We start from the raw sequence: 144,179 nt of genomic DNA on the forward strand, positions 1-144,179 counted from the left end.
TTTGCACAGTCAATGTAGATTTGCTCAAGTGATTGCTTAAGGCAGGGAGAAACCATTAAGAAACACTTGGAAAATGACAACGGAAGGCAGGTGACTGTTACATATAGGATATTTATATTGGAAATTTGCCAAGGGTAAATTAGAATAGCCACTGTGAACATGTGGCTGCTGAGAAAAGGTGACCATTAGGACAGGTTTGTCTGTATATATAAATATCAGTATTTGTTATTACCACTAGGTGGGTAGGTAGATAACATAATATATGTAACTACATCTCTTTCATATTTATTTTTAATGAGAATACAAAACACACAGCTGTATAGACATGATTTTATTGACAGAACATCATTCAAATGTACAGATATTCCATGACATGAGACCTTTGCTGTTCCATTTAATTATACTTGGTACCAAGGGAAGGCAGTTTTATAAAAAATATATGCTAGATTACTCTAATTACTCAAAGAGTTCATATAAAAATGACACAAAATTCTCAACTGCATTTATAGGGGACTACTCTCTGGGTTCCAAGTTTACTGACTGGAACAACCCTAAGGCAAGCAAAACTGCCAGCAATAAAAAGTCAAAAAACAAACAATGAGAAAGAAAAACAACATTTTCATGATAACAAGTTTATCCATAATTCATTCTCAATATGCATTTGAAAAATAAAAATCAGAAATCAACATTTTGAAAAATGTTGTCTCAGAAAGAATTTTTCCACACAAAACTATCAGACAATTAAAACATACAAAGAAACTTTTCATTAATTTGTGTATTATTTCATGCACCTAAGAAAAAAACAAGCAATAATTGTTTATCAAAAATGGTACACTAATATTCTACTCTTCTTTTCCTTAGTAATTCACCTTAACTTTTATTCTCAATTTTCTTCCTTCTCAATCTCCAGTCAAAAATTTACTTCACATTCATAAATTCATGAATTTTCAACTATCCCTCTCTCTCCCTCATATATTTTACAATATATACAAACAAAAATACCTATATTTTACAATATATACAAACATAATTACCTCTGTTTTCCAAACAACAGTTTCCTTTTGCAAAGATAACTAGATCTGCCATCGTCATATTAACTGGGCTTGTCTTTTAATCTTCTGACACATTTATGTCACATTGACCAGAATAGACTATCATCTAAATTCTGAATTACACTGCAGTAGTTGAGATCCATAGGAAGCTCCAACGAGGTCACCTGTGTATATCTTAAAAACTCTGGTGTATATTTACAAGTAATTTTATAAAGCATCTGACACAAAATCCTGTATCTATATGAAAATGTATGCATCCTGACCAAAAGTAACCAGTACTTATCAGATACTGGCTAAAAACAAAAGCAAACACTCTTTAAGGATGACTGCTGGTGAATTAATGAAATAGTGAACCAGACCATCCAAAATCATGAAACAATTTATAAGTTGTGGTGCATTTTGTGTGACACTAATTTAATATGAATCCTTTTGTATGGGTTGTTATGCATAAAATTAAAGAAAACAGTGCTGTGTTATCGATTCTCCGTGAATAGCTAACTGCTCTGGTTGCCTAGGTGGTTAGAGCATCAAACTCGGATGCAGGAGGTTGTGGGTTCAAACTCAAGCAGAGTCATACTAGACTTATAAAAATTGGACCAGCAGCAGCCTCACTTGGTGCTCAGCATTAAGATATTATTGTTTGATAATATAATTGGGTTGGACATGATGTTACATGTCTGCGGCATGATGCCCAAATGATAGACCACTATAAACTGCCACATTGCAGACATTGTTGTGATATAACTAAAATTGTTCAAGCTATGTTAAAAATCCAAAAATCAGAACATCCTGCATAAAATTTGCAGGTAAAGATAACAGACTGCTCCCATCACATAAGAAAACATAAATTATCTCTCCCTGCAATGATAAGACTGCAGCCCTAGTAACACATGTCTAAACAACCCCTATTATCTTGAGCTCAGAGTTTTCAACCATTCCATTCCTCTAATACTGTATGACAAATCTTATAATAATACATGAATCAAAACAGAAGATATAGGTCTAAAGAGTTTGCCCTTCCAAAAGATTAAATAATTTATCATGTGATCAATGACCTTTCAAGCCTGGATCCATCTTTCCTAAGAATGTTCAAGCACATTTTTGAATCTGGACAGCATGCTAAGACTACAGAGTTGAGTGGCATTAGGTTAGTACTAGGTTGACAATCTTTCTGTATGGGCTGCCAGTGAATGGTGCTTGGCGGTAAAGTTAACATGTCAATAGAAGTAGCTTGCCATGAACAATGCAAGCACATTTGTTTGGTTCATGCACAGAAGTGCTTGCTATTTGAGACATGTAAAGAGTGGTGTAGAGAACCAAGATACATGGTTAAAGTCATACACTTAATGTATATTTAAACCAATGACACAATGATATGGACTAAATATTTCCTATGGGCAGGTAACATTTATTTTTTAATTCTGGAAGAGTACAGTTCTCAAATTGGAAAATTAAATGCAATGATTCCAAATTCTGACCAGCTTTTGTCCACCATATTTAAAATATTTCCCTGAGAAGATGAGACATTTCATACAGAAAAACTGCCTTCCATTTTCAATGAACACAGCCCTTGTTAAAAAGTATACACACTGCCCTTGTCAAACTGCCTATCAAATGACACATGATAAAAATTCCATCCAAAGAATAAAAAAACTGATCATTTTGACTCTGACCTTTGGACTTCCACATCAGCAGCATCTCTATATTTCCCATTGTAAACTTCTTTAATAGTCTAATGTTGATTCATCCAAGGTGACCAAAGATAGTACCACCAGATTCAAGATCTTTAACAACAGACCAACCACATAACATTTAACAATTACTTTCTGTAACATTGTCAATTTATTCCTTGGTCTACAATCCATAATGATATTCCTTCCCATAATGCATTTGTGAGCAACATCTGATGATTAGCTCTGATGAAAACTGGAGGCTGCCCTTTAATAAAACTTTAACTAGAAATTGATGCAGGACATACATATTAGGATGGACAGACAGACAATGTAACCATTATATCTTGCCTACTGTGACATTCATCATACTTGAGACAAAAGGTGCATGTTGGTGAGTTAATAATTTGACTATAATAATAGTTCAGAGCTTAAATCTGAATTTGAAAACAAAATGCTTGCAAGGCCAAATTTGGGCAGGTTATGTTTTCCAATGGTGGCTTAAAACCCATCAATGACTTTATTTTTTTCTTTCACAGCATTGCTCTTGCAGTAACTGATATTGTATCAGAACCTTTTTCCTAATTGAATACGTGACAAAAGTCACATCCTCTTGTGTCTCATCTCTCCCAGAGTTCACAGCACTAGATCAAGATGAAGTAACCAGCATCACAAAAATGATGTAATAATGTAATGGGTCACATCATTACAAACTGCACAGTAAAACGATTTTACAAAAAGTGGACATCCTTAACGAAACAAGTAAACACGTAAAGTCATAAATCTTTCCAATTTGCAAGTGAAAGAATTTGTGAAATTAGGTCATAGATGCCGCCTATCCAAAGGCCATCAATAAATAACTGCCCTAAAATATAAAATACCTATTAAAAATGCAGGATTAAGAATTCTAACAACTTTACAGGTAAGACATTGAAAATTAAGTGGTTAAATTAGTTATTTATTTGTTTCACTCAGTAAACATGATGTTTTTCATAAAGAATATTGTTACATCCTTAAAGGGTTATACCTCTGGTAGAATACAACCTGATATACAGAATAATAACATATGCAACATGCATGAATAGCTTATACCTCAGACAGAATATAACCATCATGATTCCAGATTAGGCAACACAGACAGAATTAAATTGCCCAAAATAAGATTCAGCCATCTCCAGGAATATATATTCAATCTCACCATTGTACGTCAAAGGTAACTGCATCACCCCTGGCTTTTCACATTAGTTTTAAATTTGAGCTGATTGAAACACTGGATGGTTTTAAAACATTGGAGCCATTCATGCAAGAAAGCCCACTGAGACAATGTTAGATTCCTCATATTAAACCATTTTTTTCACTTTCCTCCAAATCTTTTAAGCGTAGCAAAGTTTTAATAGTATATTTATTGGTCTAAAATGTTTGTGTACTTTTGGAATTTTTGTTATACAAATAGCCACATTGTTTCAATTCTGTCTCATCTGTATGTAAATTCTGTCTCATCTGTATGTAAAATGTACATATGGACCGAGCCCACTTCCTAACAAGGCCAAGTTGGACTTGATATAAAGTGTGGCATTCTTGCAATTTCTATGACATACAAATCCAACTAGCATCATCAAGATCATACATGTGCAGCAAAACTAGGCAGGACAGTAAATGCTGCAATACAGTATGCATTATTCAGGTATCACTAAATCTCTCATTTCAATCAACACCAATATACATCTCATGGTGGTCTCACATGAGTTTTGAACCAAGAGTGGACTTTGTGCATATATTTTTAGTCAGCAAAATATTTTCACATGCATTATCAATTATAAAAGTATATGCAATGCCGAGAATTTATTATGTTTTCCTTAAAAAGTGAAACATGAATTACAATAGCAATGATTTTGTTTCTCTTCTCAACAATAATATTTCCCAGTCAATTTATAACAACTTTTGATTTACAGTCCGATAATTCATACTGAAATGTTTTTTTAGAATAATTACTGAAGGGAAGGCAGTTCACCTGAAACTGGAGACAGTCTGGGCTATAATGGCATAGCAATATTTTGAAGCAAGAAACACAGTCTTCTTATATCTGGTGAAAAAGTCCAGAAACCTGATTTGATTTCCATAGAATACACTTTTCATGAGTTGGGTACACAGTCCATGTAGCCTTGTAGCATTGACTATAATGCCATGTGACGCCCTTCAATACTAATGGTTACAGCCCTCTGTGTCTTTAAATTCTTCTTCTTATCAGCAAAACTCCTGACATGTTTTTCATACCTGGTGGGTCCCTTCTTTCCAGAAGGCTGAAAAAAAATCAAAGCAAACTTAGTGAATTTTGTCCTCCAGCTTGTTATAGTGAGGGTGTGTGGATTTTAACATATTTTTAACAATTTTAGTCATCACTATGATGTCTTCAGTGTGGAAGTTTATAGTGATGTCAGGCACTGGGGCAAAATCACTCGACCCTGCACAAACAGAGGTGCAATGTCAGTTTTCTGTAAAGGTGAGCAGCTTTTACCAATTGGCCGCCCATGGGCTTCTTTTTCTTTTTCAGCACAACTATCGTTTATAACCAACCATATATCAGAAGATTTCTTCTGTTCAGAACCAACTAGATATCAAAAGAAGTCTTTTAGTGAAAACTCCATGTTTTTATGATTAAAAATTATCAAGAAGTAGCTGCAAGATTTTCAAAATGGCCATCATGATCTCATTTGATGTTCACGGGCACCATTTCCATTCAGTCCAAGAGAAGCAGTAATAACAAGGTCTAGAAGACAGCCAGTGAGGCAGTCATATTAGGAGCAACCAAACATCACAAGAGGTCTTTTAGTGAAAACCATTTCAAAATGACCATGTGTTCTACAAGAGTAATGATACAAAAAATTTCAGGATGGCAACAGTGGTAGCTATATTGCATATTAGAATTTTCATTTAGAACCCACAAGACATCGTAGTAAGTCTCTAAGTGACATGTCAATATGATTGTCCACTAAGGAGAAGTACTAATAACAATTTTTTAATAATGGCCACCAAGGCACTCACATGGACAGACACTGACCAGCAACACATCACCACATAGGCTATTCTGATCTTTGATTAATAGAGCTAATAAAATTCAGTAAAAATGCAAAATATACAAGCAATAAACAAATAAATTAATGAAAAGCTCAATGAATAAACAAATCAACAAATACCCATTTCTTGAATATAAGTACATTCTAGTACATTCTATACTTAATGCTTTCTTAACTCAATACAGCTAGTGCTCTGTTATCTTTGTCAAAATGTATTCAAGGTTACTAGCTAACATAAACAAGAACCCCTTCATAACAATAAGCCAATCATCCTAGAGAAAACGGATAGAAAGAAAAAAATGCATTTATTTTCAACATTATGAGAGCTTAATACACAAACTATCTTTATTACTTCATTTGAAACCACTGCTGTCAGTTGTTCACATCATCATGAGTTTGGTCAAACTTTGTAGAAGTGAAACATGAAAGATATTTTTTCATTCCTCAAAATCCATATAAACATACTTTCTGCAATCATTCCAAAATCCTGTTCCAAGCTTAAAGGATATGACTGGGCATCACTGATACTGATGCAGATACTCAATCAGCCAATGAAACTCTCCATGTTTATACAAAACACATCATTTCATCATCACAATGACATAATGAATCATCTCAGCAGCCAATTAAACCACCTATCCAAAAATGGAAATGCCTTGTTATGGCATTACAAGGAAAACAATTTCTTTTACCAGACCCTGGTTTCATGATGATACCAGGGGTCTGTTTTAATGAGACTAGGGGAAATAGATCTGAGTAGAACTGAAAACTATCCTTCACCTTTGTGACTTCCTCTACTCTCCATTTTGGTCTAACCACATAGTCCTTATTGGATGGTGTTGGAACTCGTGCTCGGTATACCCAGCCTGGGTCCCCTGGCCTCAAGGCCCTTAAAGAAAAGAAAACCGCTTTACAACATTAGACAACACCTATAACAAAAAAACACAACATAAATAATGATATGATTACAAAAAACAAACACCATGAAATTAGAAAACATAAAAACATGCTGAAAATATTTAAGGTAGGAAACATTATTAGGTCTTTAAGTTTGTTCTTGCAGTCAAAATAGGTGAGTTTTAAAAGCACTCTTGAATGGGATCACTGTGTCGAATAGGTATGGAGTCCGTCAGTGAAATGTAGCACAGAGAACAAATTTTGTGTTTGATTATGGATTGAATTTGATAGCCTGTGTAGGTTACATAGCAGCAGGGATGTGAGCATATGTTCATGACATGTTGGTGCAATGTGAGAGTACTGCTCTAATGTTGGTGTTGCTGATATTTATTGTTTAAGGTAAATTATGTAAATAAGAAAGTCTTTGTGTTGTGATTAGAATGGCCTCAGTTTTATCATCATTCATCTGCAGCTAGTTACATGTCATCCATGATTTCACATCAGTAATGCACATCTCTTCATCTTGGATGGTAGCTAGATTTGGGTGGCTAGATTTGTATATTTGGGTGTCATCAGTGTACAATTGGTGAGACACTGGATGATGATCTATGACACTTGAGAGCAGATGAGTGTAAAGAATGAAGAGAACAGGTCCAAGAACAGACCCCTATGGAACACCACAACATAGATCAACTGGGCTGGAGTGTATTCTTTTTGCAGACACAATTTGTGTCCTGTTGACCAAGTAGGACTTGAACCACAGTAAGGCTGTATCATGTCAAATACATGCTGGAGATGGTGAAGTAATATATCATGGTCTATTGTGTCAAATGCTGCAGACAAATCAAGGAGGGTGAGGACTGTAATCTTTCCGCTCTCCAAAGCAGAGAGAATGTCATTAACTACTTTTAGAAGAGTAGTTTCAGTACTGTGGCAAGGGCGATATGCAGATTGTACATTGCTAAAAAGACTGTTTGAATTCAGATGAGATACTAGCTCGGATAGAACAACTTTTCTAATAATTTATATATGAATGGGAAGTTAGAAACTGGGCTGTAGTTCTTTAAATAGTTATGGTCTAGGGTTGATTTCTTCAGCAGAGGCTTTACAATGTCAGTTTTGAAAAAGGATGGGAATTCCCCTGATGAGAGAGAGGTATTGATAACATCAGTTAGTGAAGGCAATACTGGATCTAAGCACTCAAGCAGGAGTGATGTTGGAATTGGATCAAGTTCACATAACTCTGGTGCACTCTTGATCACGATTGTACTTACTAAATCCATTGAGACAGGTTAAATGCTGCTAATGCTTGCCACTGAAATTCTGTATCCCAACTGTATGGTGACGAGTCAATTGAAATTGTGTTGTCAAGCTTATCTCAACTTTGTCACAGAAGAATTTACAAACAGGTCTGGAAAGTCGACTGGAGAGAAGGTAGTTGGAAGTGGTGTACATTTGTTCCTTGACATCAGCTTGTTAGTAATCTCGAAGAGCTCTTTGCAGCCGGAAATCTCCATGATCTTAGTACTGTAGTGGGCTGATTTCGCTGCATGGACCATGCTTGTGACATTCTTCTTAGCGGCTTCATAGATTTGCTTATAAATAGTGAGTCTGATGGAAAGCTTAAGCCTCTCAGCTTTATGGCAGTCTCTTTTAGCAGTGCAAAGCTGGTCTCTAACACTGCTATACCATGAAGAACACTTTTGAAATGATACTCTGCGCTTGGTGGTGGGGGCATGTTTGTCAAGCAATGAACGCAAGCAGTTATCAAGTTGTTCTGCTGTAGGAGGTAAGCAAGTTGTTAGGCTTGCTTGGATGTCATGCATTAGTTTGGTTCTATTTATCATATGGAGGTTTCTCTTGGTAGCAAATAAAGGTGGAGGGTTAGGGACTGATACCTCAAGATTGCATATAATGCAGAGGTTATCTGATGCAAGTTCATGGATGGATGGTCCTGAAAGCTTGTAACAGGAGTTAGATGTAAGATTTTACTAGCCACATTTCGTAAATAGCATGTTAAACAATGGGTTCAATAGTAACAAGTGAAAGGCTGGGTTTGTTGTTGTTATCCTGGTTAAAGATTTGTCTAAGATTTTATTTAAACATCCCTCAGACTTGGTAATGATTCATGTTCTGTTCACTCTGACCAATTAAATATTGGAACAAAGCAACTAAACATGATTTCCTCCATCTCTGCACAGCACATACACAAAGCTTTGGTTTTAGATAGGACACAGTTATTACTAGAACTTATCATTTTTTCCACTGACAACACTGGTCAACAGTGAAATCATTACTGACTTGAAAAGGCCCTAATCTGTAGTATTTTGGTGTGCCGAACACGAATATAACCGTGAAAAATTTGTATTGGCTCTCGTTTTGAAGATATTCATATACCTCATTTTCTATGTTTCACTGTGTAAATTTCTCCAGTAGGACTGCAGCAACATCCGGAATAATGATGTAACATTGCATAATACCATCATGCTCACATCATCCACAGTTGATTGCATCATTTTCTGATGCAATGCAATACTAATGCCATGCGGCTGCTGAAGTAAGTTGACGTCAGCAGTGTACTATACATGTGTAGGCCTATCATACTAATGCCAGGCGGCTGCTGAAGCTGACGTAAGCAGTGTACTATATAAAGCCCAATCAGATAGGTTCAGCATTTAAAATATTTTAGACGTTGTGCGAGACAGTTCAAGCTACTGTTACATAAAACTTATTATTTTATCCATTTACGTACAATAAAGAACAGTAATGCCTCGAAAGTGTGTTAATACCGCGGACAATTTTTGCTATATTTGTGGGGAAGTGACATTTGCCAACCAGAAGAAAAGTATCAATTCTCAAGTGAAGAAGGCATATCATCTTTACTTCGGATGCAAGGTTGGTGACCAAGACAAGCCTTGGGCTCCGCATATATGCTGTGCTACATGTACAACACAGCTTTCACAGTGGTTGAATTGCAAAAGGTCATCAATGCCGTTTGCAGTCCCAATGGTGTGGAGAGAGCCAAGCAACCACCTAAATGACTGTTACTTCTGCTTGGTTCCTCCTCTTTCCGGCGGAATAACGAAGCGAAAGAAGTCGAGAATAGTCTACCCAAACATTCCGTCTGCATTGAGACCAGTTCCACATGGTGAGGGACTTCCTATTCCAGAACCTCCAGCAGAATATTCTCTTGATTCATCTGACGAAGACAAAGGTGAGTCGACCTGTTCTTCTCCTGGTCCATCAGCATGCAGTGATCCAGATTTTCACTGTGGTGCATCATCAACCCCACACAGAATAACACAGGAAGAACTAAATGACCTGATTCGTGATTTGGACTTATCAAAGAACAAGGCAGAATTGCTAGGATCAAGACTCCAACAATGGAATCTTCTAGAAGAAGATGTCACAATTACTGCATATCGAAAGCGCCACCAGCAATTGGAGCCTTTCTTCAGAAAGGAAAGTAATCTGATATTCTGTTCTGATATTGAGGGCCTCATGAATGCTTTAAAAATCACTCATGACCCACAAGAATGGAGACTATTTGTGGACTCTTCGAAACTGAGTCTCAAGGCTGTGCTTTTGCACAATGGAAACATTCTTCCATCTATTCCAGTAGCGTATGCTGTCCACATGAAAGAGACATACGATAACTTAAGGCAGCTACTGAATTCCATTGAGTATAACAAGTACAGCTGGCACCTCTGTGGTGATTTGAAGGTAGTTGCCCTTTTAATGGGACTGCAGCAAGGATATACAAAATACATGTGTTTCTTATGCGAGTGGGATAGCCGAGCAAGGGAAATGCACTACATGAGGAAGGAATGGACTCACAGGCAGAATGTAGCCATTGGAGAGAAGAATATCCAACACCCAGCTCTGGTTGAGGCTCAGAAAATCTTGCTACCACCCCTTCACATCAAACTAGGTTTGATGAAGAACTTCGTGAAAACCATTGACCGGACTTTGCCAGCATTCCGATACCTGCATGAAAAATTCCCTCGACTCAGCGAAGCAAAGATTAAAGAGGGAGTTTTTGTGGGTCCTCAGATTCGAGAGCTTTTCAAAGATGACCGGTTCAACAACTTGCTGGAAGGTGACGCGAAACAAGCATGGAATGCTTTTCGCCTAGTTTCTACAAACTTCCTCGGAAATGTTAGGGCAGAAAACTATAAGGAACTAGTAGAAGACATGTTGATGAAGTATAAGAAACTTGGCTGCAATATGTCTCTAAAGATTCACTTCCTTCATTCCCATTTGGATTTCTTTCCTAGCAACTGTGGTATTGTTAGTGATGAACACGGCGAACGTTTTCATCAAGATATCGCAACAATGGAACAAAGATACCAGGGAAAATGGTCCACTACAATGCTGGCTGACTACTGCTGGACACTCCTCAGAGATGCTCCCGAACAGCTGTACAAGAGACAGGCGAAGAAATCTAAGATGTAGTCAATGACTTGATTTTTTATAGGTAGGCTATTACAGTTGACCTTTTACTATTGGAATGCATTTCGTTATGTAAACATTAATTTCTTGCAGATTACAAAAAAACTAGAGCCAATTTTGCAATTTGACTGTCATATTCGTGTTCAGCACATAAAAATTGATAAGAATTGACTAATTTTATTTCAGTAACATGACTTTTGTAAAAATTTGTTGTCCAGTGCAATTGTCCAAAGTTTAATCCTGCTAATATACTGAAATAAAAGATTCCATATATATATATATATGCTTACTGTGCCTGAAATACTGAAATATCTATCTGATTAATAACAGTGGCCACAGTTAGGTTCATGTATCCTTCCTTTTATTAATACCCCTAGCTAGTCTCAAATACCCTTGTCTAACCTGTACCTTAAAAGTTCTAGCTAGGTTCAAATAACTTTACCTAATACTTACCTTAATAACCCTACCTAATCTCAAATACCTTTAACTAACCCTTGCAATAATAGCCGTAACTAGGGCTCAAATACCTTAACATAACCCTTATTTTGATAGCCCTAGCTAGGCTCAAATGCCTTTTCCTAACCATTACCTTAATAACTCTAGCTAGGTTCAAAATACCCTTAAATAACCATTACTTCAATAACCTTAGCTTGGCTCAAATACCCTAATGTAACCTATTTTTGTACTGAAGACATCTTTCTTGTTGGCAAATCTTTATTCAAACAATATAACTTCCTCATGCTGCTAGTAAAACAAACTGAATCTACCCAGTTATTATATTCCATAATATACAATTATAGATCTTTGTTGAGCTAAATATGAAGTTGCATGCACAATAAAACTCATATTCATGAAAACAAAGACAGATATTTATTTTATTACATGGCTACAAGATAAAAAAAGAATTTAGTTTGTAATAGAATATTACAAATGCCATTTAAAATCCACGATGCAATGAACTTAAAAATTATGATGTCAAGTAAATGTGAATGAAGTGATGACCATGCAATGTGATGAATGACAATGTGACATGAAGAATGACCATGCAGTATGAAGAGTGATTATGTGACATGATGACCATGCAACATGAATAATGACCATGTACCACAAAGAATGACCATGCAACATAAAGAATGACCAAGTGACATGAAGAGTGACTATGTGTTATGAAGAGTGACCATGCAACACAAAAACGACCTTATGACACAAAGTAAGGCCAAGCAACAAGAAGAATGACCATGCAAAATGAAGAATGACCATGTGACATGAAGAATGAACTATCACAGATCACATGAAGTTGTGCCATCCAATCAAACACCATCTCTTACAGGAATTGTGTCATATCAATGTTCAAAACTAAGGATCTTAAAAAACTGTTCATTAGATATAAAATTTATTTAAGGACTGAATTATATCACATTTCATATACTGTTGTTATAAACATTGTGTCTAATGAACACAGTTCTGAAATTCCGCTTAATAATAAAATCTAAGTCAGCAATACTCAATGACATTGCAAAGCATGTTTTCTGATGGTGTAAAGTTGCTTAGTTATGACACTATGTTAACATGACACGAGCAAAAGTGAATATCACATGATAAAAATAAATTAATATTCATTGTAGGTTAGTGTAATTTTTACAATGTTGGATTATTGTGACCTACTTTTCCTCTCCTGCCAGTGATTTGTCTAAATCTCTCCCTGGTGTCACTCCTCCTTCAGAACTGAAAATAAACAAAACTGATAATTTCAAGAATTACTACTTAAAAAAATGTCTTCGTTTTAAAGAAAAGAAAACCTGAATTTATCTTGGACTTTGATTAAAACAAAAGCAATAATTTAAAAAATCTAGCACATTAATTTAATGAGTACATCTAAATTTCTTTTTTTTCAACAGAATATACTAGTATAAAACAAGATGTCATGCATTTTGCATATTTTTAAGTCCTTATCTGTTTGTATGTCATATATTTAATGAAACAAAAAACTGAAAAGCGAGTGGTCAGATCAGATCAGTATAATTTTCACAATGTTATAGTTGTCTTTAAAGAGCAAATCTGAGCTAAGGTATTTAAAGGGAAAATCTGAGCTAAGGTATTTAAAGTGCAAATCTGAGCTTAGGTATTTAATGGGAAAATCTGAGCTAAGGTATTTAAAGAGAAAATCTGAACTAAGGTATTTGGATTTTTTTTAAACGTTGAATTAACAATTTTTCAGTCATACTGCAACGATGTCTGCAGCGTGGCAGTTTATAGTGATGTCAAGCACTGGGGCATCATGCCGCAGACATGTAGCATGATGTCCCACCCAGTCACATTATCCTGACACCAGGCTGACCAGTCCTAACACTAACCTCTTAATGCTGAGTACCAAGCAAGACAGCTGTTAGTACCATCTTTGTAAGTCTTTGGTATAACTCAGCTGAGGCAGACGCCCTAACCACTAGGCCACCGGAGTGGTCAAGCTAAGGTATTCAATGGGAAAATCTGAGCTAAGGTATTTAATGGGAAAATCTGAGCTACGGTATTTAATGGGAAAATCTGAGCTAAGGTATTTAAAGGGAAAATCTGAGCTAAGGCATTTAATGGGGAAAATCTGAACCAAGGTATTTAATGGGAAAAATCTGAACTAAGGTATTTAATGGGATAATTTGAGCTAAGGTATTTAATGGGAAAATCTGAGCTAAGGTATTTAATGGAAAATCTGAGCTAAGGTAGCTAATGGAAAAATCTGAGCTAGAGTATTTAAAGGAAAATCCAAGCTAAAGTATTTAAAGGGAAAATCTGGGCAAAGGTATTTAAAGGGAAAATCTGGGCAAAGGTATTTAAAAGGAAAATCTGAGCTAAGGCATTTAAAGGGAAAATTTGAGCTAAAGTATTTAAAGAGTAAATCTGGGCAATGGTATTTAAAGTGCAAATCTGAGCCAAGGTATTTAAAGAGAAAATATGGGCAAAGATATTTAAAGGGAAAAACTGAGCTAAAGTAATTAAAGGGAAAAACTGGGCAAAGGTATTTAAAGAGAAAATCTGGGCTAAAGTATTTGAAGTGCAAATCTGAGCTAAGGTGTTTAAAAAGATATGGGCAAAGGAATTTAAAGGGAAAATCTAGGTAAATGTATTTAAAGTGCACATCAGAGCTAAGATATTTAAAGGCAAATCTGGGCTAAGGTATTTAAAGGGCACATCTAATAAGGTATTTAAAGGGCAAATCTGAGCTAAGGTATTTAAAGGGCACATCTGAGCTAAGGTATTTAAAGGAAAATTTGGGCTAAGGTATTTAAAGGGCACATCTGAGCTGAGGTATTTAAGGGAAAATCTGAGCTAAAGTATTTAAAAGGCAAATCTACACGAAGGTATTTAAAGGGCAAATCTGGGCTAAGGTATCCAAAGGGTAAATCTGAGCTAAGGAATTTATAAGGCAAATCTGGGCTAAGGTATTTAAAGGGCAAATATGGGCTAAGGTATAATACATATTCAAGCAATAACATTCATTTTATTTACATCTGCACAATTTTAGCACAAATGACCCACTGGTTTTGGAGAGAAAAAAACATTAAATTGCTCAATTTTCACAACAAAGAGCACCATTTTTTTCATACAGGGCACTATGTTATGAAGTGTAACCAACATTTCCTGTGAATGCCATGTTGTCATGTGTGTGTGTGTTGGTGCGTGTGTGTTTGGGGGGGGTCAAGATAAAAATGTGTGTACATATATTAGTACTGAAAATGCGAGTAAACAAACTCATTGCATTTTCAGTCACAAATTACTGTATACATGCTATAATAAGATTTAAATGTGACTCAACAGCTTAGGTCAATGGCCCATCACATTAAATTAATAAATTTAAAAAAATATAGCATCAATAGTTTGTATATATTTCATAAATAGCTGAATTTATAATTCATGATTTTTTAATCAGTTGCTGATTTTTACAGAATTTCAAATGAGAAAAGTGGATCTTTGATGGATTTTGTAAAACTTAAGTGTAAGAAAAACTGACCTACTTTTAAAACTATAGAATTCTTATTCATACATTTGTTTCTTTAAATCCTTCTTTATCAAAATTTAGTAAACATAAAACTATACAAGTAATCTGAGGAATGTAGACTGTAATGTCATCTATATTATGATTAGAAAGATGTGCAACATAACCGGAAGAGAATGTAAGTTAATTTATCTCATCTCACAGCACATCTCTCCCTCGATAACTCGCACACAACAGGGTCCACAAACATAGACCGTACTATAAGTGAGGCGCGAGTTACTGAGGGACCTCCAATAATTGAAAAAAAATCACTTTGACATCGAGAAAACGGGGGTGGGGGGAACTGGGCTGTTTAATGACTGAATCCTCATTTTACAATCAAATCGATAATAATTTTTAATAATGCGCTTTTTCTAATGAAGTTGTTCGTTTTTCTGTTTAAATAACATTTTTTCCTCAAAATATCCAACATATGAAAGATCGTTCCACCTGGTTTGAACAACTATCATGTGTACGCAAAAAATCTGTGTATTAAGTCACTGCTTTTTGTTTTCTTGATGAGTCTGGTTCCCGTAGTGGTATTTAATAGTATCTTGCCAAATCAATAGTCAACAATTTGGGAACTAGACTAACTGTTGATACACCACCAAATAAGATTCCTTTTTTTCAAAAACACGTGACATTTCATGACACAACTATGTCGAAACTCAATTTTTTATTGTTCAATTAGTACATTGTTAATGTCGTGATTTCATTGGAAGTAATAATGAAATGTCTTATCACCCCTGAGGATATCTCTAAATGCCAGTTCAAGAATTCTCTGAAACTCGCTTGCCCACAATGGTCCATATCTGTGAAATCAAGCTCTTTATTTTACGAAGTATTCTTTTTGCTTTGCTGCCTTGTTATCTTTGATCACAGCTATGAAAGAGTCGGTTAATTTAAGGTAGTTTCTGTTACATACACAATAACATTTATTGCAGTGTTCGATTGATCAAATGAAGTGAGTTCACCCGACATACGACTGAGGCCGCTAGATTTTAAGTTAGTCCAATTTTTGTACCTTTTCAGTTATCAAAACAGGGTTGGCACTTAATCAGGTTCTCTGAGAAACGCTCGCGGACATAGCTGTTACGGTAGATTGACGCATTTTACGTTTAATTACAAGAGGACACATTGCACTTATGACACTTACACTTAAAAGGAACTAAAAGATGGAATTAGAACACAAATTTCAACTGATAATTTTTTAAATTTAATTTGTATTTATTTATTAAAGTACTGCCTCCACTCGGCGTAAGTGACATTTTGATTGATCAAAATTTCCGTACATATCGTTAATTGCGGTGTATTAGGAATGTTGTTTGGAAAGCAAATGTAAAAAATTGCAAGTTATTTTTAAATTTGATATTTCATAATGTGATTAAAATTTCCAGGTCCTGTCTACCGTTTTCAATGATAAAACGAGCGATACATCAAAGTTTCCATTACCAATTTTGATTGCGATTTTCTTCAAGTTCAACAAATAGGGATAATTTTTGGGGGTATTTTCGGGTTTAAAAAATGGGATCCATGCCTGACACTGCGTTATAAGCGGGTTCGCGAGTTATCAGGGCGCGAGTTATCGAGGGAGTGGTGTACCTGAATAAAAACCAACATGGTGTAGCCCTGGGATATTTAAATTTTGGCCATAATTTTAATTATCTGAAACTTTGAACAATACTATAACTTAGAATTTAATCATGATTAAGACAGTGATAAAAAAATGTGAAGGCTGTATTTCATTTTAAAGTCAAAACTTATTCCAATATGAAGGCTGTATTTCATTTTAAAGTCAAAACTTATTCCAATATGAAGGCTGTATTTCATTTTAAAGTCAAAACTTATTCCAATATGACCATCCATTCAGAAGTAGCCATATGATGACTTTTAAGATAGTCAGCCATTTTGGACTGCCCACACTAGCCAAGCCCAAGACTCAAATCCAGGTAGATGGAAGTCAGATGTGAGTGATGTGTAAAGGTGAGTGCCTCAGACCACTTAGCAAACCAGTGCCACTTTGAATATAGGACCAAGTACATAATGTAAGAAATGCTTTAGTGAAAACATGATGATAATATGACTATTGCATTCAGAATAAGTAGCCAGAAGTCATATCTGCATCATTTTCATTAGGGACCAACTGCATATTGCAAGAAATGTCATGTTAGGGGAAACACTGTCATATGACTATCTGTTCATCAGAAGAAGTGTGTGTGTGTGTGTGTGTGTGTGATTTGGATTTTTAACACAATTTTAACAATGTTTCAGTCATATCACTATGATTTCTGCAGTGTGACAGTTTATAGTGATGTTTAGCACTGGGGCATCATGCCGCAGACATGTAGCATCATGTCCCACCCAATCGCATTATCCTTGACACCAGGCCAACCAGTCCTAGCACTAACCTCTTAATGCTGAGTGCCAAGTGAGGCAGTTCTAACCAGTAGGCCACTGAAGCGGTCACACCAGAAAAAGAATTAATCACATGATTTTAAAGATGGTCATTGTGGCATCTATTTTGTGAAGTCAGATCCAGTGGAAACCCCATGTCAACAAAACCATCTATTAAGACATTGTCTCCACTGCATCATTTTCAATAAAACCACTATTAAATACAGTTAGCTGTAAAAATAATCCACGAGGGTCCAGCTAGATATCACAGGTGAAATACGTCTTGTTTTATTCAATCAAAAATACACAACCCATATATGTACAACACTTGCCAGCTGAAAAACAAATCCACTGCAGCTCCATAAATATGAATAAATTCACCAGAAAATACACAAGTAACATAAACAAAGTGAAAGTTTGTCTACCTTTTGTAATAGCAGCCATGTTTGATGGCAGAATGAAATCACTGGTAAAATTCTGAAATGCTTTCATGTGAGAATGATTTCTGTCAAATCACAGCAAATTATTAGTAATTTTTAGGAAACATTTAACAATTTTTCTATGTTAGTAAAGGTAGCCATATTTAACACGAGATTATCATTATTTGCACAATATGATATGCCTTGACGCCAGAATGCTTTCTGTAAATTCTGGCTGAAAATTGCACATAATAATAAACTTTTACAAGAAATTTCCAACAACAATTACTGATAAACAATGCATGATGCATGTTTGATGAAACACACTGGAATACCATCAGCTCACCTGGCCTTATGGCATTATGACCAGGCCAGCTAAAAATACTCCATTAAATAAATAATTTTCGAAATTGGCCAATCAATTTTATGAAGTCTGTACCTTATTCTTCTCTTCTTTGGAATCTGCTCATAGTCTCTCTCTTCTCTCTCTTCTTTCGACAGGGATTTATAGTTAGATGTCAAATTGAATATAGGCCGAGACCATTCATCTACATGAGAAAAGAATATGACATGATAGATATGTAAGAACATGTGCATCAGTTAGCCAGAATGACCTTCAAATGCAGGAGTTAACAATAATCATGAATGCATGGCTTTAGCTTGAAACTTGTTTTGTAGAACAAGAGGCTCATTTGGGCCTGAGATTGTTCATTTGAGTCTTACTGGTTGAATAGCAGCTGGCTTAATAATCTGGATTTAAAGGTTTCTATGCCAGGATATGCCACCAAATTTAGTTTTAAATGTAAAAAAGTGTCCTTTGAGAAAATTTTTAAGCAAGATGTTCCTTTAGCAGCAGTAGCTCTGGTTAAAGCAAAGAACTGATCAAAATCATTTTCACAAATGTCAGACTTGCTTGTTTTGACATTTAATGCCTTTATCTTCCATGCCAAAAATTCCAAAAACAAACAAGATGTACACTCAAAATCCTTACCACATTTGTAGTAGCCAAAAATATGCAAACTGGTGCAGAAGAAAATACACAAGCCTAAATATTACATCAATCACAATGACCTACTTTAAGTATGGCTGTGTTCTCCTTGAGATGAATCCACATATCAATTTTCATGAGTGTTTGTTGAATACTGTAGAGTCAAAGATACTGGGAATGTAATAAAATGAAAATACAGAAGTCACTAAAGTGTGAAAGTCAGGTTACATTAACTAATTCTGTATAGCAAAGTTATCCTTCTTTGAGGTACCTTCACCAACCAAGTTTCAAGAGTGTAGCCAACAGGGTCAAACATGTAATTAGTAGAAAGATGAAAACACAAAAGTCACTCAAGCATGAAAATTAAGGTACAGTGACCTAGTCTTAATACAGTTAAATTATTCTTAAGATGGAAACAAAATCAATTTTCATGACTGTAGCAAATGTAATCTGAAAATTCATTAACTCAAACATGAAAATGGACATAGTTTTGACATGGTTTAGATGCTTTTTATCAAGATGTATTTATGCATTCTAGTGTGCAAATAAGGATACAACAACCTAGTTTCAGTAAGGATGAACTTTTCAGAGATCCATCCACATACCAATTTCCATAAGTGTAGGAGAAATAGGGTCTGTGATATTGAGGGGTTCGCAAAACACTGAGAATGTAATAAATGAACAAGCAAGTTTGGAAGCAAGGGGTTATATGTAACCTGATTGCCTTCTGCTATAACAAAGCTTAAAATTAATTTTAAGGAATGTAATATAATAAATAATATATGATGAAGTTTGTTACATTAGTTCATCAAGTTTCTAAAGTATATTGCTTACTAATCAATTTGCCAGCTCTGTCCTTGTTTTCCTTGATTTCCTTTGGATGTTTGTATAAATACATGATGGCTTTTCCAATGCCGCTGCTCTTCAAGGCACTGCTGTTGATTTGCGGAAACTGAAAATTAAAAAAGACACTCAATGCTACCAGAAACTTTCTCAAGAAACTCTGTGAAGATAATGTACTCGTATGGAATGTCAAACATAATTAACATTCATACAGTTTGTATTCTGTAATGTGATTAAATGATTCCACTTAATGTCCCAAATCTGTGCTGAGAAAGATTATTATCAGTTATGCCCTGTGCTTACCTCATGACAGATTATGCTTTTGCCTAAAACAATCATTAGAACTATTGCACATACATTATATCATAATATGTCACAATGTATAACATGAATTGGCCATTTTAAAACGTAAGGTACATCACAAAATCTTAACAGCGAGCCAGTCTCAGCATTGCTCATCGCAAAAACCAAATATCACATTTCAATTGGCTTTATGGACAGGTGTCAAAATTACAAATCATTTTTTGTCATTTACTGTTTGTCAGAAATACAATATTCTGAAAAATTATAGATTCTCTACAATTTCTGAAAATATTAATACCAGGTAAGTAAATCACTTCTGGAATTTCTAGCATTGATACAGTATGTGTTATTACTAGTATTTGCTAAATGTGTCAGATTATACAGGGAGGCTGCAACTTTAAAGCATAAATTTTAAGTCACATTAACCTACATTCTTTCCAACGAATTTCCAAAATCTGTAACTTTTGATCATTTATGCCCTGAATCCTGCAATCAACTGCCTGGCAGTATCTGTGAAATTTTTCAAGACAGAAAAAAAGGAAACAAATACATTACCTCCATTAATATCCTCAGAAGGGACACACGAATTTGCAGGTTGGGGAGGCTTTTGTCTGGCAAGGGGGCTAACCATTCCTGCAGGAAAAAATTAAGAAGAAAAACATGTAGGTTACTAGTATTAGCCACAAAAGTGTTCAGTGGAATATCAAAGCTCATCTTTGTAAAACATCATGATGATGCAGAATTTTGCTTACACATGCAAGAGAGGAAAGGATACTTTCTAGCAAATTATGTTTTCCCAAGAATACTTACCCAAACACACTGACATCAGGCAATAAACTTTGCTGCCTCCCAATCTTTTCCATCTAAACTATTTAGACATAACTATCTCTCACTCTTCAAAGGCAATACAAAAATGTAATACCTATATCTCACCATTCAAAGGAGGGGCCCCAAGTGGCCAAGTGGTTTAAAGTGCTCTCCATTACGGATCACTGCATCTCACCTCTGTCTGCGTGGGTTTGAGTCTCGAATTTGGCCAATGTGGGTATGTGAGAAAGCTTGCCAGTAGTTTCTCGTGGGTCAGTGGTTCTTTTCAGGGTTTTCCCGGGTTCTTCCTCCACCATTAAGACTGGCTGCCATGTATAGCCTATATGTGCTGAAAAATGGCGTTAAACCCCACAACAACAACAACAACAACCATTCAAAGGAATACCAAAATACTATTCCTATGCCTCATCAATCAAAGGCAATACAAAATTGTCATAATTATACCTCAACAGTGACAGGTAATACAAAAATGTAATACCTATATCCCACCCTTCAAAAGAATACCAAAATACTATTCCTGTCTGATCAATCAAAGGCAATACAAAATTGTCATTATGTCTCAACAGTCACAGGTAATACAAAATGTCATACCTACACCTCACCCTTGAAAGGAATACCAAAATACTATTCCTATGTCTCATCAATCAAAGGCAATATAAAATTGTCATAATTATGTCTCAACAGTCTCAGGTAATACAAAATGTCATACCTATACATACATGCCAACTCCTGACGAGGAAAAAGTGTAATCCAAGTGGACAAAAAGAGGATTCCAAGCAGAAAAAGGGGAATCCACACATAACATGCTAAAAATTCAATAAACAATGATTTATTTGCCCCTCTCATCTTTTAAGATCCTTTACTGCTTGAAGTTTTCATATGTAACACTTTTAGCTTTCGAAAGCAACAGATTTTCATGTTGCATTTTAAAACACTTTGTACCAGCTGAGACCATGAATATTTTGCATGCCATCTCCATAGGGGAATTTCTGAAGCATGTAATCACAGGCTGTAGCATAATAATCTCTAACATTATCATAAAACACCTTCACAGGTAGAGCAGAATTGTGTTCTATGAATTCTCTTGCTTCTGCACCAATAGCAAGATCTTTATTTTCTATTAAGAACTCGGTAAATAACACCTCTGCATTTATAATATTCATGTCCGCACTTTAGTTCTGCTGTAGATAAATAGTTACCTTAGTATTGGAGTTCGTAAAACAAGCTAATTTGATGTGTTTCTTTGTTTTCAAGTGTTCCTCCACATAAAATTTACCACCATGCCCATTATTAAAATCATTTCCGCACAGACTGCAATGAGCATGATGCTGCCCTAGAATACAGGGACTCGTATCGTTGCTTAAAACTGATGTCACCTGTCATACATGTACTATATAGTAATGCATGACAGGTCAATTTTAAGCAATGATACGAGCCTCTGTGCCCGAGAATGGAACATTGTATTATGCCATTCATGTATTCATCTTTGAAGGATTCTTTTTTTCTTTGGTTGTCTTTTTCTGATCCACTTGTGAAATTCTTTGAAAAAATATATGTGCTCTAACACAAACATCGACTAGAATATATCTGAAGACTTTTAGCGCCAAATAGCAAAATTATTTCCACATGGCCTGCAATAGACGTCACATGATGCTGCCCTAGTGTCCTCATCTTTGAAGGATTGTTATTTTATTTTTCGTTTATTTTTGGCCTTTTTCAAATCCATCTGTGAAATTATTTGAAAGGAGATATTTTTGCTCTCATACATGCATCGACTAAAATAAATTATATTTTTTAGCACCAAATACCTATAGACTGGTTCTGTACTAAATATAAATTAGAAAAAAGAATCTGCTGTAAAGATTAAAAATTAGAAAACCAGTCTGTTCTCTCCTCACTAAGCCACACATCTGCTATAAATAGAATACTGGGTTGAAAGTTTGAAAGTAGAACCAGCATGTTTCTGGGTAATAGGATAGTTGCTATAAATAGAACATAATACCGTTAAGAAAGTGCACGGACAAGCATACTCTTATATTGTAGTTACATAGAAGCCGTCTTTTCTAAAATACGGTCTGTGGGATTAATGGGATGTTAATAAAACGAGAAAACAAACAACAGTTTTTTTTTGGAAGGTTGATATACAGAAAAAGTGTAATCCATATACGTTTACGTGTAAGGCATAATTTAGTGAAAAAAAGTGTAATGATAATGCCAAAAGCGTAATGGTTGGCATGTATGCCTATACCTCACACTTGAAAGGAATACCAAAATGCTATTCCTACGTCTCATCAATCAAAGGCAATACAAAATTGTCATAATTATGTCTCAACAGTCACAGGCAATACAAAATGTTATACCTATACCACACACTTGAAAGGAATACCAAAATGCTATTCTTATGCCTCAAAGGCAATACAAAATTGTCATAATTATGTCTCAACAGTCATGGCAACACAAAATGTTATTTGTATGCCTCATCAATCAAAGGCAATATCAAATTGTCATAATTATGTCTCAACAGTCACAGGCAATACAACTTGTTATACCTATACCTCACCATTCAAAGCAATACCAAAATACTATTCCTATGTCTCATCAATCAAAGGCAATACAAAATTGTCATAATTATGTCTCAACAGTCATAGGTAATACAAAATGTTATACCTATACCTCACCATTCAAAGCAATACCAAAATACTATTCCTATGTCTCATCAATCAAAGGCAATACAAAATTGTCATAATTATGTCTCAACAGTCACAGGCAATACCAAATATCAAACCTGTACCTCAACATTCACAGGCAATACAAATATGATACCTTATTTGTCATAATTTACAGATAAAACAAAAATATGTTACCTAAATCATGCCATTCAAAGGCAATATGAAAATGCGTTAAGACCAATAACAATTATAAAAAAATGAATATCTTACTGTAATTGCGCCAAGAACTCCACAGTCAAGAAATGCACTCTGAAGATCAGCTCTGGAAAAGACAAATGTAATGTGTATGGTACTGTAAATTACATACTCTTTACCAGTATAGCATTTTTTTGAGAAGACACAAAATTTATGAAAATATTTGCTAATTCAACAAGAGTACAAGAGTAACTGAATATCACATATGCAACCCAAGTTTAACACAGTCCTCTGTGTAGGAACCAGTATGGCATGGTTAAATCAAGAAATTATTGACCAACTGGTCTCAACAACTTTGACATTTGATCAAGGTATGTGGTCATCAAATAACCTGACCGTATGAGGACACATTTTTTACTTATTGGATTTAACACTGACCTTTAGCGCACAGAATCTAAAGATTTATTTTATTACCAATGTGCAAGCCATCAACATTGTTTAGTAATGGAACTTAATCTAGAACAAAACTTTTTCTGCAAAATCCATTTAACTTTTGACCACAGTTATCCTGACCTTTGACATTCTGACCCCAAATTTCAATAAGCTTTTTTCTTGTGCCAGCCAGCCAGCCAGCCAAAAATTCTGGTCCAAGTCTGCAAAGCAGAACTTATGTTACTGTGATGAAACCATTTTTCATTTTTCAGTCAGTGACCTTGACCTGACATTTTGACCCCAAATCAATAGGTTCCTTTCTTACCCCAAGTGCAAATTATCTGCAGATTCTGGTAACTGAGAATGATGAAGAACTTGAGTTACTGCATGCAAACAAAATATGGAACAGATGGACAAACAACACCATCATGCTGTGTAGAACTATGTCAAAGAATTTCAATGATACTGAAAAATTGCAATTTACATAGAAACTTATAACATCTAAAACTTCACTAGAACTCTACAGGAATATACAGGCTATGTACAAACACTTTTAACAAGACAATTTTTCATAGGCACTTGAATTTTCATTTGATATAAAAATGCTGTCAAGACTAAACTACCCTGAACTACTTCCAAGAAGAAAGTCTAAATCAACACTAAGTGAACAAATTATGTAATGAGATCAAGACAAAAATGGTTATTATCCACCAAATAATTAACTGTCAAAACAAGCCGAACTTTACAAATTTATCTACATTCTACAACACTTGCAGCAAGCTGAACGGGAGGCAAATCCATACATACCACAATGTCCCTTATATGCAGAGTTACTAAGCATAAAATACTGTCCCCTGTCCACATATTCGACTACTGCCCATTATATAAAGGACATTTAGAGAAGAACTGTAAAGAAGGAACCCAATCTGTTACTTTTGTTGAATTGATAAATCTACAACTTTAAAGACAGAACAAGAATATGCAACATGCCATTTATACTACTGTAGAATAAGGAAAGAAATATGTTGAATGACAGACAGGTTATTTACTTGCAAAACAGCTTCCATGCAAGAATGAACAAAACTTTGAAAAATAAAATATTTGTAAGACATTATGCTTGATTTGAAACTTAATGAAAGACCCACTTTTTCAGCTGAGATATGACTGCAGGTAAGTACTTCAGCTTCCTGATGGCAGGTTGTCTGTTCTTATTAAGCTCTCTATCTTCCTGTGAATAGAAATTTTACAATCAATAAAAACATCTTGTAAAACTCTGGCTTCTTTACTATTTAAACCAACATAAGTAACATGCATTTATACTGTGTCAAATTACCGATATATTTTGAAGAAACAATTCACGTTTTCACAATTAAAGAAACAAATGTAAACATGTGAATGATTATATATCAACATGGGAATGTGCTAGTAGCAAAGAAACTTAAAAATGAGGGATACATTAATGTTTCTTACATATCTTTCTTTATTTCATACTTTAGTTAGTCACACTACAATGATAAACTGCAACCATTTCAGATAATTTGGGTCCAAGGTAGCTGAGTGGTCTAAAGTGCTCGTATTTACTGATCAATGCCATCTCACCTCTGCCCATGTGGTTTTGATACTTGGGCTTGGGAAATGTGAGTATGTGAGAAAGCCTGACAGTAACTTCCTGTGGATTAGTGGTTTTTACCAGGGTCTTCCCGGAGTTTCTTCCTCATCTAGTTATACTGGTTGCCATATATACCTTATTGTGTGCTGAAAACTGGCATTAAATTCACAACAACATCTTGAGGTAAGCCACCATTAAACATAACTGGGATATACACAGTTAAAGCCCACATGTTCACAAAATAAATATTAACTGACATGACACATTTTTATATGTCAGTGGTAAAATGTTCTCAAGTACTTGCGATATCCAAGGCTGCAAACTGTACATATCTGCTGCTGAATAATGCACTGGAAGATCTGGCAGTGTGTAATTAGCAGAACAAACATAGACCCCAATCTTCTGGCACATTATATGACAGCAGAATGGGGTCTGTTGTTTGCAGTTGAGCTTATTTATAAGCATGTATATAACAGTAAATATTCTGTCTCTATTATTATTATACTGAAAAACTCTAGACCCATGTCACAATTGTGTATATAATACCCTTTAAGATCACCGTGTGTAACCTATTTGTACTAAAGATAAAATGTATCTGACCTGAACCTTTGTACCAGAAATCTCAAAATTTCCATTAAATATGGGTGAGTGTATGCCATTTCTATAAATAAAAAAGCAAAACATGAAAACATGTTCATGTTTGATACATACTGATTTATGTCAAATAGTTAAAAGTTATAATTAGAGGTCATCATCAGAGTTCATCATGCATGTTCTGATGAAGATAATGAAAAGATTTACCTTTTCTTAAGAAAACATAAAAAGGCAACAAAATTAAATAACAATTTGTATTTACATTAAAGCAGATAATGAAACAGACTTACTGAAGGTGGGCTACACTGACATCATGATTGAATGATTTCTATTTAAAATGGTTTCTTTTTTGCATGGATCATGAATAGTTCATTAATTTAATTAAAATTAAGTGTCTGCTTTTTTCTTCCTTCCTTCTTTCATTTTCTAATCCTGCTTTTTTTAAAAAATGTTCACACAGTGTGAAACAGTCATATATGAACCGGAAGCCTTCTAGTACCAAAATCTTAACATTTTCCGAAAGGAAAAGAGAAAGAAAGATGTAAAATAAAATGCATACAATTTCTGAGTGCCTATGAAAATCTGTTTTCTGAGGTAAAATCTTTTGCACAAAGATGAAAATATTTCAAAAATGGACTTCATGCTATCTATCCACTTTGATTCCACTTTCCTTTCTGAGGCACTGATTTTCTTGGATATTGTCAATGCTCCAAACCATGAATTTAAAAATCCAACAAGAAATTAGCCACATGTGGTGCACAAAGTCCACACCCACATCAGGTTTTCTTAAATACATTTTCAATGACCAAATAAGACTTGCTTCTTCAACTTGACTGATCTAAGAAAATATTGTCATTAACATGTGCTTGTTTGATTTTAACCATTTTGAAAAAAACGACAATAAAATTTTTGAAAAAAGGATTATAAAACATTTTCTATTGTTCCAAATGAATGTGTTGTGAGATCAGTAATACAAAAGAAAAGAGAAAATTTAAAGCATTTAAGTACTGATATTACTGGAAATGTAAACAAATAATGAAACAATCCAAAACAATTGCATCTGACACTTAATTATGTAGTTCAGGTGATGCACTTACTCCATACATCAGTCATAATCCATCTGCATGAATAATCAAAATAAAGCATAGATAAATGCAAATATTTATACTTCTAATTAAAGGTGGCAAAGCTTCCTGTTAAAATTAAAACCTGAAAGCACACATTATTCTGATCTGTATCCAAATAAATAACAAGACTGCAAAGTACATGAAATTCTAGCAGTAATTAAACGCTACCTGTATGCACTAATTACAGCACAGTATTAAAGCTCATACTTCACTGATTTTTTGGACAAAGCTACTGACTAAACATCCACCATAGTACTAATCAAGTATCTTACTACACGTAAATATGTCACATAAATAACTCAGAAATTGCTGACTACACAAGCCCAGATATTTCAATGCCACAAATAACTTGCCCGATCTCACAGTTATGTTCTCATGAGCTGTGATTATCCATTGGCTTGAATGCTGAAGGTGAAGATCTACTGATGCAGTACAGTGAACCAGTTGTATCCCACCTACCCACCCCACCTGTCCTGGCTCAATTCTTAACCTATGTTGCATACAACCCATGAAAATGTGATTACTATTCTCTTTAGTGTCTATTTTCACTAACATGTTTATTAAGTGTCATGGTTAATAAAATTCAATGAAAGATTATGGTGCAAACTCATGTATATAGATGTGCATCAAAACTGCTTTGTCCACCGCATTCTGACAAAGCAAAGAATGGGATTGATCTTGGCAGGTGCTTGATTTATGCTCACAGTGCCAGTAGTATTGTTTTAACCATTCAAGCAACCACCCTGAACTTGCTGTCAACATAGTTTTGCTATACTGTATTCTTTTATTTTCAAGAGGTTATTCCATGAAAATAAAATTCTGTAAATATGACCTCAAAATTATGACATAGGTGAATCCATGAAATTAAGTACTCATGAAAATGTATTGTTTGTTTTCAAGGTCAGGAAATCTGACACCCAAAAAGATTATATAAAACTACAATATATATATATATATATATATATATATATATATATATATATATATATATGTGTGTGTGTGTGTGTGTGTGTGTGTGTGTGTGTGCGTGTGTGTGTGTGTGTATGTGTGTGCATGTGTGTGTGTGTGAACAGACAGATAAACAAGGCGATTACTAAGGAGCTAATAAATTCTGAGAAAAGTATCAACCTCTGCTGCTGTCTTCATCTTGTTAATCATGTCTGCAATAAGGTCATCATTGTCGTTAATGATATCAAAATCTTTCTTTTTCCTCTTTCTTTTCTGCATTTCTTCCTTCTTCTTCTGCATCATCAGATCAAAGTCTGAGATGAAATCTCTGAAAATGAAAATGATAGACTGTCAATCAGTATGTATGTAAGTAACATAATAAAATTCAATGAGCATATGTACAAAATGATTTATTTACCCCTCTGGTCTTTTAACATCAATTACTGCTTCAAGTTTTCATATATAAAACTCTGAGCTTTACAAAGCAACAGTCTCTCATATTGCATTTCAAAACATTTTGTACCAGCTGAGATTATGAATATTTTGCACACCAGTTGAGAACCAAGTGCTGGGTTACAAAGTCTGGATATGAATTCAGTTTTATTTTTCTTAACAATACTGAACAATCTCTCACAGCTAGCACTGGAATGGTAAAGAACCAATATTCCTTTCATAACCTGACAAAGTGGAAACATATAACTTCCAGTTATTGGATCTTTTAGCTGGGAAATAAGGTGTCATTGCACATCAATTCTGTCTGCATGAAGTACATTGTCAGTAGAATGCCACATTGATACTTCAGGGGTTCTCCTTCTAATTTATCATAAGCCTTTTCTGCAGCAAGGTGCATATGACAGGGACAATCTCATATGTACACAGATGGAGACATTTTTTCAAAATATAGAATGCAATTCCTTTATGAATTCCAGTCATCACTTATGCATTATCAGCTAACAACCGAATACAGTTCTGCCAATTTATGTTTATTCAAAGCATTTTAAGCAAATAAAAAACATTTTCTCCAGTGGAATCTACTGTTAATTCTGGTAATGAAAGATGAACACACTCTGACTTTGACCCTTTCATTGTTAAAGTCTCTTACACATACTAGATATGTTTTGTCATCATAATCACTGTTCCTGTCTGTTGCAATACTAAATAACCCAATTTTCATGGCTTCTGCAATTTTAAGCAAATTATTTTCTGCTAAACACCTAACAATATTGGATGATTTTGTTCTTGCATATGCATATTATCTGCAATTTTGGAATCAGGAAACATAACTTTGAACAAAGGACCAACGTAGTCTTCTACTGCTGGGGGTAGTCCAAGTTCTTTTAAGAGCTCAGTAAATAGTGCCTCTGCATTTATTAGTTCTGCTGTAAAACAGAAATTACAAGTTACTTTAGCATTGGAGTTAGTTAAACGAGCTAATTCAAGGTTTCTTTGCTTTACCATCATGACCAATATTACAATCCTTTCCACACAGCCTGCAGTGGGCATGAAGCTGCCCTAGAATGGAATGCTGTATTTTGTAATTCATGTATTCATCTTTGAATCAGTTTTTCATCTTTTTCTAATCCATTTGTGAAATTATTTGAAAAACAATTTTGCTCTAACACATGCATCTACGAGAATAAATCTGACCTTGACATTTAGCACCAAATACCTACAGATTGATTCTGTACCAGATATGAATTTCTTACGTTACGTGTTTAGGCTCAAATAAACAGTAACACAAGATAAAGTGAAAACAAACTTTGAAAAATATAATTTACTTCCCTGGAAAAATACTGTAAAAATGAAAAAAAAAACATAACTTATGGTTTTAAGAATCAAACAAAAAATAGTCCAAGAATAATCTACAAATAAAATTTTTTTAAGTCCTAAAAATAAAATGTTCTAATGATTTCAATCCCGACAAAGAATTCAAGATGGATGATGATGACATAGGCTATAACCTGTAGTGTGCTGAAGTCTACAGTTCCTTGAAGAAACAAGAAATATCACTCCGGTTTTGGAGATCCGAAAACATTTTTATAAGAGCTGTCTTTGCTCAAGCATTTCGTATAATCACATGTATATCTCCAGGAAAAAAGAATTAATCCTTTTGAATCCAAATAATTTGAAATAACTCCAAACGACATAACATTTTCCAGTGTAAAGCCCAAATGATATTATTTCTCCAAAACAAAGGTTATATCATATTCCAAAATTCTGAAACACAGTTTCGAAAATCCCCAAGTTGTGAAACTGGAGAAGAAAAAAAAAAAGGGGGGGGGAGGGCATGTGATCATGTTTGTATCGCGTATGCCTAACATGACCCTGATGAAAACCAATCAATTTACTCTAAGAAATAAAATAAAATTATTTACATCTTAAACCACGTAGTCCCATCATTATCTCAAAAACAACCAATCATTCTAAATTAAAAATAGAACTTATTTACATGGTTGCTACTAATTTTTCATCAAGGTCAGGATCTAGTCAACATTTGGTGTTTATTAAAATAAACAGTCATTGTCAAACTAATTTCTGGAAACAAACATACATTACATTGACATGTAAAGAAAAAAAATAATTCCAAAACGCACAAATAATCAAATCAAATCAAGCAGAAATTAAATCAAATATAAAACAAAGAATCTGCAATCAAAGACTAAACCAATCTGTTCTCTCTTAACTAAGCAATACAGCTGCTATAAATAGAAACCGAGGTCAAAAGTTTGAAAGTAGAAACCAGCATGTTTCTTGAAAATAGGACAGCTGCTATAAATAGAACATAATAATGTTAGGAAAGTGCATGCAATGCTACGGACAAGCCTACTCTTATGTTTAAGTTAGGTAGAAGCCAATAATAATAAAAATGAGAAAACAAATTATTAATTTTTTGGGAATGGGGACATAATGAAAATGCGTAATCTGAAAACGTTTACATGTAGGCATAATTTAGTGAAAAAAGCATAATGAATATGCCAAAAGCGTAATGGTTGGCATGTATGCATGTGCTCTCAACTGGTGTCTAAGCTTATCAAAATCAGTATAAAAAATTGTCAGCTTATAAAACTGATGTTCTTAGGCTAATTTGAAAATGAGTGCACTATGTTCAGCAAACCAGATTGAGGTGCGCTAAACATTCAGACAGTTAAATATTAACTGTAGCTGTACTTTCTCAGGTATTTGTATGCACCTGCTGGACACCGTAGGGGAAAGTTTTTAGTGTCAAAGTTGAAGAATAAGGGTCAATGGCACTAAGGCATAGCCTTAAATTACATATACATCAGAAACCCTGCCCCCTAGATATGTAACCATTTTCTCCTAACATAATATTTTCCATGTTCTATTTGATATTGGTTATGCTTATTTTTGCATCTTAAATCTATAAAGCAAAGATTTAATGATGATCTGTACTTGCAGTTCCAATCCCTATTTCTTATTGAAGGGTACCACTTATTGTTCAATATTCTCTCTGTCTCACTCTTGCCATCTCATTCTCCTGTGATGTCTGCTGAACTGATACGTCTATATCCTTTTTCGAACATTTAGAAGGATCTGTGATGATTAATTACCTATAATGTGCTAAGAACAAAATTGGAATCAACAGTTGGGCTTGGGCTCTGCATGATGTTTTGTTCTTCAAAACAACTTAATCGGTAGATCACTATTTTTCTCAATCTACAAAATCTGTAATTTTAAAACTGAAATCATTGTGGGATTAACACATATCTACATAATTGGATTGTTCTACAATTATGTAACACATAACAGCAAACTTAGTCTTTAATACAGGAAGGTAACACAGTTGGTAATTTTGGACAATTTATCTCCTCATTAATATAGCAAATTTCAGGAATTAAGCTGAAGTAAATATTAATGTTCTAGAAATAACTATAAATATTTACATTTTGAAGATTTTATCCATAACAGAGAATTTCTCCACATCCTATCTTTAAGTGCAAGTTCTTGACAATCTTTAGTTAAGGCACATGGTCTATTATTCACAGGTACCTTGCCGTTTTGACCTCACAATCAATATGGTTCTTGCTTATCTAATGTGCCCATATATTCCATAACCTTTAGTGATGGTACATCATCATGAAATCAAATCTATGAGCAGAAACCTTTATCCAAATTTCAATCAGTGACCTTGACTTTTGACCTCCAAACCTCCTTAATCCAAGTGCAAGGGGTACACAAAGTTTGGTCTAGGTGTGTGATGTAGAACTAATGTTATCATGCAAAAATCAAGTGGCCTGGACTTGTTACCATTTGTCAACTAAATTAATAGGCTTTTCCTTAGTGCAAGCCATCCATAAAATTTCATCCTGGTATGTGACAGGGATCTCACATTACTGTGCAGAAACCACTGTTCGTAAGTCACAATGACCATAACCACTGACCCCAATAATGACAGGCTTCTTCTTCACTCAAAATGCAAGCTATCCAAAGTTTGGTCAATGTATGTTTTGTAAAACTAATGTTACTGCGCAGAAAACCTTATTCTTTAAGTCACGGTGACCTTGCCCTTTGACCACATAACTGATAGGCTTCTTTGTAACCCCAAGCAAAAGCCATCTCCAAAGTCTGGTAACCATAGATGTTGCAGCATTGAAGTTATTGTGCACAAAGCTCAACAGAGGCCAGCAAATGTGTTGTCTGTTGCAGTAGTCACCTCTTCCATAGCTCCATAAATATACGTGGACAGAAACATTTCATCTTCTTGCTCTTCAATTTCAAACTGACCAAATTTAATGGTCATCATCAGAATTGTTTGCATCACTTTCACCTGTGAGATAATGCATCCCCTACTACACTGGCTAGTGATGACATTTTAGGAGACACATTCAGCACATCACAATGTCATTCTGGATATGCCAAATCTCTTCATTGCTTTTAAAATCCTTGCTCTGTGTTGTGGACCAGGTACCTTCCAAAAACAATGCACAAACACTGCATGTCCTCCATAGCTTAAAATTATTTGCATTTAATATATTACATCACAACTGACTATAATTCTTTTAAAAAACAAGAATGAGAATAAATTCAGAAAAAAACAATCACAAAGATTTTACATGTGCAAATTATCAATTCTTGTTTCTTACATAAGCAAGAAAATGAAAGCAGTGTCTATGAAACCAACAATAGGCATGGATACTCCCATGCTGGAGCAAAAGTTCTGGAAAAAGTTCCACAACTTTGAAAACTTTCTCAAGAATTAAAAAAAAATTTCTGTACATAATGATTGCAACATGTACTAAATACAGTTACACTCAATACAATACCAACTCTGTTGATGGGTGACTACAAACCTTCATGATATTTCTTGGGTTTTGAGAGGCACAGGATATGATGTTGATCATATCCAGCATTAGCTAAAACTGAGTAAAAACTGCAGTCACCAAGACGTGGCCTGATAACGTAAATGGTAAGAGTTTCATGCCATTGTTATATAGATAAAAAACTAAATTTTGTTTCTCTTTACCACTGCTGGATTCAAGACATAGCAAAACATGTTTCCTGTTATTAATGTGATCAGGTAATATATTTTAAGGAGAACACATGTTTTGGTGGGAGAAACCTCTCAATGAACCATATAAGCAATCTGGTTTTAGTGCAAAAATTGAAGACATAGTTTTGACTATTTTAACACTAATGATGATGATGACATCACTAAAAAGGTGAAATCTTTTTCTTGCTAAACTTATGTATGTGTAGCGAAAAGAAATATGGACTCTTTATACTCACTCTCTCTCCGCATCTTTACGCACTGCCTCATCATTTTCATCATCATCTGACAACTCAGGAAGAATCTGACCCTCTCCCCCTTCACCAGCTGCCTCTACCTGGTCAGCATTGTCCTCATCATCAGACAGAATGGCTGACAGATACAAAAGAGAAATCAATAGGTGGATAAATGTAATGAGAGAGAAATCAGGAATGGATGGACACATGGAGAGAGAGAGAGAGAGAGAAAGAGGATGCAATGTAGACAAATATTTATTGAGGCGCTGACTGAATTCTGCACTTAAGTATTTTCAATCATGCTTACTTTACTATTAAAATCAGGTTCATATCTTTCTTTTAAAAGATTGGTCAAAGAGTATCCAGAAAACTGTCCTATCCAGCTATAATCTTGGTCAACTTAAAGACACTATTACACAAGATCTGCACAAGCTGTGAAAATAATATAGCAGCTATAGCAACCAGCTGTGGAGCCATGGTAGCTCAATTAGTAGAGCATTGGACTCCAAGGGTCACAGGTTCGATACCCTCCCAGGCCAGCCTGTGATGCCCACCTCAATGTGTCTTTGGGAAAGGCACTTAGCTCCCATTTTTGTTGGCATGATAGAGTCAAGAATGTGTAGAAAGTGGCATTAAAACCAACAGAAACAAAACAACATACAGTTAACCGATAATATGTAGCTACATGAACATTTGTTACTTTTATTTTCTCATTTGAATCATTTTTGTAGCATGTAAGTATGTCTGATGTTGTAAAACCAATATTACTGTATTTGCCAGCCTATAATGTAATACTTTTTTTAACCAGAAAATCGACTTATATATGGATTTTGTCATACAAATTGATTTACTGTATGTCACTTCATTTTTTGTATAGAAAACAATTCTCTAAAAATACGGAAAAAATGTGTTACAACATTTCATTTTGAGGGAGAGATCATCTGTGTAAAAATATCGGACTCCACACTGAGGATATGAAACAATTATATGATCGTCAGTATTAAATTTAACTTAGATGTAATTGCACTAAAGCTGCATGCATTAGTAACATACGTTGTTTAAATTTGATATGGGTGCATTAGAACTGAAGTTAGAAGATGAATAACCTTGACAGAGACAGAAACTGCATCACAATTTTCTTACTGCACCTCGTGATCAAATAAAAATTGTGCCCCATTATGAGAGAGAGAGAGGTATTTATGATTATATGGTAATCTTTTACTGTTCACTTACTTGATGACTGATCATACTCATGTAATGAGGTGCAGTACCATATTCAGTTATCAATTAATACCACTAGGTAAGTAATTCCTTCTCATTTTAATTATCACTTCCATTTTAATGAATCATGTGGCTTGTAGTGTTATGTACATGCTAATTAAATATGCTACAGCTGTAGTCACGTTTTCCAGAGTTAACACCTTTTAGAGGTCAAGATTTGGCAGACCAGATCAGATTCGTGAGGCTACCAATAGGGTTAATGAGGATAACTATGGGTGTTATGAATATGGTACAATATAATGAAAGGAAATGCCAGGTGTTACTCGTGTAAATTTCTCAACCATCTTTTGAACTTGCCAATAGGGCTGACAGGAATTTAAAGTAATATACAGCATGAACAAAGATCAAAATCAATTGCCACCTAAGTACAGGAAGAGTACATGCACTTAAAAAAATCTTATTTGTTGAGAATGGAGTATGGTATGTATTTTCAAGCTTTACATTTACTATATAATTTATTATTTTTTTGTGTCTTTGAATAAAGCATCCGCTAAACAGGGGCAATATTTTTTTCATGAGTGCAAGAAGAAATATGCGAGAATAAATATATGCATCTCTCTAACCCCCCCAGTGGAAAAAGCATTTTAGCATTAATTATGCAATTTCCCTATTCATGGTAATCTGAAAAAGCTTACACTGATAATTTTAATATTTATGAAACCAGAAGTTATTATAGATTAATTCCACACAACATCGCAAATTTTATCCTATCTGTAACTCAATAAATTTTCAGGTCATAATCTTTATATTTAGCTAAAAGTACACAATACATTGTGAAACAAATTAGGTACTTTTAGACACATTTATTGATCCAGACCAGAAAGGTTAAAATTCACGATGATGTGAGGAACAAAGTGGAAAAGACAAAGATAAGGTACTGATCTGGCCTCGTCTTATACTCAGCATCAACTATATATGGATGAAGGATGGAAAATTTGCCAAATTTGCTCATTTGACTTATACTCCATGTAGACTTATAGGCAGACAAATACGGTAGCTAAGAATATAATTTCATGTTTTGCAAGATTCACTATGCCAAAAGCTTAACAATCCAATACAATCTGCATGATCAAAGTTTATTTTGTATAATTCTAACTCTTATAAAAATAAAAAAGAAATTTCAATTAATAAACAAGAGCTATATTTTACCAAAACTTATGAATTCTGTCAAAGCAAACAAGAAGGGGACATGAAAATATCAGTTGTTCTTTCCTGTGCTTTGAAGTAACACCTTTTAGTTTTTAAATGATGCAACTTTAACCAATCAAAATGCTTGTTACAAAGCTTTAGTAAAACTTCTTAATTATTTTTTAATGTGTGCACAATTTACCCTTGTTTATTATGGCAAAACTCATGAGGTAATAAATGAAATAGCCAAAGTTTTTAATATTTATTCCTTGTGTAATACCAAGTAAATAAAACTTCTATTTCCATCTAATGCTTTTGAAGTTATTGCGTTAACACAATGAGACAGAAATGTTAATAAACATACTAGTCATGGTAAAAGATTTAAACAAGTTCCATTGAGAGATTTCCACACTTATAAAACTGCAATGCATATGAACAAAAAAGAAACTTACTGGCTTTTTTCTTTTTTGTTGTAGCTTCCACATCAGCTTCACCAAAGCCCTGAAGTAAAAAAAAAACAAAAAATCTTTTAAGACGGTATATGGTATTTTGCCATGATAATGACTGCACATTGCAAGTACCTTTACATAACTGCACTGATTTGTCATCCACAGAGACTGTGCTGCTGACAAAATAATGTTAGAGAACAAAGTTAAGGTGTACAACATGTGTCTGACAGTAAGTACATCACAAGGAATATGGTGAGTTTGTTCAATCATGTTTGAATGCATCAAATTTGAAATAATATTCATTGAGTCCTTTGGGTCAAATTGTAATTTTACTTCTTTTCATAGATGTGGTGTTTTATTCACAAACTGGTTCTATATTTCAACCCAACCCCTAAAGTCATTGTATCAGATTCATTTAACTATTTATGTTAGTTTAACTTGTTCAAAAATTCAAAATGTGCATGTTGTTAATAAACCATATATTTTACTTTATTATTCTGCCTATGATTACTTTGTAAGACAGCTGATCAAAGTGAAGGGTGTGTCCCATCAGGGTCTGTAAAACAGCTAATCAAGGAAAGAGGTGCGTACAACAGCTAATCAAGGTGACGGGTGTGAGACCACACCAAGGTCTGTAGAACAGCCAATCAATGTGAAGGGTGTGTGAACACACCAAGGTCTGTACAACAGCCAATCAAGGAAAAGGTTCTGTCCACACCAGGGTCTATAAAACAGCCAGTCAAGGTGACAAACAAACAAAATACCCAGTCACATAAAAAATAATCAAAACACTGTTAGCTTTGGTTTCTATAACAATTACTTTTCAATTCACAACATTTTATTTCTAGACCCAATCTGTATTCCACTAGTCTATGTATTCTTCCTTCAGGAATAGAGAGAAAATTTTGACATTTTTGGTATCAAATACAATACAGTTTTCCTTAACCGTATTCTCATTTTCAATAAATAACAAACAAGTGATGCAAAATACAGGAAGGAAATACTTTCTGGTGATATAAATTTCATTTAAGTTCAATATTTACCTTAAACAACATGTCAGGACATTCCATTAAATTTAAAGTTGGAGAGTGAGTTGACAAAGTAGGGATACATTTTTGTTTGGTGTAAAGTAGTTGGGTGTAAAAAAATAGTAGCCGCTAAATGTACCTAGCTAATAAGGAAAGCCAGGCACGTTTGATAATGGAACTATTGATTAGCAACATTATAAACAAACAGTTGGTAAGCCAATGTGCAGTTTCAAAGTCAATGCAGATCCTATAAAAACTTCTCATTTGCATGTCCAGTTGGCATATCTGACCATTCGTTCAAGAAAAATAGTAATGAATTTTTCTCAATGATTTATTATCTACTAATACTTGTAAAAGTGTGTATCAAATATGATAAATCTCCCTCATTCAGCATACTTGTAGATCCAAGTTCAAGTTATACGGAAAATAAGTCAACTAATGGACAGACATGACAAACTACACTAAATCTGTCAATGTGCACATCAAATGCACTATACACTATAGTGACAAAGCACATTAAGAATCTTCTGTGTTCACCTCAAATTCTTCCTCTTCATCACTGGATCCAAATATATCAGCAATCAAATCTCCTGCCTCAGACCTGAAGGGAAAACACAGAATTACAGTGAATTTAAGATGCAATGACCATCTGACCAGGCTAAAAGTATCCAAACTCTTTAACATTAGTACTGCAGAGTAGAGTGTACTGACTGTAGTGCACTCACTGCATGAAAGCATAGATAACTGTGGTACAGGCAAACAGAAAAAACATTATAAATATTGAAAAACACAAAATTATGTGAGTCACATGTAAACCATTAGTATAGCATGCAAAATTTCCACAGTGATATTTTAAATGATTTTCAAGTTATGCCTTGAAAATGAAAGTGTGTCACATGTAAGGATGATAATTCTGTATTATAATAATATGAAATGAGGGGTCTAATTAAAATAAAAAATGTTTTCAATGCTACAATACTTTTTACACAATCCCATCATGATGATAGTGTACAGGGATTATTTCAAACTGCAACAGTGACAACAGGTATTTTTATATTGAAATAGATACATCTTTTTCTGTTATTATTTTTTAAATGAACATCACATGAATGCCGTGAATCAGTCAAAGGTTTTTGGAGTAAAGTGAAACCTGTTTTTGAATGAAACTCAGGGGGAAAGGATTTCTGTTTTAGGTGGGGAGATGTGGTCCATTATTCTTTCTATTACCCTTTTGTGAAAAAGTAAAGACAAACTAGGCTGAATAGGAAAAAATACCAACAGAAAGACTACAGACATGAAGATGAATCATATAAATAATAAATTTAGGAAAACAAGTTGATAAATGTGGTCCTTTGTAAGTAGGTGTCTATAACATTTGAGTGTCACATAGCTGCCAACCCTCCAGGCTTGCAATTAGTGTGTGTGTGTTCGTGTGATTTAGATTTTTAACATAGCTTTAACAATTTTTCAGTCATATTGCTATGATGTCTGCAGTGTGACAGTTTATATTGATGTCTAGCATTGGGACATCATGCCGCAGACATGTAGCATGATTTCCCACCCAGTCACATTATCCTGACACCAGGCTGACCAGTCCTAACACTAACCTCTTATTGCTGAGCGCCTAGCATGGCGGATGTTAGCACCATTTTTGTAAGTCTTTGGTATGTCTCAGCCATGGTTCTAACCATTAGGCCACTGGAGCAGTCAGATAAATGTTAAATACTGTAAAGTACTGAACACAAACATTTCATATATGTTGATGAAGCTGAGTACTTTTTAAAGTACTCAGTACAAGTACTTCTGTTCTATTAAGATTGAGTACAAGTATAGGTATACTTCTGTTCTATTAAGATTGAGTACAAGTATAGGTATACTTCTGTTCTATTAAGATTGAGTACAAGTATAGGTATACTTCTGTTCTATTAAGATTGAGCACAAGTATAGGTAAAATTGCATCTTTTTATCCGGTTTGGATTAGAAGTGTGTACTTTTTAAAATACTCTTTTGACTGAGCAATTAGTGAAAATAGGGACAAAAGTTAGTGAAGCGATCTTCAAATCCGGGAATATTTCTTGGAACAATGTTTAGCATGGTCTCCAGCCGATGAACGTAGACTGTGTTAACAAGAAAACTCACAAACAATGCTTCAGCTATGGTAGCATTGGTAGCTTACAGGTGATGTAATGTGATTTGGATTTTTAATTTGGCTTTTTAAAAAATTCAGTGATATCGCTACAATGTCTGTGATGTGGCAGTTTATAGTGATGGCTAGCACTGGGGCATCATGTTGCAGACATGCAGCATGATGTCCCACCCAGTCACATTATCCTGACACCAGGCTGACCAGTCCTAACACTAACCTCTTAACGCTGAGCACCAAACAAGGCAGCTGTTAGTACCCTTTTTGCAAGTCTTTGGTATGACTTAGCTGGGGATTGAACCCACGACCTCCTGCATCTAAGGTGGACGCTCTAACCGCTATGCCACTGGAGTGGTGCAGCTTGCAGGTCTTCCGTCGACAAATTAAAATATTCCAGAGCTGAAATCTGCTGCAAGTTCTTAATTTTCCCAACTCTAGGTGCTTTTTGCTACCAATGTGGTTCCTCACATCATCTCTGCCACCATGCCCAAAGCTAAATTTTGGGGTACACCGCTTGCAAAACGCATGATGAATATCGATGTTCGATGGCTGAATGCATGGTTAATTTTGGGTATATTCCAAACTAAACTTCCCTTTATGTGCAATACATTCTTTTTCCTTGTTGGTGAACAATTTCAAGATGAGATGACGAATGGTAATTCAAATCCATGTTCGCAGCACATACGCGGAGCAAAATTCAGGTTAGGCCCCAGTTTCTTTCAAAAGCATTTGTAAAACTACTCTTATACATACAGAGTAAAATAAGCAAAAATGCTTGCTACTGGGCCAGCTGTACCAATCAGCTTTAGTTCCACTAATATCGCGACCAGCAGTACCAGACCAGTTTGGCAAATGGCGATATCACGACTATCGCTTAACAGGAAGCTGGTTATTTTATTAAAGATTTAAAATAATTGAGAGTTTGGAAATTCGTGATTTTTTTGCATGCGATGTGAATCTGTAAATCACTAAAAATAAGTCATGAAATTCACACCAAAATCATGAGGGTTGGCAGCTCTGGTGTCAACTAGGGCAGGTTTCACAAAAAGGAATGCATACAACAGAATGGTGAGAAAGCATAGAACTTTAAAAGGTTATGCCAATTCTATGAGTATTCATTAAAATCTTTAATAATTAATGTTCATAAATTAATAATTCAACGTGAGCTTTATAGTAGGTGTCCGTACCATACATGCCAACCCCTGGCAAGGAAAAAGTGTAATCTAAGTGAATCAAAAGAGTAATAGCAGAAAAAGAGTAATCCACATATAAAATGATAAAAACTCGATGAGCACATGTACAAAATGTGTTATTTATCCCTCTGGACTTTTAACATCAATTACTGCTTCAAGTTTTTGTAAATAACGCTTCGAGCTTTAAAAAGCAACAGACTCTCATATTGCATTTCAAAACACTTTGTAACAGCTGAGACTATGAATGTTTTGCACACTAAGTGCTGGGTTACAGAGTCTAGATCTGAATTCAGTTTTATTTTTTTTTACAATACTTAACAATCTCTCATAGTCAGCATTATAATGGTAAAGAACCAATATTTCTTTCATAACCTGACAAAGAAGAGGAATTTTATATCTTATAGTTACTGGGTCTTTTAGCTAGGAAATAAGTGAGAGAAAAAAATCAACTCTGTCCACATGAAGTACACTGTCAGGTAGAGTGCCAACTTGATACTTCAGGAGTTCTCCTAATTTATCAGCAGCCTTTCCTGCAGCATGGTGCATCATATGACATTTTTCAAAATATAGAAAGCAACTCCTTTATGAATTCCAGTCATCACTGATGCAGTATCAGCTGAAAACCCCATGCAGTTCTGCCAACTTATGCTTATTCAAAGCATTATCAAGCAAATAAAAAAAAAATGGTTTCTCCAGTGGAATCTACTGTTAATTCTGGTAATGAAAGAAGAGCACTCTGACTTTGCCCTTTTCTGTGTCAAAGTCTCTTACACAGACTGGGTACAACTTTTTGTCATAATCACTACTCCTGTCTGTTGCTAAACTAAACGGCTCAATTTTCATGGCTTCTGCAATTTTAAGTGAAGTATCTTCTGCTAAACACCTAACAATATTAGATGATTTTGTTCTTGCACATGCATATTTTCTGCAATTTTGGAATCAGGACAGAAGGACCAGCATAGTAGTCTTCTACCACTAGGGGTAGTCGTGTTCTATTAAGAACTCGGTAGATAAAGCCTCTGCATTTATAAAATTCATGTCCACAATTAAATTCTGCTGTAAAAAAGAAGTTACCTTAGTAATAGAGTTAGTAAAATGAGCTAATTCAAGTCTTTTTTGTTTCACCACCGTGACCAATATTAAAATCCTTTCCATGTAGTATGCAAGGGGCATGAAGCTGCCCTAGAATGGAATGCTGTATTGTGTAATTCATGTATTCATCTCTAAATTGGTTTTTCATCTTTTCCTAATCCATCTATGAAACTATTTTAAAAATATTTCTGTACCAACACATGCATCGACTAGAATAAATCTGACTTGAATACCTAGATTGGTTCTGTACTAGATATGAATCAGAACAAAGAATCTGCGAGCAAAGATTAAAAGTTTGAAAACCAGTCTGTTCTCTCCTAACTAAGCCATACAGCTGATATAAAAAAAAAACAGAGGTCAAAAGTAGAAACCAGCATGTTTCTTGGAAATAGACCCAATGCTATAAATAGAACATAACAATGTTAAAAAGTGCATGCAACTCTTCGGACAAGCACTCTTATGTCGTAGTTACATAGAAGCCATCTTTTCCAGAATACGGTCTGTTGAGATTAATGGGATGTTAATAAAAATGAGAAAACAAATTATTAATTTTTTTCGAGGGGGATATACCAAAAATGCGTAATTTGAATAAAGTTACGTGTAATGTATAATTTAGTGAAAAAAAGCGTAATGATTATGCCAAAAGCATAATGGTTGGCATGTATGCTGTACTATGGGAGTGTCTAGCAAGGAAGGTTTTAAGGTTTAATTATGCCACTAGAGAAGGCTCACTGTTGAATTCTATCACTTGAGAATGATCACTTTAATGATTTTCTCTACCTCAAAAAAAGTTTAACTGATGGCTCTAGTCAATGCACATACTTCAGCAAATGAGAGAGATAGAGACTTACCCTTTATCACTGTCATCATCTTCACTACCCTTTGCTGTAATAGAAATGGCAGAATTTTACTGTTAACACATCCATCCAAATGACAAAATAAACTTTCTTTAATTTTCTCATAGAATTTAATCATAATATTATAAAGGATACAAGTCTGCAAGTAATCAATATAGTAAATTCTATTAGATCCAACAAGATTTGACATTTTGAAAATTAACTGCGTCACATCAATAACTAGGCATGTTTTCAAAATTAACTGCTTCACATCTATGACTAGGTAAAATTAGTATGTAACATACTTGATTACCTTTTCTAATTGCACAATTATTTCATAAATTCTTATCCAAGTCAATGAACTCATTTATATTATGCTGAAGTATCGTAATGTTAAGTAAACCATTGGCATCCAATTTATTCTTTATGACTCCTGAACTTGAGATAATGGCAGCAAAAAGGTATAAAACAAGAATCCCATGAGGGCCCGATATTGCTTACCTAACTTACATGACTTAGCAACTATTTCACTAAATAGATCTCTGTAAAACTGTTAAAACACAAACATCAGTAAACTATCTCCTAATAGTTATAAAATCCTGATATTACCTAATGTACTATAATCTGAAAATTAATTCTTTCTAAAGACAAAGGCACAGATATCTTCAGATCATACTAAATGGGAGAAAAAGTTGTTCTAAAAGTGATTTTACCACTGTGGCAATATCATTTTTGTCCAACTGATTATTTCAACATCTCACAATGAAATATGTAATGAATTATTTTATGGAACTGTAAAATATGATGGTGAGCAAGACAAAATTGTTTTATTACTTTCATACTGTGATCTACAAATGTACAATTATTCGTTGAACCTGTTCAGCCAACCAGAATTGAGAATATTGTTTTTATGACAGTAGTAAATGTATTTACCCAGTTTTCCTGAATTAAATGATATGTATTCATCCAATCTGAATCATAGTCACCACATTAATCTCCAATGATCTCAAATTATAAAGAACCCATCACCACAACATGCGTATTTACCAAGCCTGCACAAAATCTGACAAAAACTATGTCATATGTGTGGTACCCTCAGTTAATCAGAGATATGGTTGTCTCAAGAATCAAACTCATTCAGAAGCCTGACAACACAAGCCTTACCAAAACTCATCAGCAACAGAGAAAATAGTGCTGACAAAGTTTGCCAATTGGATGCAGAATTATCTCAATAATACAGTGGATCTTGCTCGTAATTGTACTCATTCAAGATCAAAATTATATACTGAAAAACGCTTTATTATGTGCTCATTTTTGTCTCTGTTACAATTATACTGTAAAAATAGTGCAGTATTATACAATAGTGAACATCCTGACATTGCATGACACGTGTGCCTAAAAGTAACAAAATGTATTAGGAACTACTCTGTAAACAAACTATGTACACACATGTAGTAGACATTTAGGTTTTGGTTGATTAAATGTGTTCGTACATTGTTGAAACAAGCTGTTTCGTCCATCTGAAAGAATAGATGATAAAGTTAACTATGTGAATTCACTGAGTCAGAAACAGGCTCAGCCAATCTGATGCAAGATCATCTCGTTTATATATGTGGATGTGGCTCACAATTTAATTCATCTGAGATCTAGATAATATAGAGACACCAACCCATAAGCATGCTACTCAGGAATCTCAGCAACAATTTTCAAAATCTAGGCAGCTCATCTGCAATTGATAATATGATCTTTAAAAATGTTTTCTACAGGATGTGTTAATGAGGTCACACCATAAACTCTCTTGGCCTTATGGCTATGTGAGAAATTTTTTTTATAATGCCAAATCTTTACACAGTTACTAATAATGTATGTTAAATGCTCCCTTACTGACAGAAACCATCCTTATTTCATGTTGTTTTAAAATCTGATAAGCAAGCAATGCATCTTCTTCATGAGATTAAACATGGCAATATCTCTTACCTTTTCTGGCTGGTTTTTCATCATCAGAATCTTCCCTTTTAAAAATGAAGAAGAAGAAAATTAAGTCATTTGTCAAAAAATTTATAATGCATCTAAACAACAGAGATGCCACTGCCAACATGGTGCAAATCAAACAAGGCAAATGACTTCATCAAATGTTGCTGGAAAATGTACAACATTGAACTTTATCTTAATCTATGCCTTTCACAGTATAAAGCCTCTTACCAAACTGGTTCCAATCTAAATTGTTAAAATAATATTATGCAGAAATAAAATTTATGACGTCTATCTGCATGTGATATGATACATAAAAAATTTCAAACTCCAGGCCTTAAAGGTTTATAATATGAGAAATGATGTATTATAAATGGTACTGAGATGGGCAAATGCAGTGTCTGTCAACTTGATTTGCATCTATTAACTGACCTTGGACTGCCACTTCTGGACCTAGGACTTCCACTTTCTGCAGGAGATCTGGGGCTTCTGCTGCTTGCTGAGGATCTTGGACTACCACTGCCTACTGGAGAATATGGTGGAGTTCCACTGCCTGCTGGGGAGGCTGGACTGCCACTTCTGGACCTAGGGCTTCTGCTTCTGGACCGAGGACTTCCACTTCTGGACCTGGGGCTTCCACTTCTGGACCTAGGACTTCCACTTCTGGACCTAGGACTTCTACTTCTAGACCGACTTCCACTTTTGGACCTAGGACTTCCACTTCCTGCAAGAGATCTGGGGCTTCCACTGCCTGCAGTGGATTTTGGACTTTGGCTTCCAGCTGGTGATCTTGGACTACCACTGCCTAGAGGAGAATATGGTGGTGTTCCACTGCCTCTTGGGGAGGCTGGACTGTGACTTCTGGACCTAGGGCTTCTATTTTCTTCAGGAGATCTGGGACTTCCTCTGCCTGCTGGGGATCTGGGACTTTGGCTTCCAGCTGGTGATTGTGGACTCCTAGTGCCTACTGGAGAATATGGTGGAGTTCCACTACCCATTGGGGAGGCTGGAGCACTTCTGGAATGAGATGAGCGAGGCGACCGAGGTGAACCTCCACCACTCCCCATTGGTGAACCTGGTGGACTTCCGGCACCAGACATGGGTGACCCTTGCTGACTTCCATCTGGAGAAGCTGGACCACTACCACTTCTTGTAGGGGATGCAGGAGGGCTGAACATGGGTGAAGCTGGACCACTTGCAGGGGATCTGGGGCCACTTCTACTCTGAGTAGGGGATGCAGGTGGGCTTCCTTCAGGTGAGGCTGGCCCAGCAGGGGAGGAAGCTGACATGGGTCGATCATTTTCCTCATCAGAACCAGGCATCCTTTCTTCTGCAAGAAAAAATGTGACATATTGCACAATCACATTAACTTAGTATCATCAAATGTTTTTTAATTTAAATTATCTCTGCACAGATGATTGCTTTTTTCTACCACCATTTATAGACGTACGATTAAACATGGTCATTACTTTTTAATTTCATTTTGCACAAAATTCAGGCATGTATCTGTGAATTTTACCAATACAAAATCAAATGCAAACTCATAGGAAAATTTTAAAAGCACTCAAACTATGCAAAACAATTATATTATAAGGATCATGTCCAAGTTGCCAGCATGTAGCTCCTGCTGCAAGCAAAGTCTATGTTTACTGATGGTGCATTTAATCAAAGATAATGCTAACGAAGCAAGATGCATATGTGTCATGCAACTCTGAAATAACAGTACTTGACAGATGTAAGAACACTCACTCAAGCAGAACCATATAAATGAATAGACCTTGATTTAGTCTCCATCAACGAGCCCTTTAATGCATTCTGAAATGCATGATTAGCATCTTCAAGATTCAGACTCAATCTAAGATAAAATTTTATATTTTGCAGCATTCACAAAAACTTCACCAGATTTGATAAAACAAGAATCAATCCAAACGACAGCATACTATACCCAAATGATTCAATTTTTTTATCTCGAGTTCTGTGAAAGTTTTGGGTTTAATGGCTCATCAATACATCTGAATAAATATAATGTAAAACAAGTACAATCCTTAAAATATTGAGTTTATTGTATCAAGCTCAATCTTGATGAAAGTTATAGATATTCTTAAATGGCACATCATCAAGGAAGTGCTTAATGGATTGAACACCCAAACCCCTCCACCTCAGAGAGAGTGGATAATGACTGGCACATGCTGCACAAAACTATTATTAATGTACTATAAAGCCAGACCTGACTCTTGGCTGTGTTCCTCGTCCATGTCTTGTTCTATCTCTTCCCTCTCCACCTCCCCACCATCACTAACATAGTCATCATCATTCTGTGAATGACCTGTAGCATACACAGGTACCTTCCCCGACGATAAGACTGTAGTACCCTTCTTCTGCAATGAATGAAAATTCTTAAAGTTATCTTCTTCTTACAAGTGAAGCATCATTATGTGCAAGTACACATCCTATATACAACATAAAGAGTAACTGTTTTCTTGAATATTTTAACTCAAATTCATTCAAAAAATATACAGTACAAAACCTCCTCCAAACTGTAAGTGATACACTATCTTATAAATACTACATTTCTAGCAGCCTCTGTTATGTTCTATTACTATTCACAAAAATGAAACTTTTCTATTATGACCACTGAAACATACCACCATTCACAATTCTGAGTGCAACTGCTGGACTGAATTATTAACAGTGTGCAATTTAGCCAGAAAGTGTCTAAACAGCAAATAATCCGCTCAAAAGTTGTTAAACATTTTTCAGAGACCTTTCATAATGAATCTGCATCATCACAAATGCAGACAGATTTTACTGGCCTTAATTTTGGATGATGTTTTAACAATGTGGATAAATAATTAATGATCAAACAATAAAAATAAGACAATAAATCAGGCCGCCTTCTTTTGAATTCAGAAACCATTCTGATGACTTTTCCTTGGTCCAAATTCAACATTTCAGCTACAACTAAACTCAACTGCAATTAAGTACAGGTAATTATTGTTACTGATAATATGCCAAACAAATCTTACTGGCAGGATTCCAATTTAAAGCCTCTTACTATTCTTCTATTTAAAGTTTACAAAGTATAATAACTTTTGATTATGCAGTTGTACAGTCTGAAAACAAATAAAGAAGAAACATTGAATTAAGAAAGAATGGTTAAATCTTTGAATATACATGCATATAGAATGACAAAAGTATTAAATGTATGACCTGTTAATCTTGAGAAATTCAGGTTGTAAGAATATAAAATGGCATTGTTTTGATGGCTAGTTCAGTATTCAGTAACCTGTATACCACAGCTGTAACGGGCTGTCTCAGAAGTAAAAGAACCAGGCCTAATATTGAAGGTGTAAACCCAGTGACTGACAACAGAATTAGCAGCCAGAATTTATCACTCCCACCCTAGGTCATGTAGATGTAGGTCATCACCAAAAGTTATCTAACATAAAAAGGACTACTTTCCCATAAAGTTGGTCCTTTCCAGAAATGAAAATGCTGACTATAGCCTTCATTTCCAAAACCCCAGATGCCATTCACTTTGGTGAAGAATAGCAAGAGGTGGGTTCAAAAATCGGACTAACCATATAAATATTGCAATGTCCAGACTGCAGAGGAATTCTTGCCATGAGTCAATGTTTCTTGCACCAAGAAACAGAAATAATAAAGTTTCTGCCATGATCATAACTCGTTAACTCAGTTGACCAGAAATGGGGTACCACAAAGTAAGGATGGCCATCAGTAATGGGTACACATACATGAAAAGGTATAAAAGAAGAATCAAATCCACTAAGGAGATCCAAAGACCCTATCACCAAAATCAACCCCCTATTGAAAGTCACCATCCTCGAGTTCACCACATGTAGATGAGGGCGATGGACAATACTAAGATGGTGGGATGGGTCAAGACATTTTCCAGTTCATTCAAAGGCCTAGATGACCAAACAGTGACAGAAGATTATTCCTGCTCTTCACCAAAATGGACATATACTGTGCTTTTGGAGGATGGCATCCAAAATACTCTGACATGTCCATCCACAACAGTGTGACAAATTAGTCGAAGATTCTTGTGAATGCACATGGATAGATATTAAGACTTCATGGAAAAACACATAATGATAATATTTTATTTGGCAGGTGAACCTGAGGAATTAGAGTGAAGCCAGAAGCCAAGTGAATAGGAGTATGAACAAATATATGTCACTTAGTTCTGGACTAAAAGCAAATTCATATACAGCGTGAAGCTGCTAAAGCACACTCCATTATAACATGAATTAGAATATAACATGATTGTGGCATAGCTCCCAAACTTTCACATACATGAATTTTTTCTCATACAGTACATGAAAAGAAATCTTCTTATAGTATGAAATATAAAGTTTAAAAAGTTTATTAATTTTGGTGGCAAGAGATCACATGAATTCTAATAAATGTACAACATGATCCTGGCATGTCTCCTGAAATTTGTATGCAAATTTTTCTTGTGTATGAAAAAATATTGTTTTCTTCTTAAAAGTATGAAAAATAATGTGTAAAAGATTGATTCAGAGATTGTACTGGGCTTTTCCAATGTTGCAGATTACAATTTTTGTTTCTATCTTATAGTGCCTTGTCATATCATCATCTGTTCATGCTGATATCTGACCTGAGTACTGTATGCTGTGATACACTCAAAAAAGTCATGGCACTGGACTAGCTAAATCAACCAACCTTTGAAGGCAGGAACAGGAACATTTACAATCTACTACACAATGACTAATTTTTAAATGAACCCCAAAAATTAGTTTTCCTGAAAATTTAAAGAAAGCTGATTACCTTTTAAGCAATGATCATTTGTGTATAAATATTAAGCAAATGATAAAAAAAATTCACTCTCAATAAACGTTTTACAATTATCTATGTTGCTGACACAAAAACAAATGGAAATTTGTTTTTTTACTCCAAAGTTGTCCTTTAGCAGTGACTTCAATAACACATGCACCCTTCATCAAGGCAAGCAAACTACAATCTTCAATAAAACAAAAAAACAACTTTCATCAAAGGAAGACCAAACTTGAATAAAAAAATGGAATCTGATGGATTTTTGCATTTTTCCAAAGTGATTGAAACATGTTTCTGAGATCTCTGGTCATTAGTATTTATTGTTATGCTGGCATGCCTCAGAGAATAAAACTCCATCAACTAAGAGTACTGAAACTTATTTCTGCTTTGCTGACAGATAATGGCTTCCAAAATTAATTACACCTGAACACTATTCTGACAAAAGAAATGATCATGCTTTGCATTCTGTATTATGCAGTAAAAATCCAACTTCAAAAATATGGTGCTACTGTTCACAAACTTGTCAAAAATATAATATGGATTAAACATTCTCATTCAAGGCAACAATATGTAATAACTTTTGTTCTTGTAAAAGCTCTCTCTGATTTACCTATATGAGGTTGTTCCACTTCCTGATCCTACCTATGCAAATTAGCACAATAGGCTCACCCACTTCAGCCTTCAAACACATCTCACTAGCTATTGTCAGCCAAATAAGTTTTATGTGAAATGGTGGTTAACATGTGACCATTTTGCCTTAATTTGCCATCTATTTCAACTGCCCAAGGAATAGTTTTACATAAACTCAAATAATGACTGTTCACATTTATACATGAAATGATACATGTAACGGGCATATAATGAAAGTGGCTATTTGTTTTATTTTGAAGCTTACTGAAAATAGTGTTTCCTCTAAACATGGCTGTGTCCAGGGTACACAATCATATTTTTAGCATGACATGCCATGCTTCAATCTGACTGAAATCAGATCTCAATTTCGCATTGGACGGTGTTGATCCGATTTCTATAGTGCTGTGTTATGACAGGTTATGCCAAGATCCTGAAAATACATTTTGCACATTTCATCAACGCTATCAAAGTTTTCTCAGGCAAATTAAGAATTTTTGTCAAGAAGCCAGATGGGCACCTCACTTAGAATACAGGACAGGCCCAGTCTAAAATTAGAGGGGCCCCAGGTGTCAGGCTATCAGAATCTTTTTACCACTGGCTTTCTGTCAATCTGATGGCACATCTGTCATGAAAGGGAAATATGAAATGGGAGATGGTAGGCTAACTCCAATCTTAAGCCCCTCTGAAACAACTTGGATTATCCATTTGTTTTGTGAATATATGTTTAATCAAAACAGTAAATGCGGAAATGAGGGAATTGGCTGCCAACCAGTAGGCCACCTGGGGGTAGTTGGGGTGACAAATGAATAATGGCTGTTGGGAGGCTTCTTGGAGAAGAAAGCTTGTTTCCAAATCTTTTTACTAAATTGCATCCTAAAATGAAGGGTCTGTTGCCATCTAAAATTCAAATGAAATTGATAATGTTGTTGCTTGGCAGTATTTCAGGGATCGCACTGGGCTTTGCCAATGTTGCAAATTGCAGTTTTTGTTCCTTATTGGCGACAAAATATAACCTTCTGGCAATTGTTTTGGCAGCAACATTTTGGGCTGTTAATAACTGTATATACAGTGTTGGCTTTGGAGTGGAGAAAACCAAAGGCACCATGACAGGAAGCCACAAAGTATGATATTAAAATTGCACTGGAATCTATTGCTACACAGACAAATCCTTTGTTCATATTCACAATCCACACAGTGTTGTTATATCATAATCCACTTATACCGATGTCTGGCCTTAGTACTGTTGTGCTACCTGACTAGCTACAATAAACCACCTCTATTGGCGGGAAATGGGAACGACTACAATTGACCAGATGATGGCAATTTTCTTCTTTTCGAAAAATTAACCAGAAAAAAAATAGTTTGCTGAAGCTTCAAAGAAAACTGATTAGCTTTTGAAGCACCAATTGTTCTGTATATACGCTGCAAATGGAAAATAATTAATACTATCTCCATGTTCTACAATTATTTGATGTTCCCACAGCATAAACAAGCGGGTATTTGTTTGGTCTTTCAAAGAGGACCTTTGGTGGCATCTTCAATAACACAAAGTCATGTACCTTCAACAAAGCAAGCCGAAGACCTTTGATCAAAAGTCAGCAACAAACTTAAATACAAGCATTTTTTTCTTCATTTTTCATTGTGACTGGAACATATTTATTGTGCCATGAAAGTTTCCTGTTTGCAACAAAAAGGTTCATTGCTACCAATGGCAGTGTAAAACCCAATTCAGAGTTCCAATATTTTAAAACACTAGATATTGTCAAATTAAATGACGGTGGGACATCTCGCAAGAGTGTTTGTTCAACTTTTAAATTTGTTCACACATTTTCATCTCCATATGAATACCCTCATCCCCTTGGTATCCTCAGCATCATGGTAGCAGTCTCTGGCTGAACGAGATCAAGGCCAATTTAAATACATGTACCATATAAACAGCTATACAGCCATGTGCTACAAGGATAATGAATATCAGTGTGAACTGTTTCATGAAATGTGGTTGTTAACAGTGGGATATGGATCAACCGAGGACTGCATTTTATATCTATATCTATACTGTTCCACTTCAAAAATGAAGAAACTTGTGTGACTATATATAAACATGTTAGTTGTATTTTCTTAGGGGATTTGACTAATAAATAAATTTTCTAACATATGATCTAATACTTGAATTCACTGATTCTTCATATACATCTACATTATTTAACACATTGTGGAGTGTGCAACACAAATGTAAGCTGTCAATATACAAGTGTATTTCAGATTAATTGCCTTCATTTGATCAAAGTTTCCATTTTTTGAGGGTGGTGGTGTTTCTCTCTGTATAAATCCTAGTCACTGACAACAGATCACCTCAAAAATTTTCATTTATATGCAAAATTTCAATTATTTCACCACCACCCCACCATCTTAACTTCCACTTATGTCAAGAATATTACCTTGCTCCCGAGGGTGTTGAGATAAACTAATAGGACTGTATTATGAAAATGGAGACTTTCTGAAAACTGGCAAGAAAATATTGAGGTTGCCGATTTTTTGGGCAATACTTTTTCAAAGCCAGCACCAACACTGGTATTTGACCTCTTATCTCTTTTCTGGCAATCATCTCTCCACTGAGGACAAGATTGATCTAGCCTAAAACCAGTGTAACAAAAGATGGAGACAGCTTATGTGCTGCCTGCCAATGAATCTCATTGGTTCTAGGCAAAGCCATTGCCTGATTTTTTTTGCACTGCTAGATCAAACATGGAAGATGTTGCTACAATGTCATGCATATGCTTAGAGGTGACAAGGAAAACATTCTTATCCACCTTGTAAAACAGCAGGGACATCATCCTGAGTCTATGAAAAGAAAGTCTTCGAATTACCAGGATCATGGATCCCAGCCATTATATTTTGCTTTAAATGTCTATGGCAACCAATAAATTAGGGGTTGGTGACCCAAAATTTATAAATGACCAACATTTTCAAATAAGATTTCCTACATCTAATAATTTTGTTACTTACTTAGAGCACTGAATCTGTTCAGCACTTACCTGATCAAAACTGAGTCCTTCTTCATAATCTGGTTCATCCTGCAAAGGTGTACTACCACCACTACCACCACTTCCTGAAAAAAAAGTTTAAAAAGTTAATTTCATCATCGCTAAGGAATGTTTAAATTATTAACTCTAATGCAAACCAGATGGTAGAATTTATATGCCAACTTAAACTGACTCCATAATTTTCTCAACTATCCACTTTCTCAAAGTCTGTCATTCCCACTATACAACTAAGGCAGATATTGAGACCCACATTAGCATAGTTGGGTTTATGAGTTACAATTATGATACCTGCCAAGACCAGTCCAGGTTAGCTACCTCTCTGTGCTCTTGGGAAATGCACTTTTTTGTCCATTTCTATGGCAAGATATTGGCAAAAAGAGTTTAAAGTGCCATTCAAAACCAATCAACCATGACAGGGACTCTTTTGGCCTGAGCATCCACTTCCCCCTATGAAAACTCCCTTACGATAATTTTGGTCAGCAACAAAGTTACATTTACGCAACCTGGCAAGAAACTTAATACTTCTCTGGCATAATGACTTCTATGTTGCACTGAATGCATATGTATATACCTGAGCGACTAAGCAGACCTCTTCAGGATAGCGCTGCTTACCTCCGTAGCCTGAGGAAGGGGCTAGAAAAGGTGCCCTAAAAAAAAGCCTGCTTCATCTACCCCGACCAGCTTACTGCGGCTGGAGGGAATCCCAACCTTGCGGTCAAAACACAAAGGAAACCCAAAAGGTTCCACTCACTCTTGGTGCGTGGAACATATACACTCTATTGGATCGTGCAGAGGCTGACAGACCAGAGAGAAGAACTGCCCTGATTGCAAGAGAACTTGCTCGCTACAAGATAGAGATAGCAGCCCTAAGTGAAACTTGCTTGGCCAACAAGTGGTAACTAACTGAAGTTGGAGCTGGTTACACCTATTTCTGTAGTGAACGTGGCACAGATGAACGTAGTGAGTCTGGAGTTAGAGTCGAGTTTGGTGAATAGGCTCTCCATCTTACCAAAGGAAATTAATGACCGGCTTATAATGCTGAAGCTACCCTTACATGTAAAAAAAGCAAGCCATGCTCATTAATGCTTATGCACCAACCATGACCTACTCAGAGGAAGCCAAATACAAGTTCTACAAGGATCTGGAAATTCTGATTGCTTTGGTACCAAAGTCAGACAAGCTGATTATTCTTGGTGATTTTAACGCCAGAGTTGGCGCGGTCCACATCTCATGGAAGGGAGTTATTGGTAGCCATGGAATTGGCAACTGCAACAGTAATGGACATCTGCTCTTGAGAATGTGCACAACATATGATCTCCTGATCACAAACACTATCCAGAGGTCTCACTAGGATTTTAAAACTAGAAGTCCAGGACTCCCATTTTGGTGAAAATAGGAGTCCCACCATCAAAAGTTGCAGTCCCTTCTTTCCTACAGAATCAACACAGACAAGAGTGCATCTATTTTTAGATGGAGGTTTTCGTAATGTAATCACTCACTTCGATATAGCTTCATTACAACAGTCCATTGACAGGATTGCAAATTTATGGTTTATTTATTTGTCTACGTCCTTGTAGTCATTTTAGGCAATGGTTAAATAGTATCTGATTTGCTGTTTTTTCCCCCATATTTTCACAAATACGTGTCAGGTCGGAAAACAGCTTAGACCGTAAAGTGCATCTCGCGAATTCCACAACATATCATTGTCGCATACATTTCTGACCTACATAATTTGCATTTTAAAGTTAAATCTTTAATAAAATAATACATTGTCTTTGCTTTCAATGATTTGTATATTTTTCTGAAAATATTTGCCCGATGATTTACGAAAACAGACAATTTAATAAACTGGTACATCCCAGACTTAGCGAAGTCCGCCATTATTTCCCATTAGGCCTATTGTTTAATTTACAGTTTGAAACTAATTTTATCACGAAATAGTGTACAAGAGGCAGTTAATATATATCCAGATCACTGATTCTGATCTTAAAACACATTTTTTGTATGTTTTATCATCAAAGGATATCATGCAAGAAATTGATAGTTGCTACCTTACTCGGAAAAGGGTTAATGGTCAATCAGCTATCAAAACATATGCTTGTGAATGGGCAAGAGTTTGTCAACATAACTGATATCAAAACTAGGCCTAGCTACTGATGTCTTGATGAATACATTTCGCTACAACACTAGAACAACCAAGCTAAGGCGAGGGGCATTTTAAAAAAAGTATGGTCAGTCAATGTACCTCTTAAATGGCTCTTGTTTGTCCATCAGAGTGATACTGAATTTTGTCAATCCAAGTAAGGACTTATTCCAAACACTAAGCTAGGCATCACACACTTTCTTACACTTAGCTACTGTCCTATCTGAACTATCAATTCCAGAAGCTTTAGCTATCTTCTGAATCTCGTTACAATCTTCGTAGCCATTTAACCCAAATATACTTATCCAAATTTACGAATGGCATTTTGTCTAAGTCTCAACATGTCTTAATTCCGAGGTCACGTGAACTACTTATTCCAATATATTCGGAAATGAACACAATAACAAAAGCTAAAGTTGTTTATTTGATGTACTTTTATAAATGACCGCATTTACACCTCTGGGTCGTTCTGACTCTGAATTCAATCACTCTAAACATAAAGTTTTCTGGATTATTAATGAAAAACAGCTTCCCTAATATGATCTTTCAAGGTTGAGAATTTAATCTAAAGTATATACATGTACGTGAAAAGATAATGATCATATACTTTTTAATTTTCTTTCTATCCTTCTGAAAGTGAGGGACTTGCAAGTCAATGCCAAGGACTCTCAGAAATAGACTATGGACTCCCAAGTTCCGTGATTGTTGTTGTTGTGGGGTTTAACTCCCTTTTTCAGCACATGATAGGCCATACATGGTGGCCAGTATTAATAGTGGAGGAAGAACCTGGGAAAACCCCGGAAAGAACCACCAACCCACGAGAAGCTACTGGCAAGCTTTCTCACATATCAACATTGGCCGAATCCAAGACTTGAACCCACGCTGACAGAGGTGAGATGTCTGTGATCCGTAATGATGAGCACTTTAGACCACTAGGCCACTCAGGGCCCCTCCATTTAGGAGTATCTTTTAGGCAAATTTCTCTATTGCTTCACTCGTCTATTTGGATTTAATCTGAAGTCACTTCTGGCATGTCAAACAGTGAAATGTTTCACTCAGTTCAGGTTGATGGTTATTGTTTTTTCAAGTCCAGAGTGAAACAATAACCACCAATCAGAGCTAACTGCAGCTTATTCACTACTAGACACAACATAAGTAATGGTATCCAAGCTAGAACCCAATATATATATATATATATATGAAGTATTAACAGATGTCTAATAAATGATCTACAAAGGATATTAATTGTACATCGTGAAAAAGTTTATAATGTCTCCTGTTACACTGATACATGTAATCTGTGACTCAATGTGCAAAGAAGATAAAAGGAAAAATTAGCAGAAAAGTGTCAAGGAGGTAGGTTGCAAACTAAAGGAATTACAGTCATCTTTGTTAATCTGCGAAGATGATGTCAATAATTAAATAATTTCCTTTTTCAATGATAGAAATAGGTGCCTGTGGCTGCTGGGTGGTTGTTAGCAAATAGCGGAGAACCCGCCCTGGGAGAACTCATCCCAGGTGTCAGAAGTCGCCCAATGGTGGTCGGAGAAGTTGCTCCACTTCACCTGGAGATGTCGCCCCAAGGATCATATATAGTAATTCAGAGATATTGCAACCATATTAATACCCACTGACATACCCATTATTTGCATGTAATTCGTATTGTTAAATTGAAAATAATTATTTTCCAGGATAAGTTTTATATTTTACAAATATCTTCACTAGATAGTGTGCTATTATTAGGATTGTTATCAAGAAAATATTTACACGCTTCAATACCATCTGCATGCAGAATGTTGGAATATAGTGATGTTACATCTAATGATACCAGGATTGAAATTATCAGATAGCTGTGGAATAGTCTCCAACGTTTTAATGAATGTAGCTGTATCTTTAATGTATGAAGGAAGTGATTTCATTAAAGCTTGTAAAACTATAAATAAATCTGGTTAGGTTTTTCAGTATATGAATTACAACCTGATATAATGGGTCGTCCTGGAAAATTTCAAGTTAAATTATGGTCAGGATTTTTATGAGTTTTGATTAATATGTAGAACTGAGGTGTACGTATGTTATGAGGAAAACAATCAAATTCCTCATATACAGAATTATTATTTTTAGCGATCTCATTAATGCATATTGAATTTTTTTATTTAATTTCTATTGACAGGTCTTTGATAATATGTTTGTAGTATTTTTCATCATTTAACTGAAGTTCTTTAACATAATCATCTTGATTCATAGTAATACTAGTGTTTGACTTATCATCCTTTTTAATCATTATATTATCATCATTCATTAGGTTATATAAAGACTTAATTTTGTCATTAGAAATTTTACTATGATATTGCTTTTTATGATTACCAGTTAATACCTTTATTGTGAATGCATAAAAATCTAAAAATGAATCATGTAAAAGATGATTTAATTCTGTTTTAGAAAGGTTATCTGGTGACAAGTGTTTGGGTGACTTCTCCAACCAATTGGGGCGACTTTTCCAACCACTCTGGGGCAACTTCTCCAGATACATTGGGGCAAGTTCTCCGCATACTGTTGTTAGCCATCGCTCCTTGCACATTTGGACCTGTTCTATATATGATTTTCCAAGGGATGACAATGGACTATGCCTATCTGTAATCTGCTTACTGGAAATATAATCAATATGTCAAAACATTAAATGACACCAATTTACCACTTAAAGACCACCTAATTTTTATAAAAAATTTATATGTGCATCAATCACGCATCGTGTTGTTGTATGTGTATCGGATAGATAAACAGCAGCCGTTTATCATTTCACCCCAACTTAATATACATTTCATTTTCCCCAAAATTAAAATTACGTTCCCCATCACAATAATGAGTTTTAGTCCCTATTTTCTTCCTGAAATTATGTGTGACTATATAAAACTACAGTACACTCTTTAAAAATAATTCACTGTTTGCGCAAAATAGCAATCCATTAGCAGATCACACGTAATTTTAACAGTCTTGGACGCACCTCCATTTAAAAACTTTTGTTTTGTTGTAACAGCTGGTACTTCTTTAGTTATGACATATGTCTAGGAAAGAACGAAAACAAGTTTAAGCATTTGAATTTAATCGTAATATCCTTCCATTGAAGAGGCTTACCTGGCTGCAAAAGAATTCATATTTAATGTCAACATAACACAATAAATGGATAAAATAAGTGAATAACCTGAATATGAGTCGTCCTCCATGGCAAGCTGGTTAATAAAGCGAAATTATGCTGATTTTCACCAGTCACAATAAACTCACGCCATTGCATCAAAAAAGACACAAGTGTTTGAACGATAAAGACTGAAAATTCCGAATCGACCGGTCAGGGGTAATAACGGAATAAAAGTATAAATCTTGATTTAATTACAGAAAGTGGGGTTATCAAACGCTCAATTATGGAGCTCTAATTAAAAGGTAGGTAAAAAAAAATAATTCACGAGGCAACACTATAAAAGTATCAAATATTATAATTTAATAGTATTCCTCATAAAATAAAATGGCACAGGAATATTCATGCCAGACACATTTCTATCGAGACATTTCATTCAAATGCGGCAACAAACTGTTTCAAATCAATCCAGGGGCTGACTGTTATATATATATATATATATATATATATATATATATATATATATATATATATATATATATATATATATATATATAAACGGATGACGTTTTTTTATTTTCAAATAACATTTACGTAGTACATTACGTACCTATATATATATATATATATATATATATATATATATATATATATATATATATATATATATATATATATATATATATATATATTCATCCGATTCTTTCAACAATTTCGTGCCTAAAGAAGCATTAATGCGAGACTAGTTGCACAGAATTTTAGGAGTTTTTGTTGTTTTTTTTAAATCCCAATTTCAAGAGATAGACATAGTACAATTGTATTTAGAGTAGGTTTGTTATTGTTGTAGTGTTTAACGCCATTTTTCAGCACACGATAGGCTATACGTGGCCGCCAGTAATAATGGTGGAGGAAGAACCCGAAAAAAACCCCGGAAAGAACCACCGACCCACGAGAAGCTACTGGCAAGCTTTCTCACATACCGACATTTGCTGAATCCGAGACTCGAACGCACGCAGGCAGAGGTGAGATGGCAGTGATCCGTAACGGAGAGCGCTTTAGACCACTCGGCCACTAGGGGCCCTAGAGTCGGTTTGCATTTACATAAAATGAAACACATCTCCCTTGAGCAGTTTTACCGATTAAAACAATAAGTAGTAAGTAACTCTAACATACATACACACATACATACATACATACATACATGCATGCATACATACATACATACATACATACATACATACATTCACGCACGCACGCACGAACGCACGCACGCACCCATCCATCCATCCGTCCATCCAGTCGGATAAATCCATCCATCCATCCCTCCAGTCGGATAAGCCACCCAAGTATACTAATTTGTTAAGCCATCTCAGTAAGTTAACGTTGGACGTGATTGTGAACAGATAGAAATCCCGAGCAGAGGAAACAGAGGACTCTATTTGCCTAAGAGCAGACAGGTTTCAGAGCTGGAAGAAGCTCGACCTGGTCTGGTGAGTTTTTCAGGAACGTTTTCTGTGATTGCTGACTTGCCTGATTTTATCGATGGAGAAGTCGTCGACTTATCATTGTATAGTTGGGTACACTCATAATATTTGGATCCTTCCTTGGTATGGGTGTGTAGGGTTCTGTACAGTATTCAGTCCATCTGTTCAGCATATCGCCTAGTTTTGTCAGGCGGTTTACTGTCTTGTCTTGGATCGTTGACAATCTTGGCCATTGCTTCCTTGTAAGTTTTTTGATAGTTTTTCCGAAAGTTGTTGTGCTGTCACTTCCGCGCAGTTTTTGTTCTAAGCCATTTTGTCACATTTATCGCTTATTCAGGATTATTTGTATTTATCGTTTTCCGGTCATTGATCTAAGTGTAGTCTACATCATATTGTTGAATTTCTTTGTTTCATTTGTCATTTAAGTCCAATATATAAATGTTGATCTAAGGTTTTTCATCAGCTTTTATTTTCCATGTGCGTGCTCCCCAGCTTTATTCACTTCCTCGTTGAGTTTCCCTGGGAGGTACGTGGCGTCCACCTTTGCGATTAGCGCAAACTCACTGTCTAATTTGTTTCCTCATATACTCTCGCACCAGGGACTCTTAGCGTCTTAATGTCATATCTGATCCGTGGGTTTAGCCTCTCCATTTATCTTAAGATTAAAAATTCATCATCAGCAAGTCGTTGTCGCTTTCCACATTAGCCGTGGGAAAGCTTGGTTATTGTGTTTGTTGCCTGATGAGTCATGTCTATGGTCTGCATTACTCGTGGGGAAATAGTAATGTTGGCATCTGCCACGTCGTGAAGTTTGGTAAATTCCTTCAGTCGTAGGCCTCTTTACGTTGGTTTATATTGCGATCACAAGTTCAAGGCTACGCTTCATGGGCCATGACCTTCAATGTTCCTGTCCACTAGAATTTCAAAAATGTCTTTCTTAAGAGAACCTTGCAAATTATTTGGGCAGTTTGGTGCTGTTGAATGGAAAGGTTTTGTGACGCGAAGAACTGATATTCCTCATTATTGGGCATCAGTCAATCATTGCGTTATTGGTGTACTAGTTCACGTAGAAGCAATCGTGTTTTGTGTGAAATATTTTCATGAAAATGCCCTAAGATATTTTTCAGAACTTTGCAGATATAATTCGTGCATGTCAGCTATTTGGATCAACATTTAACTGATTTCCTAGACTCTCCCATTACTAGGAATCGTTGTATATTGGTATATAAAAATTTCTTTGAATGTTGCGTTCTTATATCCTACTGCTGTTAATTCGGTGTACTGCTAAATATGCATGATTCGTATAATCGCAGCTGATGAGGCGTAACTGAAAAACAACACTGATTGCGGATAGCATCAGGACTGTTAGATCTAACGTTATGGATAGGCACTCAATATCTTGGCTGAGAACAGCAAAGAACGCCCCAGATATCGTGATGACAAGTACTACACAGTTTTGCCAGCGTCCTAACCAAAAGCGACCCAATCGACTAATACTTCAAGTATCTCAAATACTGGGTGGTTAGGTTTCTGTGTCATTTGATCCGGTCAATGCAATGAGATCGGTACCTTCCAATATGTCAGTTATCTGCCACTTCTATTTAAGGCCAAAGGTTCGAACAAAATTGACACCGATTTACGATCCCTCATCAACATAGTGTCGATGACAAACGAGGATGTCCCAGACCATATATATACCCATGGGCTTGCGTGATACCAGCTGCGAGAAGAAACCCTAAAACTAATGGCTTAAGAATCTATCAAGGACGTGGAGCTGCCGTCGATAGATACCGATGAATATTTTGCCAAAACTAGTTTGCCCTTTCCATCAAGATGATGTCGACGAAGACCAAACTCTTCACCAACCAGGAAGCAACTTGAGAGTGCATTGAAATCGCAAAAAAGGCTTAATGCACCAAATCGAAGAATAAAACCCCCAAACAAAACAAAACAAAATAGCTGCCTAAAGTGTCGAATATCATATGTACATAATGATGCACACTCAGCTCAACATACAGAATGGGCAGTTTACCTCAGGCATGATAACTTTTTGAATCTGTATTTAGGGGCCACATCGATTATATTATCATTATCTGCTCTACTATACTCATCAACATGATGTACGATAGGCCATGGGCTCATGGCTGAACGAACGCGGAGATACTTAAGGTCAATCGTAGGAATTTTAATCGCAATACCCTGCTTTGTGCGCTAGAGAAAAATGTACGCTTTTTCTACTTCACGATTGAGCCCTTTTTTCTTGCATTTGACAGAGAAATGGACTTACTAAGTTCGCTAATATCATCCGCCGTACCTGCATTAGCGTGTGGGTCAAAAGCACAAGCACAATGTCCGTGCATGCGATTCAAACAAGCAGACCTTCTGGACAGTACTCATTTACTGTAAAAGCTAAAACACATTAACGGACACGCGCGGTGAAAACTATGTAGTTGGGACCTGCTCAGAGACCTACCAGTGTAACGCCATCTTGTCGGCTCTTTTGAGCGACCTCCCATGGTTGCGATTGGATCGAGTGCGAGAGTAGAACAATTTTCTCGAGAGTTTGGCGCGGGACTGATGTATTGGCTTTATATTTTAATTCGTTCATGTATTGACAGTCATGTCTTAACACGTTACGGCATGGGTCTGCTTACTATTTTGAGTAATCAGTGAACCGTATCCAAAACTATGTAAGAGGCAGGGTATAATCTACTAGTGACCTTGATTTGGAAGAGATACTACTTGGTCTGGAAGCCAAGCCAGCATGATCGTTGGGACAGCTTAGAAGATCCGACCGAAAGCCGATTAGCGGATGGCAAGCAAAGGCAATTTTTCGCTGCCAAGCTGGTATTTTCAAAACAAGTAAGCGCAACAGACATTTTAGCTTGTTATGACATATAATTTGTTGGTATTAAGTTTACGTCCATACTACAAAGTGCAAGGTTACAAAGGGTGTGTCAGCCATCATAAAGCTGACAGAAACTGCTAAAGTCTCACAAGATGTTCTTATGGTATATCTCTAGGTACAGGTCATGCGGAATATTTATCTGCTGGTACAGTGCAAAATTCCCCTACCTCAATTTTATGTTTAAAACCAAGACAAGGTCATCAGGCCGAACTCTTGTTTCTGCTCCACGATAAGGTAGGTTGATACGCATGCAAGTACGCGCTGACTATGGCTGACATCTCTAGCCGTTACAAGAAGGCATACTTTCTGGCAACAAAGGAAGCAGGTTGCTGACATTTTGGCATGTATCTACAAGTGGGAGTCATTGAAGTAGCCCAAGCCGTTGTAGATTAACCCCGGTCGGAATTTATAGAGGTGTGTCGCAATTATTAGGCAAGCAGAGCGTACAGGGCAACGTCCAACATGCGCACGAGATGTTGTCACCAGCCCAGATCAAAACATCACCGCCTAGCGCTGCTTCGGTAGGTCGAGTTTCTGCCGTTGAGGCAGCTATAAAGGAGTCTCCCAGACAAACATTATGTTGATGCGATTCATGCTGCGGTTCTACCATCATCGCAAGCTCCTACTGAAAAGCGTCTAGCATCAAATACCAAGGTGTGGTACCTATATGCATCAGAAATGCCGTTCCACAGACCCTGCGTAGTCGCTGAAAGTATTCATCCTAGCTGATAGGTTAAGCATCCCAGACCATCCACATATAAATCATCTTTCAGGTAGTAATTCTTCGCGCAGAAGATTCCTTCACGAGGAATGATATATTGTGCCTGAAGATACTCAGTTTCCTCAACAATTTCATAATTTGGGGAACTAGGTGATATAGTTGCCATATACTTGAGTTGCGAGGTAGTCGGGAACTGCCCAGTTTCATATATCAAGCTACTTCAGGTTAATTTTGCTTATGCCATCGAAACCTGTTTTATTGTTCATGAGCAGGGACATGTCTTTTTCAAAAAAATTCTTAGCCTTCGTCCTAAGGTTCGTATTTATAAGCATACATTGCTCCATCCATGAGCTCTGATCGAATCTTTGTGACGCGTACACTAAGTTTGGTGTAGAGCGAAAAGTTCCAACAGTGGACTACGTAGTCAACCTTTTCTCAGGGGCTTGGAACAAGCTTCGTTCACACACCACCCCAGTCAGTTTTCTAATATAAGCTGATAGTCGCACAGTTAGGTTTCTGGTACGCACAGTTCCTCAGGGACTAGTAGTACGACGCCGTCCGCGTCATGAAGCTCTCCAGATACTCGAGATCTGCTTCAAAAATATAGCCTTTTGATGAACCCGTTGAAATCACGGTAATCTGTGCATGATCTTGCGGATCAACTTAAATTCAACCGTAGGTGGACTCCGCATCATGGCTCAGCCCTAGAAGTTTTTGGAGTGATCCAGGTTGCCGGTCTGTTGGCTTTACAGTCGCGTCTATATATGCACATATTAGGTTGTTATCTTTTACATAATGCCTGGTTATCATCGAACCGCCACCACGGATGTCCTTCTCAATAAACAGATGTATGGCAGCTTCAGCTTTGCATCCATCCTTCTTATGAAGGCACGCAAGCTCATTCAAGCAGAACTTCAGTAACGGACTTGGTGATTGCCATAGATTTTAAGCGATGTGTGTCAAAATGTTTCAATCACTCCATCCAGCAGAAGTACATCCTTTTGTAAAGTAGAGAACGTGGTAATATCCGAGTATTTTGCAGCCAAGTGATTCACACACACACACACACACACACACACACACACACACCTGTGTGTTATTAATCCCTTTAGACATGTCAGAGTGTCTTAACTATAAATGTTGGTATAGGCAGGAATTGCACTTTTTCAAACATCGTCCATCTTCTAACGTAGTCGTATGGATAGAAGCCACTGGAAAGCAGAAAGTCAATGCCGTGCGCTATGCACGGCACCGTGGCGCGAAATATGGCAGTGTTCCGCACCCTGAAAGGGATTCTAATGATTTCTTTCGTTGATAATTTGTTCTGGGTTTCGAAGCACATCTCAAGTCTCTTCTAGCACATGAAAGTGATTCTAGATGAACGGTATAACACTGACTCTTTAGATAGATTTTTGGATAACCCATCCCAGCAGACGTCTATACATCGAAAGCTATATGTTACCTGCTCATACATTTTATGTATGCTATTTTACATGGCCTTTCTATTGTATATTCAGTACCTCGAGGTCCGCATAGATGATGCATGAACATGGATCTGGTGATGGTAATTCAGGAAGGCCAGGATGGTATTGTCTGCCTAGTTGTGCGTCCTCATTGCTAAGGATTTTTATTTATTCAGACGCAGAGACCCATTTTGTTTGCTTCACATGCCATACCCTGCATTCAGCAATAGGTCAAGAAAACCCATCTCCTAACCGTAACTTTCGCGCTCAAAGTTGGCTATATCAGCAATATTGATATTAACGTTGATGCCTGTAAAGTGAAGCTGCCTTCAGTGGCCTGTCAACGTTTTTATCGTCTGCTGGGTAAAAAGCTGATAAAATAGCCCAATAAAAACAAAGATTATGTTTGTTTTCACGTCAATAACAGATCGTAGTGGTATACATTTTGACATTAGAATTTATCTCCGTCCTCGAAACGTATGGATTTGCGACATAACAATGTCAAGCGCTTCACTGAAGTAAATTTACATCCTGACCTTTTAATTTTCAATATTATTTAGTATGACAATATTAGCTTGGCCAAGTAGCTGCTCAAAACCCGCAATGTGCATGGCTGTGATAGAGTCATTTTGAAATTAGGTTGCCACTTTTGTAGTTGCCACTTCAGCTTCTTTGTCGCAAATGTTCTCTATGGCAGGTGCGAATTTCTCCAAACATACCCATAAAGATGAGGCTAGAAAAAGGTTGTCGATGTCTCTAGAAAAGATAACTATTGCTCCTGTATTCACAACATTATTAAATAGATGTTGTCTACCTAGCTAATGCTCTTCAGGCACGGTAAGGCGAACGTCTTTCACAAACGCTTTGACTCCACCTTGCCCCTGTACAAAGTCGTGCCGTCTCTTTCTGAATAGGCGTCGTGCTGGAATAGGCCCCCGCTGCATTTCAGGCATGATAAATGAATACTCCTCAAGAATAATATTTATTGCTTCATTTGATAGCTATGTCTATGGCTGTTCTGTCTGCGCACTAAGCGGATGTTCTATCCGAGGGAAAAGCGCTTGCGCAGGCGCTGGGTTCAATATGCATTTGCCATATGGTGCTGGTACTGGTTCACTTCCGCTCTTGGCGTGGTACAGAAACTAGTTTTCCTATTATAAACAATTTTTTCTCCGTGAACTTTATAACATCAGAATTGTGCAGTATTTTTATATACTGAATGACTTCATACTGCACGACACTTGTGTCTAAAAAATAGTATAGTGTATTATGAACTTCTTTGAAAACAAAACAATGTACCCTCATGTAGTAGACAATTTAGCTTTTGCTTTATTAGACTTGTTAATTAACTAATCAAGATATTTCGTACATTTGAAAGTAGGGATGATCAAGTTAACGATGTGGATTTATTTAATGAGTCGCAAATTAAACTTTCCAACAAGCAAGCGAATGAACGTGATGTTCACAATGTCCACAAATAAACAAACGTGACAGACGTATTATTGAAATATCATTGTGAGCATTTAAACAGCTGTTCAGGAGAAATTTTCGTAACTTTACGCAAATAGAATAGCTTAGACTGTGACTAGTGCACTCTAGGGTTTATGCAATAGCACAAAAAACATATTGAAGCCTAGAGCTTTCGCATATCTGTCAGACAGTACCATTTTTCAAGTTAGTAAAAACAATAAATTAAAGAACAAAATGCACAAGAGGGATTTGATAGAAAGCAAAGAACCCCAGAGCAGATAAGCCAAGATGACGAAGAATTCTTTCTTACGATATCTAAACGGACTGTCACACAGCAGCTGCTTTGCAAATTTCCCCGTTTAAGTTTTTTGATACAATGTTTAGGACGTAGTTTAGCGATAGAAGCCATACAGGTCATGTACATAGCTGGATTTTCTGAAACATATATCATGCAAGTAACAGGGCATACACCTATGTTCCCTTTAGCTGGCAATAAGAATGGAAATACATATACTTACATTTTGCATCTTGATTTCCTCAAAATATAGTTTCCTAATTGCTTCTGCAAATCCGAATGACATGGTCAATTTCATGGGTTTCAAAACTTGATACACACCGCAAAAATGCGCTCTAATTTCGACTATATTTCCCACTCAAAGCGAAATACATGTTATGTTGCATAATGTCATTTGATTATTTAACTAAAAGAATTAATATTTTTCGCACATTATGAGTCCAAACAATCAATGATAGAACATAATCAGAGGTGGAGTTGATACTGTGCATTGATGAATCTAAGATGTGTATTTAGTTTGGAATATATCACAAATTCAATAACTTTGTTTCTTGTAGTGTATTCTTTTATTATTAAGAATTAGGTAGGAAAACAATATGAGGATATAATAAGAAGGCTACTGCATTTGTATGGGCAAACATGATCTCATTTTTGGGGACTAATACTGCACTCCAAACATCGCGCAGTATTACTCCGAAAAACTAGTTCATATTCTCCCACACAAATGCAGTAAATTATAAGTACTGTACTTTCGATCTGCATTATATTTAACCACACTACTTTTCTTTAAATGAAATTATTTCAATAATATATGTCAGTCATTAGTGGTGTATGTATGTATGTATGTATGTATGTATGTATGTATGTATGTGTGTGTGCATGTGTGCATGTATGTATGTATGTATGTATATATGTATGTGAGTGCGTATGTATATATGTATGTATGTATGTGCGTGCGTGTGTGCGTGCGTGTGTATGTATGTATGTATGTATGCATGTATGTATGTATGTATGTATGTGTGTGCGTGTGTATGTATGTATGTATGTATGTGTGTGTGCGTGTGTATGTATGTATGTATGTATGTATGCATGTATAGCAAATTAAAAATATGAGTATAACGGCCTAAAGGGCATTTAAATGCTGGTGAAGTTAGAATCTTCTATCTTTGCAATGTGCGCACTCTCATACTCGATGATCTCTCTCTCTCTCTCTCCGTGCCTTCAGCGTTGATTTCCGCAAAATAATAAAGTGCACAATTTTTCCTTCGCTCCTACCCCACCCCATATTTAGTACAGATTATGTTCTTAAACCCAAGCGTAACCTCTAAATATGAACTTTTCAAACCTACCATGGTTCTTCTTCCATATTAATCGATCCTCCCAATCAGCAGCCATGATCATTTAATACCGCCTTGCATCATGTGCCTGCAGTTTATTATGCTGTTCTTTAATTATTTATATACAATTAGTTGCCTACATCCTTTGCAGCAAGAGAGCACTTTACAGGTTACAATAAGTTTGAGAGAGATGCATACGTGTGTTAGAGGGATGTAGAAATGGGCTGTACGTATGTCACAATGGGGCAATATTCTTATTTTATTTCTACTCAACAGCGGAGAATAGCCATAGAGTTAAACAAGGTTATTGCCACATAAATAGGGTATTTTAAAGAAATAAAGTCTAAATTTTGCCTGGAACCCTTATTTTTTTAAATAACACTCACACATCAAGCTGTATCTTAAAAAAATGTCAGCACAATAATTATATTCTGAATTTTATGAAATTTAATCTGTGATAGCTTGAAAGAACTGTGCAATATTTCAAAATTAGCAAAATAGGTTAAATGGATGTAATTTCGTGAATAAAGTGTTGTCTAAACAAGAAGGACGTATATAGCAATTTTCAACACAGGCGTAAGGATTATCAAATTCATTACAAAATATGCCATGATTCGCATTAAAAAACACTACGAAAATTCGTGTTTATAAATATTATGTCTGGAACGGGATGGTTTAAATTCTTGTTATAATTTTATTTTTTTGTAATTCTTTACAAACTTAACGATATTCACCTGAATTTGTGTAACTCTCTTAAATACTCTCAAGTGCAATGAACATGTAGGTATCAAGTTTATAACAGCATAATCCTTACTACATAGTGCAAAATAAGTGTTGGTGTCCCACCAAAAGCATACAAAATAAAGACCGAGGCCAGAAAGGGTAATATAAAAAATAATGTAGCATTTTCTAAAGTTTTATTTTTGGCAGGTGTAGATATAAACCGCACCCTATTGTCAACTTAAACATCATTACGTGATGCATCCTTGGGCCAAAACGTTGCCGTCATTAATCCAAAGTCCACAGCTAAGCGAGGGACGAGAGGGGTTCCATACGTAATCTGGTCATACAATTCATCATAGGTTTAGAACAGACCGGCAGTCAATACGACAAGAAAAACTCGGGGCCACACTGGTGCTTATTTCATTGGTAGAAACACTGTTCAATGGATTCGGTCAGGTATGTTCAGACAATGCCTTGCAATCTGGCTTTTAAATCGGCGAAGTACATACCGATGTAAAGAATAGACATTTTAATCGCGTGCCGATTATAGTTTGTGATTTCAGAGTTCATATTACAATAACACAATTGTACAATTTAAGAATACAGTCATTCATACTGCCTTAATACGATTCTGCGTAAATATATTATCTGCATTTTGCACGATTGATACACAGTACATACAAACTTGGTGTACAGCGTTATGTATGCCCCACAAACACCTTACAGAGTTGTACAACAGTATGCGTTATTAACTAATCCATGGATGTAGTAAATGTGACAAACGGTCATGGCATAAACAAGGTAAGTTAGATTATGATTATTTCTTATAATTTACAAGGTGTTTAACGAGTTGCCAAGCGATTTAAAGCGCTCGACTTTACAGACATCTCATTTCTGTTTGCGTATGTTCGAGTCTAGGGCTCAACTAACATAGCTTCCTGTGGTTCGGTATACTTCACTGGGTTTTTCCAGTTGCTTCCTCCACCAGATATACTAGTCTCCTTGTATAGCCTATCATGTGTTGAGAATTGGCGTTAAAACCACAAGAACAATTTAATCAAACTATTCACATAAAAGTTATTCTGTAGAAATCAAAAGGTAAGCGGAGAGAAAGACGGACAACGCGATATCTCCAGGGCTTCGCCAATTTCATCGATAGTGGTTCTAAGTATACATCTTCAAACTAGAGTCTTGTGTATGCACCGATTGGGTGTTTATCTTTTAGGTTAACCATATCAATATTTTCTTACAACAGCCCAAGTTTAGTGTGTCACTCTACAAAGAGAAGAAGCAGAAAGAAGAAAGAAGTCATCTAGGATTGAAGCAAAGTCTGCATCTTTTGAAAAATGGTACGTTCCTTTACTGTATTCCGTACGCTATATATTTATGCAATGATAATTAGTAGCTGGATGTTAATGTGTGTATGTATGTATGTCTTTATTTCCTCTTCAGCAGAGATTACATCACATTAAACAAATTCATGATGATAGAAGATCGTGGAATACAACAAAGAATCAGTGACAAAGAATAAAAGAGTTTTATTCTGTCAACTAACGTAATGTCAGCACGAAACATGTCAACACCTGTCTTCATACAAATATGTAGTAAAAACTAATTAGCATTTGGCTTAGCATGGCACTGATATTAATGATACAACGAACATTACCTTTGAAATAGTAAAGAAAAGGAAATGGATGGACAACTTATACAAGTGTATTTCAATATACATGACAGATGTATGCATTTATATATGTTTGTATGCATGTATGCGTGCGTGCGTGCTTCTTTGACCGACTGACTTTATTACCTCTTCAACAAAGATTACATCAAGTTAACCAAAATACGGATTATATATAATACAAGGAAATATTGGAATTAAATATTCCTTGGTATAGTATTGTTACAACCTTTTGTTCTTCATATTTTGCCTGAAACTCAAATTACCTCAGCGAGCGATAGTACGTGAAGCATATATTGTTACGTTACATGATTAACAATAACCTAGGAATAGGAACATTATCGATTTTTATATGCGTGTTATGGAATAAATTTATAAATTATGCAATAATTAGTTCTAAAGCTTGTGGCTGAAAAGTTAAATAAAATGTCTGTCTGTATGGATGGATGAATGGATGGATGCATGTCTGTCTGTATGTATGTATGTATGTATGTATGTATGTGTGTGTATGTATGTATGCATGCATGTCTGTCTGTCTGTCTGTCTGTATGTATGTATGTATGTGGGACCCCGAGTGGCCGAGTGGTCTAAAGCGCTCTCCGTTACGGATCACTGCCATCTCACCTCTGTCTGCGTAGGCTTGAGTCTCAGATTCGGCTAATGTGGGTATGTGAGAAAGCTTGCCAGTAGCTTCTCGTGGGTCGGTGGTTCTTTCCGGGGTTTTCCCGAGTTCTTCCTCCACCATTAATACTGGCCGCCATGTATAGCCTATCGTGTGCTGAAAAATGGCGTTAAACCCTAAAAACAACAACAGCAACATGTATGTATGTATGTATGTATGTATGTATGTATGTATGTATGTCCTTACATAGAAACATGTAGCACTCTATCTATAAGGCATAATCAAATGTTCTCTTGTTGCAAGTTTCCAGCGTTCCCGACCTCAGAGAATTAGATAGATTAGAAAAGTGTGGACGAAGACCAAGGAATATCCGTATTTATTGGCCATGTGTATGTAAGTATCCGTCATGCTGCAGTTTCATCATAATTGTACATCTTTTATACACATGCAAAACAAAAAAAAAACTGAAGAGAGAGAGAGAGAGAGAGAGAGAGAGAGAGAGAAGCCATGCAAATACTCTGCATGCACGTTGCTCATTGCTAATTTGTTCTACAGCTGTTAAAGACAGCATTATGCTGATATTTCAAGAAAACATTCAAACATGGCCGCACCAAGGCTGTGCAATTTAACGATCATGCTTAATGAAATAAATAACTTAGTAGATCAAAGGCTAATAAATAAGACGAAAGATTTAGCATGTCAACACTTTCATTGTTCATAAGCCTCGTGTAGTTGTGATGTGCTTGCTTTGCATCTATAGTGATGGGTTCTATCTTTGGTTCTCACATTATTATTGGTCCATCTCACCAACGTACTTTATGTATATTTGGATCTCTTCATGCTTTTAGCCTTACTTTATGTATATTTGGATCTCTTCATGCTTTTAGCCTTACTTTATGTATATCTGCTGGTTTTCTTGTGTGATGGGCTCAGATTCTTAGATCATTTGACCAAACGTTGGAATTAGTCGTGACACAAAAGCTACAACCACATTTGGATATCACTTGGCCACGGATCTCTTCTCCCAAACAACAACAGAAAATGCGTCTTTATCATTATACCTGTTGCTATGGCAACATATAGTGCTACTGCTCCTTTTATGGAAGGCACCATTTCTTCTAGCAGACATTTTATTTTGATTTGATGTAAACTACTGCGCCCAGCACCATCGGGTTTACGGAAAGGATGAGCTATATTCGGATCCCTACACTCGAAAAGCTCGAAGTATTTATTCCTCATGCTTGTATGGCACACAAAAAAAGCGTGGGCCTTTCGGACAGCATTAGAAAAAACCTGGGAAATAATATAGCAGCACTATATACCGACATACATGCTAGCAAATGATGTGATGAGCAAGCTACATAATATACCTTTGGAGTTTCGAGAGAGACTTTTTTATTATGGCGATTTATCAGTCAACATGACTTATTCTTGGCCGATATCTTTTTCAAGTATAATCCTGTTAGAACACTTTCTTTTACCGAACTCGTTGATGTCAAAAACAGGTATCATATAATTCTCCAGTCATGCTTCGATTTGGCGTAGTGCACACCAGTCTGCGACGGCGCCAGTTTCCGGCGATTTATCAAAGCCGACCACTCCCACGGCAGTTATAATCTACTTCTGAAACCGGGACTGGGGTAAGGTGAATTTGTTTGCATTTGCAACAAACATGGCGGAGAGAATATGGATATACTACTACGTTACTTTCATGTACTGTGACTGAAATTTCTTTATATATGGCATTATTGGAAAATACGCGCTGCCTGAAACAGAGAACTGATCGAAATGACTGCCCCACACGCGCTAGACTGAAGATTTTACAACGGAAGCGCTCAAATCAGCATTAGCATTTTCACATTTTGCAAAAACAAATGTTAACTCATTTTTGCAAGGACTTTTAATTACATGATATTATGATCAAGACATATTTTAGTGGAATGTTAGCAAGTCGTCACAAAAAAAAAGAAGAAAAAAAAAGGGAGGGGGGGCAAGTTTTTCCAATTATATTTTGTTAGACTATTAACATACATACGTATTTGCCGAGCTGGTCGGGGCAGCGATGATATCCCAATGTGTATAGTAAATCGCCAGATAGTAGAGACGCTTACATTGTTGAGTGATTTTTCAAAAGTACAAATATAGTATATTAAACAATATGCATTTATATATTTTTGTTTATTTATTTATCTATTTTAAATGCTGAAATTTTATGTATTGCAAACGCTGTACTTTTATACTGGCACGCGCCGCAGCAGCTGAAACGCGAAGATTTTGGTTGGTTTACGTGGCTTGAAGCAATTGTATAGCACATAATAGACTTTGTTTTTGGTTAAGAACTAAATGTAAAAACTTAACATAAGCCAACAAAATGTTAAATATAGGTCACATGACCTTTCGTTTAAGAGTATGGCTGTAATTGTTGTTGTGGTCTTAAAATAATTTTTTAGCTCATGATAGGACACGGTGGCCAATAAATCTGGCGAAGGAAGACTACGGCAAGGATCATAAACCCACGGGGAGCTACTGGCAAGCTTTCTCAAATTACCCTCCATGGTCGAGCTGACATTCGAGCTCACGTGAACAGAGGAGATATGTGTAAGTGACCCGTAAAGACGAGTACCTTAGGAGGCATTGAGGTCTCCGCTGCCAGAACGATGTTTTGACCCAAAAGTGATCTAAATCTTAGTACACCGACTGTGCTCATTAATATGCTATCATCTTGACTGGTTCCTACCTTGGATCTATAATCACATATTGAAATCAAAACAAAACAGGGGAAAAATCGTCAGACTATGCAGGTAGTCTCAGAGTTTCAGCATTGTGACGACACTATATTGTGATTCCTGTCACATGCTACCTCGTAATATTATTGAACGTGTGCTACATCACTGTAAGCAAAACATTCATTACATTTTCATCCTTCGCATTTAGCAAAACCTTTATATTTTGCACTAAAGCTATTGTGGCGAAAAGTTTTCAGCAAGCGCAATCTTAAATAGGGTGTAATGCTTTTATAAAAATCGTACGTGTTCTTTATATCAACATGATCAAGCTGACCAATCAGATTACCGGTGAAAATACCATCGAATGACATAGCACCATTTGAAATATCTTTTCGATGCAAGTTAGTCAAGGTAGTCATCGTGATACCTTCCAAACCGGTAAGAGTCTTGGCGGACGAACATCGGACTAGATATGACAGAACATAAGCTTATAAAGTGGTTTTGTAAATAAGAATTGACGTCATTTCTATAATGAATGAAATACCTGCACCTTTTTATATAGATTATTATTCATGCAACAGTGGAACGTTAAACTTGAAGAGACTATTTGGAGTCCTTATCCCGATATTGTTGCTTAGGTTTCCGTTAGCGATTACACGCCATCGGATTTTTGTGACACCAGTGAAGTTATTATCACATAATAACTACCATGGTTTGGACCGATAATGTTCCGACTGGACAGAACTCCCAACTAATCGGAACGTCCTCGGCCTTTTCCCATCGCATTCTTTAAAGAAAAATCATAAAAACCTTGAGTGGCCATTTTTGAACTGCCCTCCCATCCGTGGCAGTTATTAAGCCATTATATCTTCATAACGTACAATGAATAGGTAACATGCCATCACTAACAACAACACAAGCAATACTTTCAGACAATTGAAACCAAATAATTTACTCTTTTTTTCATTACACGGTTGCAGGAATACTATAAGAAATTAAACGTGTACGCATTTTATTTATTGATTGCTGAAATATTGTTGAGTGTTGTTTTCACGACCTATGATATTATACGAATCTGTTCTTTAGACGTCCGACAATCAATTTGGGAAGTATTCCGGGTTTGGGATGTGAGGTCGGAGCCAATTGTCTATCAAAATGTTGGAGCTCGCATAGGGTAGCCGTCTATTCGTGGTCCTAGCAAACTTAGACGAACTTGAATTTTGAAAAGTGATTTAAGTGGCTGATGTAGGGAAGCTACGTAAAACGTTATGTTTGGAGTATAATTAATACTTTTAGTGGCTGATTGATACGCACCTCCTGCGTTTATATATGTATTAATAACTATACCATTGAAGCTTACAATATGATTTTGGACTCAATGTTCGGATGAGATATTATTCGATATGTTTTGAGATATATAACAATGCGTTATTAGTTTCACTTGTGCAAAGTTTCACAGAAGCGCCTGGCATCGGTTACTTCAAATGACGAAGCATTTTACAAGATCCTAGTATGGCGGAGATCTCACGGATCCATGCGAGATGGAGGGGTGAACGAGATTAGACTGAAGTTTCAATTGAAATATCATCTTCTCTTTCTGATGCGAGTCAAATCCCAGAAAGAGAAGCAGAGGTGAAAGTAATGCTACTTGGCAGACGAATACTCGGATATTAATACGAACAAGATACTCATGCTAAAAGATTCGAGTGGAAAAAATAACTTTCGACATCGTTTCAACAATCGATGAAAAACCTGCACGTTTACTTTGCAATGATATTAGTAGTAAATGGGGGCTGTTTAGTGTCTACGGAAATTCCAATCAAAAAAGTCGTGGAGCTGTTTAGGGTCTATGTTAAATTTAACATCGGACAAAACCAAGGGTTTGTATAGAGTCGATGGAAGTCCCAGTCAAAAAGGTGTCCCGACACTATGGTATCTGTGGGAATTTAACATGGGTGGGCATGTATAGGGACAATTGGAATTTAACATGGCAATGGCACCAGGGGAGTTCAACATGGGTGACGTCATGGTGTTTTTAAGTCAAAACTATTTATAGCGTGAAATGCATTTGTAGGGACAAAGGTTGACAGGGACAAACATAGACATACAGAAACTAACAAATACATATTCAAACAATGAAGATGGAAACACACAGAGAAGAGGACAGATATGTTCTAAAGAAAGACTCACAGACAGAATAGAGGCTTGAGAAAAAGTCTATTGTATGGGTACAAAACATTTATTCAAGTATATACATGGGCTCTATGGTCTGTACTTGGTCTAAGCACTATCCATTTAATACATAAACATTTGGACATGAAACAAACCTATTTACGAGATTTAGTTCTTGGTTCTAGTAAACTACTTTTTTTTTTAAATTAAAGTTCACGTCTTTCTAAAAATCACTTCATATGCAATGTATTTACATTAAATGATCATTTATAAGAAAAATCTAAAACAAAACAAGTAACAAACAATCAAATAGGACAAAGTTCATGTTTCTCTCTATATTCGTCACACAGGTTGTTTAAAATTTGGTCAGCTACCACTTGTGCCTCAGCGCAGATGTTTTCCATCACGCACTCCCTTTCATTCGTAAATCCTCTGTTATGTCCATCGTGCTAGGTACACTATTCGGGAAAGCAGATCAAGTGCAGTCATCGTCTTCTTCCCATTGCAGGTAAAACGTAAGCCATATGAAATTGTTCTGTCATCATCTACATGTGTCTTCAATAGCCCTCAAACGTTTGGAAGAAGTTAATTCTGCAGGTTTGCTAAACCCGAGACACACGGCGAGTACAAACTGTCGAGATACATAGATAGGCTCCAACGACCTCGATCTTAGACTTGGCACTGACGTTTAAGTTCCTCTAACAGTGAATCAAGTAGGTCCATCATGAAAACTGCTACTTCCTCGGGTGGAACGTCAAACGCGAAGTCTTTAAATTTCACCGTGTAGGTGTAAGTTATCCTAAATGTTCTCAAAGTCGCTGTCTGAGTCATTTTGATGCTAAAATACTCTTTTAGGTCTACTGAATCATTTCCCTTCTTGGACGAAGTTTGATGTGATGGCATGGTGGTGAAAGAGGTCAATGATGTTTGTTTCATCTTTTTTCTTCCATATGCGTAGAGTGATTCATCGTTTCGTCGCTTGCCCTCGCAATGAAGTGTTGTTCTTGAAAGTCGTCCCTTTTTAATACTGGGCTATAGCATGTCCATAAGGTAAAGTCTTATGTCTGCACTGTTTGCACGTAGTTTGTTATGGTGTTAGTACAGAAACAAATAAGTGTGGTACTGCATTGGTGATGTGATCGTGAGGCACAGTATCACACCAGAGTTTCTCGTTTGACTTGAGTCTTACGTTCGATACGTTGTGCCGTACTTGTGCCGAACGTGCAACCAAGACCGACCTTTTCAGCACATCCAGGAAGAACTCGCGTTGACGGGAATGTGGGTTACCGTGGAATTGTTTAAAGCTCTGGACCTGGGATAACAATTGTTATAAATGTACGAAAGTTACCACTTTCCTATGACAGAACAGTGCCACGAAGTCGATGAGGCTGAGAAAGGCATTTTCGCAGACTACATGGATGCTTTTCAGAAACTGAAACAAGAAGCCAGCGGCTCTCCTTCCTGGTGGCACACTCCTGAGACCAAAATAAATTCAAAGAGAAATACTGGGAGTAGGAAGGCATCACTTTAAACCACGTGGAGATAAACGAAGGAAGGCAATCGTTTGCCAAAGTGATGATAAATTGCTTGTGGGGTAAAATGTCACAACGACCGTGTTTCCCCAAGACGAAGTATTTGACAGGACCTTCCCGCCACTTCCAGGTGATTCACGACAAAACCAAATACATGAAACACGTGGACGTCGTTCGTGAGGAATTGATCATAGTCAATTACTAAGAAGAACTAGACTTTGTAGAAGCCGAGGAATTTTGAACTGCCATCATTGCAGCTTACGTGACAGCCCATGCTCGCTTAAAATTGTACGAAGCTTTAGAACTGTTGAGAGATCGCCTCCTGTACTTTGATACGAACAGTTGCATGGGATACCAGGGAGGACCGTATAATGTTTTCATTCTACGGTTCAGGAGCCTGGACGGACGAGCACCCCGACGACAAGATTCCAAGTTTTGCTAGTGGATGTCCTAAAACTTACGGCTACGAATACCGAGACTAGTGATACCACTTTATCGATTATTGGGCGTCAATAAGGTTAGTATGCCTTAAAAAAAAAAAAAAAAAAACAGTTGGTGTAGAGTAGTACAAAATGGCCACTATTTATATCCGTGTTTTCGTGCTCCTCAGCTCATTCTTTTTCCGAATATATCGCTACAGGAAGGCTGTTTCGACCTGCAGGTTTTCTGAACCTGAGTACATCGTCTTTTCAAATAACTGTGCGGACTCGTTGTCAGGATCATATCTTGTATCTAATATTACATTTTGCAATCGAATAAAAAAATGAGATAAAATCAATTGACAATGTAGAGTGGCTCAGATGCGCTTCAGTTTGACGTTATTGGTATATTGTGATGCCTGTTGCGTGGTGGAAGTGCACAGGTAAAGTCAATATGAAATATAGTCAAGAACGATGTTTTCAATGATCTGGAAATTGAATCATGACCCCTTAGGCTTTGATCATCTTTCATTCCAAACAACGTAGAGTACCACTGACAAGTTTTAGTTTGTGTTAATGTACTATACTCGCGCTGTCGCCCCTAGGAATCCTATTGTCATTGGAATTCAGCTTGGAAAAATCTAAATAGGTACTATATTGTAAAAATAATTGGTGGTCTGACCCCATATCATTATGGCAGTTTAATAATCCTTACAAAGGGAGGTAACCCTTTGTGAGGAGAATGCGGTTGTATCATACGCTTCACAGTAGGCTACCTCCCCTAACCCAGTTAAAATTGCTAGAAAATCCCTCTCCAACATTTCCACTGCTATCTGACGACTAAATATCCAATTGCGGATATTTGCTATGTCAACCGGATTAGCGAACACGTACGTATGATGAGAGAAGAAATAAAACTAGTTCCAAACACTTGTTCTCTTTACTTTGTTTATTGTCATGACTTGTTAAGGTCAACCCAATATATGTACTGACTGTTAGTCAAACTAAGTAAAGGTCTTTATAATCATTTGAATATCTTCCTTAATTTATCTGCGTCTAGACTTTCATTGGCTAGAAGATTATTGAGACGGTTTTATTAATACACATTTTGTTAAAATCACAACCACTTTTCGTTATTTGTGCCACCTTCATCATTCATATTAGAACGGTTAGCGATAATAAGTGGTATTAAAGATCTCTCTGCTTCGCAATGTTTAGTCATTTGAGGTACAGGAAGTGAAATATCAATACAACATGCTTATGGCGGAACCTTTGTAATCCGTCCATAAATGGAGACTAAATATTTAGGCCGGACTGGAATGTGAGCCCCAACACACAGTATCAAATTTATTATGAAGGGACTTTGATGGACAGGATTTCAGCTAGTCCGATAAATCAACATCAAAACCTGCGCTGGTATTGATGGATGATATGTGGGTATAATGTCACCTGTTCATTAAAATGTGCAATATTTTGCATACAAATCATTCCAGAACACGCCTGCGTACATGTTATGCACTTACCGGTATCCGGTAACAGTCATATCTACCGCGAAATTCAAAATGGCCACAGGACAGAGGGTTGTGCTATTCCACGTGGATTTACAAGTCGCCAAACATACAACTTTCTTCCGAAGTATAATGTATATGTCGCCAAAGGAACCCTTCAGCCCAAGGTAGTTACCCAGTCGTTAGAAATATCGCTAAGTGTATAAAATGTACACCGATGTGTCCAGACAAAATTTGCTAACGGTTTGTGCATGTATTAATGAATGGCAATATCAGCCCTTATACCGCGAGTCAGTACCACCACGGGTGTGTGACTGAACTTTCCAATGTCTCAAGGACAGCGCATGTATCCTTATAAAATCAATGACAACGATAACGTAAATGTATTGCCATCATTCGTTGCTGAAATATATTCAGTTAAAGCCTCATTGATTAGGACTTCTCGAGGCAATAGGAAGAAAGCTTGGATGAATATGAGTTCAGATGAACGAATATATATATATATATATATATATATATATATATATATATATATATATATATATATATATATATATATATATATATATATATGTGTGTGTGTGTGTGTGTGTGTGTGTGTGTTGTTCGTCCGTCGAGACGACGAGGATCACTCTAGTTATCATATGGTTGGAGGGGCAGGTGGCTGATGAGGTCAATCCTTGCTTGGAATGTCCGTTTGCATAATGGACAAGGGATGAGTGGGACATTTCCAGGAGGATTGATAGCACGCGTTTTACTGGCTTGCCTCTTCAGCTCTTCAGCTGCTGTCCTGCTAGATTCGCACAACTTGGAACCTTTGTTCACGAAGGAACGCCAAGGGAGTAAATCGCTTGTTGTATGCTCCCAGGAATCAGGGTTTATGTTGAACGCTTTCAATCCAGCTTTCAGATTGTCTTTGGAGCGTTTCTCCTGACCTCCGTGGGATTGCTGTCCTTGCTGTAGCTCGCCTTTGAAGAGTCTCTTAGGCAGCCCGTTGTCTGGCATGCGTACAACATGTCCCGCCCAGCTTAGTATGGACTGCATCAGGATGGTGTGGATGCTGGGTAGACCTGCTTGGGCGAGTACCTCAGTGTCTGGTACCTTGTCCTGCCACTTGATGTTGAGGTTTTTCCTGAGACTTGTGGTGTGAAAGTGGTTCAGCTTCCTGGCGTGGCGTTGAATCACCGTCCACGTTTCGCATGCGTAAAGTAGTGTAAGGAGCACAGCTGCCCTGTAGACCTTGATTTTGGTCTGGATGCTGATGCCTCTACTATTCTAGACGTTGGCATACAGTCTGCCGAAAGTTGAGCTGGCTCTGGCAATGCGGAGGTTCATTTCATCGTCAATAATGACGTTCTGTGACTATGTGCTACCAATGTTGGTGAAGCGGTTCACTACGTGAGTTTTAGGCCGTTGACCGTGATGTTCTGCTCAACATAGGGCTTTCCAGGTGCCGGCTGATGCAGGACTTCATTCTTCTTGGTACTGATGGTGAGAACGAAGCTTGTGCAGGAGCTGAAGAACTTGTCAACGATGCGTTGCAGGTCAGCTTCTGAGCCAATATTAATGGCGCATTCATCAGCAAATAAGAATTCCCTGATGGTGTTTGTCATAACTTTGGTTTGTGCTTGAAGCTTCCTGTGTTTAACAGTTTTCCGTCTGTACACTATCTGATGCCGACTCCAACATCTTCGTCTCTGAAAGCATTAGCCAACATGGCGGATAACAGTGAGCAGTGTCGGTGCCAGAACACAACCCTGCTTGACGCCATTGGTTACTGGAAATTGCTCAGATTTCTCTTCATTGTCCTGGACTCGTGCCTGCATGCTGTCGTGGAAATGCTGCATCATGGATATAAATGTTCTCGGGCATCCGTACTTTGTGATTAGCTTCCACATGCCTTCTCTGCTCACAGTATCAAAGGCCTTGGTCAAGTCGACATAGATGGAGAAGATGTCGGCGTTTTGCTCCTGACATTTCTCTTGTAGCAGACTTGCAGCAAACACCATTTAAATGGTCCCACCTTCTTTCCGGAATTCACACTGGCTTTCTGGCAGGAGTCTCTCGTCAAGGTGCATAGTAAGGCGGTTCAGTAGGATTCTGGCGAGTATCGTTTTCGCTATTAAAAGCATATATATATATACCCAGGTGGTTTTCGCAGGCCCGGCGGTTCCCTTTGCGCATATACAGGTGGATTTTGGAAGCGTCTTTGAATTCCTGGGGGATCGTCTCATCATGCCACATCAGTAAAAACAGTTGTCTGCGCTTTTCTATCAGGGCTGTGCCCCCTTCCTTGTAGACGTCAGCTGGGATGGAGTGTGAACCAGGGGCTTTGCCACTAGAGAGCAGACGTATCGCTTTCTGTGTCGAGAGCAAGGTTGGGGGGTCATCCAGTGCTTCACTGATGGGGAATTGGGGGAGACGATTTATGCTTCATCACTGATGGCTGAAGGGCGATTCAGGACGCAAAAGAAGTGTTCAGCCCAACATTGAAGAATCTTCTCTTAGTTAGTAGTGTGCTCCCGTCTGCGCTGAGAAGGGGGATGATCTAGAGGATGTAGGTCCATACACTTCTTTCAGGGTGTTGTAGAAGTTCTTCATGTCATGCCTGTCTGTGTAGTACTGGTTCTCATCATATTTGTTGTTTCAGCCATATGTCTCGCATCTGACGAAGTTTCTGCTCAAGGGTTCTGCTTATGTTGTTGTACGCATCTTTCGTGGAGGTGGACATGGGGTTGTTGAAGTAGGTTTCGTGGAGGCGGTGTTGACGGTCCTAGGATTTCCGAAGCTGTGCTGTATACCAACTCTCTAAATGTCGCCCAGTCGGTCTCCACATTCTGATTGTCCAGAGGGGTAGATTTCAGATTTTCTTCCAGGGCATCCATGAGAGAATGTTTGGTATTGGTGCGTTTCAGCTTGGTGATGTTTAGTCATTTAGGAGCCTTCTTTCACTGCGGACGTCTTTTGGGTTGAATGCGGATGCTGAACTTGGTGATGATGAGGAGGTGATCTGTGCCGCAGTCGGCGCCGTACAAGGACGTGGTCAAACACACTTCCTGCCTGTCCCACTTCCTGATAATGACGTAGTCGATGAGATGCTAGTGATTAGAGTGAGGATGCATCCATGACGTCTGCTTTCGGGTAGGGACGCGGAAGACTTATTGGTGATCAGCAATTCATGCTCGACGCAAGTCTGGAGCAAAAGAAGACCGTTGGTGTTACAGTGACCCACTCCGTACTTTCCTAGCACTCCGTCTCAGGCAGAGTGATCACAACCTAAACTTGCATTGAAGTCGCTACGAATGACGAGCTAATCAGCCATTGAAACGTCAGAAATGACGGAGTGAAGATCCTCATAGAATTTTACCTTTACTTCATCTGGGTTGGTCATGGTTGTAGCATAGTAACTGACAATGGTTAGGTGCTTTCTTCAAGGCAGGAGGGAGAGCTTCATGGTCACGAGTCTCTCGTTTCCTCCTTTGGGAGATCCAGCCAATTTACCAATCATTGTTGACTTTACTGCAAATCTGACATCAGCCTCAAGGCGCTCTTCACTTCCTCTGCAGCTCCAAAAGAAAGTATATCCGGAGCCCCTTTTACAGAGTTCACCTTTTTTTTTCAAGGCAGCAATGTCCACGTTGTATTTTCTTTCCTATTAGGGCGGTTATCCTCTCAAGTCTTTCCGCGTCATCCTGGCCAGTAAGGTGCGCACGTTCCATGCCAGAGGAACAATCGTCATTTTCTTTTTTATATTTCGATCGCTAGGGTAGGGTGGCCGCCAGCCACGGTAAGCTGGCTAGGGAGGTTTAGAGCAGGCAATGTTAAGGGCACCTTCTCTAGCCCCTTCCTCATGCCAAGGAGGTGAGCTGTGCATTTTTGAAGAGGGCTTCTCAGTCGCTCAGGGGTCTGCCGAACTTCACTGCTTCTCCGTGTCAGTGGTGAACAGCCCTAATGGCCTGAGCCGCCTGCGTGCAGGTTTGCGGATACACCTGCCACTACGTCGCTTGCCTGACGCCACAGGACTTTAGTGGGTGATGAAATGGCATGGTTGGATGACAAGAGCGACTTGCGCAGTGACTTTGTTTTAAGCGAGGAAGAGATGTGCAGTTCGTCGACCTCACTCTCTCGCCCCAAACCACCTGTTGACCATCTTTCTGCCCGTTGACCATCTGCTGCCGGATCAAGTCGTCACATGCTAGGTGGATAACTCACCGAGGGTTTAAGACCCGTCGGCTACCCTCAGCCTGGTTTTGCCGGCAAGTCAAGTCCGTTTTCCGTAATGTTGACGCTGTGCATGCCACAGCCTCTTGGATCCACAGGTGAGAACTGAATGCCAAGAAGGGACCAAAGGCGGGTCAGCTACCCCTGAAGTAGTACGACAGCTTCCCACAACTAGAGGTGATACCCCTCCCCGGACAGTCCATACACTCCATATATATATATATATATATATATATATATATATATATATATATATATATATATATATATATATAAAGTTTCGCTTAGCCAATAAAGCGGTTGAACGAAGTTTTATTGGCTTTCCATAATGAGGATGGTCTATTTGATTTCCATAATAAGATAATAAGGAAGTTCTGTCGAGTTTTCATAATGAGGAAGGTCTTTCTGAATTCCATCATTAGGAAGTTCTATTGGATTTCCATAATGATGACATTTCTATTGGACATCCATACTGAGAAGGGTCTATTTGATTTTCATAATAAGGAAGTTCCTTTGGATTTCCATAATGAGAAAGGTCTGTTAAATTTCCATAACTAATTTTGCCCTATTTTAAGTATAATAATTAGCAGTAACAGGCTCTGATGCTCAGTGTTTAGCGTGAAGGACTCCTTCACAGGAGTATCCAATTCGATTCCCATACGAGGTCGGGTCGACCGCCTTGTTGTATCCATCAGCAGAACACGTTACTCTCATTGCCAAACATACACTAACCAGATCCACGGAGCTAAACACCTTAAAGCGGCTAAAAGACAACCACCCTAAAATGTTGACCTGCGTCTCTGATTCTTATCAGTAAATGTAAATGGTTGACAAATTGAAAACTTCGGTTTGACTTAAATCTTTCAAATGTATGTGGGGTTGGTACTCTTGTTTTGTTTATTCTTTTAATGTTAGGTATCTGATTCCCTTAAGTTTGTAAAATATAATGAAGTCATTTGTGATTTATGTGTAATAACAAGCATCACTGTCAACTGAAACTGACTCCTTTTCTTACACCGCAGGTCCAAACTTCTTTCTCGACACCGGTAGTTTTCATCCGCAAAATGACATCACAAACTTGAACAAGACGCTCCGAAACTTTGGAGGGTCATCAAAGGCGAGAGGTCAAAGGCTCGAGATATATCCCGGCGCCATCGGAACAAGAGCTTTTGCCAAGCCTGGACGATTTTATTTCGAGGTGGACGTTTATTTTTACGTACATCGTCATTTACGTGAGGATCAAATATTTGAAATCGGAATTGCCCAAGGAGACGAAATAGATAAGAAGTTTACAGCCTGCGCTTGTCGATACGCATGGATGATGTGCGTGCGTATGTGTCCTATCTGTAACGTGTTTTGTCTTCAGAATTGGCATAATGGAAAATTGTTACGTCACAGATCTTTGAAGACGCACATCCAATCTGGAACAAAATACCTCTCCAAACTTGGATTCCTTGTAAACGTGGAGGAAGGAGAACTGCAGGTTGTAGATGCTGTAAACAGACGACAGTTCTACCGGTTCAGGAACGTAGATGTCACACGGCCATTATGGCCGATATTCGGCGTGTTTAATTCTGGGCGTGTTAACGTGAGTTTGACTCTCAGAACTGGGTCCGAAATTGACGAAACAAAATTATATTTCAAGGACTAAAGGCGTGTAAATTACTATATGTAATTGCAAATTCCAATTAAAGTGGAAATAACTCTTTAATAGATTTGTCAGATGTGTGAAATTTACTTGTATTCAATTGTTTTAACATTTTGTTAATCATGTACATTGGAACAAGTCAAGGGGTCTAGCAAGCAGCAATAACTAATAAAGAACATCCCACCCTAGTTTTTACATTCACCTCAAAACTAAATGGAAGAAAAACAATAACTAAGCAAACAAGAAAATTTTACAAAAACATAATGTCAAACATGTTGCGTGAGTTTGGTTTGAGTTCGTTGTTTACGCTGTATTTCCAAGAACCCCCAAGAGAGAAGGCTCTTTCTTTGAATAGTTTGAAAACACGATGATACCTAATTTTCCTTCATTTAAACAATTGACCACACATCCACGGGGATTGGTGGATTCGTACGATTTATTAATACGAATATCAAAGTCGAAGATTGATGTTACATGCCGTCTTCCATAAAATCTATTTACGGCAGCCAATCAGTCACTTATAGCAGTATCACATAACAGTAGTACAGAAAAGGGTCGCTACGAAGAGCTACCAAGAAACTAGCAGCCATGTAGGAAGTATAATGTATGAGCTGTTAAAATGAATATAATTTTTGCTTTGCCTATTTTATATGGATTTGGGCTCGAAAATATTTACCAGAATAGTATTGTTCACAGTTGAATATGACAAAAATTGTGAAGCATTCTATGCAGATTCAGAAACAATTTTCAGTGCTGCGTCAACATTTTTAGGCTATACTTCGCAAAAGAAAAAAAAAAAATCTGAAAAATAGCTAATTACTATAAGTTATTTATGACTATATTTCATTCAGCTGCTAATAAAATTAATTAGATTGTTGTATTTAAAATTAGTAATACAGTGCTTGTTTCCATACATTATATTTATATAATATGTAATACATAGTAGAAATATATTTCTCATCTTCTTTTGTGTGACTATGCATTCCCATGTATGTAGATATAAACGCATTGCTAAATAAAGTTTGTGTTCTGTTCTGTTCTGCTCTGTATTAAGAAATTTGACAGAAACCTAACTCGGGCTATCATAATGACCGGTGTGTACAGTTTAATAGAACGATTGGTCCGGTGAATACGGTTTGATACGACAATTGGTCCGCGTAGTACGGTTTGATATGACGACCTGTCCGGTGAGTAACGTTTGATACGACGACTGGTCCGCTTAATACGGTTTGACATGCGGTAATACAATTTTATATATCGACTTGTCCGGCGAGTACGGTTTGATACGACGGCTTTTGGATTTGACCCTAACACCAAGAACATATTCGCGTTGGTTCTTGATTGTTCCTGAGTTGATCTCTGAAGAAAAATCAATGCGGATCAACGTTTGGCATGTTCCACCATCTTTGTTCTTGCCTACATGTCTACACTCGCCTTATGCGGTGATGAGTCCCAACCTGAGAACGTGGTTCATGGCGGTTCTCGAACACAGCGACCGTTCTTTTTGTTAGGATGAGATGAACGAGAGGAACACTGTACTCGTGTCAGTAACCTTGTTCTCGTGATTCGCCCATCTTAAAATTTCAGTTACAATCTTACATTGATGACGTTGAAGCTAGTGTAATCTAATCTGATCTATCAACCGCAATTTTGATACAAGTAGTTTAAGTTTTAAAGATCATGTCGTATAGTGGAATATATTAAATACTGCACAGTGCACGTGTGCGAATTATGGATTACAGCTGCTTTTTTTCTGGCCAATACTACTTCTACTACTACTACTACTATTACTAATAATAATAATAATAATAATAATAATGACTTCTAGCATTCCTCGTATTAGGCTTGAAACTTTATGTTCTGGTTCACTACTGAATCAGGCTTAAATATTTAACTTCACCCCAACCCCTTCAGGGCCTGGTTCTGCAGTTTACTCTGTATTACAAAGTTTTTTCTCAGATTATTTTCCAAGAGGACTCCGAACAACAACCTCGTTAGACTTCATCGCTCAATGAGGACCAATTACCGAAAATATTAGGCACTGCAAACTATTTTTGATTATCCTGGTCTGCTGTCGGCTCACCCATCCGTGTGTACGTACGTACGTACGTATGTATGTATGTATGTATGCATGCATGCATGTATGTATGTATGTATGTATGTATGTATGTATGTATGTATGTATGTATGTATGTATGCATGCATGCATTTTGTATGTATGTATGTATGTATGTATGTATGTAAGAATGTGTGTATTTCAGGCCGCTGCCTCGCTATTTTGTCTGATAATCAGTCGGTCGATGAGTGTTTTTATCAAAAAAGGAATTATTTTCTCAGATAGAGTAATCTGGTTAAATGCTTACCCTCGTTATTTGCAAGTTTAAGTACACAAACAATCGGACATCTGCGAAAATGACAACATTAGACCGGAGTTTGGACAGTACGGATTTCTGCCTGTCCACTTTATCCGTTCATCCGCTCAGGGGATAAGAATAATTTCCTTCTTCTTCACGAGTGGGTTTACCTGAATGAATTTTGCTGAATGCCTAAAGTAACCAATCATTAGAAGTTTCTCTGTTTGTGTGGTATTGTACATTGTGGCCTAGTAAATATTGATTATCGGCTTTATTCCAAGTAACAGACCTTGTCGTTTTGTACATAAGTTATTTCACGTTGATACTCTCTTTACTCTTACTAGGACATATATACCCCTTATTCGAGTGCAAGGTAGAACACTTTGATTAGAATATCACGCTAGACTTCAAAGGACGGCAGTCAAACTAGGTGAGTATAGAATTGCTTTGTTTTGGGTTTTTTTTCTTTATATGAGTCTTGCTATTCTACATAATAGGAGGTAAAACTATATGAGTGTATGTACGTTGTTCCAATGATAATTTTCCTTCAACATAAATGGAGAGAGAGAGAGAGAGAGAGAGAGAATTTCTGTAAAATATCTGAGTACTTGTAATCAGGCCACATAAAATGACCGGCGGGTCTGTAGTTGAACCGCTTTCGTCTTTAGTATAGATTAAATATAAGCCTTCATCGCTTGGCGGTTTCAAGATGTTGATTTATTGGTTGCAAGGTGTTTGAATACATATCAGTATAGGAATGACCACGTGGTGCCTAGCCATGGTAATACAATGTAATGCCCACCATTACACAACTTCAATCGGCACTAGCTGGTCTGGTAAGGATTCGAACCACAAGAAACTGATTATGACTAACCACTTAGCCTCCTTATCTATCTACATGAAGTACAAACGCACGCAACAATATTCTGCTTTACGACGTAAATGATTTGTTTTCGCGTGGCATGAGTTGGTATCGTATTTATTGATTATCATTATAATTATAAGATAAATATTTAAAAAGGAGGTTACTGGTTTTACAAGGTTTTTGATAACTCTGTATACAAAACAACATTCAAAGACATTGTCTGAAACTGCCACCAGAACCGGCTTTACAGTGTTATATATACCCATATATATGTAGGCAAAAATGTAAATATTTCAATATTTATAAACTGTAGCTGTAAAAGATCAATGACATTCTTTATTACACTCAGGTTGCAACACACAACATGTTAAATAACACATTAGTATCTAACTTTGCATTCGTGTACATTAGTGGGCGATATCATGTTTATCACATCAATATCACAGTCAGTGCGCCAATATAATACAACGTTTAAACATGAATACGTGGATGTTGACATAACTGGATAAATATAACTGATCAATAGTTTTGACGAGGGAAGAAGATTTAATAGAAAAAAAGCATCTCGAATAGCTTTTGTCAGTTTTATTTGATAAGTAAATGCAAAGCTTGAGCAGTCACCTAAATGATCTTGGAAGTAGTTTATCATTTGAAATTTCTACATACCTACAATTTGGTCAGTCTCTTGAACACTTAGGTTAATCAATCAATGCTCAGACTGAGATGGGTAGCCAGTATCTTGTCCACGTACGTTACTAATCAATGCTCAGACTGAGTTGGATAGCCAGTCTCTTGAACACTTACGTTAATAACCAATGCTCAGATTGAGATAGGAAGTCAGTCTCTTGTACACTTACGTTAATCATGCAATTCTCAGATTGAGATGTATAACCAGTCCATTGTACACTTACATTAATAACCAATGATCAGATTGAGATAGGTAGCCAGTCTCTTGAACACTTACGTTAACAATCAATGATCACATTGAGATTAGTAGCCAGTCTCTTGTACACTTACGTTAATAACCAATGCTCAGATTGAGATAGGTAGCCAGTCTCTCGAACACTTACGTTAACAATCAATGCTCACATTGAGATGGGTAGCCAGTACACTTACGTTACCAATCAATGCTCAGATTTTGATAGGTAATCAGTCTCTTGTACACTTATGTTAATAACCAATGCTCATATTGAGATGGGGTCCGCTAGGTACATTGGTATATTTCAACTTCAAAAGTGGTTTTGATACAAAAGTCAATTAGCTCATTGTGAAATTAGCCCATACATGATACTCCCCCTCCTCTCTCTCTCTCTCTCTCCGAGACAGGACATTGACCACTGACAAATCCAACAGTTTGTTGACAACTGTTATATAGGAAATGAAAAACATAGCTCTAGTGGGCGGAAACGTTTGATACTTCCGCTTATTACAGCTTCAGGAACATTGTTAAAAATGTAGGTGATACCAATGAACCAAATAACGCGTTACATAACTATCATCTTGTACAATATAGATATAAAAGGCACAATGAAAGTGTAATACAAAGTATAAATCCAACGAGAGAGAGAGAGAGAGAGAGAGAGAGAGAGAGAGAGAATGCCATTATAGAGAATATGCTAGTTACAATCCTAAGCGCCTTCATTTGCATTGCTTCGAACTAATTAAAATCAAATAAAACATACCAAAACAACATTAGTTTTCCGTTGCAGGTTTTCGTACTTGTTTGAATTACGTGTTATCCTCATTCGCTGACCCAACCATTTTCATCAAAGGAAATACCTTCTTCCTTATTTATTTTCAAGCACTAGCTATGAGTGCAGAAAAGATCAAGAGATTTTGTTCCTTTGTTAGGAGCTGTTCAATGCAATTCTGTATTGCCGAAAGTTCAAGCTGCTACTTATATGACAGCAAAATTATAAAATTTAAAAAAATTAAAACCAAACCATTAATTTGGTCAGATGATTTAATGTTTGACAACGTATAAAAATATGTGTTATTATGTTCGAACATTGAAATCCAAATGTTTGATAATGCTAAATCTATCAAATATTTTTTATTTCGCTTAAAAACACATTTTGTATAGTTCGGTACTTGCTTGGTCGATTTGCACCTGTCGCGAAAGATTCGAAAGATGGATATAAAGTCAGTGGTCTGCTAATTGTGTCTCTTGTACGATAAACGTTCATGTGTAAAGACTGGTGCTTGATTCCATGTTATGTACAGGTATGTCAGGATATGGGGGCAAGCTACATTTTACACATGTACAGGTAGGTGAGTAAATTACTTTCTGGAATGAAATTTGATAAGAAATGATATTCATTTACCATATTTAAAATAGAAATAAAATGCGGTTTTGGATGGAGATTATATTAAATATTCAACCTAAAACAAATACCATAGAATACAATTTTTTTTATTCGTAACGAATAAATGAGGAATGTTTTGTAATTTTTAAATCATTACATATATACAAAAGGTTTTACGGAGATTTTCTGTAGATTTCATATCGTTACATTGATATATCTACACCTGCTTAACACCAGTAAGAACCTGACAAAAGTCAAATTGCTCTTTTTATCTATAAGCATAGAAATTTTCAAAAAGAATTAATCCAATTTGAATTTGTACTTTTGGAAACTTAAATGGCTATAATGAACAACCCACCCACCCACCCATCCCGAAATAGATTAACACAAGACTTATCCGACTGATCATCTAAAATAATTGTTTTATTGGATTGATAGCTGCGAGCGATGGGTTGTCTATGAGCATAACAGTTCACTACAAGAACAAGTAAACCACATTATGCCGATTACTCCGACTTAAATCCTAATATATTCACAATGATAAATGTTTTAGAAGAAATGATAATCACAAGAGGTACAACTTCAAGCATACGAAGAAAGAAATAGTCTATGTCAAAAAGGGGAAAGCTAATTTTTCTACTTCACTTTCCATTTCCGTCTGTCTGTTCATGCTTTGTTAATTAAAATAGATGTATAGCCTTGTAACAATTAATACCTTTGAGACAAAATATATTATTCAAAATTGGAACGAATACTCTTAAGTAAAGTATCAGACACATATTATAAAGACGGTGTTTGCATTTTAAACAAACCATTTCAAAATCGATTTTAGCGATAACCTTATCATTTCAAAGAAACATTTTTTTTTTAATGCTATTAAGTTTGAGTTTTTTTTTAATACATTGATTATAGAGTTAATGTCAAACTATTTTATCCGATATAACATGAATGTGATATGGTTGAGCTTTACGGCACTCCATTATGAAATCAGGATTCATACAATAACATTTTTGTTATGACACAGAAACACGCACAGCTATAGTTAATAGGATAACATAAGCTGTAACACAAGAGTCAACCGCGAAGTGTATATATCTTTCACTTTCCTGTCAACTGCGGCGCCTTGTTTAAAAGTATGTCGTTAAGTTTTGTCATAGCTTTACCGTTCGTAATGGACATATACCTTTGGCGGTTGAGATAAAAGTGACTAAACTGACAGTTGTTCCCAATAATTGAGTGGAAATTGGTTATTGACGCATTCACTGGCAATTTGAGTACCAATACCTTGCAATCAAACCTTTTGATGTTATTAATACGGACCTAATGGTAGCTTTAAATAAATTCCAACAAAATGGTTATAAAACAAAACATTACTTGGAATACTTGAAGAATTAGGCGTATCATCATTCTCTTTAATTTGTGTTACAAAAGGTTGATTTGCCGGTAAGCTGTCTGATAATAACCAAGAACGGAACCAGTAAGTGGAAGGGAGAAGGTGAAACTTTAGTATACCCGTAAGCATTGGATTTCAAACAGAAACATTGGATTACAAAAGAAATAGCAAGTACGTGACAGGTTGAAAACCTGTACAGGGTAAAGACGACGCAAAGCACTTTGGATAACAGAACATAGACAATGTCAGGTAAATTGAACCATTCTGTTCTCCACCTACAGTCGAGACAATTTTTATAAATTATATCCTCTCTTCGAAGGTTTGTTTGTTTTCATACTCTCACTTTCTCTTTCATTCTCCTATCGGTTAACCGCCCATTTCTGTTGTTTATTTATTTATTGATTTTATTTTTCTCACAGTCTGTCTATAATTCTAGGACGTGTTTTTCTCCGTGTGTCACCGTTTTTTTTGGTGTTTATTTGTTTTGTTTTTTTAATTACATATTTATCTGCCTGTCCGCCCTTCTGGCTGCCGGTCCATAATCCATCTGCCTGTCAGACCTTTTGTCTTTTGTAACATGTGATCATGTAGCTATTTTCGTTCGCTTAGTTCTAATTTCTTCACATGAATGACGGACTCCAATGACTCTAGATCTTGTAATATATCCCGTCATAAGCTTCTCCTTTGTCATTTGTATGGGTCGACATTGTTCACGGAAAAAATAGGGGGACGGTATGGTATTCTGTTTTCTCATTCTACTTCATCTTCATATCGTTATTGTCACCTGAGTTGCTTTTAAGGAGGCTGGTATTGTTGAAGAAAAGTTCTCATCCTGTCTTCAACTTTGAAATCTTGTTCGTGTGGTTAAATACAACACTGCATAAATGTGTGCTTCTATTTTTAAGATCTGCTTTGTGCGTTGTTTAGATGAAAAAACACTAATATTCAAACACACACATACATATAGATAGATAGATGGATAGATAGATAGATAGATAGATAGATAGATAGATAGATAGATAGATAAATAGATAGATAGATAGATGGATGGATGGATATTTAGGTAGGTAGGTGGGTATGTATATATATATATATATATATATATATATATATATATATATATAGAGAGAGAGAGAGAGAGAGAGAGAGAGAGAGAGAGAGGGGGGGACAGACAGACATAGAGAGAGAGAGAGAGAGACAGACAGATAGACAGATACACAGAGAGAGACAGACAGAGAGAGAGAGAGAGATATAACTAGATCTGTAGATGTTAAAAGGGCTTGATGGTTTCCAAGACTAACTGATTCGATGTACCCTATTTTATCATACATACATACATTATATTTTATCACGGTGAAAACGGAAGTGTGTCCATTCATTTCTGAGTATGCTTAATTGACAAATTTTTGTTTATTATTGTGACCCGCATCCGAGATATCCAAGAACTCAATAGGCTGGAAAGAGACAAGAAAAGACCAATGTGCCACCATAATGACCGTGTCTATGGAGACTGCGTGTGTGAGTCTGCTTTGATACATTTTTTAAAGAAATAACCCTGTTAAATTCATTTCTTTGTTGACTTAAATTTTCTTTTGTAAGTATTAGTAAAACGGCTGAAAATGATTTTCAGTACAAGTTTGATTGTATAAATGTAAAGCAGCATTTATAACGATTATTGTGTCATTTAATGTTGCTTTTTTTTCGTTGTTTATTTTTGGTTAGGACTACTCGATACAAAGGTAACAACTCCATTTAGAAAAAGGGTATTAATTGTACTGTTTTTATAGCAACAATTGACTGACATATGGTACAGATTTTTCACTCAGATAGTTCCCTTGTGTACTGAAATTCATTTTGAATTTATAATATTCGTAGGACTGCATCCTACTGAATCCAAAATTTGGCACGGGCCTATACTTTAAGAATATTTAGATCGCTTATCTATACATTTTCCCCGTCAAAAGATAACTGAGCGATGAACTCTTATTGACTAGGAAGTCTAGCCTTGCATTTTGAATTCAAGGCTTATGTGACTGTACCTTAGGGGCAGGGAACAGTTGTCATGCACAAATTTAATGTTGCATGCACCTGCCTAATATAAAAATTCATAAAAAAAATAAAACACACGAGTGAGATATAAAAAAGGTCAATATTTTTGGATGGGTATAATAAAGCAACACATAAGAATATCATTCACTTGATCTGAAAAGTCAGTGGAAACACATATAATACAAAGTTGCTGCACCCCACCCCACATTTATACACACATTTGTCATGTCCGAAGGCCATTGTTAAGAACACGTGGTGCTCACAGTGCAAACACAAGCCCTTTCCCAGGGTGATACTTTTGAAAAACATTGTTTACTAAATAGTGTGATGCTATTCAAATTAATTGTCATCCAGTCAGTTTTTGAGATATTTTACTTGCCAGTGTCTACTGCTATAAGTAGCTAGCTCTGCTTCCTAGCCGACTATTGGTATTTCATTTCCTATATGCTGTGCAGTGACTACATGAGGCGTAGAGGCCTAACACTAGTTTCAAGAACATCAAAAGGTGGAATTACCAAATTCATAAAGGTGTCCATATCTTTAATTATTACACAATAATAGCTCAAAAAGTCACACCATACCCTTAAGTTAAGAAATTTGCCAGGAGCCAATATGCGAAAGTGTCTCCTGTCACCTTTAGTGGAGAGGGTTTCTGTTACGCCTGGATACGTGTCAAGTTGAATGTAAGAGAGAATGTGGTTGGTGGGATGAGTAAGTGGTTGAGGTTGGCTATAAGATTGGAAGCATCTAATTGTCAGCTTGATGGCATATAAAGGGGCAATGATGCAATTTAGCACTTTGGACGATATTATCTGTGTATCGATATTATATGTGTATCGAAATTATATGTGCGAAAAAGACGAAAATAATAATGAATGTTTTAACAAGTCCGTTCGATTCCTTTTTCATCTGTAGGTGTATTTTACAAAGTCAACACTATTTAGTCTGCTAATGAAGACACATATCATCTGAGTGGATGATAAGTTAAAGACAAATACCGTCATCACACCTAATAGTGAACAAAATCACATTTAACAATTAATTAATCCATATGAAGAAAAAAGTGGATTTTATTTTATTTAAATTTCGCGTAAGAAAGAATTATTGTAATGTACTGATGTCCATTGTCTTAAATATTTTTTGCAGGCCCTAACTTTGCAATGGATGGAAGCACGATACACGAAACTAATTTGCTGATGAACTGTGGAAAGACGCTAACAAACTGGGGCGGCTTCACGGCTGTGCATCAGAGGTCGCGGAAGTATCACGGCGTCATCGGTACCAGGCCATTTGCAACGCCCGGAAAATTTTATTTTGAGGTCGACATAAAATTCACCATTTATAGGCGTCTTCAAGACAAACTGCTTTTTGAGATTGGAATCGCAAGACGGGAAGAAACTGAAAGGAACTATACAGTAAGCGGGAGTAAATATGGTTGGGTGGTATGTGCGAGCACGTGTTCTCTTTGTAAGACCATTTGTTTACAGACGGTACATAATCGAAAGGTGAAACGTCACAAGCCTCTAATACAGAAATCGGATCCAGGCAACTCTTGCTTGGCGAAGGTTGGAATTTTCATCGATACGAGAGCGCAGCAGATGGTAGTAATAGATGCGAAACAGAAAAGTTTATTCTACCGTTTCAAAAATGTCGACTATAGTCAACCGTTATGGCCAGTGTTCGGAACGTACAACCCTGGCTGCGCAAGTGTGGAACTTACAACTCGGACCGCAAGGGACATCTGGGTTCCGAGTATATATTTCAAGGAATAATTCGACTATTACGTGGTCACGTGGTGTTAGCTGTGTTTGATTTTGAATTCCAATATAATAATTGTTAATTTACCATAATTGTTCGTCAGTTACTGGATATAAAGAATGACTCGAAATCATAACTTAACAGATTTTACTAAAATTATCAAAACTTTTCTTCGGTGTGCTTCTAATGGTATCCAGCGAACAACCTTTGTGGAAAAAGGGCCTGGTGAACTGAATAATTTCGATGATATTGATGGATTCATTGACTAAATGAACTTACAATTATCATAACTTGTCTGTTGTTTCTCACATACCCACATTATCCGAATCCGAGACTCGAACCCACGCAGACAGAGGTGAGATGGTAGTGATCCGTAACGGAGAGCGCTTTAGACCACTCGACCACTCGGGGCCCCCATAACTTGTCTGAGTTTATTGACTCAATGATGTATTTGTTCTAGAATGGTACACTGGTTTCAGGTTTTGTACGTCTTTTATTAATTATTTTTCCGAGTGGATAGATAATTATAGGTTTAAATATTACATTTTAATTTCTTATGTACCAACAATTTGCAGTATTCTTGCATAAAAGGTTGGAGGGCACAAATATGATGAATTATTTAATAGAATTAAAGTGCAAGAAAATTTAGTACGTATGGAAAATGAAACAAATCCCATTAATGGAAAAGGGTATAATAACAATCGTTTTAATGTAATTCGGTTTTTCTACTCATTCTTGAAATTAAGATTTATGTGTATATTGTACTGTACCTGACTTTTCTTTGTCGCTAATGTGTATATTATTCTGTTACATAGATCCCAACGGTTGATTGTGATAGGTAACCACTGTCAGAAATTACAAACTGACCAAAATGTTCTGATTTTATAACTACATGTATATTGTTTGTAATAATTGCTTATTTGCAGGAGGTAAAGCAAAATTACGCTCTTTATTAACTAAATTTGATGAGTGCTTTCGAATTCAAGCGTCTATTGATGAATTTTCTTTTCGAAACATCTCTAGTGTTTTAACACATTTTGAGCTGAGTAAGTGAATTAGAGATAAAAAAAACTATAGCTAACACCACCTTTTTCAAAAAAAATTTTTGTTTAATTTCCATTAAACAAGAATCACATTCCTTAAATGCGGATGAAAGTAAGGATACGTTTTTTCTTTTAAAACAAAAGTCTTGTCAATCGTAACATACGTTTTTCCTCATGCTTTATAATTCCACACGTGTTTTTAACTGTTTATGCATATGTAATAATCGACGTCATTGTTTCATATAATCAAGCAGAACTGGGTCTTTTACAACATTTGAAAACGTTATTTTCTCGGTAGTTTTCCGCAATAGCTCCCTTGATTTTCGTGAAACATGCATGAAATAACGTTGCTTTGCATTTTGGGAAAACGTTTTGTCATGCAAGACATTCTAATATTTTATTTTCCGATTTGCAAAAGAAAATTGAGAAAACGAATTTTAAGTCTGGAATCAGACGAGGTAAAAAAACATCCAGTAGTTTTTAATAGTCATAAACCTAGTGAGATCTGGGATGCAACTCGTATATTAACATTTTGGGTGTGATGTATACACTGACAATACTCGAGGATGTACATTTTTTATTTAGTAGAAAACAACTCCGCGATGGAGATGGATAAAGTAACGTGTATATTCTGTTGTTTTAAAATGTTTCAAAATGCAGCTCTTTGATTAGAGTCATTTTGATAATTTTGATACGATTAATTTCATTTCACGAGCTGCATATAAAATCTGTAGCTTTGACAAAACAACTTTTGGGATCAAATATAACACACATTTATTTAGGTCTGCATTACAATTATGAGATATTATTAATATTATAATGGTTCTTTATGATAATAATTTATGGTGTACAAAAATAATAAAAATGCTTTCATTTGTAAGATGTTTGTTCCGTGTGTTAAAAATCTCATAATCATTTTGAATATGCTCTTCTTTCTACGGTTAGTTTATACAGCTGATATGAAATAACATGTATAAGTTTCATGTGGCTTGCACATATCATCCAAGAAAAAGAAAAAATCAGTTGATAAAAGTCTTGCATATAATTGATCCATCGACTATGCTGCGTCATCTGGTATAAGTATTTAACAACGCCATCTGGTATACGTATTTAAAAACGCCATATGGTATACGTATTTAACAACGCCATCTTGTATACGTATTTAATAAGGCCATCTTGTATACGTATTTAACAAGGCCATCTTGTATACGTATTTAACAACGCAATCTGGTATGACAAGCAAATTGGTATCAAGGCAGTTATGAAGTTATGAATACCGCATAATGTTCGGTTGGTTATTGTCAGAGGTGGTCGGAGGTGGTGTATTGTTGGTGATGGGGTTGGTAGTGGTGAATGTATGTTGGTAATAAGTTTAATCAGCAAATACCAACGACAGAGTCTATACATTTCAGGAATGGGTCTTTTTATTAAAAAAAAGAAATATGGAGGAATTTCACAAAATGTTTGTATCAAAGGTTGAATTTTGGTGAACCCTCCGATATATAAGAATATTGACTTGTCTTTTAATGCCCATTTTCCTACTTATCGTGTATTTAAACTTCTATTAAAATATACCATAATAAGTATGCCAACTAATTACTTACATGTCTACCTATAATTTAAATGCAAAGATTTAAATAGAACCCGCGAGCAGTTTACACATCATGTTTTCAGGGTACACCATTTATCCAAAAATATTCACTTGTTCATTAACAAATATATAACCTGCCATTCGCAAACAGTTCAAGCATCATTAGATGTGATTGACAGAACATGTACTGACATAAAAAAATTATTAGAATGAGAAAGAATGCAGGCTTCCTGGGGAAAATATGCTTTTACCAGAAGGAGATGACCGATAGTTCAAATTGAAATAAAAGAAATGACTTGTTACATTCCTTTCACGACATTTTTTTAAAAAAAAATTGAAATAAATTGGTTGAGAATTTCTTTAATCTATAAATATGTATCCCTTCTTATGTTCTTGTCATCTATATTTTAGGCAATAAAGTAATTAAATAGTAGGGGCCCCGAGTGGCCAAGTGGTCTAAAGCGCTCTCCGTTACTGATCACTGCCATCACACCTCTGTCTGCGTGGGTTCGAGTCTCGGATTCGGCTAATGTGGGCAGGTGAGAAAGCTTGCCAGTAGCTTCTCATGGGTCGGTGGTTCTTTCCGGGGTTTTCCCGGGTTCTTCCTCCACCATTAATACTGGCCGCCATGCATAGCCTATCGTGTGCTGAAAAATGGCGTTAAACCATAGAACAACAACAACAATTAAAAAGTATGTTAGAGTATGACTTAATTTTGAATAAATGGATGCATTTCCTTCTTGTAGAAATACCGAGACTTAACTGTTTTCGACGAGAGAATGTTGTAAACATAATACGTTGTGATCTTTCCCTTATTATAAGAATAAAGAAAACGAAAATAAAAGCAAACACAAAAAGACCGTAATCTTTTCTATTATTTTATGTATTACGAGAACGCCATTAAACACTTTTCTTTGTCAGCAGGACTGACAAGCTGAAGCAATGTTAACAGTGCATCCCTTGACAAAGACTAAACATTTTTAAAGTCTGTGAGAATATCAATACTCATGTTGATGAAAATGAAACCGCTGATATTGTTCACCATTCCAATAATATTGCGACGCATAATCATGTGCATGCTTGTCAGAGTCAAGTGGGTCTTGGGAGCTGGGGACTCGGAGGGATCCGACATCATTGATTAGCTTGGTGTTTGTGAGCGTAGTTGCTGATTGTTCAATTAGAGGATAACATTTTGTTTGGGATTTGAGGATGTTAATGGTGGTTTAAATGTCGTACAATCTGAGGATGTTAATGGTGGTTTACATGTCGTGAGGATGTTAATTATGGCTTAAATATAGTAATACCGGTGGATGGAAATGGTGGTTTGAATGTCGTACAGTTCTCTACATTGTTGACAATATACCTGGAAATGTTCTACGTTTCACTAAACCAGAGGGAGAGTCAACAAATGTCCATTACATCAACGTTTCTGACAGTATGTCGTTGATTTTACTTGCCGAAAGATCCCATGTTCGACCAGTTAGAAAGCGTATTCATTTGCTTATGTGTTAGAATAAAAATTTAGCTCACAACGACCAAAGAAGAAAATGTGAAATGACACATCAATGACGCAAATAAGCAACCGTATCAATATTTATTACCAAATTTACCGGAACTTGTATCATTGCTATTAGCACAACGCTGAGTTCAAATGTAAAATAAGTAAATCAATAAACAAATGTTACACATACTTGACTCTCGCCAGGCAACGTTCGATCCATGTAATACCCACACCCCAACCTCAGAGTAAAGCAACACTTGGAATAAAACTATAAAATGGTCGTTGCTTGCACTTATTTGTGTTAATGATAAGACTTTTCTTTAAAATTTGGTTTTTCTCGTGCTTTCAATTGAACCGGTAAAGGGAAAGGTTCTGTAAAAGTTTGAAGTGGTAGATCGTATTCTATCCATCAGCTTGACTTGAAATCAAAGAAATCCGTTCAAAATGTGTGTAAGTTTAATATGAAAATAAGATAAATTGTGAGAAATAACTTGCACAAGTTGATTTAAAATTTGTTTGAGAGATTACGAAAACTAAATGTGGATTTATGAGTTCGTAACTGCATTAAGACAATTTTTCTTTAAAATCTACAAACGATGCTTATTAAGTGATCATATAACATTATATATATTAAAAATAATATTATGCAGTTATAAATTATGTTTACACTCTAGTCAGTTATGTATGTGATTTTCTTACCTTTGTCACATAAGGGCCTGTTTAAGGATTTTTCGCTGAATCCGTACTCTCTATGAAGTCTTATTTTGTTATAGTCTTATGCCTTATGATCATGAAAAAAGGTAGAGTGTTTTAGTGTTAAAAAGAAATGAAGTTTAATTACATTAAAATACTTACAATCGCTTGTAGAACTGACAAGGACTTTTGCACCTGGGTTTTACATGCATCTCATGTTACGAGATGATATTGAAAGAGGATAATGCTCTGCAGTTTCTATCGGAGAATTTCGGTTTATTTAGGCGTTCATTCTGTAAGGTGAGCGAGTTCTATGGGACATTAGCTTGTATGTATGTATGTATGTATGTATATCTGTATGTATGTATGTATGTATGTATGTATACGTATGTATGTGTGTCTGTCTCTGTGTGTGTGTGTGTGTGTGTGTGTGTGTGTGTGAGAGAGAGAGAGAGAGAGAGAGAGAGAGAGATATCATCGAGTTGATCAGCTAGAACACATTTCGGAGAGAAAACTTTTCAAACAAGATATTACATTACCAGCGTCAAAAGATTTTGACATTCAAAGCACAATAGTCATACGTTAAGCATATAACTGGTTTTATTACAAAATCAGTCATTAAGACTGAAATTTATCAACTGAGTAAACCTTTTCTCATTTAAACGAACCACCTGTAAAAGCAGGTATCGAAGTACCCTTTATAGGACAAATATTTTTTTAGCAATATACTGTTCCCAGTAATTGGTTAGTAACGATCAAATAACAGGGAAAGTGGATATCTTTATTACTATTTTCATAACATTTTCTGCATTTGAAAATTACATCTTTCTGCATTAATTATCCGATATATGTTATGAAATGAGGATTTACAATTTAGTATCAGCGGTGGGATTTCAGCATGTAAACTGAGTAGTTTGGAGGCGCCAGGCTTAATGAGCGAACAGAGTGAGTTGTCCAAACAAGCTTGGGTCAAACAAGACAGTGACAAGGGAAAAGTACCGATAAAAGTTAAAATCCGTAAGTATTTTCAGGTTCCTTCTGCATCTCACATCACGTTTTGTGTACTGGTAATATATATTTAATATTTAGGTACCAGCTGTATTAGTAGCAATTCATATAGTTTAACATTTATGTTTATTCTTCTCAATTTTTTTTTGAAAGAAAGAATAAAACAGTATACCGCCATTAAGAGCTTTCACGCTGAATCATAGCTATGTATTTTTATTTATATATTTTATCTGTTTTTGTTGTGGGGATGGTGTGCAAAAAAGTATTTGTGAGTGATACTTCCTTCTATTTGAAGATAATAAATAAATAAATAAATAAATAAATGAATAAATGAATAAATAATTTTAGAGTTCTATCATCTCTTCAGTTAATATATTACGTTAGAGGGAAGTATAATGTTTCTACTGTACTAATTCCATTACAAACAGATACACTTTATTAATACTATTAATACATAAATCTTGTAACCGTACTTGTTTTGTTTTTTCATTATTATAGACTATATGAACCAGCATTAAACAGCATGTAAATCATGTAAATACATTTGTCTTTTTGTTATTTTTTAAGCTGTAAAATAATCTCTGTAAAGAATTTTGTAAATTGGAGAAATCGACGACGGCTGTACAGTATTTAATATATACGCACACTACAAAAGTCATGTTGGAAGCTAGTGCCAGATCAGTATGTAATCTTGACAGGATATATAACTACACAAAATCACTATAACTTTCATTGTTCACAGAAATTCTTTAGAACCTAAAAAATAAAATAGTGTGAAAGCTTTCAGTAACAATTCAGTATCAGTATGAATTTTCGGTACAAGCTTCATAAATAGTCAAAACGATAATATTGCTTTAAGAATTACGAACAGGGCATGAACTCTTCACACACACACACACACACACACACACACACACACACACACACACACACATATATCCATATATATATATATATATATATATATATATATATATATATATATATATATATATATATATATATATATATATATATATATATTTTTTTTTTTTTTTTTTTTCACACATACATACATACATACATCCCATGTACAGATACGAAAAAATAAGAATTGATCAAGCCATGTTCTCTCTCCTAGCAAGCCTTTATGTTTTTTGTTTTATAATGGAGATGAACATGCAAGTCTGTCAACTAATTTCATATCCATTTATCCTTGCATCAAATATTCTCATGCAATGAACAATGTTTAAGAAAATTTTTAAAAACGCGAGCAAGATTGTTGTGGCTGAAATCTAAGTTGTTTGTGTAAAACGGCAAGAATTAATTCCCCTTCGTTTATATTTGGACTCTCTTGTCACAGTGGAAATCATGTCTGAGTGAGGCCTTCTGATGTAAATAAAATTAAGCGATAATTGGAACTATTATTTTAAATCACATGTACGGATAAGTTTCAAAAAATAAGCCATGCATTTTTATCCTTTTCTGACGAGAACCCTCAATCCCTCCCCCATATCTCTCGGCACTATTTGTTTTAACTACGGTGGATTATACTTTAACCGACAATGCGAAATCTGACAAATTCGCAGCCAATTACAGCATTGTGCTATTTATTTATTCATTTATTTATTTATTTGCTAGTAAGTAAGAAAGTTTATTCCTATGGCGTTTTTTTTTTTTAAAAGTAAAAAAGGTATTTTTTTACAATAAGTCTTTGTTACATTTTAGTAAGAAATTAAAATAATGACGCACATACAAGAGAATGTAAACTGTTTTTCCTATTTTACAGATGTTAATATTAACAAATATACAAGCTCCAGCAGTGATCCGGGTGTAAGAAGAAACAAACCTGAAGTAAAATCAAGCACATTTAATGAGTATGACATTCTATCGCCGAAAAGAACAAGACCTGTTTCAAAATTAAACACGTTTAATGAACATGACATTGTATCGCCGAGAAGATTAAATCACGTTGAGAAATTAGGAATCTTAAATGGGAATGACATACTACCGCTGAGACGAAGTGTACGATTTGACAACGCGAATGATTCGCACAACATTCTGAATAGACGCGTATCTTTGAATAATTTCAGGACAAAACAAGAGTATCATACATACAAATCACCAAGAGCAATCCCCAAATTATCCACCATGTCTCAGAGTACTACGTCTAAGAAATCAGCAATTATGCACGAGAGTCATCTCAAATGCACAGTATGCAGGAATTTCTATGACAGTGACAGTCACCTCCCTTTGCTGTTGCCATGTCTACATACATGCTGCTCTTCCTGTCTGAAGGAGCGCGTGAAAATTGAGATGGTCCAATGTCCGTCATGTACGGAGGTGCACGAGATACCCAACAACGATATAAGCAAGCTTGCACGAGATCATGGTCGCGACCACCTGGTCAAATGCTTCAAGGTTCAAAACCGGACAACAGAAATCGGATGTGACGGCTGCGATATTCGCAACCGTGCTACCAGTAGATGTAAAGAGTGCGACCAGTTCCTTTGCGGGGTCTGTACCGAAGCACACAAGCGGACGAAGATGACGAAATCTCACAATATCGCATCAATTGATACGTTGAAGAGACCTGATATTCCGCTGGAAGAATTCCACCATAAAGAAACATGCAAGGTCCCTGAACACGAGGATCAGCCATTCAGCTTCTACTGCTGTAACAAACCAATCTGTTCTCTCTGCGCAGTGCACGAGCACAAAGAGTCGCTGGGTCACAAGATCCGTGATATCAATGATGTCTATCTTGAGAACAAACGGAAAGTTGAGGGTATATTGATAGATATCCAGCACAAAAAGACCACTGCTGATGAAGCCCTTACCGGTATTGAGGACGAAATTCAAAACCTATATATTAAAGAGAGCACAACCGAAGAAGAGATCGAGAATGCATTTCTGGCTTGTCAGAAGCAGTTAGAGAAACGCAAAAACTCGCTGAAGGAAAAACTGGTAAACACTTCCAAGGTCAAGAAAAAGGGTTTAGAATCTCATCTAGACAAATTGACGGCAGAGAAAATCCAATTTGAACATGCAGTAAACTTTTCCCAGAACCTCTTATCCTACTGTAACGCTACAGAGTTCCTGCAGGTATCACTATATTTAAATCCTTTATCTGATTATCTCCATTTATATTTTATTTAAAACACATCATATGATATCATCCTTTGAAACAATCCAGCTAAATATATACTGTATACATATTTCCTTTTTTAAACAAGTTTTCAGACGTGAAATATGTATCATATTCATATCCAGATTACACGCCCTGCACGAGAAAAATGAATTTGAGTAAGGTGACCATAATTCTTGGCAAAAGCAATATTTTGACACGAGACAAGCATAGTCCATCACACGACCGTTTTGCGTTAAAAAGAAAGCCATCTTTTAATACGAGACAAGTATTGTTCGTCACACGACCGTTTTGTGTTAAAAAGAAAGTAATCTTCTGACACGAGACAAGCATAGTCCGTCACAGGACCATTTTGTGTTAAAAAGAAAGGGCGTAATAAAACTCAGCAAGTTCTTTTGATCCTTTGATGCTAGTTTCACTGGAAAACAAGTAACCTTTCCACAGGTAACCAAATATTAATTCCAGATCCTGGTACACATTTGGTCATTGGTTCATTTTATGCTTGAATTCCTTTATTATTATTATTATTATTATTGTTATTATACAATTCCTGTTCAAGGCCTATTTTGCCCTTGCCGACCAGCAACCTCCTAATCGATACGCATCTTATACAGATTTAGATTTCTTGTTGTCAAGGATGTCGTCATGTAACAAGTTACGCAATACCTAAAAGCTACGCTACATTAGATTCATTGTATGATGTGAGTAGATGAATGGAATCAAAGTGAAAGAATAATAACGGCATAATAATGTATTCTATTTAATTAAATAATCGTAATGGGTATTTGGACATCATCAGGACAGTAACTTGATATTGGTGTTTGCATGGTGTCTCGTATGATAGTGGAAGGACATCGAGAATCACTCTCGACTCCACAGGTCTCACGAGATCCTATATCATTCCGCTATCAAACACGACACAATACAAGAATCGAGATCAAGTTACTGCACTGAAAACCTATATATATCCGTTGACCCATGTATTATCTAGACAATGATAGCTCAGCAGATTGGTTGATTTTGATGCTTTATGAAGTCTATTCATATAAGTTCATTGGTTAAGATTTTCTCACAAATCGATTGATATGACAGTCTGTGAATGAATTAACTTTTTGATATATGTTTATTGGTTGAAATTATTGTAAACAATTGTTGTAATTTGGAGGTAAAAGGCTATTTTCTTTAATGTTACATCTTTAGAAGCAGCCGCTTATTGCTGACATATTAGCGTATTTTTGTGAAATAGCAGCTGATTGGCTTTACATGTTTTGAACAAAATGACAGAAAAGAAAAACAACAGCAAACCAAAACTAAACCAAACGAAAGCTTAAATTGGGGGTGGTGTGGCAAATAATCTGTCCAAAATAACACATTGATGGATCGCTTAATGCAAAAACGACTTCTAGCTAGCTTTTCTTGTAGTAGGAACTAATTTTGCTGAACTGTTCCCTACAATGTTGGCTGACGAGTTGATTTGTTATTGGTTACAGAAGAGTTGGTTTGCTGATTAGTTTTATGTCAGTGCAGCTTATTATTTAAGTTATCGGTGAAGTATCATCGCAGATGCAGCTGACTAGCTGATTTATACGTATTGTATAATATATTGTATAATATCTGCAGGTGAAGGACACCATTATGGCGCGCCTTACAGACCTGAAGGAGAAAAGCGTCGAGGTTCGTCCGCAGCACAAGTCCGACATCAAGTTCCAGGCTGGAAAGATGACCAATGAATTTCAGAATGCGGTTAACAATCTAGGGGATGTGTGGACTACCACAGCATACATCCCCAACACCAAGGTAAATTGCCCATCTCCGATGCAGTGGTAACAACGACTTCTTATTACCAGATAATATACAATGAAAATTTTCTGGTTCGAACGATACTCGCATGTGAATAAATGGCTACGTTGAGTATATACTGAAGATTTCATGAAACAATGGATGATAAGTTGTGACAAAGTGTTGAAGTTGTGACAAAGTGTTCAGATTCTGACAAAGTGTTACAGTTGTGACAGCCAAGTAGTCGAATCACTTTAGTCCTAAATGTCCAAGAAGCTTTCAACGTTCCTGAAATTATATAATATCTTGCACCTTTGCCAGTGACAGTACTGGTCGCCAGTTGATATTAAAGGCATATGTTAGCCTTTGGCATAGGACAATAGCTTAATCACAGAATGGGTATCTGCTTCGCGTTAGGTGTTTGATTGATCTTATTTTTTTGTTAGCAAATTCCAGTTCTTTAAACGACATCTATGTTTTGGAAACAATGGGTGTATCCTATAAGTAATACCATGATTAAAAAATGAATTTTACTAGAGTTCTTTAATAAGAAACTCCTATTACCCCCATCTTTAGATCCAGACGTTTGACATTGGTGTTGGGCGTGAAGAAACGGCTTTAGTGATCACTCTTCATGACTACGAAAACCGGCCCCTGGCGGAGCCTGGTGTCGAAATCCGGGTAGAAATAACGGACCCGAAGGGGAAGAAATCTCGTGCGATGGTTAGAGACTGCACGGAGCGTGAAGGGTGTTACAAGGCCACATTTCATGGGGTCAAGGTCGGAGAACATCGAACGAGTGTCTTTATCCTCGGTACTCCAATCATTGATTCCAACGTGACCTTTAAGGTTCGCAGACCGGGGGCCATTGAAGCTGATGTTGTCAGTAAGGTTACTTCTTATTATTTTTCTGTTCTTTCTTTCCTTCTTTGCTGAAGATATGAAACTCAGAAAATAAACAAAGGAGATATTAATCTGCCTTGTTTTGTCTGTAAATTAATTATGAGGCGAGACTGAGATATTCTTATAACACTACAGTTTTGTCGCTAAAACACACACAGGTTTAAATGGAACTGTTTATAAAGCCTGGGCACGGCAGTTTGAGAAGAGACGATTTTCAATACTAGAGGAAAATTAAGGTATGCTTTTAGGTACTGACTTAAAACGCAATTAATGCTTTATATTAAAGCAGTAGTTTTTCTCAGAAATACTTCTAGTAACTGATATTTTTATGCCTTAACATGTTACTCTCTAGTTTTTATTTAATTATCCTATACTGTTTTGAACATTATGTTCATATAGAAATAAATTCTGTTTGGATCTTATAATATGGCTCTTCTTTCCCTGCGTGAATTTGCTGTCGGTCTATCAATCTCCGCTATTATTTACTGGCCTGCCGTTAAATTCAGACACACACACACACACACACACACACACACACACACACACACGTACATACATACATACATACTCTGCACTTAGTGAATGGGTTCAAATGACACGACATAACACAATTATTTCAGTAGGTATTGACTGTATCAGTCGTGTAAGGATTACGCTAAAAAATGTGAGGAATTCAACTTAACTTGTAATCGCGAAGAAGAAGAAGCAGATGCAAAAGTAAAAGAAATAATTGTTAATCTTGGAGAACGACAACATATTTAAATAATACTGAAAAGAACATCTCAGTGGTCAAGGTATTATATAATATTTTTAATTAACCATATTCATTACTCAACATTAAAACAGTTTAAAACATTTGCATTTTTTTTCCAGAGGATTATGAAGGGGTTCAATTGAAAAAATCATCGTCAGACCCAGGTATAAATTATATATATACTGAATGTTTAGTCATTGTTTGTATGTGCATAATATCGACCAGTTAGTAGTGAAGCAATGTTTGGAAAGCAATTGTGACGCACCTGTCAAGAAGTTAATAAAGTGACATTTTTGTGTGGAAAATTTCTTGATAAAGTGCAAAGCAAAAACTCATAGCCTGGTTTTGTTTGGATATGAATGTAGAAAGCGTACAATAGCAACTCTGGTCTTTCATACTATTTTGCAATTTTTAATGTTCATGGTTTCGTAAAACTAGCACGTATGTCTGCTTCAACAATGTCTTTTAATTCATTTTTAAATTTGTTGACGGTGAGTAGTTGGATGGGTGGGTTGGTTTTAAATAGTAAAAGTAAGTCATTCCGGAAGCAAAAGTAAAACAATGAAAACTTAAAGAAATGAACAAATATATTTATGCGGACTGACGTTTGCAAGTTTTTATTCGGCATAAGATGGATATAGTATTGTTCAGTTTTCGAACTTTTTCTTAAAAGATATCATTTTCTACTAAATGTTTCTGGTAAAAATGTCATCGCTATTCTTGTGTGTTTGAATCACGACATTCGTTAACTTAAGCTTGTTTCCTTTCAGAATTACGAGAGACTTTAACGAAAGAGGGAGGCAAAGTCAAACAGTATCGAGTTTTTGGCGACATAGTGTGTAAGTTGACAAATGTATTACACGCGCAGTGTTGGCTCTTGGATACGTAAAACTTTGATTCAAAATGAAAGTTGAAATAAATGGAAAGAGATGGAGCGCGATTTTAAAACAGATGCATGAACGTTCTGTAGTTGGTGAGTTAATCAATTCATCATTCTTAGGAAAATGAAGTAAAGCAGCTCGATCCCATTTTCTCAGTTATATATTTACTACTGTTCTCACAACCCCTCACTACTGTCGTCACCACCCCTTATCGCTTTCCTCATAGCCCCTCGCAGTTTTCCTCACAGCATCTCGCAGTTTTATGATCACTGTAAGTAGTTGGATCAAACTGCAAACAATCCGTCAAGCAATTCTATGCTGTATGTACTCCCGTCGTGTATATATAGCCTGTCTAACACGATTGAATGGTACCATATAATAATAATAATAATAATAATGAAGACTTTGTATAGTGCCTAATCTTTAGAATCTCTAAGCGCTTTACAACATTTGACAACACCTATAAGATAAAAAAAAACCATATAATGATATGATTACAAAAACAAACACCATGAAATTAGAAAACATTAAAAAACATGCTGAGAATATTTAAGGTAGGAAACATTATTAGGTCTTTAAGTTTGTTCTTGCAGTCGAAATAAGTGAGTTTTGAGAGCCCTCTTGATCACTGTGTCTTTGTGTCTAAGTTTAGTTTGTAATTCATTCCACGTTGCTGGGCCCTGGTATGCAAAAGAACGCTGTCCATATGACTTTGTTTTCATGCTTGGAATAATGAGTATACGATTGTCAGAAGAGGAGCGTAAGTATCTTGCTGGTGTATACACATGGGTGAGGTCGGATAGGTATGTTGGACTAGAGTCCGACAGTGAAACGTAGCAGAGAGAACAAATTTTGTGTTTGATTCTGGATCGAATGGATAGCCAGTGTAGGGTACAGAGCAGCGGGGAGATGTGCACTGATCGTGGTACTCTGAGTATGATCCGATCAGCTGTGTTTTGAACTTTTTTAAGTTTCTGGAGCAGATATTGAGATGAACCAGACACAATTGAGTTACAATAATCCAGTCTTGAAAGTACTAATGAACACACAAGTGTTTTAGTGGCATCAACTGAAAGATATTTGCAAATGGAGCTGATGCATCTCAGCTCAAGATATGCAGTCTTGCATATGTTCATGACATGTTGGTGCAATGTGAGAGTACTGTCTAGAGCAACACCTAGGTTTCGTACTGATTGTGTGAATTTAATGCTGGTGTTGCTGATATTTATTGTTTGAGGTAAAGGATTTGAACGAGAAAGTCTTTGTGTTGTGATCAGAATGGCCTCGGTTTTATCATCATTCATCTGCAGCTTGTTACATGTCATCCACGACTTCACATCAGAAATGCACCTCTCTACACCTTGGATGGTAGCATCAACTTCAGTTGGGTGGCTAGATTTGTATATTTGGGTGTCATCAGCGTGCAATTGGTGAGACACTGGATGATAATCTATGACACTTGAGAGCGACTGAGTGTACACAATGAAGAGAACAGGTCCAAGAACAGACCCCAATGGAACACCAAAACATAGATCAACTGGGCTGGAGTGTATTCCATTTGCAGACACAATTTGTGTCCTGTTCACCAAGTAGGACTTGCACAACAGTAAGGCTGTATCATGAATGCCAAATATAGGCTGGAGACTGTGAAGTAATATATCATGGTCTATTGTGTCAAGTGCTGCAGACAACTCAAGGAGGGTGAGAACTGTAATCTTTCCGCTATCCAACGCAGAGATAATGTCATTAACTACTTTTAAAAGAGTAGTTTCAGTACTGTGGCAAGGGAGATATGCAGATTGTACATTGCTAAAAGGACTGTTTGAATTTAGATGAGATACAAGCTGAGATAGAATAACCTTTTCTAAGATTTTTTATATGAATGGGAGATTAGAAACTGAGCGGTAGTTCTTTAAATCGTTATGGTCTAGTATTGGTTTCTTTAGCATATGCCTTGCAATGGCAGTTTTGAAAAATGACGGGAATTGTCCAGACGAGAGAGAGGTGTTAATAACATCAGTTAGTGAATGCAATACTGGATCTAAGCACTCAAGCAGCAGTGATGTTGGAATTGGATCACGTTCATATGACTTTGGTGCACTCTTCCTCAGGATTGTACGTACAAAATCCATAGAGACAGGTTCAAATGTTGCTAATGATTGCCGCTCAAATTCTGTATCCCATCTGTATGGTGACGACGAGTCAATTGAAATTGCGGTGTCAAGCTTATCTATAATGGTTTGTACTTTGTCACGGAAGAAATTTGCAAACATGTCCGGAAGGTCGACTGGAGAGAAGGTAGTTGGAAGTGTTGTAGATTTGTTCCTTGACATTAGCTTGTTAGTAATCTAGAATAGCTCTTTGCAGCTGAAACTTTCTATGATCTTATTAGTATAGTGGGCTGATTTCACTGCATGGACTATATTTGTGACATTCTTCTTAGCGGCTTCGTAGATTTGCTTATGAATAGTGAGCCTGGTGGAAAGCCAAAGCCTCTCAGCTTTACGGCGGCCTCTTTTAGCAGTGCGAAGCTGGTCCCTAACACTGCTATACCATGGAGAACCCTTTTGAATTGATACTCTGCACTTGTTAGCTGGGGCATGTTTGTCAAGCAATGAACGCAGGCAGTTATCAAGTTGTTCTGCGGTAGGAGGTGAGCGAGTTGTTAGGTTAGCTTGATGTCGTGCATTAGTTTGGTTCTATTTATCACAGAGATTTCTCTTAGTAGCAGATAAAGGTGGAGGGTTAGGGACTGATACATCTAGATGGCATATAATGCAGAGGTGATCTGATGCAAGGTCATGGGATACCAGGGAGGACCGTAGAATGTTATCATCAGGTCTATGAAGAATCCAGTCTAAAATGTGACCATGTTTATGAGTGGGTTGGTTGAAAACATTAATGGAATCTATGAGTTTTGATTTATTTGGGTTTCCGGGACAGTCAAAGAGAAAGTTGAAATTTCCAAGAATAATCAGGTTGCCACCTATTGAATTTCCATAGTCCAGGAGATTCGGAAACTGCTCCAAAAATAGAGTCAGCCAGCTTGTTTTTTCCACTAGGAGGAGGGCGGTATAGGCAGAAAAAATGGACTGACCTTTGCTCCAGTGTATATCCTGTCTTACAAGATTGCATAGTCCTAAATATAGTCTGTTTAACACCATATTACATGGTCTCATATATAGTCTTACATAGTCCCATATATAGCCTGTCTAAAACGATTGTATAGTCCCATATATAGTATAACACCATTATATAGTCCATATATATAGTCGGTCTAACACGAATACAAAGTCCCTTATATAACCTGTGTAACACGATTGAATAGTCCTATATATAGTTTAACACCATTACATAGTCCCATATATACGTATATAGTCTATCACTATCAAACACGATTACATAGTCACGTTACATAGTCCCATATTTAGTCTAACACCATTACACAATCTGATATGTATAATCTATCACGACTACATTGTACCTTATATAATATATGTAACACGATTGCATAGTTCCATATGTAGTCTAACACCATTATGTAGTCCAATATATAGTGTGTCTAATGCGACTATATAGTCCGATATATAATCTGATTTACACAATGACATAGTCCGATATATAGTCTGTCTAACACGATTGCATAGTCCCATATACAGACTAACACCATTACATAATCCCATATATTGTCTGTCTAGCACAATTACTTAGTGCAATATATATATATATATATATATATATATATATAAAGTCTGTCTAACACCATTATATAATCCCATATATGGCCTAACACGATTGCATATTCCCATATATATTCTGTCTGACACAATTCCATAGTCCCATATATTTATAGTCTGTCTAACATGACTACTTAGTTCTATATATGGTCTGTTTAACACCATTACAGAGTACCCTGTGTAGTCTAATACGATTTTATAGTCCCATATATAATCTGTCTAACACTAATTTTAGGTCCTGACATGGTTCTGGACGAAGGGACGTTACATCCTCAATGTTTCTTGACTAGTGACGGAAAATCGCTTAAAAACACGATGGGCAGGGGTCCAGTGTCAGCTGTGGGCCTGAAGAACTACCGCGGAGTTATTGCTACCAAGGCTTTCTCCAAAAGTGGAAGGTTCTACTTCGAGGCTGTTGTCCATTTCTTTATCAAGCGACAGCTACGTCAGGACCTTATTTTTGAAATTGGAGTTGCCCGTAGAAGTGAGATTGACAAGCATTACACTGCAGACGGATCTCCATATGCTTGGGTATGTTGCGCGCGCAGATGTCCTTTATGTCGCACAGTTTGTCTGCAAACGTGGCACAACGGACAACGTCTGTATCATAGTCCACTGACAGAAAACGCTCCTCCTGGAACTAACTTACGCACGACCATTGGATTCCTCTTGGATATGCAGACGAAGCAATGGTTCATCGTTGACGCCAAAAATCGCCGCCTTTTCTACAGATTTAGAAATGTTGACACCACCAAGCCCCTCTGGCCCATATTTGGGGCCTATAACCCTGACCTTGTCTCGGTGACATTGAACATCAAGACTGGGCGTGATATTCAGGCTGTACCAGATATTCCCGAAGATGCTTAAAATGTACAAATTAGTGATTGATTAGTGTGAATAGTTCTTATTTTCTTTTGAACTTATTTCCAATGAATGATTTTTGCCATAGTCTGGATCTGCTTTAAATGTTGTGCTTCTGAAGGAAATAGTACAATTTGATTATCTGTGAGAGTTATTGCACCCCCCAACCCCCTCTCCCCTCAGAATATACATTGTCTTTCGTTTAGACCATTATGATGAGCATGCGATGTGTTAAATATGGGAAGGCCAATGGGATTGCTGACAATAAGACTAAAAGTTATATCGTGGAAGATAAACCTTGATATGTATGATAACATAAAATTATCCATGTCGTGTACAAACTAATTCGGGGAGTTTTTATTCATAAATTAAATATAAAAATACGCAGCACTTCCAGTGACAATTTTAAGAACAGACACGAAACAAAGAGCACATGTATTACGTCAGGGTGTAAATATTTAAAAAATATTAAATAAATATAGAATACACATTGAATAAACACTCAAAATATAAGGATTATTTTGCTTAGTTTATAAAGTCCTTGTTTGTAGATGGTTTGAAATATTGCATTTTTCACGAACACATGACGTTTCACTTATTGTAGGAAATTTCACTATTATATCATTCGAAACATTAATTGTGTTATATAGGTAATAAATTGACCCTTTTTCCCAAAAAGGTATGAAATGTCATACCTTGCAATCTTTCTTAGATCTAAAGTTTGAAAGACCATTTACTATTTCCAGTATTACCCGTGTTTGTTTTAGCATCAGGAATTGTTGATGAATTATGTCTGAAGACACGAAATAACGCAAAAAGAAAGAATGAAAGATGCAAGATAAAACTCAAGTCATCTGGCGAATTTGAATACAGTCATCGAATTGTTTATGTAATGAGTATAATCCTCATTGTGTGCTATTTGGATTTTTAAAAAATACTCTTTGCGAAACTTGCTGAATATTTTCAGGGCATTTTTTCTTCGATTCCCAAAACGCAAAGAAACTATGAAAAGGAATTTGTACACTTCATGTAAAACGAGCAATTAGACAGGATCTTTCTGCAAGAACATATCTTGTTTATTCTTCACGTGTTTTAAAAAATTGTTTCTTAAAGTGGGTCATTCAGTGGATTATTTCTGGGCTTAGTTTATATAATAGCAAAACATGGTAGGTTATTTATAAGGTATCTTAGTGCAGAGGCAATTAGAGTCACCAGAGTGTATGAGCATTTACGTATATGCTGACTGAAATTCGAAGGCATCGTTTAGATAAAGGAACATAATGCAAATCGATATCCTAACATTTTCTATCTGGACTGTACTCGCAACTCCAGTCACGTAGATAGTGTAACTCAAAGGTGTTTATATGTAAAATTCGAACGCGAATCACTTTTCATTAATAGGTTAGAGGGTCGATAAAAATTGTTTGCCGGATTGTACGAAAGGTAATTGTGTTATCGCAGCGGGAAAAGACGTCTCTTTCGTGCCAGTGCTACATGTATAGTTAGATATCTCCATCTATTTACTTTTGAATTAAAGCTATTTCTGAAGAAAGAAAGTTCGTCTTTAAAATTGATATGTGCTACATCCCTTTTCATTTAGTTAAGGGTCTTCATTATTCAAAACGTGTCTGCGAAGGCAAATGAAATTTTAGTTCGTGGATCACAATGAATAGCAATAAACGGCTTCTTTTGATTTTCTGTTCATCACAGGTATTTCAGATAATCCAAATGTCTTTTGATATTGGCGAGAGAAACAATTTCGCTTCTGTGTTTATAGCGTGAACAAACTAAGATCGCTATATAATTTTAAGTCGATGATGATTACATTTATTGAGTGGATTTAACTGAGCTTTATACTGTACTCTTGTGTGGAACATAAATTTGGGAAAGATTGACATTTTTACTTACTTTTGATTTTGAGCTACAGTGGACATGAAATGTAATAATAATAATAATAATGATATAATAATAATAATAATAATAATAATAAGAAGAAGAAGAAGAAGAAGAAGAAGAAGAAAAGAAATATTTGGTGCATGGTACATAGTAAATATCCAATAACCAATGTTAAGTAGTGGGCACTGTATATAGCGGTCACTTCGGTGCAACATATAGTTTTGCCTTTTCCCATGAATGGCCGCAAGTGACAGGTTTGACTTTATATATATATATATATATATATATATATATATATATATATATATATATATATATATATATTGTGTGTGTGTGTGCTATTAACTTACTGATTTGGAATATATCAGTTTTGATCTGTATTTGGTTAAATATATACTGTTTTTCACTCGTGGATTTTCCTACTGTAAATTCTACTTCGTAGTGTGGTCAGTGTAACATTTTAAGTACAAGTCTTTTGAATTCATCATTATATTAGGCAGAGAACGACACGCAGATCTGTGATATTTTGTGCATTAAGTAAATTATACATAATTAGAAACTTTGCCTGGACTTTATTCGTTTCAAGTAGAAGTATACATACTGTTGGCTATTTTACATAAAATTTAAAATAAAATTGTGAAATAAAATTATTCAACCACATGCTTGAAGTCTTTTACGCCCCCTTCCACCAAATTCACCAAATTCACTCAGACATCGCAGCTCCATGTTTGCATCTGCTGAAGAAACCGTAAATAGAACAGATATATGTTGTATGTGTATGATTAAAGAATCGGAATTACCTGAACAATCCGAAATTGGATTGAGAGATACATCGTCCGCTGTACTCCGGATCTGGGATTATTTTCTCAAGCTCCTGGGTGCTTCATTCAAGTGGGTAGTCTGGTTCTTAATGAAACTTTACATCAGCCATAATTTTAGTAATATGCATATATGTGATTCTCAAATTCATAAGCGTAGAGTTAAATATGAATGTATCTAATGCTGACATGATGATGAATTTCTACTGTAGCATCAGTAGTGAATTGTAAAAAAGTTTGAAAACTAGATGAATCTGCATAAATAAAATGTAATACATATTATTTATAACTATGTGATCGATCGGAAAAAGAATATATGCTGTTGATAGTATGAATCTGGTTTTTAAAGTTTTCGTTGTTACTCTGTATGAAGAAAATAAAAATACCCATCGTACTACAATGTAAAAGCTTTTCGAACATAACCGACAATGTCGTCCTCCATAGTAAAGATCATATATACAGGATCCTGTACAAGTGATCTTTGAAACTGAAATTTATTACACATTTTGAATAATGTCATTTGACACGTGCTGCTCGCAGTTAAGTTAAATTATATTATTTAGTATATTATATTATTAAACAAATTTTTTCTCTAGTTTTTAACGAGTTTCACAATTACTGAGTTGAATGAATCCGAGTTTGATATATTGCATTCATGTGAAGTCTGGACTCTAACAAGAGTGAGCGTTATGTGATAAAAAGTGTCTACCTTAAACATGTGCACGAACTGCAATCGAAACAACTGATGGTTTTTCTCCAAAGTGTTATCTCGAAAATGCTTCGATGGAGTGAGCAGCAGAGAGGGTGGACCGACCACTTGTCTGAAACGTCATTTGCTTAAAATATAAGCTTCTTCCGAAATAAAAAAGCGTCGACAGATTTTAAAAAAGCGTCGACACTTTACTGAGAAAATCTCTCCGGAATTTGTCTAATTAACATTACTCCGTTGTCGTTGGTGATTTTTTCTAATTTATTATGTACGCACTTTACGCAATTACGTCTTCGCGAGGTCCCACCCTCTCTGATGCTATTAATTTATCCAAATATTTTATCAAGTCCAATACGATATCTTGTTCTAGGATCGCGCAAATTTATTGTTATAAATCCATGCGGAGTAGCTTGCGCTCGTGAAAAGAAGTTTCTAAATTTAATTATATCCATGTCAGCGTTGCACCAAGTTTGATGAATATTTCTCATCGTGTGTGTATCAACTCCATTAAACACAACTAAAATATTACAGTTATCTCTGATCACTTTTGGTATTTGCGTGTATTGTTGAGTAACATAAATGACATCAGTGTTTTTATGTCTACCTCGAGAAAATATTCTAGTTGGGTTTGTTTGTTTATCCAGCATCACATCGTCGTATACAACCGAATTATTAATAAATCCGTCTATGGAATCTACTGATGGTGCTTCATCAATATCGGTTATAAACTTGATAACATCGTCATCCAGTAATCGCGCGTTTTCATTACAATCCTTGAGCACATCATAACATCGTTGATCATCAACTGACGGTGCTACCAAATACAATTTATCCCACTTTAACCATCTCATTATAAGATTAAGTAACAACTTTGTCTTTCCACTTCCAGATGGTCCTATTATTATCATTCTGATGAAATTTGGTAACGCAGGATGGTGCTTGACAGGTTCTCGTTTTCTTGTCGCTGAGAAATCAATTATATCAATGCTGTATAAAATATCTATGGATTTATATTGTGTAAAGTGCAGGACGCGTACCCCGACGGATACACTAACAACTATTACCACAAAAATAATAGATCAGCGATTACGGGTAAGTGTACGCGGTGTGGTACAAAGAAATTCAAATTTATCTCCACACAGTCAGGTGAAAAACCAAAACCAAAACCAAAGCCAAAGTCAAAGCCAAAGTCAAGTAAAAAAAAAAAAAAGCAACGCGGAGGTGATATTGCAGCAAAATTAGGAAAATTACCGGGACCTCCGTGGGCCAAATACCCAGGAGAAACACATCTACCAGGATATAATTATTAAGGTCCTGGTACTCGACTCGATATCAGGCTTGATAATCAGGATCAACCAAAACCAGGCGAGGAACCAATAAACGCTATTGATAAAGCATCTCATGTTCATGATGTTGCGTATAAAAGCAATGATCTACAACATAGGCATATTGCAGATGTGAAATTAATTCATGTGCTAAATTCTATAAAAAAATAAAAATATCAAAGAAAAATTAGCTAATTGGTTAGTAAGATCTGCGATGAAAGGTAAATTAGCGCTAGGGGCTGGTAATATATAAAATGGAATCGATTTATTATTCCCCAATTAGATACTGGAAAGGTAAAGCAGCAATTAGTAAACTTGCTGATGCAGCAGCGGTTAAACATTCTACTGCTAAAGCGTGGTTATCCAAACAGGCAATATGGCAAATTTACCTACCACCACCTAAGCAAATTCACTTTGCACATTTCGATGTTAGTGTTCCTAATGAAGTTCATCAAGCTGATATTCTGTTTTTACCACATGATACCGTACGTAGAAAAACGTACAAATACGCGTTAACCGTTGCTGATGTTGCAAGTAGATATAAAGATGCAGAACCGCTATCAACGAAAACAGCATTTGAAGTAGCCGATGCTTTTAAACGAATTTATCAACGAGGTGGTCTGCAATGGCCACAGCTGCTACAGGTTGATCCTGGCAAGGAATTTCTTGGTCCAGTATCATCGCTGATGAAACAACATAATACCAAAATACGACGAGGACATACTGCAATTCATCATGATCAGGCAATTGTTGAACGATTTAATCGAACACTCGCTGAGCGGTTATTTGGATATGAATACGCGAAGGAATTTATTCAGGATACGAGATCTCGTGAATGGATTGCAAGATTACCAAGTGTGATAGCAGCGTTAAATAATGAGATCACTCGAACGACCAACATGAAACCTATTAGCGCAGTCACAAAAAAAAATATACCTACACAACGACGTGATCTTTCAGCACAGCCAGTATTAGGTAATATCACTGTCAGGTATTTATACGAGCCCGGTGAACTCGAAGGTGGTAAAAAAGAGCGACTGATCCTATTTGGAGTGTTACCACACACAATATATCCACTGTGACAAGATCCTCAGGTAGACCCGCAATCTACAGGCTGGATTCAACTGCTCCTCAACGTGGATTTGTACGTGAACAATTACAAGTAATTCCCGAGGACACACAATTACCACCCAAATCACTTAACTAGCACCTCTACGTCGATTACATTCAAGACAGGTCAACATGATATTTTCTCGTGTATGACCGCGACTGTTATTTTTTCTGTCTACGGTAAATTGTCTTGGATCATTTTTCAGATACAGCCATAACATTATACAATTACAACTTGCACAATGATTATTCTGTTGTTGTTTCAACGTGCTGATATATTTGATATCAAGATCAAAATCACGTTCATTTTTTTATCAGATTGTTTATAACCAGCTAATTTTTTTCTTATTATATCATTGTCAATATCATCACTAGTCACTGACGAGTCAATGACGATTCGTCTCAACTGAGATATTTTTCTAACTCGAGACGCTGCAAGATAAACTAAGTTCGACCATTCAATGTGATCATCGACGATCCAAACAACTGTATCAGTAAAAGTTAATCCCTGAGATGAATGAATCGTCATTGCGTATCCAAGCGTCCACGGGGATTTATCAGCACGTAGAGCATCTTCAACAACATCAACATCAACTGCGACAATATCATTCAGCACAAGATTCTGTTTCCTTGACTCTGTCAGTGTCCTGGTATATCAACGTCAATATTTTGCCGCCGTGTATCTGCTGGTCGATAACATAACGGAACTGGCAGTGTTGGATATTTTTCTTTATGCAACTGAAACAACTCTCGTTGAAGTGTATCACGAACTATCTTTCTACTTGCAACTATCAGATCATTCAGTCTCCATGCGCGCAAAAAGTCGTTCATGGGTGTTTCGGAAATTATTCCACGCATTACTTCACACTGAATTTTATTCGGTTGTAGTCTGATTAATTTTTTAAACTGTTTTAATTCTGCATCAAGTGCTCTATGATCATCATTCATTTCTTCGTAATAATCGACAAAGTTCTTTAGCCATCCATGTGGAGATGGTCAAACAAATGGTGGTGGTTGACCATGATAACCGCACATTATTACAGCAGTATTTCTTGTTAACAACCACTCTAGAAATGTTTTTAATGTTTTTAACGGCACCGTGCATATTTCATCCCAAATGATGATCCTTGGAATGTATTTCTCACCCATCCTTAAAGATGTCCATGTATCACCCTTCCATCGGAAGAAGTGTGATAAGTACATGATTGTACTCCTCGTTGTTTCATTTCTCGCGCGAGTCTATGTGTTGGTGTCAGCACGATCATATTTGATTTCTGAAATAGTTCGATCGCTCGAGTGGTTTTACCAGAAGCGCCTGGTCCGTTTATTTATATCGTTTTATATCTAGCTATTGGATCATATACCGATGGTAACAACGAAGTTGTCGATGATATATTTGATCGTTGATTTTTATAATAATCATCTTTGATCGTAACATCTGCTGATTCTGAATAATCAAGTATATTTTCTTTCTTTATTCTCCATGAACCCCAAGGTGCATCATCGTCCGTAAAATCATCCAGCAACGTTGCATATTTCTTATCGATATAGAACGAATCCGTTGCAACCCTAACTGCGGTATCAGGAAATTTATTTATCATAGATAGCAAGTTTATGCTCACGTAGGCCAACGTCGATGATCTTAAATGCGTATACTGAGACGATTCTCCATCCATATAGCTCACAATCGTACCTAATCGTGTTTCATTTGATAAATAAGCATCTTCTCGGTTTATAAATATATTTCTCGCTGCTGCATCAGCAACTATAAAATCGTATTCGGTATCATCCAGTATTAATCGTGCATGACGTTGTTTATGATCATATGCTCCACCCTGAGTAAATTTTCCAATTATTTTCCTTCCAAGATCCTTTGCTGTTTTATCGCTATTATTGAGTTTAATCTCGAGGATTCTAGGAGCTTCTTTGATGATATCATCCTTGAAAGCATCAGGACATTTTTCTCTAAATTCTTTAATGACCTCATCGAGATTGATATTTTCCCTCGGTGGTAACCAAACCTCGGTTTGTTTCTTATATGATATAATTGCCTCACTAACCACCAACGATACTAATATCGCACAATCAAGCATATATCGTAAAAAAAACTATTGGTGCCCAGCGTTTTTCTGAGAAATGTCTACCAAACCAAACATAACATATCGTATGAAGATCCATAGCAAACTCGAATGATTCAACACAAGCAAATCCAGTTAGGTCAAAATCCGGCAATGGTCCATTTATCGATACTCGCGTTATTTCATGTGTTGGATGACCGAACCTTGCAAAATACTTAGAACAATCTCCGTATCCGAGAAAACATCCTGGATAACACGCAACCATATCAACAGATATCATATCGTTGTAATTATATTTGGTATTCCACAATCCGCCGTGGCCATACTCGACACAATTTGATTGGATATCCGAAAGAAATTCATGTCGGGTTGGTTTCCACGAATTTTTTTTTCTCTAGCATCATGAGCTGCAACAGATGGAACAGTAAAACAGTTGCTGAGCAACTCATCAATATTTTCTGAATATTTTTGAGCAAGATTTTTCATTTCTTCATGGAGGGATTCTTTACGATATATTTGACCGTTGGGTCGCACAAATTGATCACATTTTTCATCATCTGAGCTCTTAAATAACCACACTGACACAGGATGATTTTTACTTATTTTGTTAATAAAATCAAACATGTTATCATCATAAAATTTAACAGTTCGATTTCGTGGAAATATTGTTACTGCGCTAGTCCACGCGTGTGAGTTATGATCAATAATTTCGATCGAAGTTCCTTTTGATTTATATTTTGATTCATACAAAATCTCTCCTGTTATCGTCGCTACGGTTATTGGGAATTTTAATTTTTTTCCTAACTCAGTGACATCTTTGATAGACGCCCCGGTATCTTTAACTGTTTCGCCCCACTCATTTATTATTTTACGTCTTTTATCTGTTAAACCGTTTCCACGGGCCGCGTTTGTAAAATGTTCTATTACTCGTTCAGCTACACAGTTTATTTTTGAAAATTTCATTGGCGCCAGTTTGTCAACGCTAGGTTTTTCATTTATCACATATATTCCATAAATAACTGCTGTTACAGGATACGCTCGCTCATAGTACGGTTTGTCAATACCGATGAATAGACCTGGTTTGGAATTTCTACTTAGTATGACAGTTTTTTTATTACCGTGGACGGGATCATATTTGTCACGGATAATCCAGTTATCTGTTTCTGCAAGTATGACAAATTTTATTCTGAAAAGATAACTTCTATCATCGAGCTGTTTAATAATAGCTGCTGCTCTTTTGTCATTCATCGTAGCATCGATGATACTGTAAAATTGTAAGGCCCTTTTTAGTCCTTAAGGGTGCTACATATTTTTGTACATAGGAACTGATAGTGTTATGTAAGAAAAGATCAAAAACTTGGGGTTGGGGCGATGGAAGAGGGGTTATATCATCAACATAAAATCGAGAACAATTTGACAATGTTTAATGAATTGTGAAAATAAATAAATAATAAATAAGAGCAATAGTTATTGTGTACAACCAGATTATGTAATTCTAATATAACAAACTGGAAGGGGGGGGGCTGTCAGGTGTGGTGGGAGACAACTGTTACAATCAATTTTTGTTGGAATAAATATATTATTCTTGTTTATTCGATATTGTAAAACGTGCTATTTATAAAGATCCAAAATGTACTAACTTGACACTTTGCTGTTTCTTTTTGTCACTTCGTATTTTGGCGCCGACTGTACTCGTCAGTTGTCTGACCAACAATGACAGCGCTCCCCTATTTATAACCTTCCCCCAGACACCACATGACACAATCCAACCAATCGATGCATGTACGGCAACCCATGCAACCAATCAGTGTCTTGCATGGTGTGCCGTGCATTGCATTGTAAACAATACAGTTTTGTATGGTATACCATGTCAACATTACAAGTACATAATTACATAACAAGAAGTATTTCAATACTGTATGACTTCTCTATGAAATGAATAAGAACATTTTATGAGATCAAGTTTATATGAAATTAAACTTTATGATGATAACTTAAATCTCGAATAATTTAATCAATTCATGTAGACGCGGGTTCTGCACTTGATGCAGACGACCGGTACTGTCATATCAAAACATGAAATGCATACATCAGTACAACTGTATTGCAATGAGGTTATCACTAAAACATGCAAATTACCTTCTTACAGTACCCTACTATCATTAGAGAGAATAATTGCCAATGCGAAAGTATAAAATCTCTAAATACGAAACACTCATGCTAATCCAAAATGGCGAACATCGTGATACAAGGATATACATGGACTTTTCTAGTCATGATTTTGCAGGTATTTTACATAGATTACAAATAGTAATAGCATAAGAGTATACTATTTGTAGCAGATAAGCTAAACAGTACACTCTGAAAACTTTATGACAGATTTTCAAAGACGTTTTACCGAAAGAACCTCTACCTCGAAAATAGGTTACACATGTTAAGATAGGTTGCCAGGATTGGCTGCTAGTTTGACAGTCGATAGACATTAGAGATAAATAGAATTGCTATGCTTTGTAAGTGAACATTCTAATTCATATTCACCATATTTATAGAAACAAACTTAATAGAAGCAAGACCGAAAATATTATCCAAGTCATTGTGACTCTAGCCATGGTCATTACACTCTTCTCTGCCAAGTTACAAAATTCTCCTGAATTTTCTTTTCTCAGTAAATCAGATTCAGAATTTTAATAATTTTATATATAAAGAAAGCATCTAGTCAGCATCTAGGCGCAGGTTGACCCCATCAGTCTTTTGTATTAAAGAATCATAACCATTGTCACGACTTTCTGCCCCTTGTTCCAATATGGACAACCAATGTTTCATTGCAGGTTCTTCTCCACCTTCCTTAGCTACTTGTCTTAAAACTTCATAGGTGTAATATCTGCTTTTTGCCAAGCATTGGTCCTTTTTCCTCAAGTGATAAGCTGCTGTTCCTGGTAGGGCCAGGAAGTTGAAGGTGTCTAATAGATCTAGCCTTTCTTGGGGTGGGAACTGCAGACCAGTCTTTGCAGAAGATAATGCTATAGCTGTATATTCCCATATCAGCAGTTTTCTGTCAGGGGTCATTCCCTCCCATCCTTTTGGTGGCCACTTGATGGATGTCTGGCTAATTGAAAAGGTGATGTCTTCTTCAGGCACCAAGTTCCAGTCCCTCCTCGATGGTGGAAATAGTGGCATACATCCTTGAGACAGCAAGGCAACTGCTCTGGCCTGATTTGTAGACATTTCCTCTTGGGGTTTGGTTCCATCTGTTTTGGATGTTTTAGCACACTGATTGCGGACAGGAGAAAACTTTGACGGCTTCGATGGGAATGGCACAGTGACTAATGTTGCTGGTAACGCCAGATCTAGTTCTGGCTGCAAAATCGTGGCAGTCTCTGGTAAAGATGGTTCTTCTATCTCCCTAGCCCTTGCTCTTTTGGCTGGTTTCCACTCTGAGGATATTGCACGGGAAATAGATAAAATATATTCTGGTGACACCCCAAGTACATCTCCAATCTCCTTCTTACGGGAAGTCAGAGTCTGGTCAGACAATGGCAGAAACTGGCCATCAGGGGCAGATGAAATATTTGGCGTCAAAGTTGCCATTCTTCTAGCGATGGCGGCCATGGCCTTAGGGTCATGTAGGACTTGATCCTTCAACAATGCTCTGTATTTTGTCAGGGCCTGCAATACTGTTGCATTTATATTTTGTGGGACCAAGGAAATCTCACATAAGATCATTTTTCCCATGTCTGGTCTAGTAGGGCTATATGCATTCATACTGACATCGTCATCCTCATAATCAGGCTGGAAACGCGATTCAGACAAGGGGGTGGCACCATCAAATCTGTAAGTCATGGCACTGGTCTGCTGGTCCTGGCTCGTCAACTGGGGTGTGGGTTGGGGTGTATTTTGTTTACCTTCTGCTTCCCAGCCTTGTAGCCACTCCCTTCTGCTTCGGGTGGATCTCGTGATCTTCCTTGCCCATTCTAGCACTACAACTCTTGCTCTTATGGCTAGCGGGTCATGCCACCTGGTGGTTCTGATAATGCGCTTGTAGTCTTGTGGATACAGCGATAACCAAAAGGCATTGTTTTCACTGAAAAAGTCTTCAGGCACTCCATAAATGTTATCCAAATGATGCCTCTTACAATGACTCTTCAGGTCAAGTACACGCTTGAATGTTCGCTCCTCGTGGTAGCGCCATGGGCAGATAACCACCAGGCGACCATGTGGTGCTGGAATCATGTGGTTTTTCAGCTCTCTCTTGCTGTTGAAAGTTTTGCTGCATAGCCAACAAGTCTCCACCATTCTGCAAAGACACAAAAATGATTCATTGTTGGTTGCTGAAATTACTCTTTCTTCCAGCATAGGTTATAGCAGTATCAATCACAGATTTGGAAGGGAGGTGGGGGATGAAAGGACTAATCAGGTTCTACACAATACATAAGGATAATAAGGCTATGTATTTTTGATTCCATCCATGTCAACTCTTCTGACATGGAACATGCTCAGTTAATTAGTTCCTGTCAGGTCAGTGGTATAAGTAGGCACTTAATTTGTGTTTTGACCATTTCTTTCTCATTAGTCACGTCCAAACAAGGATTATCTTGTACGCTCTGTTGCACTCATTTTACTCAACATGGGAGGGAACATGGTTGATCAGGCCAGATCCCTTACCATCGTATACCATATGATTCATCTTTGCTTTGACTTGGTCCGTCCTGGATCACCATCTGTCAGCCTTATATTGCTCATACTTAATAATACCTCTAAGGTCTGTCGGCTTCAAACCACAATTGTAAAAGCTGATATGGCCCATCCCGGATCACCATCTGTCAATAAAGGTTCACTATAGTACTCATCAGTTATCATTGGAGACGTATATACGATTCCTTGAATGGTTACCACTGAGAGTTCATATACTTCTGTACTGAAAGGAAAAGGAATACGTACCACACATCCTATAGTTGTGGCAAACTAAAACTATATATATATATATATATATATATATATATATATATATATATGTGCAAAATAAAATAAAAATATCTTTATGAAGAATTCAAATAACTGTCATATGCAAAGATGACTCTAACTTTGAAGGTTTATTGATCTTTACTAAACCAAGTAGGTGGGTTTCTACCCTGGTAAGGCAGGAGTCTGTCAATATGGTATACTTTGGAGAGCTGTTTTGGTGACCTCTTAATAAGGTAAGTAACATCGTCAATCTTCTTGACAACAACAAATGGTCCTTTCCATTTTGAGGTAAGTTTGTGGCATACACCAACTCTTTTGGATGCATCATAGATCCAAACTGGCTGTCCTGCTGTAAAGGAGCGTTTCTTTGCATGCAAGTCATAATGCCTTTTCTGATAATCAGAGTTCTTTCTAAGATATTGTCGAGCGATATTATGGGCATTCTCCATGTTGGCGCGCAGTCTTCCCAGATAGTGGTCTGGGCCTACTTCATTATCACTGAATTGAAATGGGCATGGTCTCCCTACAACTGTTTCCATTGGTAAGGTGACGTTTCTTCCCAACATCATCATATTTGGTGTTTTTCCTATTGTGGAGTTTATTGAACCTCGATAGGCCATCATGACTTGGGACAGGTAAGTATCCCAGTGCTTTTGATCCTTTTCAGCATACATGGTCAGCATTTGTTGTAAGGTCCTGTTAAATCTCTCAACTGTTCCATTGGCCTGTGGCCTCATACTAGTAGTTCTTGTTTGATCTATTTTCAGAAAGTCGCACATTTCTTGAAATATCTTGGACTGGAAGTTTTGGCCTTGATCTGTCAAGATCTGTAATGGTGTGCCAAAACGACATACAAATTCATTTACAAATGTTTTAATAATGGTGCTGGACTCTTGGTCTGGAATGGGGAAAGCCTCACTCCACTTGGTAAAGCAGTCGCAGACAACCAGGATAAACCTTTTGCCACTTCCATTCAGAGGAAGGGGTCCAAGTACATCTAGAGCAACCTTTTCCATGGGCTCGCCAACTATGTATTGTCCTAAAGGAGCCCTATTGATCTTTCTGGATGGCTTTCTAGCTGCGCACTTATCACAAGTACGACAGTAGTCCGTGACAAAGTCTTTCACACCTGGCCAGTAAAAGGACTGCTTTATTCGTTCTAGGGTCTTCTTAGCACCTAAATGCCCTGCAGTTGGTACATCGTGAAAGTACTTTAGGACATCTAGCCTTCGTTTACTTGGAACTATCAGTTGCAGTATGGGTTGATTCTCATCATTTTGAAAGAATTTACGGTAAAGCATGCCCTTAATTATTATTAATCTGTCCCATTGTCGCCAGAGTGTTTTGAGTATTGACGTTTTATCAGATATGGCATCCCACTTTGGTCTTCCAGACTTTCCCTCGATAGCAATTAGAATAGCAGAAATGTCTTGATCTTCTAATTGAAGATTATGTATGGTGTCAGGTGTCCAACCTTCAAGTACTGCTTGGCTTTGTGCGAGATCATTTCCTTGGAGAGCACCTTGACTTCGTGTTAACACCCTTACCAAATCGACATGGATGATTTGGTCTGAAAGTTGTGGAGCTGCACAGTCTTCATCATTATTACATTCAAGATTACCTTGTTCTTGTTTCTGACAGACACGACATGGCCTTCTTGACAAAGCATCAGCATTTGAGTGTTGTCGCCCAGCTCTGTGTACTACCTTAAAATTGTATGTGTCAAGCTCTTGAAGCCACCTGGCAACCTGGCCAGTTGGTTTCTTGAGGTTTCTTACCCAACTCACTGCAGCATTGTCTGTTCTGAGCAAAATGTCTTGTCCATATAGATAGGAATGAAATGTTTTCATTGCAGTGATAACGGCTAAAAGTTCCTTTCTTGTAGTACAATAAGATTGTTCATGGATGTTCATAGCTTTACTCATGTATGCGATGACACGTTCCGTGCCTTCCTGCATCTGCGAGAGCACTGCACCCACAGCTTTATCACTTGCATCAGTATCCAGTATGAATCCTATGCCAGGGATGGGGTAAGCCAGCAACGGTGAGGAGATCAGGGCTTGTTTCAGATTATCAAATGCTGATTGACATTCTCCTGTCCAAACGAAGTGAGCGCCTTTATCGCATACTTTATGTAGTGGTCTTGCAATGTGCGCAAATCCCTTCACAAAACGCCTGTAATATGAACAGAGTCCCAGGAAACTTCGGACTTCCCTTGCATTTATTGGGACAGGCCAGTCTTGCACAGACACTATCTTTTCGGGGTCAGTGGACACACCTTCTTCCGAAACGACATGACCCAGGAATTTTATTTGCTTCTGGAAGAATATGCATTTGGATGGTTTTAGTTTCAGATTTGCATCTTGAAGTCTTTTGAAGATGTTCTCCAATTTGTCAAGACCTTTTTCAAAGGTAGTGCTTGGCGAGATTATGTCATCCATGTATACTAGACATTCTATCCACTGAAGGCCTCGTAGAATGTTTTCCATCAAACGCTGAAAGGTACTGGGGGAATTGCAGAGGCCGAAGGGCATTACAGTAAATTGGTACAGTCCTAAACATGTCGCAAAAGCAGTTTTCTCTTTGTCATTAGGAGACATTTCCACCTGCCAGAAGCCAGAGTTCAAATCCATGGAGCAAAACCATTTGGAACCAGATAACGCATCCAAACATTCATCAACTCTTGGAAGTGGATAAGCATCCTTGACCGTCACATCATTGAGTTTGCGATAATCAATGCAAAATCTTATGCTACCATCCTTCTTAGTTACTAGAACTACTGGTGATGCCCAAGCACTACTGGAAGGCTCTATGACCCTACGATCTAACATCTTCTGAATTTCTTCCTGTTCTACTGCACGTTTTCCGATTGGTTGGCGTCGTGGCGGCTGCCGTATAGGAATGGAATGACCAATATTGATGTGATGTTGCACTCTATCTGTCCGACCGAGCTCAGCTGACGATTTTGCGAATACAGATTGGTATCTTATGAGCAGTGTTTTGAGGGCTTCCTTTTGTAGGTAGTCAAGATGAGCCGAACTTCTTTTAAAGAGGTCTTTTAAGTACTCTGGTAGTTTGTCTTCGCACATCTCGGACACATTCTCTTCGTTTGTATTGATACTGGCAACTCTTTCAGCGTGGGATACATCCTCATATGGCTCACAGACACCAACAGGTAAGTTTGCTTGCAGCGTAACATCAGCATCACTGCAATTCACAAAATTTACAACCATCTCCCTGGCTTGTGTATCAATCACGCCAGGAACCATACTACACTGAATCTCTTTGTGAAATATTGGCTCTACGTATCCAAATTTTGTCATGTGCTCTGACCCATGTATGCTTACTGGTAGCCACAATGCACAGTTAGCAGGTACTATTGTAGTTTTTCGTACTTGTATTCTGGATGTGACATGCGCTTTACCTCCCATCCAACATCTTATGTCAATCTTGTCTGTGTGAAACAAAAATTGTTTGTAATTAATTCTGTTCACATAGTTTAATAAAAAGTCCTGACCTAAGATACCATCTTGACTCACATCACAGACTATAAGTTTTTGTGTGAAGGATATCCCACTAAAATGAATGGCAACGTTTATGGATCCAATGGTGCGAATTTCATTTCCATTAACATCATTTACCTTTGTTTCAAGTGGTGTAAGCATATACTTATCTTCTCCATGCAGTTTTTGATATGTGCTGTATGAAAGAAGGGATGCTGTAGAGCCACTATCAATAATGAAAATGACTTTAGTTCCATCAATCATGCCATTTGTATAAAATCCGTTGTCCCATTGACTACTGGTCTCCCCAATGTGTCCTGTTCTGACCTTTTGTTTTTCTTGAGCTACGGAAGCTTTTGGCCTATTACTACCCGCTGACCCCAGGCCTATTGAATCAACGGTTTGTCGTTTCCCTGGTTACATGCTGAGGATGAATTCTCCTTTCCTTGACTTGGTGCTTCGTTCTTCCTATCATGTTCAGGAGCAGTGCGAGTTTCGCATTGGATGAAGGTGGGACAGTTTCTGAAAAAGTGATCTGGGGAGTTACATATAAAACATGTTCTCCTCTTCTCGTTTCTCGGTCCAGGTTTGTTCTGTATTTGGTTTCTCCAATCTTTTATATTGCTCATAGGAGTACTTCCTTTTTCTAACAATTCTATTCGCTTTTCAATTCTTTGCAACATTGCCCCAATTTTGCCGTTGTCATTATAACCTTGGTGTTCAATTTCATTAGATCCAACTGCTCTAACATTTGCCTTTTTCTTTTCATATTCGTCTCCCAGTATTGCTTCATATCTTTCGACAACATCTACAGCATCAGCTACTGTCTCACAATCCTTGTCAATACATCGACACTTCATTTCAATTGGTAATATCTTATAGAACTGATTCAGGGCAAGAGTTTCCTGTGCTTTAGAATCTAAATTGCAATAGGCTTTCTGTGCTATCTGCCTAATGTCATCCCCAAATGCTGCGATAAGTTCACCAGGTTGCCGTTTTCTCATTTCCAGTTTTGCCAACCACCTGTTTTGATGTCTAGAGCTGCCAAATCTTTGACTAAGTCTAGCAACAAGGGTCTCGTAGGATTGTTTTTCCTCATTTGTCAAACTCATATAATAGGTCCTAGCTTGACCCCGCAAACTGGCAGCAAGAAAGAGAACTTTGTCCCGTTTGGTCCAGTTACACAGCTCTGCACAATTTTCAAAGTGGGATATGTACTCTTCCCAGCAGTCTTTACCGTTAAATGGCTCAGGCTTTAAAGTCGGGCCATAGTTTGGGAATAATCGTATGGGAATAGTACCAGCATTATTGGCTTCACGTCTTGGGTGATTGGAGTGATTTCGGTTCTGTCCTGTATACATTGTCTCCTCTTCATCACTGTGAATTTGACTTGAACCATGCTTGTCATATTGACATTGATCATCATCGATTACATCACCATGGCCTTCGTCGTCTCCATTCAGGGAAAACTGGATTTCAGGATCTGGGGAATCAGACATGGTATGTGTGTCAGTCAGCAGGAATATCTGCTTTCCACTTGTTTGTTTGTTTATTGTTGTTTTTTTTTTCTTCACTATTTTGACCACCACACCTGACAAAAATATGAGGGTGGGGGAGGGTGGTAGGGTTCGTATCCTGGGATGGATTTCAATTTGACTTTTGAAATCCCACTTCTGACACCAAATTGTAAGGCCCTTTTTAGTCCTTAAGGGTGCTACATATTTTTGTACATAGGAACTGATAGTGTTATGTAAGAAAAGATCAAAAACTTGGGGTTGGGGCGATGGAAGAGGGGTTATATCATCAACATAAAATCGAGAACAATTTGACAATGTTTAATGAATTGTGAAAATAAATAAATAATAAATAAGAGCAATAGTTATTGTGTACAACCAGATTATGTAATTCTAATATAACAAACTGGAAGGGGGGGGGCTGTCAGGTGTGGTGGGAGACAACTGTTACAATCAATTTTTGTTGGAATAAATATATTATTCTTGTTTATTCGATATTGTAAAACGTGCTATTTATAAAGATCCAAAATGTACTAACTTGACACTTTGCTGTTTCTTTTTGTCACTTCGTATTTTGGCGCCGACTGTACTCGTCAGTTGTCTGACCAACAATGACAGCGCTCCCCTATTTATAACCTTCCCCCAGACACCACATGACACAATCCAACCAATCGATGCATGTACGGCAACCCATGCAACCAATCAGTGTCTTGCATGGTGTGCCGTGCATTGCATTGTAAACAATACAGTTTTGTATGGTATACCATGTCAACATTACAAGTACATAATTACATAACAAGAAGTATTTCAATACTGTATGACTTCTCTATGAAATGAATAAGAACATTTTATGAGATCAAGTTTATATGAAATTAAACTTTATGATGATAACTTAAATCTCGAATAATTTAATCAATTCATGTAGACGCGGGTTCTGCACTTGATGCAGACGACCGGTACTGTCATATCAAAACATGAAATGCATACATCAGTACAACTGTATTGCAATGAGGTTATCACTAAAACATGCAAATTACCTTCTTACAGTACCCTACTATCATTAGAGAGAATAATTGCCAATGCGAAAGTATAAAATCTCTAAATACGAAACACTCATGCTAATCCAAAATGGCGAACATCGTGATACAAGGATATACATGGACTTTTCTAGTCATGATTTTGCAGGTATTTTACATAGATTACAAATAGTAATAGCATAAGAGTATACTATTTGTAGCAGATAAGCTAAACAGTACACTCTGAAAACTTTATGACAGATTTTCAAAGACGTTTTACCGAAAGAACCTCTACCTCGAAAATAGGTTACACATGTTAAGATAGGTTGCCAGGATTGGCTGCTAGTTTGACAGTCGATAGACATTAGAGATAAATAGAATTGCTATGCTTTGTAAGTGAACATTCTAATTCATATTCACCATATTTATAGAAACAAACTTAATAGAAGCAAGACCGAAAATATTATCCAAGTCATTGTGACTCTAGCCATGGTCATTACAATACCATCAACACCTTTGGCCTTGACTTTGTCATTGCGAATAATCTTGAACGTTGACCAGACATGAGATGCACCATCTGCGTGAAATTCTTTCTTGGCGTCGTGAATTTTATTGCTAAAACCTTTATTTTTCCGATCAACCAAATCTCGTATCGGCACGTCAGGAGATATCCTGTCGAGGTTGAATTTACTTGTTTTCCAAGGCTTGATTCGGGATAATCTATCGAATTCGTTCATATTATATTTCAGACAAGTTTTTAAATAAAAAATATTATATATACAATGTCTCAACAGAACAAGTGCTAATGGTTGATGATCGGATCATTAACTCGTTGTAATAAACTCTGCAGGAAGGAATTCTGTGGGATTCACTTGCAGTCCGTTCGCAGCGGAAGCTTAGGACCATGTCTCCGATGTGGTGCTGGAATACGAAGAAAAACACAGTTGTGTGCGTGTTGTGGTGGTAAGAAATATCGCGAGCTTTAAAGATATTATAATAAAAAAAGTAATGACCCTGACAGAGTCAATGACAACGCTATAAAATCCGTGGAGGATTATCTAAGTTTTCAGACAAATTATGATTTAAACAAATGATATTATTGTATATTGGAGCAAAATGAATTTGTTCCACATCCTATAATAACAAACTACGAATCAAATATTGATGGTATGATCAGAAATTGTCAGAAGAAAGTACCAGTTGGTTATATTAATAATACTGGTTACCTATTGTTTACTGCTGGAAAAAAACCTTATCTCTGTCATCGATTTGTGTATGAATGTCACAAGGGGTTGATCAATGACGGTCTATTGATCGATCATATTGACGGGAATCCTCAAAATAATAATTTATCCAACCTTCAAGCTGTCACCCAGAGCGAGAATAATACACGTGGTAATACTGGGAGATGTAAAACAACCGGAAAGAGGGCGGTAAAATCTACAAACACAGAAACTGGCGAAGAAATTATATTTCAATCAATGAATTTAGGTGCGAAATGTTTTAATTTTAATCCTCCTTCAGTACAATTTGTCGCGGAAAATATAACCAAATCCACTCTTTCCAGTAAATATAAACAGAAAATTATTTTCCAGTATTGTTAATGAGATAAACTATCATCACTATCGAGTTATTACCTTAAATTATATTTATTAACCATTTATTTTTTGAGGACCCAGTATTGTACAATCGTATAAAACTTATTTTTTGACTTATACGAAAGGGAGATTATTCTCTTTATATATATTTCTCCGTAGATTTCTGATTTTTACGGTCGTAATTAGTGAATTGCCCATCTACATCGTAATTGATATCAATAATTATACTCGTAGAAAGATATTTATGGTTTTTTAGCTTACAAAATAGAAGAATAAACGTATTTTACATGGTACAATATATCCTAGTTATTTTTAGATCTGTTATGAGAAATCGAGGCAAAACACGCTGTTAGTGCAGATATTTACAATCTGTTTAGAAACCGCTGTTATAATGCGTAAATATTTAAACCGATTTTTAGGTAAAAACGTTTGATAATGCAGTGGTAGGAGATGTATATATATTTTATCAAGACAGAACACGCTGTTAGTGTAAATATTTACAATCTGTTACGAGAAATCTAGGCAGAACACGCTGATAGTGCAGATATTTACAATATATTCAGAACACGCTGTTTTAATGCAGAAATATTTACAATATATTCAGAAACCGCTGTTTTAATACAGAAATATTTTCAATCTATTCAGAAACCGCTGTTTTAATGCAGAAATATGTATACCTTACAATCTATTCAAAAACCGTAGCTATATAATAAATTCTGAAAACGTATATTGTTAGATGATTCGATAGCTCAGTTGATAACGTATCCGACCATAATATTCGAGGTCTGGCGATCGAATCCCCATGGCTGACAACTGTCGGTGGTTACGCATATTTGCGATTTTTATAATTAATTGGGGGCTCCGCCTGAAGCCTCGAAACTCAACAGAAAAAAAGACACCCACCTACCATGTCACTGGTGGTGGTTACATGTTTTGTATCACCCACGGGCTGATTATTGGGGGTGGGTGTCAAAATCTGTTGAGTGTAGAGAACGCCCCTCGTATATGTTGTGCCGTCCTTGTCATTCATTCATTGTATGTTTGTGTCGTCATTCATTGTATATATTTCATGTCATTCCTTTATTGTAAATATTTCATGTCATTCATTCATTGTAAATATTATAAATACTACGTGTTGTATTGTCATTGATTCATTGTATATATTATAAAATACTGCGTGTTGTATTATCATTCATTCATTGTATATATTATAAGTACTACGTGTTGTACCGCCATTCATTCATTGTATATATTATAAATACTACGTGTTGTACTGTCATTCATTCATTGTATATATTATAAAATACTACGTGTTGTATTATCATTCATTCATTGTATATATTATAAATACTACGTGTTGTACTGTCATTCATTCATTGTATATATTTCATGTCATTCATTCATTGTATATGTTGTGCTGTCCTTTAATTAATATTTATGTTTGTACTGTCCTTAATTAATATTATATATTGTGCTATCTTCACCAAACGCACCCTCTTGAGCCTCTAGACCGTTGTTTGACGGGTTAGGGGCTCTCATAGGGGTTAGTGTTTCGTGTGCCCGTTGAACTTGGTAGAATGCGGTGGCAAGCTGCGAGTTCTGGGTTGTACTGTCCTTGTAAATATGTAAATACTATATGTTGTGCTGTCCTTGAAACATCCTCCTGAACTCGCTAGAACTCGACTAGGGGTTCACATGGGGATATATATATATATATATATATATATATATATATATATATATATATATATATATATATATATATATATATATATATACACTAAATAATGAACCATGAAAATATCAATGATGTAATTGTTGCTATTAAAAAAATAGAAAAAGACAGTATTAATATATCTGATGAACTGAATCCTGAAAAGATTATTTCTGATTTTGAAATTATACAAGAACGTAAAAATGATGGCGGTTTTACACTATCGTCTGAATACAAGTTCATAAAACGAATTCAGGCGGTGATGTTCCGGTCACTAGCTGCAGTAAAAGATGATCAGGTCAAGGACTTTGTTCCTCTCTCTGCCGCAGTAGAAAAATTAGATCGGAGTTATCCCACGAATACGAGGCAAAGAAAACGATTAGTACTCGTATAAGACAATTAAGAAAAATTATGTCAGTGAGTAACTTCGTTGGTGAAACGACCGAACACGTGTAATATTTTATTTATTCTGAAATATTTTATATTTATTCTGAAATATTTTATTTTATCAGAAATATTTTATATTTATTCTGAAATATTTTATATTTATTCTGAAATATTTTATATTTATTCTGAAATATTTTATTTTTTTCATAAAATCTGATCGATTTGCATGATTTTGAGTACCAATCACCATATCAGGATTAACAAACTGATTGATTTGCATGATTTTGAGTACCAATCACCATATCAATTTAAGATATTTCTGATAAAATAAAATATTTCTAATAAAATAAAAATATTTCTGAATGATAATAAAATATTTTTTTGTTGTATTTTTGCAAAACTGATCCATTTTGTTAATTTTGAGTACCTAACTATATATCAGGATTACAAATTTGATTGATTTACACGATTTTGAGTACCCATTTACTAGTCAAAATTAACAAACTGATTGATTTGCATGATTTTGAGTACTAAACTACCATATCAATTTCTGAATAAATAAAATATTTCACAACAAAATATTTCAGATTATAATAATTATTTCAGAATAAAATATTTCAGATTATAATTATTATTTCAGATTACTTGAAAACTGATTGATTTACACGATTTTGAATACCCATTTACTAGTCAAAATTAACAAACTGATTGATTTGCATGATTTTTGAGTACCCATTTACTAGTCAAAATTAACAAACTGATTGATTTGCACGATTTTGAGTACCAATCACCATATCGATTTAAGATATTTCTGATAAAACAAAAGTATTTCAGAATAATAAGATTTTTTTGGTTGTAGTTTTTGCAAAACTGATTGATTTTGTTAATTTTGAGTATCAATCACCATATCAATTTCAGAATAAAAAAATATTTCACAATAAAATATTTCAGAATAATAAGATTTTTTTGTAGTATTTTTGCAAAACTGATCGATTTACACGATTTTGAGTACCTGAATACATATCAGAATTAACAAACTGATCGATTTGCATGATTTTGAGTACCTAAATACCCATCAGAATTAACAAACTGATCGATTTACATGATTTTGAGTACCTAAATACCCATGAGAATTAACAAACTGATCGATTTACACGATTTTGAGTATCAACCACCATATCAATTTCAGAATAAATACAATATTTCTGATAAAATAAAATATTTCTGATAAAATACAATATTTCTGAAAAATCTACGATAAAAGTCTTACGACAGAAATTTTAAGATTTCACATACAGATTCACAATTAGTTGTTCCCCACGCAGGTCAATTAAGTGTCCAAGGTGGTCAGGTAGTTTAAAATTTATTCGTGTTAACATAGTATTATGACACCGCAGATAAACAGGATTAGTTGGTTCTTGCACGATCAAATCCCCAGGGGAACTTGTGGTGTGATGTGTATAAAATGTATCCTTGTTGAGCCCGATTTTATTTTCCGAGAGCTATTTGATAGCTACCATGGATCACATCACAAACTAAATTAACCGCTATCGTTGAAATTATATTAACGATTCCCGGAGATACATGTCTACCGGCGCCGTGTGGATCATTATTATATATAAGAACAGTTGCTGGTGGGGTTATTTTTCTCCACACAGCTAGTATTTCAGGAAAGTTTTTCGCGATAAGATCATTGAGTGATCTTATCAATTCGCGGTTTCAAATCCTGGTAGTGTAAAATTTAATAAATCTGCTTCAGTTATTATATAATGATCAATATATGCTTGTTTGATACTATTTTTTTCCCCTGTATCTATGTAATTATTAGCATTTATTACTTCAATAATAGTCTGATTAAAATATTTAAGATCTAATACAATTTGATTTAAATGTTGTATCGTTGCAATGATCTGATGTTTTAGATTGATATTGGGATACTCCAGGATATAGTTTTTAAATAAATATGCTAATGTCGTTAATGTAGTTGTGTATTCAGTTCTAATTTCGTTAGCCTTTGATCTGAAATCTCTTTCATAAACAATATTATTTGAAGTTTTTACATCAAAATCAGTGATAGAAAACGGTACCATAGGATAATATTTTCCACCACTAATGATACGAGTATCCCTACCAGTCCATGGATACAAATTTCGGTATTCTGGAGCTGTTATAAACTTGGCTTCATCCGTGAGAAATTCAATTAATTTTGGTTCTGGTGGTCCTTCATGCACTGGGGGAACATCCGGCCAACCTAGTACGGATCTTATCGTGGACTGATAAATATCAACGACGTAATCAGGCGAGTTTATTTCGATTGCAGAAGATAGCGTCGGCTCATGAACATTAATCGATATATTTAATTCTTTTCCTGTTATTGATTTTATTCTACGCGCAAATTCTTCATTGATTTGTTCGATCTCATAACTAACAGTTGGTATTCCAACAACAACCCAGTCATGTGTTTTATCGGGTTTATTCTTATTAGCAAATACAAGCGAATTATTTGCTGGTCTACCATTAAATGATTTCGATCTGATATTTGGCCAACTATGGTATACTCGTAATTGCATTAGTGCAATTTCATTTGCGCGAATCGCAGTTGGAAAATTGATGCTAAATTCAGGATTAATCGAGCTTACCGAGATCATTGTGATCTTGTGCGGGGTTGTGTTCGTCACGATGTGCTGGAGTAATTCCGTCATTATTAATACACGTACCTTTAACAGCACTGTTATATATTTTAATCATCTCTGAAAACTCGAAATCAGAAATTATTCCATCACTGAGACTCGCTGATAACAACGAAGATAACTTCGAGTATGCGACCGTCGCCGTATGTAATCTTATCATGTAATCGGATAACTTTTCATTCGTGCAAGTACATATTTTTTTTGGCAATGATATTGAGCACACCTGCAATCGTTGTTGTAGCTGAAATACAAATAGTTACAGCTACTGGTGCCATCATTTGTCATTGTTGATAATATAACACCGGTTCCAGCAACAACAGCGGATACTGAATAAACGATCACGTCGACGATAACTAGTCGTCGATATTTCTTTACTTTTACCGTGTATTGTTCGACTCGATCTTTCAACGCTGTCTGCCATTCACGCGCTTGATTGTACCTAAATTTTTGAACGTCGATTGAGGTACTCATTATATTTTATACAGTAACCAATTGAGGTGTTTCAGCTTCAAATTCTAGACACCACCAGTAAGATGTTGCGGTTAATTTCTTATCAGCTGCTTCCAGAATAAAAATTTCTTCGCTTCCGCTATTTAATATAACAGATACAACCCCGGAAAACTTATTAGTTGATTGACGCCATGGATACGTTGTAAATGTTTCAAATTTTGCAGCACTGAACACAGACAGCCTGTGCACGCCAGTGACTGTTGCGGTATATTTGATAGTTTTATTTTGCTGAGACCATGTTGCGGATCCCGATGATACTATGTATGCTATGTTGGTAATATGTCCGGGAGTAACCCCGCCGGGAATTTTAATCAAACTGGTTTTATTAACAATCTCAGGAATCCCCGCTACGATGTTTTGCTGTGTTTGTTTGATCGTGTCGATGTTCGTCTTGATATTAACGAGTTTTACGTCAACGGCCAACGGATTACCAAAAAATTCCTCTGCGGTTTCGTTAAGTTTTCTAAAATTTCTGCGAAGATTTGTGAACGCGTTTGCGTGAACGTCATACTCGGCCCGCAACGTGAATAATTTACCATCTACGGTGTTGTAGTTGACGTCGATGTATTTTTTTGTTGCTGCGTCTTCGTCGGATGTTGGATCTCTTAAAACTACTATCTTATTCCCGTTCATACTGAGTTCTCCCGTCATTGTGTCATCGGTATTTTTTACGCGATTAGCAACAATTGCTGTAATTTGATCTCTGATGGTTGTAAATTATATACTTGAATCCCTGATTTTTCCGCTGTCAGTAAACGCGGGGATATTATCCGTGACCGCACCGAGTACTCGTCGAATTATATCATTCCATTTGATATTGCTGGTTTTTAGTTTACCATATCGATCCTGAAAAATAACAACCTCATCTGGGTCAACTCCAGCAAGATTCATGATATTAGCGAGTTCATCTTTAGTCGCATACTTCGACAGATCAACGTCGCCGGACTTTTTCTTAACGCGTGAAGAAGATCTTCTTCCGTAAATATCAACCATTATATTTTAAGATCTGTTTAAAGCGAATCGGTTGCTTGTATAATCATGCACGACTTTATGTGGCGGTTTGGATGATTTTGATATAGCGTTAAGTACATTAATTACTTCACGGCCGCATATTGGCGGATCTGTCATTGTTTGTGTGGGTAGCGTTGAATACCAAACTTACGCGTGAAGTGGTGCAACATACTTGATAAATTCAACAGGTGGAGCTAACCCGTATGAATCAAAATAAACGATTCCACGTGGATCAACCGCGTATGATACCCAATGAGTACCGGGTCCTGAATTCGAGTCAAGATTAATAATACCTGTTTCGAGTTTGTTCGGTTGTTTAGGTAATTGATCTCGCATAAAAACACCTCTGAAGTTTTTTATTTTTAATCGTTTAGCAGCATCAAGTAAATCAAAATTTGATGCTGGAGCATCTAACGAAGTGATCCTGGAAGCCTCAGACCTCTTCCCCATCGAGATCCCGGTAATCTTAGGCCGCGTCCCTTTTTTGTACCCCTTTCCTGTTGCTTTCTTTAGAGCCATTGCAGCAGCGGTTCCAAAAGCACCTAATGCGGCTGCTTTTGCTACGGCTGGAGCGGCAGCAGCTATTAACGCTGGAATAGCCGCGAGAAGTGGAAAAATACCACCGGTTTTAATTGAGTCCTTAATCGCACCGGCAGAGAGATTAAGTTTGACGCGTGTTTTTGATTGTTTAGCGTCGTTGAAATGTTTAAGTTGACGTTCTGATAATGATAGTTTATTTTGACCACCTGTGATCTGATCTCGCTTTAGAGATATTTTCATTCCGTAGATTTTTGCTGAATTTGATTGAAGGTTTTTAATCTGACCAGGAGTCAGACTGACACTAACGTGATGATATGGCATTTTATGATAAATACTTGCCACGCTGCAAATAATGATTAAAGATTTTCCACTGGTGCATCAACGACTCTCATTCGACCACTACCACCTTCAAGTAACATGGCTTTATCGCTGAGTATAACCGCGATTGCTCTATAATCAACACCGCCTGTATTTAACGTTGCTTTAAGATGTGTATCAATGACAGATTGTTTTGAAAGATCAAGATGCTCCAGTGAAAAATAATAAATCGGATACAAAGTTCTGAAATCATATTGTGATATTTGCAACCCAGTATCTACATTTTGATCACGTCCCATGAAGGACATCAATCAATGATATACACGTCCTATATGATTTTGTTCATAATTGAGTTGTATATTCTCTGTTGGTTCTTGTTGTCCGTTTATCCGTAAAGAAATATTTGTGATACCTAGTTTATCAAATATCATATGAGAGTGAGTTTGTGAGCCTAAACGATTATTGTTCTGAAACGCAATAAAAATATGCCGTGGTGCAGAAACACCTTGTTGTGATGCTATATGCCATGTAAACTGACCGTTAACGCCAGTTTGTATACTATCTGTGCTTGTTGTTAACCATGACAACAAGGATTTACCACCTGTGTCCATGAAAGAAATCAATTTTTGTTCTTCTGCGATCGTTGGAGTTATTACCGGCATCCACAGTGAAAGGTTTGATAATATTACTTTACCAGCATCACCAGTAGGTCTCCACAGAGCATCGCTATCATCAACCTTTCTTACAAGAACAACCGTGTGTCTAGCTCCAAAAATAACTTTTCTAACATTTCTACAAAATCCAAAAATATGCGATAGTGGAATTGCACATGAAAAACTTCTATTGTCTCCTAGCAACATATTTTTACGCATTGTAAATCCCAAGTTGAAATCTGGATTAGAACTATGAACAACCAGCCACACATTATCATTAGCGTCATTGGCAAGATTTCTTGGTTGTCTTATATTATACTGATTAGCATCGGGGTAATTAGAATTATCTTTTACAAACATCATCGTGGGACCTGCTGATTTTGTATAATCATCAGAATATCTTGCTAGACCAATTATTGTTGTAGCAACGTCGACATCTTTCTGAATTGACTCAATATTGTTTCCATCGATCATATATGTGGCGCTATCAAATAATGCCATGATCCCGTTGTTGACAAAACCAATTTTTACTGTATCTATGTAATTATTATTATCCGTTTTTTAAATTGTACCTTCTACCTCAATAAAAGCCTCAGCGGGTAGAAAATATTTACTTGTGTCATGAACTTGTAGTTCAATTCTTCCTCCACGTTGATCTCGTGTTCGTGCGTCATAAGAATAAAACTGATAATCACGTACCGATTCATCTTTAAGGACAGGTGCCTCCATATCAAATGCTTCGTCGGATACGCGCTTGAACATTTTATTATAATTATTTCCGTTTAACACGTTGATTACCGCGTTCGGGAAATTCCACTTCGGGAAGTTCCACTTCCTGATATCAAACTTGAAATATTATTCCTTGGTTCACCGAGTCCTTGATCTGCTAACGCTGCCGGTTTTTGATTTGCAGCTTGATTTATTATTTTACTTACGTCTGCGGGCATAATTTCAGTACTTGGTAATTTTACTGGTTGTGATCTTCGTCGCATTAATCGTGCTAGTCTATCTTTGATCGCCGAGAACGCCTTACCAGCAACATTGACAATTGCACCAGGAGTTTTTTCACGAACAATATCAATAGCTTTCATTGATAATTGTTTTGCAACAGGTGCTACTTTTGGAGCTATCCTTGTAAATAATCCCCG

At 36.4% G+C, this 144,179-nt stretch overlaps 3 protein-coding genes and 1 long non-coding RNA gene across 4 annotated transcripts; 3 read left to right on the forward strand and 1 right to left on the reverse strand.

The window, feature by feature from the left end:
* Positions 1-316: 316 nt before the first annotated feature.
* LOC149799980 (uncharacterized) lies at positions 317-59,317 on the reverse strand. The gene is made up of 18 exons (XM_089959513.1): positions 59,219-59,317; positions 53,868-53,941; positions 47,612-47,762; positions 45,817-46,714; positions 45,391-45,425; positions 43,429-43,462; positions 38,687-38,750; positions 37,125-37,173; positions 34,267-34,399; positions 28,702-28,849; positions 25,389-25,471; positions 23,887-23,938; positions 20,675-20,752; positions 19,808-19,925; positions 18,425-18,533; positions 12,811-12,870; positions 6,577-6,685; positions 317-5,022 (listed from the first exon to the last, which is right to left on the reverse strand). Exons 1-18 carry the CDS (start codon positions 59,238-59,240, stop codon positions 4,897-4,899), a joined length of 2,343 nt encoding a protein of 780 aa, XP_089815639.1. The 5' UTR covers positions 59,241-59,317; the 3' UTR covers positions 317-4,896.
* Positions 59,318-70,206: 10,889 nt separating this feature from the next.
* LOC149799981 (uncharacterized) lies at positions 70,207-87,111 on the forward strand. The gene is made up of 4 exons (XM_089957157.1): positions 70,207-70,351; positions 70,806-70,899; positions 72,154-72,243; positions 85,451-87,111. The coding sequence occupies exons 1-4, from the start codon at positions 70,310-70,312 to the stop codon at positions 86,077-86,079; spliced, it is 855 nt and encodes a 284-aa protein (XP_089813283.1). The 5' UTR covers positions 70,207-70,309; the 3' UTR covers positions 86,080-87,111.
* Positions 87,112-94,102: 6,991 nt separating this feature from the next.
* Positions 94,103-98,724, forward strand: LOC149799982 (uncharacterized). The gene is made up of 2 exons (XR_016421300.1): positions 94,103-94,512; positions 96,190-98,724. It is a non-coding gene; the product is annotated as an uncharacterized LOC149799982 (long non-coding RNA).
* Positions 98,725-102,419: 3,695 nt separating this feature from the next.
* LOC149799983 (uncharacterized) lies at positions 102,420-117,225 on the forward strand. The gene is made up of 7 exons (XM_089957158.1): positions 102,420-102,646; positions 104,406-105,721; positions 107,385-107,561; positions 108,120-108,429; positions 109,320-109,364; positions 109,971-110,039; positions 114,054-117,225. Exons 1-7 carry the CDS (start codon positions 102,562-102,564, stop codon positions 114,683-114,685), a joined length of 2,634 nt encoding a protein of 877 aa, XP_089813284.1. The 5' UTR covers positions 102,420-102,561; the 3' UTR covers positions 114,686-117,225.
* The last annotated feature ends 26,954 nt before the right edge of the window (positions 117,226-144,179 follow it).

Source organism: Sinohyriopsis cumingii, chromosome 5 (assembly GCF_028554795.1).
Source record: "Sinohyriopsis cumingii isolate HCF-2022 chromosome 5, ASM2855479v2, whole genome shotgun sequence".
NCBI lineage: Eukaryota > Metazoa > Mollusca > Bivalvia > Unionida > Unionidae > Sinohyriopsis > Sinohyriopsis cumingii.

Excerpts from the sequence above, each read along its gene's own strand:
- LOC149799983 (XM_089957158.1), top strand. The coding sequence starts at position 102,562 with ATGAGCGAACAGAGTGAGTTGTCCAAACAAGCTTGGGTCAAACAAGAC. Across the intron at positions 107,562-108,119 it reads CATACATCCCCAACACCAAG|ATCCAGACGTTTGACATTGG; the intron begins GTAAATTGCCCA and ends CCCCATCTTTAG. Across the intron at positions 110,040-114,053 it reads AGTTTTTGGCGACATAGTGT|GTCCTGACATGGTTCTGGAC; the intron begins GTAAGTTGACAA and ends CACTAATTTTAG.
- LOC149799980 (XM_089959513.1), bottom strand. The coding sequence starts at position 59,240 with ATGGAGGACGACTCATATTCAG. Across the intron at positions 43,463-45,390 it reads TGAAAAACCAGCCAGAAAAG|CAAAGGGTAGTGAAGATGAT; the intron begins GTAAGAGATATT and ends TTTCTATTACAG. Across the intron at positions 19,926-20,674 it reads TTCTGAGGATATTAATGGAG|TTTCCGCAAATCAACAGCAG; the intron begins GTAATGTATTTG and ends TTTAATTTTCAG.
- LOC149799981 (XM_089957157.1), top strand. The coding sequence starts at position 70,310 with ATGGATGTAGTAAATGTGACAAACGGTCATGGCATAAACAAG. Across the intron at positions 70,352-70,805 it reads ACGGTCATGGCATAAACAAG|CCCAAGTTTAGTGTGTCACT; the intron begins GTAAGTTAGATT and ends TTCTTACAACAG. Across the intron at positions 70,900-72,153 it reads TCTGCATCTTTTGAAAAATG|TTTCCAGCGTTCCCGACCTC; the intron begins GTACGTTCCTTT and ends TCTTGTTGCAAG.